General features: G+C 47.4%; 7 protein-coding genes across 18 annotated transcripts; 2 read left to right on the top strand and 5 right to left on the bottom strand.

Annotated features, from left to right (window-relative positions):
• Positions 1-10,330: 10,330 nt before the first annotated feature.
• LOC127694298 (C-type lectin domain family 10 member A) lies at positions 10,331-14,705 on the top strand. Of its 3 annotated transcripts, none has more exons than XM_052195829.1 (10): positions 10,331-10,476; positions 11,742-11,900; positions 12,495-12,608; positions 13,021-13,116; positions 13,198-13,269; positions 13,349-13,420; positions 13,616-13,702; positions 13,801-13,952; positions 14,030-14,136; positions 14,264-14,705. In XM_052195829.1, the coding sequence occupies exons 2-10, from the start codon at positions 11,834-11,836 to the stop codon at positions 14,418-14,420; spliced, it is 924 nt and encodes a 307-aa protein (XP_052051789.1). In that variant the 5' UTR covers positions 10,331-10,476; positions 11,742-11,833; the 3' UTR covers positions 14,421-14,705. The 3 variants fall into 3 exon arrangements, with proteins under 3 accessions (XP_052051789.1, XP_052051790.1, XP_052051791.1); XM_052195830.1 differs by having other exon boundaries at positions 11,715-11,900; XM_052195831.1 differs by having other exon boundaries at positions 10,332-10,476; positions 12,498-12,608.
• Positions 14,706-59,750: 45,045 nt separating this feature from the next.
• Slc16a11 (solute carrier family 16 member 11) lies at positions 59,751-62,358 on the top strand. Its single transcript, XM_052196399.1, is given in 8 exon segments — positions 59,751-59,772; positions 59,775-59,815; positions 60,041-60,140; positions 60,143-60,212; positions 60,312-60,658; positions 60,901-61,044; positions 61,228-61,995; positions 62,083-62,358. Coding segments are annotated over 8 exon segments (1,722 nt in total). The 3' UTR covers positions 62,313-62,358.
• A 234-nt stretch (positions 62,359-62,592) lies between these two features.
• On the bottom strand, positions 62,593-67,018 carry Slc16a13 (solute carrier family 16 member 13). Of its 2 annotated transcripts, none has more exons than XM_052196398.1 (4): positions 66,448-67,018; positions 66,160-66,303; positions 64,564-65,301; positions 62,593-63,770 (listed from the first exon to the last, which is right to left on the bottom strand). In XM_052196398.1, exons 1-4 carry the CDS (start codon positions 66,644-66,646, stop codon positions 63,682-63,684), a joined length of 1,170 nt encoding a protein of 389 aa, XP_052052358.1. In that variant the 5' UTR covers positions 66,647-67,018; the 3' UTR covers positions 62,593-63,681. The 2 variants fall into 2 exon arrangements, with proteins under 2 accessions (XP_052052358.1, XP_052052357.1); XM_052196397.1 differs by having other exon boundaries at positions 62,593-63,887; positions 66,448-67,017.
• A 4,910-nt stretch (positions 67,019-71,928) lies between these two features.
• Positions 71,929-75,935, bottom strand: Bcl6b (BCL6B transcription repressor). Of its 2 annotated transcripts, XM_052197142.1 has the most exons (10): positions 75,867-75,935; positions 75,554-75,686; positions 75,139-75,329; positions 74,664-74,885; positions 74,218-74,562; positions 73,816-73,940; positions 73,077-73,241; positions 72,877-73,007; positions 72,651-72,788; positions 71,929-72,275 (listed from the first exon to the last, which is right to left on the bottom strand). In XM_052197142.1, exons 3-10 carry the CDS (start codon positions 75,315-75,317, stop codon positions 72,159-72,161), a joined length of 1,422 nt encoding a protein of 473 aa, XP_052053102.1. In that variant the 5' UTR covers positions 75,318-75,329; positions 75,554-75,686; positions 75,867-75,935; the 3' UTR covers positions 71,929-72,158. The 2 variants fall into 2 exon arrangements, with proteins under 2 accessions (XP_052053102.1, XP_052053104.1); XM_052197144.1 differs by lacking the exon at positions 75,554-75,686 and having other exon boundaries at positions 75,867-75,922.
• A 5,458-nt stretch (positions 75,936-81,393) lies between these two features.
• Positions 81,394-84,222, bottom strand: C10H17orf49 (chromosome 10 C17orf49 homolog). 5 transcript variants are annotated; one of them, XM_052194491.1, is made up of 6 exons: positions 83,972-84,222; positions 83,719-83,813; positions 83,073-83,174; positions 82,204-82,391; positions 81,880-81,984; positions 81,394-81,654 (listed from the first exon to the last, which is right to left on the bottom strand). In XM_052194491.1, exons 1-6 carry the CDS (start codon positions 83,990-83,992, stop codon positions 81,590-81,592), a joined length of 576 nt encoding a protein of 191 aa, XP_052050451.1. In that variant the 5' UTR covers positions 83,993-84,222; the 3' UTR covers positions 81,394-81,589. The 5 variants fall into 5 exon arrangements, with proteins under 5 accessions (XP_052050451.1, XP_052050452.1, XP_052050454.1 ...); XM_052194492.1 differs by having other exon boundaries at positions 81,394-81,650; XM_052194494.1 differs by lacking the exon at positions 81,880-81,984.
• An 86-nt stretch (positions 84,223-84,308) lies between these two features.
• On the bottom strand, positions 84,309-86,006 carry Rnasek (ribonuclease K). The gene is made up of 3 exons (XM_052194497.1): positions 85,828-86,006; positions 85,121-85,197; positions 84,309-84,645 (listed from the first exon to the last, which is right to left on the bottom strand). Exons 1-3 carry the CDS (start codon positions 85,903-85,905, stop codon positions 84,504-84,506), a joined length of 297 nt encoding a protein of 98 aa, XP_052050457.1. The 5' UTR covers positions 85,906-86,006; the 3' UTR covers positions 84,309-84,503.
• LOC127693548 (polyunsaturated fatty acid lipoxygenase ALOX12) lies at positions 85,928-101,641 on the bottom strand. Of its 4 annotated transcripts, XM_052194487.1 has the most exons (16): positions 101,399-101,640; positions 100,687-100,888; positions 99,493-99,574; positions 99,269-99,391; positions 99,055-99,158; positions 98,659-98,819; positions 97,067-97,210; positions 95,712-95,921; positions 92,729-92,815; positions 92,354-92,523; positions 91,707-91,828; positions 88,936-89,036; positions 88,645-88,815; positions 86,853-88,528; positions 86,276-86,673; positions 85,928-86,113 (listed from the first exon to the last, which is right to left on the bottom strand). In XM_052194487.1, the coding sequence occupies exons 1-14, from the start codon at positions 101,531-101,533 to the stop codon at positions 88,349-88,351; spliced, it is 1,992 nt and encodes a 663-aa protein (XP_052050447.1). In that variant the 5' UTR covers positions 101,534-101,640; the 3' UTR covers positions 85,928-86,113; positions 86,276-86,673; positions 86,853-88,348. The 4 variants fall into 4 exon arrangements, with proteins under 4 accessions (XP_052050447.1, XP_052050448.1, XP_052050450.1 ...); XM_052194488.1 differs by lacking the exon at positions 92,729-92,815 and having other exon boundaries at positions 101,399-101,641; XM_052194490.1 differs by lacking the exons at positions 100,687-100,888; positions 101,399-101,640 and adding an exon at positions 100,542-100,645.
• Positions 101,642-134,408: the final 32,767 nt, after the last annotated feature.

The following is a 134,408-nucleotide window of genomic DNA, read 5'->3' as shown; positions in this document are numbered from 1 at the left end:
TCTTAAAGCTTGGTAATTTGTGAAGAACTGGCCTTTATCCACAGGACACATAGGACAAGGCGTCTTGATGAGCTCCAGCCGATAGACCTGATATTCTATGTTCAGCAACCCCGGCTGGAAGCTCATGGGTAAGGACAATAGGAAGACCGGGGTGGACAGCCAACATTTGTCTGTCACACTCCAGGGCCTGCTAGGAACTAGGGGGCTGCTGGGATCCTTCCAAAAGAGAAGGTTACAGCTGAGAAGGTTACAAGTGATTTAACTTGAAACCCTTTCTTCTTCTCCAGTAGCCAGCTCTCTGTGGCTTTTCTATTGTCTGTTAGCATAAGTAGTCCCTTCAGGCCCTGAGCAGAAGGCTGTGGGAGAGCACAAAAGAAATCCAATCTCCTGAAAGGGTCCAATGAGTTCCACTCCCTTATCTAGAGTCTATAGGAGTATTGCCATGCCGCATAGGTAGCACATTAATCAGGCCTGCTTCCTTGTGAGAGGTATCTGTTGACTAAGAGACCTGTAACTCACTCTGCCCTCCCCCACACACACCTACACCCCCACACACCTACACCCCCCCCCCCATGTGCCTGGTGTTGCTTTGCAGTTTTTCCTGAACGGGACAGTCTCTCTCCATGTCTCTCTGGAATCTCATCTCTTTTCCTCCCTAAGGTCTAAGGTTAGTTTTAAAGATTCCTTGGGATTTGGGAGGAGAAATGTAAAACACTAGAAAGCTCACCATTTTAAGATTAAATCTCAGCAGTTTTTCTTAGATAAGCAGGATTGAGATCATTTGACCTGTCTAGAAATTCCCACTTCTGCCACTTGTCTCCATGTGGTAAGACCCCATCGAGTAAATCACGTTAGCCTCAGTGCAGGGTAAGGATGCAGAGATAGAGGGTTTGCCAGACCCTGCTGTTCCCTGCTCAGGCTGTGCAGACTTGCCCAGCTCTACCCAGCTTTGTCCAGGTAGGCCTGAGCAAGAAAGCCTCCTCTTTGTCTATAGGGTACACCAATTCTCCTCATGTTCCAGATGACAGGGGGTGGATTCTTTTACACAGATAGAGCCTCTTAGAATACACATCTTAAATGTCTCAAACAGCATAGGCAAAGAGCAATTACTCTTCAGTTAGTGTCTCCTGAACTGACTTATGAGGATGCTGTGAACAGGGGGACCTGTACATAAGCTTGCCACCTGGTGTGGGACCTGCGTACTAGTTCAATTGGCCATGCCTTCTACTGTGGCTTTCAACTCTTCTCCTCAGAGCAAAAGCTAATTTCAGGGCGAAAGGTAATTACCTGATGCTGCATACAGTCCTCAAGAGAGTTTTAAATATTACAAGACAAAGGTTGTCATAGGGCCAGTCAGCAGGTGCAAGTATAGACACCTGTGGGTCCTCCATGCCTGGGTAAGAAGACACTGCCTGAGGAGAAACACAGACCTTGAGAGCTCCCCAGACCAGCCCTCAGGCCATTTTCCTGGGATGAGGCAGGACTTCAGCCCTGCTGCTGTTAAAAACCCAGAAGACAGTGGGCCATCGCATGACAAAGCTTAGGAAATTTAGCTGTGGGCATTTGGAGACACGGATTAAGCCTCTTTCTCCATTTGGACTCATGGTAATATTAATCTTTTTTTAAAATTTTTTTTATTTATTGAAAAGGGAAGTAAAGGGAAGTAAAAACACTTGATGATAAAATTAAAGATTTACATGGAAAATATTTCAGATAAACATGTTAAAATTGACAATTTTCATGGAAAATTAAAGAGTAAAGTGGTAGACATGTATAACATTGCTAAATTAATTGAAATATGGGATAGAAACATTTTATGATAGAATTGAAGATTTATGTGGAAAATATTTCTGATAAAATTGTAGAAAAATATAGAAAAAAGTTAGAATTGAAGATTATCATGGAAAATTTTATATAGATATAATATTGGTAGGCATAAAAGTATTCCTAAGTTGATTAAAAATGGAATTATAAACATTTTCTGATAAACTTGAAGATTTACATGGAAAATATTTCTGATAAAATTGTAGAAATATATAGAAAACATGTTAAAATTAAAGATTATCATGGAAATTATATAGATAAAATGATAGGCATAAAGATAATTTCAAGTTGATTGAAGGTGGAATTATAAACATTTTCAGATAACATTGAAGATTTACATGAAAAATATTTCTGGTAAAATTCAAGAAATAAACAGACAAATGTTAAAATTGACTATTTCTTGGAAAATTTTACATAAAAAATGGTAGATATAAAAACTCTTTCTAAATTAATTGAAGGTGGAATTAGAAACATTTGTGATAAAATCAAAGATTTACATTGAAAACATTTCTGATAAAAATAGAGGAAGTATATAGAAAGACATTAAAATTGAAGATTACCATGAAAAATAATGCAGATAGACATAAAAGAAATTACCAAATTAATTAAAAGGGGAATTACAAACATTTTCTGATAAAATTGAAGATTTACATGAGAAATATTTCTTAGTCTATGTCTTTTTATTGGGGAGTAGATAAGAGATATTAGAAAATAGTGATTGTTGCTTCCTGTTATTTTTTATGTTATTTTTATGTTTGTGTGGGTATCTTCTTTTGGGTTTGCTGGAAGATTACTTTCTCGCTTTTTCCAGGGTGTAGTTTCCCTTCTTGTGTTGGCATTTTTCTATCAATTATCCTTTGTAGGGCTGGATTTGTGGACAGATATTGTGTAAATTTGGTTTTATCATGGAATATCTTGATTTCTCCATCTATGATGATTGAGAGTTTTGCTGGGTATAGTAGCCTGGTCTGGCATTTGTGTTCTCAACGGTCTGTATGAGGTCTGCCCGGGATCTTCTAGCTTTCATCGTCTCTGGTGAGAAGTCTGGTGTAATTCTGATAGGTCTGCCGTTATAAGTTACTTGCCCTTTTCCCCTTACTGCTTTTAATATTCTTTCTTTGTTTAGTGAATTTTGTGTTTTGATTATTATGTGCTGGGAGAACTTTCTGTTCTGATCTAGTCTGTTTGGGAGTTATGAAGGCTTCTTGTATGTTCATGGGCATCTCTTTCTCTAGGTTAGGGAAGTTTTCTTCTACAATTTTGTTGAAGATATTTACTGGGCCTTTAAGATGTAAATTCTTGCTCTCGTCTATACCTACAATCCTTAAGTTTGGTCTTCTCATTGTGTCCTGGAGTTGCTGGATGTTTTGAGTTACCAGCTTTATGCATTTTGCATTTTCTTTGACCATTGAGTCAATGTTTTCTATGGCATCTTTAGGACCTGAGGTTCTTTCTTCTATCTCTTGTATTCTGTTGTTGATGCTTGTATCTATGACTCCTGAATTCTTTCCAAGGTTTTCTATCTCCAGAGATGTCTCACTTTGTGATTTCTTTATTGTTTCTACTTCCACTTTTAGATCCTGGATGGTTTTGTTCAGTTCCTTCACTTGATTGTTTGTGTTTTCCTGTAATTCTTTAAGGGATTTTTGTGTTTCCTCTTTAAGGGTTTTTACCTGTTGACCAATGTTCTCCTGTATTTCTTTAAGGGAGTTATTTAAGTCTTTCTTGAAGCCCTCTATCAGCATCATGAGATACAATTTTAAATCCGACTCTTTCTTTTCTTGTGTGTTGGGGTATCCAGGACTTGCTGTGATGGGAGAACTGGGTTCTTATGTTGCCATGTGGCCTTAGTTTCTGTTGATAGGGTTCTTGTGCTTGCCTTTCGCCATCTGGTGCTAGTTGGTATTGTTGTCTCTGGCTGGAGTTTGTTCCTCCTGTGGGCCTGTAAGCCTGTGTCCTTACTCCTCTAAGCTCAAAAGTGAAAGCGCTGCTGGAAGATCTCTCTCTCCTGGTGGGCTATGCACAGAAGGCTGTGGGTCTCCAGGCTCCCTGGTGCAAATGGTAGCAGGAAGACTTTGGTCCCAGCTGCTCCACTGATCACAGAAGGCTGTGGAGTCTCCCTGCTCCCTGGTAATATTAATCTTAACACTTCCTACAGGGCTAATGCCTATGGTTCCCTAAGACTGGACACTAAGACAAAATTTTATTGGATCTGCTATATCTAAATAATAGGTTTACAAAAATTGATCTAATTAAATAAGTTTTGCCTGATTATGTATTAAAAATAGACCTTATAAATAACAAATTTGAAAGGTTAACAATTGCTTGTTCTGTAGCTGGTCTGGCTAGATCCCATGGCCAGCCACCTCACCCACTGGCCCCATGGGGCCTCTTGGCTCTTCCTTCCTAGAGCCACCGATTAGGCCTTGCTTAATTAACTGTTACCCAGTACCCGACCCTTCATAAAAATTAAAGATTTAGAAGGAACTAAGAGAAATAAGGAACTAGGTAAGGAAATACTTCTGTCCTGATTCCATACAGGGTTTGCAGGTCTCAGCTCTCTCTTACTCACATCTGCCTTGGCAACACATTTGATATTTCCACGAATTACATGTCTACATGTATTACCTGAACTAATTAATGTGACCGAAGATAACTGAGAAAGGTATAAGTCAAAAGGCTCGAACATTTCAAAGTGACTCTGACCCTCATATGCCTTTGATGCGAGATTTTTGTGATTTTTTTTTTTGCCTTTAAAATTGCTGTACCCCTGAGTCTCAGCACCAAGAGACTCGAAGGCATGAGCCCTCTCCTGGTCACCAGCTAATGAAGGCCTCATATGCTTCCAACTGGCATAATCAGTGTGGTTAGTTTGTATTTTTCTTGTGAGGATAATTATGATTTTCAGAGAATCTGAAATGTATTGTGGGGGATCTAAAAAGCCACGCATATGTTCTCAGATGTCTATATGCCGAAGTAGTTGACAGCCTCTCCCTGCTGCCTAAGCTTGAACCTCTGCACAGGAGGCCACTGCAGGGGGTTCACACGCTAGTGTGCCCACGACATGTACCACACACTCAGAGTTGCTTGGCAAAGACTGAGAGACTCATCTTTGTTTCATCATTAGCTGTCTGCTGAGACATCAGTTTAGGACCAATTCTATCTACATATGCCTTTTGCAGTCTTTGTTCTACAAGGGTTAACTCTTTCTCTGCTTCAGCTGTTAGATATCTTGGATTGTTTAAATTGGAATCTCCTTGTAATGTTTGAACCAAATTACTTCATATGTACCTAATCCAATTGTAGGCCTCAGTTAATATCTCCCATTAATCTTTGAAAATCATTAAGTGTTTGCAATTGGTCCTTAGTGGGTCTGTAACTTTTGTGGTCAAATTTTTTTGGTGACTGATTTTATAACCCAAGTAACTAAGTGAATCTCCTCTTCTTTATATTTTTTCTGGAGCAATCTGTAGTCCCAGCATGGCAGAATTCTTTCTGTTATCTTAAACATATTCTCTAAAACATCTTTGTCCGAAGTGGCCAACAGAATATCATTCATATAATGATAGGTTGAGGAAATTGTTTACGAGTCTACCAACCCATGGAATTCTACTCTGCTTGAGGTAAAAAGAAATCAGGTAGATGGAGGAGTGTTTTGTTGCACAAAATGCTGACATAAAGTTGGACGATTTAACATTCCCTGTGGAAGTATGCTCCAGTGGTATCCATTTAGCAGATGACTATTATTTAAAGTAGGTACCGAGAAAACGAACCTTTCCTTATCTTTCTCATGCGAGGGTATTGAGAAAAAACAATCTTTCAAGTCAAAGAGAGTCTAGGCTGTAAAGGGCCCATTGGTTGAATTACCTTGTTTTTTGGATTTGGTTTTTTTGAGACAGGGTTTCTCTGTATGGTCCTGGGTGTCCTGAAACTCACTCTGTAGACCAGGCTGGCCTCGAACTCAGAAATCCTCCTGCCTCTTGTCTCCCAAGTGCTGGGATTACAGGTGTGCGCCACCACTGCCCTGCTTGAGTTACCTTGTTAACTGCTCTTAAATTCATTATCACTCTCCATTTGTGTGCCTTTTTTTTTTTTTTTTTTTTACAACAAACACAGGGGAAATCCATGGGCTGGTAGTGTCTTCTAGAGGTTGCGCCTCCAGCTGCTCTTGTACAAGTTGTTCAAGTGCCTGCAATTTTTCTTGTATTATGGGTCACTGCTCTTGCCACAGAAGCTGTTTTGATAACCATTTTAGCGGCAAGACTGTTGGTATGTCTGCAGTGTCCCCTTTTATAAACTTGGAACCTTAGTTCCTGTGACACCTGACTTTTCTGACCATGGGCACAGCTTGTGATTGTTCTCTATCACCTGTATCGATAGCTTCCCCAGGAGCTTGTGCCGTATCACCCCTAATCTCCTCATTTGCTTTCCCTGGAGATTCCTGCTAACGATTCCTGGAGGTAGGGGACCATACACAAGCGGTTAGCTTGTAACATTCAACTTCTGGGGATAATGTAAGAGGGGTGTCTGTGGTCAGATCCAAAGCAGCACTTCCTTCCAAAGCATGCATAAGATCAGAAATACCTAATTTTGTTTCCCTGCCCGCTTGATACCTCCTGACTGACCAAAGGAAAATGGCTCGTATTGTTTGCTGGGGAGCCTCCAAGCTGACAGGCCCCTCGGTTTGTCTACCTCTTATGTCTCTCTTAGACCGGCAGTCTGCTGACCAATGTTTGCCCATTCCATGGACGCCTTGTTGTTCACAGCCACCAGAGCCTGCTTGTTCTCTCCTCCGATCACCATATTCTCTAGAGTCATTTTCCTGTTATTATTATTTTTTTTTAACCTTACGATTTCTTTGGAAATGATCAAATTCACCACAATTTAAAAAAATCAAGCATTTTGATTCCTGATATTTCTAGTTATGATCTGCCCCATGATGTTGACATTATACTCCTGAGAACTAATAGTTGGAGAACCAATAGCAATTGTCTCCCTTATCCATCCATCTGTAGGGGCTCCACATGCTTCCCATGGTCTGATTGCTCTCTGATACCTGGTGTTTGCATTTTCAAATGCCAATATTTCTATCAATGACTGTCTGTTTTCAGGGTCTGTTATAGCTCTATTCACAGCTTAATTCAACCTTTGTAAGAATTTGGTAGCCGGGCGGTGGTGGCGCATGCCTTTAATCCCAGCACTTGGGAGGCAGAGGCAGGTGGATTTCTGAGTTTGGTCTATAGAGTGAGTTCCAGGACAGCCAGGGCTGCACAGAGAAACCCTGTCTCAAAAAAAAAAAAAAAAAAAAAAATTGGTGAAGGCTTCTCCAGAATCCTATATTATTTTAGTAAATGAGGTGTATTTTTCTCCCAGGTTCATCAACTAAATCCCAGGCTCTTAAAGTGTCAACATGACAATGTTCAAGCACACCATCATTCAAATGAATTCGTTCTTATAAGTCAGCATAACGCCCTTCACCAAGCAACCGGTCTTTAGCAACGATTTATTCCCCTTGCTACATTATGTTGTGCTGGTTTTGTGGCTTCATGCCTCCACCAAGACAACCATTGTGACTGTTGTTCAGCTTCTAATACAGCTGACACCAATCCCTTCCAATCTTGAGGATATATAATATACTATGACTTCTTTAAAATGGTTTAAGTCTAACTTTTGTTAGTTTTCTTCCTCTAAAGCAAACACCTGGGCAAGGAGTGCTCACGAGGACAAAAGACTTTATTTTTGCTCATGTGTTCCTGTGTTTTTAACTCACGCTTCTACATGATTCTGTCCCTGATTGGCAGGCCTCATTGCTTCAGGTCTGTGGTAAGACATGTCACCATGTCAGGGTGGTATGGCAGACAAAAATCCCTCACCTACAGCATGGTGTTGGTGCTCCTCACCTCTAATCCCAGCGCTAGGGAGGCAGAGGCAAATGGATCCCTGAGTTTGAGGTCAGACTTGTCTATAGAGCAAATTCCGGAATGGTTAAGGCTACACAAAGAAACTTCTGTCTTGAGAAACCAAACCAAACCAAACCAAACCCAAAACCCTCAGCTAAGGACCAGGAAGGGAAAGGAGTTGAGTTCTCATAATTCCTCTTAGAAGGCATGATCCTGTTCCCTACACCACCCCATCCTACCATCTTCCATGTCCAGAAGACATGTTTCTGGGCTTTACCGCTTGGATGTCCCACTGTCTGTTTCCCTGTATTATCAAGTTGGGGGCCAAGGCTCTAACACGGGCCAGGGAGGACATTGCAAATCCCAAGTGCAATGTTGATCTTTGATTGACAACATGCTAATCAGAACACTAACAAAAGCAGGAGCAGATCCAAACTGGAAACAACCTACACGTTGAACATCAAGAAAATGCTCAATAGATAAGTGGTCATCCACGTGATGAAGTAAGACAAGGGGCAACTGAGGCACACTGGATATGGAGGGGTCTCCGCTCTGCTTTTAATTTAACCAACAAGATCCGGAACACAGCCCCACTGGCCCTTCATTTAAAGGGATGTGTGCACAGAGTCAAGATCCGGAACACAGCCCCATTGGCCCTTCATTTAAAGGGATGTGTGCACAGAGTCAAGATCTGGAACACAGCCCCACTGGCCCTTCATTTAAAGGGATGTGTGCCCAGAGTCAAGATCCGGAACACAGCCCCACTGGCCCTTCATTTAAAGGGATGTGTGCACAGAGTCAAGATCCGGAACACAGCCCCACTGGCCCTTCATTTAAAGGAATGTGTGCCCAGAGTCAAGATCCGGAACACAGCCCCACTGGCCCTTCATTTAAAGGAATGTGTGCCCAGAGTCAAGATCCGGAACACAGCCCCACTGGCCCTTCATTTAAAGGGATGTGTGCACAGAGTCAAGACAGCCTGTTCAGGGATCTGGCAGGGCTCGCAGAATGAATTAGAAACATGTTCTGAAGACGGAACGTGTTCAGAGAGCCAGGCCAGGATAGCAGGCAGCACTGGGGTTGGCTGCTGTCTGTCTTCCTCACAAGCCTCTTGGTTTAGGATACATCACAAAACGCTCTAATCCCCAGTCCTTTACCTAAACACCACTCACAGATGTTCCTTGTAGGAACTGAATTGTTAACATAAGGGAAGGCCCGCCTGTCAGCAACTGGCTTTTATTGTAGCAATCTTTTAAAAGGATTATCTTTCAGTATGCGATGGTGTTGAGGGCTCTGGCAATTTGACTTAAGTGACAGTGACAGGTATGAACCTCTCTGATACCCAGGCTGCCTTGAGGGGAGGAAGATCAGCCAAGCGGAAGCCACGTAGTGCCCAGATCTGTTTGTCAACTCCAGTTATGAGAGACAAGTAAGACTCAAAGCGCTTGTGCCACATTTTTCACCCTCTTAAGCCCCAGTGCATCCTAGCGGCATTTTCAGCCTGGTCAGAGGGAGAACACGTCCACAGCTGGCTCAGAAGACAGCGTGTGATTGGTGCAAACACAGCCCGCCGTTTGCAATAAGGAATATGACGTGATTGCAAAAATGCCTTCGCTATGCCCACTTTCTGGCTAAAGAAACAGGATATTTGGCTCACTCTTCTAGTTATCAAGGAGAAACCCTAACAGGAAGCCCCTCATGTCCCAAACCCAGGCCCAGTTAAAGGTGTCACCCAATGTCCTTCTCTTTGAGTGCTCTTGATTTTCATGGATGGTAAAGCAGGCTGTGCTGGCAACGTGAGGGGGAGACAGCAGCACAACAGGGGCGAGAGGACAGTTAAGTGATTCTAAAGGGTGGCCGGGTAAGGGTGGCAGGAGGCAGAGGAGGTGCAGGTAACAAAAGCTTCATTGCAGGAAAGGCTGTGAAATACCAAGCTAAGGGGCTGCATGCAAGCCAAGGTCACAGGAAGAGTCACATGAGGCTGCTAAGCAATACGGGCCAAGGGTCTCCACACCTGAGGCCTGAGATCCGTGACAGTAGCTGGCGCTCACCCCTGCAGTTGCTTCTAGGAGCTCAGGATTCCAGGGTGCCAGACCGTTCGCCATCAAATCCCAGAGCAACAATCCCCTCCAATCTGAGTACCCCAAGGCATAAGCCAGCCCTCTAGAACCCAGAAACATTGAACCATAGGTCAGGACTTGAGCTACGGCACAGGCTCTTGGCTTGCTAACTCATGGTTTTCATCTGAAATAGAGCGAAGGAGGCCTCGCTAGCTAATGGTTAGTAGTAGTCAGATGCTGTGGACTCGTGATGGGGATGTGATTGAGGGTTAATGGTGAGATATGGATGGTTCTTGGAAATACATAGGCAGGAAACCAATGAAGATGGATTGCGTAAGACAAAACAATAAACTGTTCTTTCTGGTCAAACCCCTCACCCCAACACTAAAAATGAGGAAGTCATGAGAGCTCCCAGAAAGAGGAATGGCAGAGGGAGGGCACACCCTCAAGGACAAAGTTAGTCCCAAACCAGCTCCACCCCCACAACCTCTTCACGTGAACCAATTACCATCCACTCGGTATTATTTACTGTTAAGAGTTGAAATAGGATGTCCCAAAATACAGACCACTGGTCATGTGTACCTAGTGGCGCCTGCTTGGTCCCTCCCACGCCAACCCTCTGGGATATAGTTCTTCACCCTGAGTTCCTGCCTCTGGTCATTGCTGTACAGGGAAGCCGGAACTTCACACAGGTAACTGGGCTGGGGTTGCCAGGGAGACCAGTGGGGCAGGGCATGTGTAAGTAGCTTCATGGAGAGGAGGACTTTGGGCTTTGATGACCTTAAGTAGAAAGAGATACAAGAGTAAAGTGTGGGATTTAATTTCCCTGGGCTGAATTCTAGATTGGATTATGGATGCCTCGATCCCAAGGGAGACAAAGTCCCAGGTGCAACCCCAGCTGGGGCTTCCTTGCAACCAATCATCCACCCAGCCCAGCTCCCACGCTAATCTCAGTTTCAGCCCCAAATCCAGTTTGGGTGTTCGAATGAGTCCTGATCGAAAATGAGATTGAACCCTACTCTGCTTCCAGATTCACTGCAAGCTCGGGCCCAGTGCCTCCCCTGGCTCCCCACCCCTCCCCGAGTGTAGATGCTAGGAAAGGGCACTGTCTCCAGACCTGGCCCATGGCAGACCCAGCAATAGCAATAAGTTCATCTTTTGCTGTTACCTCCAAATTATAAACTCAACTAAACTGTACTACGCCCAACCCTGGCCCCATTTCTAATTCAACTGCATTTTCAATTTGCTTTCATTTTTTCTTTTCCTCTTTCTTCCTTCCCTCCCTCCCTCCCTCTTTCCCTTCCTTCCTTCCTTCCTTCCTTTCTTCCTTCCTTCCTTCCTCCCCCGGAACTGAGGACTGAACCCAGGTTCTTGTCCTTGCTGGGCAAGTGCTCTACCACTGAGCTAAATCTACACCTCTTCCATTTTTCAATTTTATTGTTTGTTTGTTTATTTATTTATTTATTTATTTAAGGTGTGTGAGAGTTTTGCCTGTGTGGACATGTGTGCTTGTGTGTGCTTGTTGTCCACAGAGGTAAGAAGAGGGTATTGGGGCTGGAGAAATGGCTCAGTGGTTAAGAGCACCAACTGCTCTTCCAGAGGTCCTGAGTTCAATTCCCAGCAACCACATGGTGGCTCCCAACCATCTGTAATGGGGTCTGATGCCCTCTTCTGGTGTGTCTGAAGAGAGCAATGGTGTACTCATATACATAAAATAAATAAATAAATCTTTTAAAAAAATAAGAAGAGGGTATTGGATCTCCTGGAAATAGAGTTATGGATGGTTGTGAGCCACCAGGTAGACACTGGAAACCGAACCTGGGTCCTCTGCAAGAGCAACAAATGCCCTTGAGCACTGAGCCACCTCCCCCGCCCTCCCCAGGCCTTCTCCTTGCCCTCACATGACATATCTGACCTCACTTTATACCAGCTTAATCTCCGCTCACACTACTTCCAGCCTTCCCCGCGGCCCGAGCTCTGTATCGGCCTGGATCCTGGTGTCTCGAGTTCAGTTCAGACAGCCCTGGGAGGCCTCAAGTTTGTCCAAGCATGCCAATGATATACGAAAACTTCCAGAACTTAAGGAGTGAAGAGAAAAACCAAGAGCCTGGTGAAGGTGAGAGCAGAGCAGACCCTCCCCTTCCGGCCTCTTCACTCGTCCACAGTCTGTGTGCATGTCCACCCTGGGCAGAGCTGTGTGCTTGACTCTAGTGGAGGCTGGACTCAGGACCGAGGGCCCTCTGTGAAGAGGATACAAGGTCCTCAGGAAGACAGGGCTAAGGAAGCCCTCAGGAACTTATCTTCCTGTGCTCTGTAAGGGGACGAGAACTGTGCAATGCAAGGAGCTGTGGTTGGAGGGGAGGCCATTTATTTGATCCTGCAGACATGTGTGAACCTCTTAGGGTCCGCAGGCCCCTGTCTGGGTCCTCCCAGTATCTCCCCCACCAGCTCCGATGACAAGACCTTACCATGTGCTTGTTTCTGATTCGGTGTTAAGCCCATCCTCAGATCTGTGAGAGGCCCAACACACTGCAGATTTCCAATGTGTTAGCGGTGTCAAATGCCCGGGTACCTGGAGCTCCATAATTTTCTAGCTATGCCCATACACTCACAGTGCCAAGCCCTTACTGCCCCTCTCCCGCAGCCCTGTTCTTCCCCTTCTGTCTCTTACAGTCTGGATCCTGAGTCATGGCACCCCCTTCTCTCTCAGCAGCTCCTCCCCAGTGCTCGCTGTGGAATATCCTCTCGTGGACCCACCTCCTCCTCTTCTCCCTGGGCCTCAGCCTCCTGCTGCTGGTGGTTGTCTCCGTGATTGGATCCCAAAGTGGGTTGCAGGGAAGAGAGGAATCACAGCGAGTGTGGGCGGGGTGGAGGAGAGGACCAGGGCACTGATTGGTGCAGAGGGCCTGGATGGACAGCAGCGAGGGCCACCCCGAGGACAAGCTGAAGGAGAAGGCGGGACTGGATGGTGACTTGATAATAGATGAGAGCAGTGGTGGGGACTTGGAGGACCCGTGGTCCGACAGCTGCTGGCCGTGTCACCTGTTACTGTGCTTGGGTTCTACAGTCGCACCCCCTCACCCCCTCAGCGTGGGTTTAGGCATGCGCCATGGTGGGTAACAGCAGTGGGTCTCTGTGAGGTAGAGAGCCACTCTGTGTGCAAAGAGCCCTGCCTAGCGCGGGCACAGCGTAGACCTGAGAAATCTTGGTTCTGATCATCCTGTCGTCCTCGCCAGATGCCCAGTTAAGGAGGGACCTAGGCACCCTGAGAGCCACTTTAGACAACACCACCTCCAAGATAAAGGCTGATGTCCAGGCCCTGGACTCCAGGGGTGAGCTGGGCTCTCGGGGTTCTGGGCTGGAGTGGGCTGGGTAGGGAGGACAGTCCTGAGCTCTGGTCCCTTGTTCTGCAGGTGACAGCTTGCAAGAAGGGATCAGTTCTCTGAAAGTGGAGGTGGAGGATCACAGGCAAGAACTGCAGGCAGGTGAGAGACCCTGGTCTCTGGAGTGTGCTGAAGGGTGTGGGTGAAAGCGGGTCCCTGGTGCTGAACTGTCCCCTTCCAGGCCGAGGCTTGAGCCAGAAGGTGACTTCTCTGGAGAGTGCAGTGGAGAAGAGGGAGGAGGCTCTCAAAACAGGTGAGGCTGAGGTTCCCCTGAGCCCTGGCAGGAGGTGTGAGCATGCGCAGTGTGTGGAGCCGTTCCCTGACTGGGCATGCGCAGTGTGTGGAGATGTTCCCTGACTGGGGCTTGTACAGAACATCTGAGCACCAGGAGCTCCCAAGCAGGTGCCACAGCTAGAGTGCTGTTGTCACTCTCATCTGTGTGTCCCAGATCTGTCTGATATAACCGATCGTGTGCAACAGCTGAAGAAGGACTTGAAGGCCCTGGCGTGCCAGCTGGGCAGCCTCAAGAGCAGTGGTGAGAGGGGGCGATGGGCGTGGTTTGCCCTTGTTACTGGGAGGCGAGGACACACTAGGCATCGCCTCTGCTCTCCATCCTTGTTTTGCTCTCCTCAGGCTCGGAAATGGCCTGCTGCCCCCTTCACTGGACGAAGCACGAAGGCAGCTGCTACTGGTTCTCTCAGTCTGAGAAGTCCTGGCCTGAAGCTGACAAATACTGTCAGCTGGAGAATTCTCACCTGGTGGTGGTCAACTCCCAGGAGGAGCAGGTGATGCCCCAGTAGGTTCTTTTGGGGGAGGCTCTCTGGTCTAAGGGAGAGGTTATCATGCCTTTTTCTTTCTTTAGAATTTTCTACAGAATCGCTTAGCCGGTATGGTCAGTTGGATCGGCCTAACGGACCAAAACGGGCCCTGGCGATGGGTGGATGGGAGCGACTTTGAAAAAGGCTTTAAGTGAGTGTGTGGGCCCTGTCTGGGACTCCCTCTTCTTCCAAGGCTCTGGCCCGGGCGTAGGTGGTAGAATCTGGGGATGTGGCTTAGAGTCTGACTTCTAGAAGCCAACATCTGTTTTTATTCACAGGAACTGGGCCCCAGAGCAGCCGGATAACTGGTATGGACACGGCCTGGGAGGGGGTGAGGACTGTGCCCGGTTCACCTCAGCTGGTGCCTGGAATGATGACTCCTGTCAGAGGACCTTCCGCTGGATCTGCGAGATGAAGCTGGCCGTGGATAGCTAGGAGCTCTCTCCGAGTAATTTATTTCTTTAGTGGTTTCAGCTGCTCAAGCCTGCAGTTTGGAATCCTCCTACCTGGTCTCAACATTATTGGTTTTTTGTTTGTTTGTTTTGTGTTTTGTTTTTTTGTTTTTGTCAAAAATTTTAAGGCAAGGAGAAAGGATTGTGTTTGAGCTGGATAGTACTGTGTTTGGAAGAATGAGGTTGTTGAAATCTAATATTTTGTACAGTGTGCAGCTTATTGTAGGTAACTTTTGAATATAGCAAAAAATTAAATACTTTTTATTGATTTTGCCTTGTTTTATTCTTATCAAAATTGGGTAATAAGATGTAAAACTATATAGATAATCTAATATTTATCCTCTTTGAGTAAAAACAAATTCAAAATGTGAGAAGGTAGCCAGGCACCCCCAAAAGATTTATAGAAGACAAATTAATCAAAGTTCTGCCTGAGTTCCCCAGAGCTCCGTGTTCAGTACTGTGCGGGGTCTGTGATCACATTGTTAAGAACAGTGTGGAGCTAGGATCACGGTGTCTCATGCCTGTAATTTCACCCCTTGGAAGGCAGAGGCAGGAGAACCATCACCAGTCTGGGATACACAGTAAATTCCAGGTCAGCTAGGGCTACACAGTGAGACACCGTCTCAAAACTCAAACAAGAGGGACCTTTGTAAATCATCTTGGGAAAAGGAAAAGCTGGGAATCGTCAGTCCCATGTTAAAATCCCTGGAAGGAGATGGCGGAGAACGTACCTTGTAAGAATTGCACTCTGGGTTGGTGTGACCCTCAGCAGGCCAAGGGCCCTGCATGCCAAGCCTGAAGATCTAAGCGTGAACCCTGGCACTGCATGGTGAAAGGAGAGGACCAAGTTGTGCATGTTGTTCTCTGATCTACACACACACACACACACACACACACACATTGTTCTGACTGAAGATCTCAAGAACTTTCTCAACTTCCCCACACTTCTAAAGGGTCTACAGGCACAGTTAAGAATCCTTTGTTGGAAACCCATTTTTCACACTTTTTCATGGTATTTTGCTTTGCAACAGGGTCTCTCTACATAGCTCTGAATGACCTAGAACTCACTGTGTAGACCAAGCTGTCTTTGAATTCATAGATATCTACCTGCCCCTGCCTTAAAGGTGTGTGCCTCCATGCCTGGCTGATCTCACGCATCTTTTTGTTTTTAAATCATGTGTGTGAATCTGAGTTCTGGTGCCTGTAGAGCCCAGAACGGGGTGGGGGTGGGGGATGGGGGAGTGGGGGTGGAGGGGTGGGGGGTGGATCACTAGGAGCCTTGTGTGGGTGGTGGAAACTGAACTCAGGTCTTCTGGAGAAGAATTCACACTCTTAAATGCTGCTACCTGGGGTTGGGGATTTAGCTCAGTGGTAGAGTGCTTGCCTAGCAAGTTCAAAGCCCTGGGTTGGGTCCTCAGCTCTGGGGGGGAAAAAAAGACAAAAAATGCTGTTACCTCTCCAGCTCCTATTGATGCTTTTTAATATCGTGTGATCCCATAGCTGTTCCTGGGGTTATCTAAATAGGCTGTTGTATTATTGTGGGGTAGGCAAGTGCCTGCTTATTATGTCTTTGCATCGTGTATATGCAGTTTACATAGAGGCCAGAAGAGGACGCCAAATCCCCTGGGACGAACTATAGCTGGTAACACCTTGTGTGTGTTTGGCATGGAAACTTGGTCTTCCACAAGATTAGCTAGTGCTCTTAACACTCATCTCTCCAGCCCCCACCCCCTTTTTCATTTGAAGATATTAATGGATTTCCCCGATTTCTTTCTCTGCATGTCTGCCATCGGCATACACACTATTTGGTTTTGTGTGTTGATTTAATATTCTACTATTTTGCTAAAATTGTATCTGATGTAATAAGTAAGGAAAAAATATTTGGAGCTAGAGAGATGACCCAGAATTTAAGAACATTTGCTGCTCTTCCAGAGAACCCAGGTTCAATTCCCAGCATCCATAGAGCAGCTCACAGCCATCAGGAACTCCCATTCCAAGAGATCCGACGCCCTCTTCTGGCCACCACAGGCACTGCATGCACATGGTACATAGACACAACAGGCAAAACATACACACATGTAAAATAAAGATTACAATTTTTTAAATTTTTAAATAAAAAAAAGAAAAAATACTCGAAGATTCTGAGGGTTTTTTTTTTAGCTACTGTGAGTTAGGAGCACTGGTTGCATTCAAAAGCTTTGGGTGTCTGGTAGCATTATAAGAAGAGAGTCGGATGGCAGGGTTCAGAACCTGGCTTTGTCCTGGACAGTGTGGGAGCTTGGGCAGGCTTCTCTCTTCAGGAGTCTCAGTACTCAAAGAGGGTTATCTCTGACTTGTAATAATCCTACGAACTGAGCCAATCAACATCAGTGCTTCAGAAATCCTTTAGCTAAACTTACTGCTGTGTCACTCTCCTCACTGCAAGCTGACACTGTGTTCACAGACAGGTGGCAAATCTCATGAGCAAACCAACAACCCAGAGACACTAAAACTACAGGAGAGAAAGCGCTGCTTTAATGATTTGGAATTAAAGTTCTTTTTAATTATCATACATGATATTAGACCTCATTATGGAATCTTTTTTTTTTCTGGTTTTTCAAGACAGGGTTTCCCTCTGTAGCCCTGGTTGTCCTAGAACTCACTCTGTAGACCAGGCTGGCCTCGAACTCAGAAATCCACCTGCCTCTACCTCCCAAGTGCTGGGATTAAAGGCCTGTGCCACTACCACCCAGCTTCATTTTGGAATCTTCTAAGGAGATTTGTTTTTGTTTGCCCTCCCCTCCCCTGCTTTTCTCCCCCAGCCCCCACCCCCGCTGTGCTCTTCTAACCAGCCCACAGCTGTCTTTCTACTCCTGTGTCACGTGTTCTGTGGCCCGCCCACCTCCCACCCTCTTACTCCCTTCTGGTCTCCCTCCTAGTTCAGGATCTATATTCATATCTATTTATTATATGCACATGTATAGGACTTTATGACCGAGCATCCTCATGTGAAAGAGAACATGTGATTTTGGCTTTTCTGAGTCTAGGTCACCTCACTGAACACAATGTTTTCCCAATCCACCCAGTTTTCTGCAAATTTCATGATTTTTCTCTTTATTAATAAGTATAGTTCCACTGCGTATGCACACAGGTTTTCATTAGGCATCAGCTGGTGAACCTCTGGGTGGGTTCCATTTTCTTGCTGTTGTAACTAAGATAGCAATTAATATGGAGGGCCAGGTAACTCTGTGGTAGCTTAAGGATAAAGAGTCCTCCAAGTTAAACGTCCATGAGCGAGAGAGCTGAGTCATACGGAACGTTAGAACCTAGGCCTACACGGAATGGTAAGGCCTAGGTAAAATGTTAAATCCCAGGTAACAGTTACCTGACTAGCCTGCCATCAAGGAAACTTTCTTAGATGTTTCTACTGTTACTAGGAAACTTTCTAACTTTCCAAAATTGATTACATATTCTGTTATGTTCTGTGCCCTTGGAAACCAATCATGATAGAAATCAGTAGAACTGTTACCCACAATAATCTTGGGCCCGAAACAACCACCCAGCAGCATTTCCTGCACCCGTGTATAAGCTTTTATAGTATCTGCCCTTACAAATGCCCCTGGGATGCACTCCAACAATAGAGAGACCCCTGCCTCAATATAAGAAACTATCTGGAATAAGACTTCCCTTTTGAGTAGTGGTCAGATAAAGTTTAAGCTCCCAATCCCTCCCTGGGAACTGACACCCTACTTGGCAGAAAGAGACATGTATGTAGGTAACTGGTGTCCTGGTTGGCAAGTTGGCATGAATGGTAGACAAGTCCCAACCTGGTAGACAAGTTAGGACATGAATATCAGACAAGGGACGTCCCCTGTCACAGCTGAATAGCCCAACCAACGGGAGTGGGATAAGTTTCAACAAAGACATGTTCTGGTTTTGGAAATCCTCTGTCCCTGAGTCCTGATCAGTGAAATAATTTGAATCAGGTGTCTATGGCGTTGGGGCTTTAAAACCCTGAAGGATCTTTCCTTGTGGTCACGGTTCAGCTCTCAGATCTGGACTGTGGCCCCAGTGGACCTGTCCTGGGACATCTGCTCAGCGAACTCTCCCTGTCTGAGCTGCTGTTTGTGTGGTTTGTGAGCTGAGTCCTGAACCCCAACATGGAAGTTCTATTGTTTTTAGGCATGTCCATGAGTTGATACCCTAATAAGGTGCCTTAATTAGGGTTTCCATTGCTGTGATAAAACACCATGCCCAGAAGCAGTTTGGGGAGGGTCGGGTTGATTTGATCTGACAACTCTCAGGTCACACTCCATCAGAAGTCAGGGCAGGAACTCAAGGCAGAAACCTGGAAGCAAGACGCTGTGGAGGAGCGCTGTTTACTGGCTTGCTCCTCGTGGCTTGTTCAGCCTGGTTTCTCATACAATCCAGGACAGCCTGCCCAGGGTTGGCATTGTCCATAGTGAGCTAGGCCCTCCCACATCAATCATTAATCAAGAAAATGCCTAGCAGTCTAGCCCATAGGAAAATATTATGGAGACATTTTTTCTAATTTGGGTTCCTCTTCCTAGGTAACTAGCTTATGCCGAGTTAGAAAAAACAAAACAAAACCAAAACAGTCCAACCAGGACTTAAAAGATTTTATTTCCTTGCATGTCTTCTCCAGCATTTGCTGTTGTCTCTTTTCTCTCCTCTGTCTCCTCTGTCTCTCTCTCTCTCTGTCTCTCTCTCTCTCTCTGTCTTTCCCCCTGTCTCTCTCTTTTTCTGTCTGTCTGTCTGTCTGTCTGCCTCTTTCTCTCTCTTCCCTCTGTTTTTGAAACAATCTCACTATGTAGACCAGGCTGCCCTAGAACTCACTATGTAGACCAGGATAGCTTTGAATTCACAGTGATCTGTCTGCCCCTGCTTCAGAAGCGATGAGATTAAAGGTGTGTGCCACCCACCTCTTTTCTTGATAGAGCCGTTCTGATGACACCTCAACGTAGCTTTAATTCGCAATTCCTGGTGGCTGAGGACACGGAACACTGAGAAATACCTAGTTGCCAATTATTTTTGTTCATTTCATTAGCTCAATTGTTGATTGACAATTGTAATGTTTTAGTGTTCAACTTTTGTAGTTAAACAGATAAAGATCTATTCCAGATATTGACCCCTTGTCTGAAGTTTAGTTGGCAAAGATTTTCTCCCATTCTGTGAGGCTGTTTGCTCTGCTGGGTAGAAACATATTAATTTTATGCAGTCCCATTTATTAGTTCTTGGGGCTATTTCCTGTGCTATTGGAATCTTATTTGGAAATCATTTGCCTATACTTGTACCCTGAAGTGTTCTCTCTGTGTTTTCCTGTAACAATCTCAGTGCTTCTGTCTTTAATTCACATTTGATCCACCTTGAATTGACTCTTGCGCATGGTGAGAGGTTCTTCTAAAGGTGGAGATCCAACTCTGCCAGCACCATTTGTTGAACAGGCTGTCCTTCTTCTAGTGAGCCGCGTGGGTTTCTTTCTGAGCCCTTGAATGTGCTTTAGCGGTCTGTATGTCTGTTTTCAAGCCAGCATGGCGCTGTCTTTCTCACAGTAGCTCTTAGGATAATTTGAGACCAGGTATAGTGACACCTCCCACTATGTTCTTTCTGTTAAGGATGAGAAACACCAATACTAATAGTATCAACACCCAAGGATAGGCTTGAAAGCAAGCCAGCCGGGTCCTACAGATCTTATAGGATTATTAATGGAGCAGGGCAAGAATTTGCTGGTAAGAAAGACAAGCTAATAACAGAAAGGGATGATACTCGACTTCGGTACAACAGAAATGAACAAGAAAGCGCATCCTTTAAAAGCCTGAATTGATATACATTGTCTTGCCATCTCTCGAGGTAATTCTGAGCTTAAGAGAAGATAAAAAAGAAAATCCCAGTGGTCTGGATCTGAACAATGCAAGCCCGGCAGACTGGAACTGTAGACGGGCATAAAGCAGCTGTGGGAGGAACTGCATGGAGTCATAAAATGAATTGAAATAAATGTTGTAACTCACAAAAGTCTGAGAAAGAGTAGGGACACCCTCCCTCTATGGTCAGTAACAAAATATCTGCAGGAACAGCTTAAAGGGGAAAAGATTTGTTTTGGCTCTCGGGCTTCTGTGATGGTTTGAATGAGAATGGTTTCCAAAGGCTCGTATGTTTAAAGGCTTGGTCCACAGTTGGTGGAACTGTTTGGAAAGGATTTGGAGGTGTGGCCTTTTTGGAGCAGGTGTGTCACTATTGGTGGCTTTGAAGCATAAAAGCTCTCTCATTCCCAGTCTCTCTCTTTTCTCTCTCTCTCTCTCTCTCTCTCTCTCTCTCTCTCTCTCTCTCTCTCTCTCTCTCTCTCTCTCTCTCTCTCTCCTACCACACTTCTTGCCATGGTGATCAAAGACCCTCTGAAACTGTAAGCGAGGCCCCAACTAAATTCTTCTTTCTATAAGTTGTGTTGGTCATGGTGTTTCTTCACAGCAGTAGAACTAAAACAGCAGTAACTAAAACACACACACACACACACACACACATTTTTTAAAAAAGTAAGTAGTGATGTCATCACAGTGTCAGATCAGTTAGAGAAAGCAGAGATGAATTTGTGCATTGCAACAGTGATGACTGAGGTAACCCTGAAGAGAAAAGGTTCTGTCTGAGCATACAATTTCCAGATGCACCTGGATAGTCAAGGAAGAGAAAGAACACCAAGATGACTCCAAGCATGAATGCTTTGAACATCAGGCCAGAAACCCCCGAGAAAGGAAAGGGAGTGGAAGGGGGCTTTTCAGAGCCTCCTGATGAACACGGTGGTTCCAAGCAGAAAAGTGGTCAATTGAGGCACAAAGAGGATCTGGCTCTGACAGGACGCCGGTGTCTTCACAGCAGCAGGTACCCCACAGCCTCTTCAGAAACACCTCCCATGTCAGCCTGCAAAGCTACTCATGGACTGCCACCTGCCTTGCCTTCCTGGCTGTCTGGATCACTTCTGGGACCCCTCTATTCCTGAGACTACCTGGGAAACTGGAAATGGAGGGCTCTTGCTATGACTTTAACCAGGACTACACTGACCTCCTGGCTTCCTTTGTTTCCACAGCTACTTCTTAGCTCTCCTTTCTCCTCAGCAAGGCTGTATGCTCCCTGACCTCCAAGGGTCCGGCCCTGGAGCAACGTGTCCAACCTTGGTGTCTCACTCAGACCTGGCCTCTTGGGCTTTACTCTCCAGTTCCCTTGTGGAAACAGGGGTGTTAAGTGACCCTAGCCGACTTAACTCAGTGACCCAGGGCAGATGATGTGAGTACAGCCACCACTTGAGAGAAAAGTGGACGGACTAACCAACAGCATTGGCTGACAGACTACCAATTCTGGGACAGAGATGGCTTCATCTGTGCCTACTGTGTGGAAGGCGTGTCAAGAGACTAAAGGTGTTACTAATGCTCTTCAAGGAAAGTTGAGGGACAATTCCACTTAGACTAAGGTGTTACTAATGCTCTCCAAGGAAAGTTGAGGGACAATTCCACTTTGCCTCTCGGCAAAGTCTGGCCCCCTGTCACTGTCTGGTGCAAGCTAAGAATGGTGCTTGTGAGAGGAAGGCAAGGGCTGCCCTGGCAGCTTCTGATGGCAGAGCAAGCCTGGCTTGCGTGATAAGAGGCTCGGACTGACCCACCACTGTCTGGATGTTTTCTTCCAGTTTGAGGAATGTCCTAGAGTTTAAGATTTGCTTAGATTTTTCTTCACAGAGTAGGTATTTTTCTCAGAATGAATTAGGTATCAGAGCAACACTGCTAATGTCCACTCTCTCCAACACCACCATTTTTACCCTCACCTCATCCTCTTCTTCTCTTCCTTGGAGTTACTTATCAGAGAATCTTGGTTACCTGTTTATTTTGACTCTTCTGTGTTACAAGCACCTGAGGAGAGACTTCTGAAAACCAAAAGCTTTCCACCCCACCCAGTTTATATAAGCCTGGTCTTTGTGTTTGGGTTATTTTTGATATTTTTTATAACTATTTCATAATATCGACTTGCAGTGAAATGGATCACAGTGTTGCTTTCTAATAATGGGATGCGTGGGAAGAAAATGTAATACTTTTTGATTAAAGTTATTTCCCACTGACCAATACATTGAGTTTTTCATGGGGGAAAATGTTCTATTCCAACATACCCTTTATGTTAATAACAATATGTTAATAATACCTGCCTTGTGGGAAGGCAAAAGGCCACATTTAAATCCTGGGACTTGAGGAACTGTCATTTCTGATACAGAATGAGAATCAATCTTACAAAAAAATGTGGTAAAAATGAAGCTTAGATTTTTAAGTGATAAAGAAAAGAAGGAACTCTTTTTCTTCAAGTTCAAATGTAACAAATAGTGTGACTCAAATGTCACTGCATCAGAGCTAGTGACAGGGCTGGAGAGATGTGCAGCAGTTCAGAGCACTGGCTGTTCTTCCAGAGGACACAGGTTCAATTTCCAGCTCCCCATGGTGGCTCACAACCTTCTGTGACTCCAGTTCCAGAGGATTCAGCGCCCCCTTCTGGCCTCTTTGGGCACTGCATGCACATAGTGCACAGACATATGCAGACAAAACACCCATACACATACATGTTTTTAAAAAGATAGTCACAGCTCTGAGCATGACTTCTTTAGAAAACTGGGGACTGACGACTGGGACTGATTATGTTGAGGTTTTTCATAGGAATTCCTTTTGGTTTACACTTGAGAGTGTTGAAATTTTCAAGAGTACTCACATGACTAATCCAGTGCCCTTGTTTTATATTTTATACATAGAAGCAACACATAACCAACACATACACATAACACAGCACACACAACATACATAACACATACACAATACCACACAACACACATACTATATGCACACCACACACACAACAGGTCAACTAAACCAGCATTTAGATGCAAAGATTAAAACTGTTGTGTTATTAAGCCAATGTTGTAATTATAGTTCTGTGTCAACCCAAACGTCTATTCAGAAAACACCAACCTGTTTCCTGAAGTCGAGAAGTTCTACCCGACACTCGGGTGCAATGGTGACAGGAACTGCACTGAGCCACGCTGGGGGCACTCCTGCTGTCTGTCTGCTGAGATGGAGAACCTCACAGTTGGAGGACTGTTCTTTTCACAGCACAGGGGGAAGCTTAGGCTTGGTGATGCCAAGAGTTGGCCCCGGAATCTCTCCCCATCCGGTGATGAGCCTGAGTCCTGTCAGTTATGACAGCCTGACAAGACTGCCAAAGCAAAGGCAGCTGTGGTGAACAGCAGGAGATGCTGCCAACAGAGGAGCGTCGTCTCCGGGACATTCCCTTGTCCTGGAGCAGTTCGAGTTGGGATTGAACGCTTGGTAGAGTTTTAAAAATCGATCAGGGAATTGTCGGATGAAGGAGAAACGATAGAGCTCATGAAGGAAGTTGTGGGACATGAGCAGATAAGGTGTGAACTAAATTTCAGAGAGAAATGGGGGAAAGTCACAGACGTTAGAAAAAACAGAAATGAAGTCAGAAGAGGTGTGAAAGGTCTGCTCATCACGTCAGACGCTGTGAAAGAACGAACAGCGAAGTCGCAGTGGGTCAGGACCGGAGTTCGGATCTCCAGGATTCACATATAAGCTCTTGGGCATAGTGGCCCACCTATAATCCCAGCGCTCAGGAGGAGAGGGTGGGATTCCCCAAGGCGAGCTGGCTAGACTAGCTGAAGCTGTGAGCTGATTGGCAAATAGGTAAATAAAACCAGCCAATCAGTAAATAAAGTGGACAGTGATCCAAGAACATATCTGAACCTGAGTTCTGACCTCCACATACATGAACACACACACATGCCCACAGACATATGAACATGCTTATAATCATGTGTGTACATTATACATACACGCATACACACTCAAAACCAAAAGCAAAGCAAAACAGAAAACCCACGGGCTAGAAGAAAGAAAAAGTGAACTCAACATACCTGAGACTCCAGTATACGAAGTATATGGAAATAATCTGTGGAGGAAAAATAGTCAAAACAACATACACTGAAGCAAAATCCAAACATTTCCAGACACAATTCAAGATTCAGAGAGTTGAATGAGAAAGTGACGTCCGCCAAATCTTTGTCACTCAGGCGTCTTCTAATCAACCCTTGCCTTAGGCTCCTCCTTATTTACCTCAAAGGCACGACACCCCGTGGTAGGTAGGTGTGAGATACCAGCAGTAGATTTTCCCTTAGGTGAGTGCTCAGTCTGGGGGGGGGGGGGGGCAGGATTAGGTCGTCCCATGCTGGGCTCAGATGCTGTTTCTGGAGTCTAAACAAGATTATGGTTCAGCATTCCACAGAGCCTGTTCTCATGATCCCCTGTGGTTTCTCTTTTTTTTGTTTTTTGTTTTTGGCTCTCTAGTGAGAAACTTGAGCCTATGCGGACAGAGGGCACAGAAGGATGAGCACTGGTTCCCCTATTCTAGTGGAAGTTCAGGAGGCCAATCTTCCTAGGTGAGAAGAAGGATCCAAATAAAAACATCTAGGATTCTACCATAATGGGCCAGAGGGGGAAAAGCAATTTATGTGTAACACAGGAAACTAAAGAACGCACTGAGGATCAGAAAGCAATGTAATCAAAAGAAAGACAGGCTGGAGAGATGGCTCAACGGCTCAGGGCACTGGTTGCTCTTTGGAGAACCAGGGTTTGATTTCCAGCATCTGCACAGAGGCTCACAACTGTCTGTAACTCCAGTTCCAGGGGATCTGACGCCTTCTTCTGCCTCCATGAGTACCAGGCAAGTGTATGGTACACAGACACACATGCAAGCAAAACACCCATAAAACAAACAAACAAACAAACAAACAAATAAATAGATGGGAAAAGGAAGGAAACAAATAAATAACAAAGGCTATTTGTGAGAGGTTCAATAAAATTAATCGTATTTAGACCAATTAAAATAATATGAAAGGTCCAGCATAGTGACACACACCGCTAATCCCAGCACTTGGGAGACAGAGGTAGGCAGATCTCTGCGAGTTTAAGGCCAGTCTGGTCTACATAGTGAGTTTCAGGACAGACAGGGTTATGTAGAAAGATTCTGTCTCTAACAACAAAAATAAATAAACTAATTAAGTAAAATGAAAATCAAACTGTTCCAGTATTAAAAGTAAATATTGTTATAGATCCTCACCTCAGGAAAAAAATGTGAACAGCCTTTTGACAAAAGTTTATTAATTAACCAGGTAGGTGAAATGGATGCATTTCTTGAAAAGCACACATCACTAAAACCAACTCCAAAAGTGTGGTGGGTCAGTCCTGGTGGGGCAACAGATTGGTGGTCCACGCTAAAGAAGCCTGCAGTTATTGTAAACCTTAAACCAAGCGGGGTGTGTGTGTGTGTGAAAGAGAGAGACAGAAACAGAGACAGAGAGGATAGTGACAGAGAGAGACAGAGAGACACAGAGACACAGAGAGAGAGTCTCCTTCATGGCCGGTCATCACCTGAAGAGAAAGGCCTATTGTTTTAGACTAAGCTACTTATAAAATGAAATGCTCTCCTTTTAAAGTTAAGTGCTTACGCTTGTGTCTGTGTATTTACTCCCATGGAGTCAGAATCCCTCGAGCTGTGGTTACCATCGATCGATCGATCAATCGATCGATCACGATCGATCGTTGTGAGCCACCACGTGCGTGCAGTTGCTGGGATATGAACTCCGGTCCTCTGCAAGGGCAGCAGTTGCTCTGAACTGCTGAGCCATCTCCCGCTACACCCCAGCCCTGAGCATGAGGAGGAGCTGTCACTCCTTGGCATATGCTAGGCGGCGTCAAGGCGGAAGGGGTCAGGAGGAGGTTGTGGGAAGGGAGGGGATCCCACACAAACCTGCTGAGACATTTGTTTAAGCCGTCAGAAGTTTGGGCCGCAGTCCTCAGTGGCTCTGAATTCTGAGACAAGGAGCCAGCGCTGCCACCTGAGGATTACTGCAGAGGCAGAACTCCAAGCCCATAACACACACGCCTGCCATCCTCTCCCTCATCCCCTCCATCCTCTCACCCCCCTCACCCCCTCATCCCTGTGGAACCATGAACCTAAATAAACTCTTCCATTCGTTCCCTTGACCGTGATGTTTTATCACAGCAACAGAAAACTAATACAGAGGTCTGCACAGCAAGGACTCCAAGTCAACGGTGACCACATAGAACGACAATTGCAGATATTTTTGTAATTAGTTAAGGAAAGTCACTAAGCTAAAGATGAGCAGAACCAGCATCAGTAAACAGCAACAAAACAAAACAAAAAACAAAACAAACCTAGGGAATCTAAGGCCCACCATTTATTGCGTTGCTGTGGCTCTTCTGTAAAGTTGGGTTGGGGGAGCATCTTAGGAATTCTATTACATCATCATTTTAAGGTTAAAGGAAAGTTCAAAATAATGTCAGTGCTTCTATCCTCTCAGGGATTTCTCTCCCATGTAAGACTTCTCAGGGGTTTTCTAAGGAAGGGACAGCTGTCCCTGCCATTTCAATCAATGGCCTCAATGGCATCCTGGCTTGTCCTGCTCAGGCTGGGCTCCCAGATCCAGCAGCAGGGCATCTGGCAGCCATTGTTGGTTTCCTTGCTATGAGGGTAGAAATGGGAATGGTCTCCACTGACACTAGCGTGGTCCTCCTGTCTCCCCAGGGTTGTTGGCCACCGGCCCTCCCGGATGAAGGGAGCCGAGGCAACAAGGAGGGTTTTGGAGGCCTGTGAGTATGAGGGAAAGAACAGACTTATCTCTGCGGCCAGCTTCGGGGAAACAGATCAACTTTATTCGGGATGAAGCAAAGGCTATACAGTTTTGTGGTGGTGGTGGTGGTGGTGGGGTAGGACTATCCAGGGAGGGCAAAGGTCATTCATTGGCTGAAGGCGAAGGTAATTGGCTGACATGCCTCTTAGCATGGGGAGGCATTCTAGGAATCTCAGGAGCTTGCTGGATGGCTTTCTTAGCGGGGAGGAGAATTGAACCTGTAATCTATCCAAGGCTACATGACTTTCCAAAGGTAGTGGGTATATGGGCTTCAGACTCCCCAGACAAGGTCAGAGAAGGAGAAGCCACACTGACAAAGGGAGTCCACCATTTTGCACGGAGCTCAGGGCTTTCCGTTAATGACAGACTTGGACTTTAGCAGCAGGGTTTTTTGATGACCAAGCTCATACCCATGCCTGCTGTCCGGGGTTTCCGTCATCTAGTTCCTGCACAGAAAGAACAACCAGCAAGCTGGGAGGGGTAGACAGAATCCAAGTCTCAAGTGAGAGGACTCTAGGTCAGATCTCTGAGGAGCAGACCTGACGACGGCCACCGGGATACCAGAAGCCAGTGTGTACTCAGTTTGTCCTGTCTGCCACTTCCAGACTCTTTCAGGGTCAAAGAGGCCCTGCCAGGTATACCAGGAGCTTCCAGGTCTTTGGACAAAATCCTGGAATGACAGAAAGACAATAGTGACTTCTTGCAGACTTACCAACTGCATAGACAAGCCCTCTTGGACATTGTCTGGTTTTGTGCTCATCCTAGTGCCCACCCACATTAAAATGCTTGAGGGCAGCTTAGATGGGCATAGTCTCTAAGGGTCTGGGTCATGCTAATGAGAAGGCAAGATTGAGAACCCAAAGGTAGGAGCCTCTACCCACGCCTCCTAGGAGTGACCGCTACTGCGTAAGCGTCCTTCAGCTGTCAGTTCTGGCTGGCTTTGGGCCAGCACTTCTTTGAGCAAAGCGGTAGCATAAATAGCAGTTTCCTTTATACTCCACCCAGCTAAGGGAACAGCAGCTTCTTTCAAAATCTGATGGGGTAGGGGGAGGATGAAAATTTGAGGCTCTTCCTAGAAGGCCATGGACAGGAAGTAGGGCGACTATACTCATCATCCTCCTTATAGCATTACTCTCAAGATTAGCCAGGCACTGAGTTAGGGATTCCAGGTTACCTGCTGCTGGGTTTGCAGTACTACAAAGATTGAGACACGGATAAGAGGAACGGCACGGGCCTGGGTGTGCTCTCAGTGAGTTCCTGGAGCACAGATGCCCTGCGGAGCCCAGCTGAGAGACCTCCCTGCACTCCTATATAAGACCTGCCTAGGTGTAGGGGTGCCCGGCAGTTGACCTACTTTGGGTTTCTGCTTCATCCTCCAGTCAACTCTGTGGAAACTACCTTTGGGTTCAAACTGTAAGTTAGAGGTATGGGCAGCATGTTCAGCACAGGAAGTTGTTCCTGTTCGTTTACTCTTGGAGACCAGGGTCTCTTACCTACATCCAATTCCTGCCTATAACTCTCTACCTCAGCTTTCATAAATGGTGTTGTTTCTTGCAAGGTGTGGCCTGGAAGGCCAAGTGCTTGAATTTATGACTCATCCTATGTACCTGAAACATCCCTAGCCCAGGGACCCATCCAAGGCCTCCTTGCTGTTGGAAGTGAGTGCCTGGATGTCAGCCCCTGTGTTTGAGGTGTCACTGGGGAAAGTGGTTCCCAGGGTAACCAGTTCCTTTAAGCAACTTGGAATCTGATGAGATGTCTGGGACTGATGAGAACATCTCTATGCTCAGAAGATACAGTTACCCAGTTCAGGCTGGCACTGCTAACATCCAGTATTGCATATCACGACTCTGCCACTTAGGAGGTGATGTAATGTGACTACATAGCCCAGTTGCGTGACACAGCCAACAGTCATTCCCAACGTGAGTCCTTTACTGCCCCCACCACTGTCCTTATCGGTCACTCAATGGCCCTGCAGGGTTCTGATGACGGTGCTACCAGATGATAATGAGAAGCCGTCCATCTACAGTTGCTACACACGGGCTACCACAGGAGACACAAGCCTGGAACAGCCTGGAGTGAGGGGCACAACAGATGAAGCCAAGTGAGACGCCTAAAATGGATGAGAGAAACTCCCAGGAAAACCGCCATAGAATATATTTCAACAAAGGTTCTTGAATTAGTGGCCAGGCAAGCATTTAACCCAGACTGGCAATCCTTGCCTTTCCTGGTACAGCACATGGTGTGGAAAAGAAAGGAAAAGAAAAGAAAGCAGTTTCGGTTCAGATAGTCCAAACTTTACAGAATAAGGCTTTAGCAGATTAAGGCTTAAATAATTTTTAACACCTTTTGAGTCGTTTTCTAAAGCACCTTTTTTTAAATAAAAAAAAAATCAGTTCAGCTTCTGTGAGATTAATGTTTTCAAATCCCAGGTACCAGGTATAAGTGAGATCATGTGATACTGGCTTATTTCTCTTAACATACCAGTTCCATCCAAGTTCTCAAAATATTGGTACTTCATTTTTAAATGTGTGTTTGTGTGTGTATTTATATGTGTGTGTCTGTGTATGTATGTGTGTATAGACTCCGTGGTGTGTGTGTGTGTGTGTGTGTGTGTATGTATTTGTCAAATGTAGGTTCCTGTCAATTCAGAACAGGACACTGGATCTCCTGGAACTGGAGTTACAGGCAATTGTCAGCCTGTTGACATGAATGCTGGAAATTGAACTCATGTTCCCTGGACCAGTATCAAGTGCCCTTAACTACTGATCCTTTGAATGTAAACACGGTATGAGATTGCAAGGTCACATGTTCTATTTTTAAGTTTCAGTTTTCTGTAAAATCTGTACTAATTGTACATCCCTTGTACCCCAATACTGCCAGAGTGCTCCCTTTTCTCTGAATTCTTGCCAGCATGAACTTCCTTATTTTTGACATCTGGGGGAGGGGGAGTGAACGAGAAAGGACCAGAAACACAGCCTGTGGTTGCTTCTCCATTTCTTTACTCCCTGCCCTGAATTATGAGTGTCTCGATCATTGTACCCAAAGGCTGATACACATTCTTACCTCAGACCACTTGTTCTTACACACACCATTGGGAATATGTATCTTCTCTTGTAGAACCACCCCTCAGTGTGGCCAGATAGCATCCTATCCAACTGAATCCAAATACCAAACTGACCCTATCCCTTCACTTGGGAAACAGGGAGAGAGACCTGGCTCACTGTGGAGGGTGGTGTGCAAGTGCAGAGCCTTTGCTTGTGAGGCCTGCTTCTGCCTTTTGGTCTGTCCCTGCTTAGGCACAATTTCATCTCCACCTGACAACAGATGGTGATCTATTTCTAGTGACTTTCTCTGCACAGTACATACTGGCAGGAGTTTAACATCTAGGGTCCCTATGGTCTCTCTGACAAAGGGCAGGCGCGGCTTAGTAAAGACAAAGGGTCTTTTTAGAAGGGTCCTGTCATCCCCTGGGTCTTGGCTGGCTTTGGAGAGCAAGAGCCAACATATTGGCTTTTCTTTTTGACTTTTTCTTTTTTCCTCTCCAGTTTAGGACTCTGAGCTTTGATTGCTAAACACTTTGAAGAAGCTTTATTGGTCTTGAAGAAGACCTCTTAACTTCTGTGTGACATTTAGACAAAAACAAATTTTAAAGTAAATCCTGACGTCGTTAACTCTCAGTTTTCTAAGTAGTTAGAAAAGTAATATATGTGTGTGTAATATATATATATATAATATATATAACATGCATATATACACATGTATATGTAATATATACATGTTATATATGTGTATACATACAATAAATTATTGGATCTGGTATCTCCTCTGGCATCCTCTGACCCCCATATATATATATATATAATGGGGATATATCATATTAATATATTTATTTGTATATTTATTATATATTAAACAACAAAGAACTGAAGACATGGCTCATTGGTTAAGTGCTTCCTGCTCTCTTACAGAGGCCCTGGATTTCAGTTCTCAGCACCCACATCAGGAAGCTCACAACCATGCAAGTACAGTTCTAGGGGATCTAGTAGCTCCTCCAGCACGCACACACATAAGGTTGGGGAGATGGCTGGGGGGAGGGGATAAAACATTCGTTGCATACACTTGAGAGCAGAGTCCAGCTCTCTAGAACCTATGTCAAGGTTGGGAGAGCACAGAGGCCGCCTGTAAGTCTAGCACTGAGAGAGCAAAGATGAGCTGGCTGGCCCGCTAGAAGGCCCAGTTTCCTTTCTGTTGCTGTTGCTGCATGCGACTTTAATCCCAGCACAGGAAGGCAGGCAGATAGATCTCTGTGAGTTCAAGGCCAACCTAGTCTGCACAGTAGGTTCCAGGCCAGCCAGGGCTACACAGAGAAACCCTGTCTCAAAAAACTAAAAAAACAAACAAAAAAGCAGCGTTAATCATTTTTAGGTGCTCGTGCAGAGGGATTCATTTACCAGCACTCATAAGGTGGCCTACAATTGTCTGTACAGCCAGTCCTAGGGGGTCCAACAGCCTCTTCTAGCCTCTGAAGGCACCTACACATGTCTGTGCACATGCATAACACACACACACATGCACATACATATGCACAGTTTAAATTAAATCTTAAAAAGCAAACGCAGGGGCTAGAGAGATGGCTCAGCGGTTAAGAGCAGTGACTGCTCTTCTGAAGGTCCCGAGTTCAAATCCCAGCAACCACATGTGGCTCACAACCATCTGTAACAAGATCTGGTGTCCTCTTCTGAAGTGTCTGAAGACAGCTACAGTATACTTATATATAATAAATAAATAAGTCTTTTAAAAAAAATCTACTGACAAAAAGCAACATGTGGAAGAGTTTATTTTACTCATCACTTCAGATTGCGGTCCACCCTAGCAGAGAAGTGATCTTGGCAGGGTGTGAGACAGCTAGTCACATCACGGTCAGGAGCAGGAAAAATAAAAAAGGAAAAGAAAGAAAGGAAAGAAAAAGAAAGAAAAAAAAAAAAGCCCATGAGCATGCCGAGCTCCGTGTTGGCTAGTGCTCAGCTCAGTTTCTCTCTTCTCACGCAGTTCATGCCTCCTGCCTAGGGGCTGGTGCTGCCCACAGTGGGCTAGGTGTTCTTACATCAATTAACTTGAGATAATCTGCTACATACACGCCCACAAAGCCAATCCAATATAGGCATTCCCTCATTGAGACTCTTCCCAGATGATTTTAGGTTCTATTATTGACAATTACACTAGAGCAGCCATGTTGGTGATGTCTGGGTTCAGTTGAGAGACCCTGCCTCGATAAATGAGGTGAAGAGCCCTTGAGGAAGACTCCCAACAGCAGCCTTCAGCCTCTATACACATTTACACACATATGTGTCCTACAATGTAAACATGCTTGCCCACATCACACACACACACACACACACACACACACACATCAAGATGAAGGTAAACAACAGTTAAATGGTGCCGGAAAACACCGAGAACTTTTACCAAATCACACAGGCTCTCCTGGTTCACACTGTAGTCATTACACCCACAGCAAAGCCAGGATCCACCAACTGTGCCCTGGGCAGGGTAAGGGCTGGAGTACGGCAGGGCCAGACACCCAAAGGAAGGCTGTTCCAGATCAAAAAATCCAGAAAAGTTAGGCGTGGTTGGGATAGATTAGAGTGTGTGGCAATCTATCCAATTCGTGACAAGTTCTTCCATGTGGTAACCATCGGCATCTAGAAAATGGGGCCGGGACTAGGAGGAGGCACAAAAGACCCAGCACGACTGACACATGGGGTGCTCACAGGCTGAATAAGAGGGTGTCTTTAAAAAGTTGCATTTTCACAAAACAACATAAAAAACAACAAAACAAACAAACAAACAAAACCTCTTAAATTCTCAATTTCAGGAAATGTCTCAGGCCAGCTTTCTGATTATGCAAAGAAACCTTCACAGATACTTAAGACCCACTTCTCTTCTGAAAAATCCTCCCGCCAGGCGGTGGTGGTACTCTGGGAGGCAGAGGTAGACAGATTTCTGAGTTCGAGGCCAGCCTGGTCTACAAAGTAAGTTCCAGGACAGCCAGGGCTATACAGAGAAACCCTGTCTGGGGTGGGGGGGGGGGGGAACAAATCCAAAAAAACAAAACAAAACAAAAATTCCTCCTCACTCCCCCCACTTTTCAGAAGGAGATAAATGTTTCTAAATTGCTTCTGGAGGCAAGCAAGAGGGGGATCAGGCCATGAGGCGGGTGGTGAGCTACAGCTGTGCACTTGGATTAGAGTCCAGGTGAGACCAGTACTGTGGAACGTGTGGTGTGAGTGTGTGTGTGTGTGGGGGGGGGGGGGGGGCCTAGCACTTGTAAGGATGAAGCAAGAAGACAATGAGTTTAGGTTTAGCCTGGGCTTTGTAGCAAGACCCTGCCAGATATAATAAAATAAGATAAGATAAAATAAAATATGCCTTACATTAGAACTGTTGAAATACAAACTAGAGAAAACCTCTGGTCTTACCTAATGCAAGAGGCCACTCATTACACAAGGGTCTGTTAAGCATGAAATTGTAACCGCTAAGACATTTTATCTGGTGAAGTTCTAACACTCCCCACCCCGTTCTCATGCTCCCTAATCTCAGAATACGACATTACTTGGAAATGCTCATTGATGATATATGAAATTAGGTCATGTTACAGTAAGCTGGACCGTGGTCCAATATGACTGACGTCCTTCTAAGAAGCAAAGAAACAAACACAGATGCACACAGGGCAGGGCAAGGAGAGGGCTGTGCAAAGGCAGAAGAAGAACCTGAAGAGCCCAGTGCTGGGAAGCTCTCTACCACTGAGCTCCTGCCTCAGCCTCAAGTGCTGTAACTGGAAGACCAGCAGGAAGCTGGGAGAAGCTAAGAATTCTCCCCTGCAGGTTCCTGAAAAAGTGTGGCTCTGCCTGATCATGACTCCAGTAAGAGGATGTCTCTGTTGTTCTAAGCCACCCAGTGGTGGTACATGGTTAAAGCATCCCTGGAAACCGACCATGAGCCAGGGAAAGGTTAAAACCTGAGAGGTCAGAGGAGAGAACTGGATCCCAGGTTATCTACCCCCTGCTGTGTTCTCCTTTCTCCTCTTCCCCACTACAGACTGCCCTTCTATCTAGGTGACAAACACTCTTGGTGGTCATTTCCTGCACTTTTGTCTGGGAAAGCAGGCTGGGGCTGCAACAAGTTCAGGGTAGCCCCTCCCCCTTTTGCTTCTGAGGGCTAGAATTGGATTGGTTGAAGTCTGCTGGGACATGCCTGCTTTCTATTTTAATCATGATTATTTTAGAAGTAACCATGTGCTGGCTAGTGACACTTGAAAATATGTCTTCTGAAGCTTCTGTGAAAGAGAAGTAGTGTCTGTGCGTGTGTGTGTGTGTGTGTGTGTGTGTGTGTGTGTGTGTGTGAGAGAGAGAGAGAGAGAGAGAGAGAGAGAGAGGCGGTATTTGATCACACTGTGAACTCCAAGATTTTGTTGTTTACTGGAACAACCTGTTTCTAGTAGTGGTGTGGCTCAGCCTTAGCACACCCCTTTAATCCCAAACAGTGAAGGTAAAGGAAGCACCCATGTTTGAAAGTGGTGGCTACTTGAGTGGCAGACAAAGCAATGAATTACAGAAGATTTGACAGAACAGGATATGACTAACTCTCACAAGAAGAGGGAGGAAAGGGAAGGTGCTTGAGGGGTAATGCAGAGGAGCGTGGGGAGGGAGAGGCAGTTCTACTGGGACAATTGTACAGAGACAGGTTGAAGAGAAAACAAGCTAGATACAGGTGAAAACAGAACAAAGAATGAGAAGGAGCCAGAAGACTAGAACAGATTTCCAGAGTTAGTCTGAGACCAAGCAGAGTAAAAGAGTCAGAGGCCAAGAGAGAAGCTAGATTGACTCAGTCAGCTTGGAGAGGAGTTTGTCAGAACAGCTGAGTTGACCAGCAAGCCAGAGTCCAGAGAGAACTGGAAAGAGAGGAGATTATTCAGCAGTCTCAGAGGCTGAAAACATTCTAGGCCTGGATTGTACATATGCTAGAATCTTCCAGGACTAGGCCTAGGTTAGCAGACACAGGTAGTAAGCCTCCAAGACAACAATTACAGTTGCTTGTGTGTGTGTGTGTGTGTGTGGTGTGTGGTGTGTGTGTGTAGTGTGTGGTGTGTGGTGTGTGTGTGTGTGTGTGTGCCCATGGAGCACAGATGAGGGTTCTAGATCCCTAGGAAGTGAAGTTACATATGGTTGTAAGATGCCAGACGTGTGCTGGGAACCACACTTGGATCCTCAGGAAGAACACCAGCCATCTCTCTAGGTTGAAATTTTCTTTTATGATAAAAAGAGAAAGGCGGAGGAACAGGATGTATCTCAGCATCAGGTACTTTCTAGCAAGCAGGAGGCCCTGGGTTCGGTCCCCTTCCCATAGGGAAGACAGCCATCTGAGTGTTTAGTTGTCTAATGGATCTACTGCCATGTCTGAGGGTTTCATTGCTGTGAACAGACACCCTGACCAATGAATGTCTTATAAGGACAATATTTAATGGGGTCTGGCTCACAGGTTCAGAGGTTCAGTCCATTATCATCATGGTGGGAGCATGCCAGTGTCCAGGCAGGCATGGCGCAGACAGAACTGAGTTCTACATCTTCATCTGAAGGTTGCTAGCAGAAGACTGGCTTCCAGGCAGGTTAGGATGAGGGTCTTAAAGCCCACACCCACAGTGACACACCTACTACAACAAGGCCACCCCCACTCCAACAGGACTACACCTTCTAATAGTGCCACTCCCTGGGCCGAGCATATACAAACCATCACAGCCAACTTGCAGCAGGCATTGTGCACTGGGCCCCGTGCCTCCTACTTCTCCCCTATAATGAGGATACGTTCACATCTTAGAGTCAATGCTCATATAGGTTCTGGGGAAAAGAATGACATGGGTTAACAGAATCTGAAGGAAATGTATGAATCATTTCAGTAGAAAAGAAGACAAGTCACTTGCTCTGGTGCCACCGGAATTTTTAGGCTTTGAAATGTCGGAATGAGTCATAACTGGTCATGTTTTATAAGTTAAAAAGCAATTCAATTGTGTATTATTCACAGGGTGCATGATTACTTCACGGGGGTGGACAGGAACAATCTATCACCATTTGACAGACTGGTTGCTGAATAAGAGAGGAAAGCCATTAAACAAACACAGTGAGCTGTGGGCACCACCCTTCCCCCACCCCCACCCCGCAACATCAGTTTTCTACAGGGTGATTTGCACTGACAGTGTGGCAGGACAGCCATTTGTTATGCTTTGGGGACTGCGCAGATGTGTTCCCTAAGGGCTCAGGCCTTGGGGGCTTGGTCCCTGAGATGCGATGACATTTAAGAGGCAATGTCAAGTAGATGGCAGCTAGACCATTGAAAGCGCCGGATTCACAAAGGATTAATGCTGCTGTGAGACAATGAGTTGGCGCCTACAAGAATGAGCGTTAGAAAAGAGCAAGCCTGACCTTTGCGTCTCTCTGGCTTCCTGTATCACCACGTGATTGCTCTTGCCCATGATCACACCACCATGATCTCATCTGTTGTGGGTCCTTCAGGAAAACTCGGCCGGGAGCACCCTTTTGCCCTTAAGCCTCTAAAGCCATAAGCTAAGTAGGACTCTTGAATTTATAAAATTCCCAAGCTCAGATGCCTTTTAAAGCAAAAGAAAATGGATGGATTCACTCTCTCTTCAGAACACTAAGGGATAGCTACAACCACTTAAATCAACAGTCTAAAGAATGCACACTTACCCTAAGGTACCCTAAGCAGGGAGAACTGGAACTAGGAATGGGGAGATTATGTTCCAGGAAGTCATATAGAACACATATAAACTAAGTAGCTTTTGACCTTGGTAAAAAAAAAAAAATGTAACCATGTCTGTTGCAAAATATCAAAAAACCTTAAAACCCCTTGTTTCTTTGTATCAACAAAGCTCAGCAGAGCTGTTGAAAGTCCCTCCTCTTGGGGCTCTGCTGACAGCAAAGAGAATGGAAGTGATCTTTGTGCCCTTTGGCCACCTGTGTTAATCCCAAGAACTCTTCCAGTCCCGCCTCAGGCTAGTGGAGTCCATGCTGAGGTCTTAATATACTTCTCAGTATAGGCGGATGGAATCCTTCGCTTTTGCTTTCTCTGTTCTCTGCCACCACACACACAGCAGCGTCTTTCTTTTCTTAATTATTTAACTTTATGCTCATGAACACTTTGCCTGTATGTGTGTGCACCATGTGCATGCCTGGTGACTGTGGAGGTCAGAAATCCCTGGAACTGGAGTTGAAATGGCTGTCTGAGCCTTCATGTAGGTTCTGGGACTCGAATCTGGATCTTTTGTGAGGGCAGCAAGGGCTCTAGACCACCTAGCCATCTCTCTTCCTTAAAGATCAGATCATGGCCACCACTCTTACCAAAGTCAGAGGGAAGGCCAGGCATGGTGGTGCACTCCTTTAATCCCAGGACTCGGGAGGCAGAAGCAGAGGATCTCTGTGAATTAGAGGCCAGTGTGGTCTACATTATGGGCTCCAGGACAGCCAGGACTACGTGAAGAGACACCATCTCAGGAAAAAATGGGGGTGGGGGGGTGACAAAGAAGGATTAAGTTACTTACAGTCTGAGTTTTCTTATTCAAGACTCACTCTAGCTTCTTTGCCTGGAGTTGGAAGCTGGTTCTCCAACTTTGTAATGACCAGACCGTGCCTTTTATGAATTTCAGCATGGGGAGCTATGAGTCATCCTCTTGATCTTCGATTTGAACCAGAGGAGGCCCCACTCCTCTAAGCAGAAGTGGTCAGCACATGCATGTTCACAGCCCTACCCTTGGCTACGACGGGCGTGTGGCTCCACTAGTCTAGCGCAGAGCGAGCCTGTTCACCTTTTTGGCAATAGTCTCTTGTTCACGTTCAAGTTTTATCCTATTAAGTATATTACATATATTATGTGTTTACTTTTATTATCTCTAAAATTCATATAACTAAATTCCAATGGGTCTAATTCTGCCATTTCTCATCTCTGATGACTCATTTGTGATACCCAGTCTTGTGCTGTGATTTTGTGTGTGTGTGTGTGTGTGTGAGAGAGAGAGAGAGAGAGAGAGAGAGAGAGAGAGAGAGAGGCACAAGCACACAGAGTGTTGTGTTTTTCTAAGCTGTAAGGTCTCGGTTCTAGAAATCTGTTTCTTTAAAAATTGTCAGGGATGCTTTTGTGGATATCCTCCTCCAGAGAGGGCTTGCGTTTGCTTCAGCCAGTGTCTGTGCCTGTCCAATCTGGCAGTCCTTTGCTATAGATGCTCAGCTGTGGGTATCTTGGACCTCAGATGTGTCACATGTGCCGGCCCTGATCTGACTTGGAGCAGGCATTTCCAGTTATGTTGTTGTAGTTGTTGTTGTTGTTGTTGTTGCTGCTGCTGCTGTAGCTGCAGACTTTTGAGACAGAGTTTCTCTATGTATCCCTGGCTGGCCTAGAACTATACATGGACCAGGCTGGCCTCAAATTCACTGAGATCCACCTGCTCCTTTCCAAGCCCTGGGGTTAAAAGCATGTGCTTCACACCCAACACTAATTCTGAATTTTTATGAGGTGCTTTCTCTGCCCAGTGGTGGGGATTCAAACCAGGTTTCTTCTGCCCTCTCTCTACAGTCATTTCTGAGCCTTCTATCATGAGCTGTCCCTCTGTTTTGTCTTCTGTAAGCCACATGGGAATGCCCTCAGTTCATGGGCTCTTATGTCTCCAGCCTTTGTGTCTTGTGATTTATGCTTTAGACCTAAAAAATCCCACTGCACTATTTATAGCTGTGTTGCTAACGTAAGAGATGTTTTTCTTTCTTACTTTTTAGCCTACCTTTAGGTAGTTCTGAAGTAGTAAGGTTCCAAGAAAAGTTAGTTGTCCTGTTGTTAGCATAGGGAATTTAAAATACTGTTTTACACCTACAGGGCTTGTATCCAGCCATCTTGCAAAATTTTATTAATTCTGCTATTTTATACTAAGTATATATGTATGTATGTATATATTTGTGTGTGTTATATATTATAATAGAAGTTTATGTATTTTATATATAAGTGTTTTTTTTATTTTCCAGGTGTTCAGACTATAATTATGTACTTTTTTATACTTTCTAGAATTTCTAGAAATTGTTGATGAATAGAAGGTATGTGGAGTATCTTGCTTATTTTTCATTTACGTTCAATAGATTTGGTGATTTCTTCTTTAGAAAAATGTTCTTTTTACAGAAATTACTTCTGTTGATTTAACAAATTTCCTAATAGGCCTATTTTATTTAGTTTTATTCTTTCTTACTAAAAATTTCCTTAAAATTCACTTTTTATTTTATTCTATGTACGTATGTCTCGCCTGTGTGCATATCTATGGATCACACATGTGCGGTGCCCATGGAGACAGGAGAAGCATCAGATACCCTGGAACTGAACTGGTGTTAAGGATGATTGTGAGCTGCGATGTAGGTGCTGGGAACTGAGCTTGGGTCTTTTCCAAGAGCAACCCCGACTCTCAGCCACTGCGCCCTCTCTCCAGCCCTTTGTTCTTTTAATCAGACCATGGCTGCTGCAACTCATACAGCACCTCAGAATTTATTGGTATGATGCAACATCTAATTTCAAACCATCCTTGCTGTTCATCCTTCAGCTATGGCCCTATCTATCAAGGCTGGGCCTGAGGGTACTGGATAGGGAACCCCAAGAAGGACAAGTGTTAATATTATGAAGCATCTTGTGTCTCTGGCTAAGCAATCAGGACTCTGTCCTAAGTGCAGAGCTGACTACTGAGAAAACTCACTTTGTAGCAGTAAGGAGATAGGGCGGTAGAGTCCCGCTGGAGGCCAGGAGGCCAGGAGACCATCCTGGGATGTGGCTGTTGTTCTCTAGGCCAGAAAGAGACACATTATGGTTGCTACATTGTTGCCCGTTCTGAGGGCCTTTGGTCAGGTTCTTCCTAGTATAAGAGTTACTTAAGACTCTGGCTGTGTGTGTGTGTGTGTGTGTGTGTGTGTGTGTGTCAGGAGAGGGAAGAGTTGGTAATTAAAACTCAGAGAAAACAAATCACGTTAATAGTAACAAACAGCCAGCCATGGTGGCACATGCTTTTGAGCCAGCACTGAAAAGCCAGAGGCAGATGGATCTGAGCTCCAGGCCAGCCAGGCAGGGAAACAGGTCCAGGAACGTGCTCTGCTCAGGTAATCTTTGGTTTTCAGCTTTGCTGTGTCCTTTCAGGTACCAGTAGGCAGTTCACACATGGCTCAAGCAAAGTCAGTGTCTGTCTTCCTGTCTGTCTCTGGCTCTTTTTCTTTTTTATGCAACATGATGTACAAAGTTTCCATTCTTATCACTGGCCCCTTAAGTATTTAGGAATCCACCCTACTCCATACAGTTATGAACTTCAGATGAGGCTGTCCCTGTTTTAGTTCAGAGCTAGGACCTGACAGGAACTCCAGCGCTGTTCCTGTCTCCCCAGTCCCTGGTTTAAGCAGACATATGTGGTAAATGCCTGGCCCTGAGCAAAGGGATACCTGCTGGGAAGGAAGGTATCTTTACCTCTGAGGAGGACACACTAGAAGAAAAGCATTCATGTTCCTTAGCACATCGTTGTGCCCAAGTGCCATGTTTGAGACTGCAGCAAACAATGAATAATTAAGAAAAGGAAAACAGAAACATTTGAGGCAAAGATTAAAAATATGGGAAAGTTCCTAGTTCCTTCCATATATCATTGAGCCACAGATAAGAAAATGGCTGTATTTCTGAATGTGGCTTGACTGTGTGTGTGTGTGTGTTCTATGTGTGTGTTGTGTATATGTGTGTTGTGTGTGTACTATGAATGTGTATGTTGAATGTATGGGGGTGATGTGTGTGTGTTTGATGCATATGTGCATTTCAGTTTTTGTGCATGCATGTGTGGAGGTCAGAGATTGACACTGGATGTCTTTATTCCCCTCTTCCTCCTCCTCCTTCTTTTCTTCTTCCAACTCCTCCTTCTCCTTCTTTAAGGTGGAGTCTCCCAATGATACTAGAACTCACTGGCTGGCTAAACTGGTTGGCCAATGAGCTACAGGAATCTGACCATCTCCTTCCCTTGAAAGTGCTGGGCTTCAGATATGGGTAAACAGGTGTGGACGGTCCACACTCAGGCCCTCAAGCTGCACAGCAGGCACTTTGCCCACCGGGTCATTTCCCCAGCCTCGCTTGGCTTTATTGGTGCCTGTAATGCTATAGATTGAATATTTGTTTATTTTCCTTCCAACCCCATCTAAAGTCCCTAAGACACAACGTGACTTTATTTGGAAGTGACGAGGCATAGGGATGGCTCCAGTAATGAGGTCGGTGCTGGTCTGAGAGAAACCTTACAGAGCTCCTTCATGCCCTTCTGTGTATTAGAATACGATTAGAAGACATCATGGACTGATGTGAATCCTCATCATATATGCAACCTATTAGTAGCTTCATTCTATAGGTCTCAGCTCCCGGAGCTGTGGTAAATACATTTCTATAGTTTATAAACCATTCAACTTGAGTTTTTTTTGTTTTAATGCCAAATTAGAACAAGATCTTGACTTTTTTTCTTACAGTATTGTTGTTGTTATTGGGTTTAGTGGAGTTCTTTTTTTGTTTGTTTGTTTTTGTTTTGCTTGTTTGTTTGCTTTTGTTTTGGCTGGATCTTTCTTTCTGTGTAGTCCTGACTGTTCCAGAGCTCACTCCATAGACCAGGCTGGCCTCAGACTCACAGAGATCTGCCTACTTCTGCCTCCCAAGAAATCAAACGTGTATACCACTAAAGCCAGCTTTATTTTTATTTTTATTTTGTTGGTTTGTTTTTGTTTTTTGGAGACAGGATTTCTCTGTATAGCCCTGGCTGTCCTGGAACTCACTCTGTAGACCAGGCTGGCCTCGAACTCAGAAATCCACCTGCCTCTGCCTCCCAGAGTGCTGGGATTACAGGCGTGCGCCACCACCGCCTGGCTTTATTTTTATTTTTAATTGTGTGTGTGTGTGTGTACACTCAAATGCAGTTGCCTGTAGAGAACAGAAGAGAACATCGGACCTCCTGAAGTCAGAGTTACAGGCACCTGCCTGATGCGGGTGCTGAGAACCAAACCCAGGTCCTCTGAAGAGCATAATGGCCGAGCCATCTCTCCAGCCCTTGCTTGTGCTCTCTTTGATGCCAGTGTCAGTCCAGTCTTCTTTCTTTATTACTGTAAGCAACAGCCAAGCCAAACTAACTTTGTGAAGTAGAGAAAACTTTATTTATTTAGCTCATGCTCCTAGAGATCCAACGCATGGTTCTGGTGATGTAACAGAGGACATGAACAACAGGGAGAGATTATATTGTCAAACAGGCAATCAGAGAGACAGGCCACCCTGAGAGCTCACCAACAATCAATCTAATGACTGCCCACTGGGTTCTCTCACCTCACCATCACCATACCTAGGACCTGTTCTGACAAATCAGCCCTTGGAGGCATGGTATCTCAACCATCCTTCTTAATATTGTGGGCCCAGAGCCCCTCTTGATATGGACCGACCTTAGTGAAGATGGAGACAAACATGCAATAATAAGGACAGATTAGGAGCTGGCTGATAAGAACGGGGCAGCAATAACTTAGAAACAAAGACCGCGGAGGAGCTCAATAGGTGGTGTACAAAGGGGTATCCAGAGCTGGGAAGAGTTAGAAATACATCTCCCTGCGCCGAGCATGGAGATCAGTTGCCTAGCACTTAGGGAGACCTGGATTTGATCCCCAGAACTACATAAAGCTGGGCATGGTGGTGCATGCCTGTAATTCCAGCATTTGAAGGCAGAGAGGCTGGAGGATCAGAAGTTCAAGGCCATGCTTAGCTACATAGTGAACTGGAGAAGGAAGGGTCCTAGTGGGCCCAAGCACGGTAACCATGATCCTGGCAAGCCTTGTTAAACTGTTAGGTTACATTCCTGAAGCCAGCCACCAAGGTCTCATCCCTTACGCGGCCACTTCCTCCCCCTGAGGCTGACTACAAAGGTCCAGCTATCAAAGTATTGAAGTAATCAGAAGCCCGCCTCACCTAATTAACATGCCCAATCAAAACAAACCACCTCATTCTAACAGGGGTGGAGAGCAGGGGTGGAGATGGGGGGGAGGGTAGGTGCTCCCCCTCCTCCTTTATAAACTGCTCTTTGCTTCTGGACCACATCTTTTTTCTCTCTATCCAGAAGCAGTGCCTTGTTCCTCAGTGGCAAATATCCTTTCCCGTCTCCTTTGCCCCCTTTTTTCTCTCATCTTCTATTTTCTGTCTCTGCCTCTTATTCCCCTCCTCCCCCCCCCCCCCCCCCCCCCGCTCTTTGTCCCTCTGGGGCAAATAAATATTTTTTTGTACTGAGAACTTGGTTTTGATGTGTCCTGGGCCAGTTTCGATCCTTTCAGAGGCCAACCTGGGATATGTAAGATCCTGTTTCCAGAGAAAACCAAACCTCCAAATGAAACAGGAGATAGAGCCGCCCAAGAAGGAGGCGCGCTCAGACCGTGCTGCTCCTTCTGGTAGCTGCGTTTTCCTTCTGCTTGGGGCCTAAGAGACAAGTGCCCTGATTCTTCTCATAGCCATGGCTGAGGGGGGGTCACACCCTTTCCTCCCAGGTTCACGGGTTAACTGGGTAGAACCTTCTTGAAGACGTAAACACTCATGGATCACAAAGCTTTCCTACGCCCATCTATCTACCTACCCTGTTTAAATATACTTAAATATTTAAATATATCCTTAAATAGTGTTACTTCTTTCTAGGAGTTTCTCCTACCACTTTATAAATACTAAATCATTCAGTCCTCAGTCCACTTGAGATGCTCTAACAAAATACTGTAGATCAAATAATTTATAAATGATCGAAATGTATTGGTCATCAATCTGGAGGCTGGAGAGCCCCGAGTCAGTGTCTCCTAAGAGCCAACTCTCCGCTTCACACATGGGTCCGTCTAGCTGAGGACGCAAAGAGCAGAAGGGAGCCACAAGCTCTCAGACCTTTTACAAAGACCCGAACCTCATTCACAGGGGCTTCACTTCACAGCCTCATGAGATCCTCACCTCCTGATACTATTGCCATGAGGATTAGATCTCAACATGTGGACCCGGAGGGATGTGAACCTTCAGACCAGAGGACTTATCTTTTCAATGAATTAGGGAATCGTTACATAATAAGAACAATACTTCCTCTCATTCATATGGCCACTAAGAGGCTAAGGCGGAGCTGAAGGCAGCTGGCTCCTTTCTGCATTCATATTCTAACTCCCATTCGGCAGAACCTCTTGAGTCTGTGTTAAAACACTCGCATTCCATGCTGAGTGTAACATTTCCACTGTTAGTGCATTTTCTGTGGTACCCAGAGCCTCACGCATGTTAAACATATACTCTCCTGCCAAGCTGTCTCTCTGAACTTTTTTTTATGATTTATTTATTTTATTTATATGAATACACTGCCACAGTCTTCACACAGCAGAAGAGGGCATCAGATCCCATTACAGATGGTTGTAAGCCCCCCATGGTTGCTGGGAATTGAACTCAGGACCTCTGGAAGTCCTTCTCTTAACCACTGAGCCATCTCTTCAGCCTGTGTTTCTGAACTTTTTACTTTTATTTGTTTTTGTTTTTTGTTTGTTTGACTTAAAAAAAATTTTTTTTTTGAGTCAGAGTCTCACTCTGTAGCCCTGGCTGGCCTAGAGTTCAGCATGGAGACCAGACTATTACCCAATTACACTCTTCAGAGCGCCGAGATTGAAGGCATACGCCATCACGACAGGCTCTTTTCACCTTTTACTTCAGGACAAAGTCTTACTAAAAGTCCTGCCCAGGCTAGTCTTAATCTCCGTAACCCAAGTCTTAAAAGTTCAATTTCCCTGCCTTGGGCTCTAAAGGAATTACGATAATTGGCCTGAACTGCCAGGCTCAGTGACTGTTAATTTTTTGAAAGGATATGTATTTTAAGAATGTTTTTATCTACAAAGAACTCACTGAGTCTGTTATGCTCTGACACCCAACCCAGCATTGCTGTGGCCATCTTGTTCCGTGACTGCAGCTATTTCATAGTGTTGCTGTGACATGCCTGCCAGCCATTGACACAGAAAGGTGACTTGGCTCAGAGCAAGGACGTCCTGACCACAGCCCCTGGTGGTTTCTGGTTTGTTCTGTATGAATGTTCTGTACAATGCTTGCTCATCTGAAGAAACACCACGGAGTTTTACATAGGACCCATCATGTCAAAGTTCATGATGAACTGTTATGTCTAAAATATCTTGAGTTGGAGCTGACCACTGGGCAGTCCTTCCTTTGCCTATGTATGAACTCACGGCGGTTTTTGTGGCTGACACTGAAGAATGCTACTAATAAGCCCAAAAGTTATGGTTATAATGCTCGTGCTGTGTTATCTTAATGTTCTGAAATTTCACTGTTCACCACCCATCCCCCACCCCCTTACCTTACTCAGGACCAATCAGCTTAACGGTCAGCTGATAACACTTTGTCCTTTAAGCGTTTGAACCTGGTTTTTCCTATAAAAAGCCTACCCTGAGAGCAGACTAGTGCCACAATTAGGCTTCTGAGTCCTCTTCCAGGTCCTGAACATTCAGAATCAAGGTGTGCGGTCAATAAACTATTCTTACTTAGCTGAGACCAGTGTCTGTATGGTTTGAGTGACAAATCCTGAGCCCAACGAGTTTAGTGTTGATTGATTTCTCATAAATTATTATGGATCATAATGAAATGGACAAGAAACAGGGTTTTCAGCAGTGAGAAAAGAAAATCAACCTTCGAGTTGTTTCCTAATATAGTGACACTTCAGGAACACAGACTCCCACAAAGCGGCTGACCGGCTAACGTTCTGTTTTGTAGACACGTATCTAAGCATTCATTATTTTAGAATCTTGCTTCCCGTATTTTAGAGTCCATAAAGGTGTTCACTTCTCAAGCATTTATGTAAACACTCGGGAAGGGTTAGTTTAAGCCTGCTTACCCAAGAGACACGTCGTCTCTGCCTAAAGACAACAAGGAAATAAAGAAACCACAAGCCTCTCGAGACCTACCAAGGAGCCAAGAGAGGTGGCACACATTGTAGGTTCCAGCTACGCATGACATTGAGGTCAGAGGGTCTTTTCAGCCCAGAAGTCAGGGTCAGCTTGGGCAACACAGAGAGACCTTCCTTTCAATAATAAGAAGGAATAGAAGGAAGGAAGGAAAGGAGGGAGGGAGGGAGGAGAAAGAGAGAGAGAAGAAAAGACAAAAGAAGAGGACAGAAGAGAGTCAAGCAGGCCTTATACATTGTGGAGTTCAGAATGGAATCTTAGCTCAGCGCTCCGAGCACTCACTGCCCCCCACCCCCACCCCATCCCACTCCCACTCCACCCCACCCCCACCCCCACCCCATCCTAAAACTTCTGCTCTAAAGCCTTTGGCACAAACTTTTTATCTCCCAAATCCCTGGATACAGTGAGGTGTAAGCTCATTCCCTATAAATCAGGATGTCTCCAGTTGCAGGTGAGATCATAACGCTGCCCTCCCAAATACATTTTGAAGGAAGGCAAATGACTCCTGGTTATGGATTACGGAAAGGGGAGCTCCGAAGAGAGTTTGAAATTCAGTTACATAAAGCTCGGTAAACCTATTTGTCTGAATGCGATAGAGAACAGAAATCCCCAGGGATTTTTTTTTTTTTTAGGTTGTAAAAAACGGGGCAGGAGAAAGCTTTCAGAGGAAACGACACAGGGTTGGACAAGGGCAAAGGAGATTTGTGGCAGATAAGAGGAACTCAGTTCAGAGCAAAAGCACTGAAAGGAAAAAGATCTAAAACAAGAAGAGGGTGTGTGAAGGCTGCCAGGTCCTGAAACCTTCAGACTGGGAATTTTCCCAGTCCTCACCGGACTTCACCCAGGCATCTGCTTTGATCTTGAAAGCAGGCCCCTCTGCTTCCTTGGTGCAGAAGACCACCTCGGTAGGAATGTTGCCCAAGGTATGCTTTTGCCTGGAGTATCATTATTTCACGCAGTGCTGACCTCCTGTACACTCTGGTTGGGTAGCGCCCACAGGGTGTCTAGTGTGCATTCCCACAGCTGCAGGGAAACCTGTTATCCAACTCCCTCTCTCCTCCCACTTCTGGCTTTTAGGCTCATATGACTCAGCTAAGTAGAGATCCTGGCCAGGCCAAGCCATTGCAGCCCAGCGGGGTTATCTAGGGTTTATCTGGATGTATCTTCTAACAGACCCGTAAGCTGCACACTGAGGGACCAGTTTGGGACTGAGACACAGAATACTCAGTGGTAGCAAACGAGATGGGCAGAGTAGAGAGAAAAAGGACAGATTCACTCTTGGCCTCTTCAGTCTGCCAGATCAAATCAAACAGGATCAAACAGGAAAAATCACCCAAGCCTGGGGCAGAGAGAGGGCAGGGTGGAGAAGACCGGGTGAGAACTGGTGGGGTGGAAATGGTGATGAACCGAAAAGCAGCAAAGACACCCATACTGGCAATCAGCGAACCTACCTGTGATGTGCCTGACTTGTGATGGCCCCTTCAGGGTTCCATTCCCCAGAGGGCCGCTGGTAGTCCTTCCTTTACAGATGCCTAGGAGCAGTAGTGTCTAGAAGAATACTTTTCAGAAGTCACCAGGCCCCAGTTACCGCTACACGATGCGTATACGCTGTTGTCACAACCACAGGTACCATTTAGATTGATGCAATTTGCTTACTGGGACTGAAACAGTTAAAAGGCATGGTGAGCTGCCTTGAGTGAGAACCTTGTCCTTTTGGAAATCCCCCTACCTTATTATTCATTTGTTTGTGTATTATTTTTTTAAAGATTTATTTATTTAGTCTATGTACAATTATAGCTGTTTTCCAACACACCAGAAGAGGGCGTCAGATCCCATTACAGATAATTATGAGATACCATGTGGTTGCTGGGAATTGAACTCAGGACCTCTGGAAGAGCAGTAAGTGCTCTTAACCGCTGAGCCATCTCTCCAGCCCCTTGTGTATTATTTTTAAGATATGATCTTGCTATGTAGCCCAGGATGGTCTTGGGAACTCTATCTCAGCCTCCTGAGTCCTGGGATGACAGGCATGTACCTCCTCACAAGGTTTTTTTGGTTGGTTTATTTGGCTGGCTGGTTGGTTGGTTGGTTGGTTTTACGAGGGTGGGTCTCTGGGTACCTTGGCTGTCCTGGAACTAGCTCTAAAGACCAGGCTGACCTTGAACTCACAGAGATCCTCCTGCCTTTACCTCCAGATTGCTGGGATTAAAAGTGTGCTCCGCCACACTTGGCTTGCTTTTTTCTAATTCACTTATTGTTTTCAGATAAGATGTCTTGTTGTCTTGCTTACCGTGACCCTAAACTCTGGAATTAGCCTGTCCTCCCACCTTAACTGCTAGAATAGCCAAGATAACAGGTGTGCACGTCTGGGTGTGAGTTTACCAAATTATTTTTGATAGGAAGCAGAACTCGCCTATCTGCAAACGCGGAAAACACCAGGTGTTTGCTTTCCTTGGGCTCGGTCAATCGAGGGAGAGGAACGCAGGACCAAGGCTGCAGAGGCTGTGACCGTGACTCTGAGCTTGAATTTGGGAGCTTCTAAGCCAAGAGGCAGAGAACATCTCTGAAGAGTAGTAGCGAAGGTCACTAGACCCCAATGCTTGCAGAGGGCTGCCAGCAGCGCCACCTAGTGGCCTAGTGGTGGCTTGAGCCACCACTTAGGCTTGTGGCAATAAGTTTGTCTTGACAAACTTATTTCTGTAGCCTTCTTTGTGAATTTGTGAGTTCCACACCTTCATGTAACCCGTCATTTCCTTCCTTAATCGTGCTAGAGTTTATATCTACAGGTTTTTAAGAAGATTTATTTATATGTGTATGTGCAAGTGCCTGTGTGAGTTTATGGACACTGTATGTATGCAGGTGCCTGGGAAGGTCAGGAGAGGGCACCTGATCCCCTGGAATTAGAGTTCCAGATGGTTGTGAGCTGCTTGACGTGGGTGCCGGGAACCTGAGTCCTGGGCACGGCCACTGGACACCTCCCCAACCCTGCTCGTGGAGGTTTAACAGTCTGACACAGATTTTAAACTCTAACACTGACCATGGCCAAAGAACCGAAACCAAAATATTTCAAATAAGTCAAGTTGGGGCAGAGACTGCTCTTATGAGGAATTCAGGACGCAGCTCCTACATACAGACTTAGCATGGTAACAGGGATGGAGAGTCGGGGGAGCAGGTGACAGAGGGAACGGACAGCGACAGGATTGGAACAGGCCATGGTGACAGATTTGGTAGAGGATCTGAAGGTGTTCATGTGGGGCAGGACTCACACAACACACGCGCACGCACATGCACACACACATGTGCACACATGCTCTTGGGGCTAAGTTTGACTTTCTTTCCCTTCTCCTCCTCATCCTTGTTTTTTTGTTTGTTTATTTGTTTGTTTTGAGGCAGGGTTTCTCTGTACAGCCCTGGCTGTCTTGGGACTCACTCAGTAGTCCAGGCTGGCCTCGAACTCACAGAAATCTACTTGTTTCTGCCTCCAGAGTGCTGGATTAAAGGCGTGCGCCACCATGCACCTCTCTCAATGTGGCTTTCTCTCCAGCCAGTTCATGAGGCCATCAAGCAGACCTGTTCCTGTGCACAGGGGGCCTCACAACCTTCCAACATCATTACATGTCTCAGCAGTGTTCCTCGGGCCCTGAACCTCAGCCCTGGGCCAATATGTCCTTACGTCCTTCTCAGGTCATGTCCTTTTGCAGGCTGTGCATCTGAACTCTGACTTCCTGTGACCTGGTCACTGGGTGAGCTGGGGAAGTGGGGGAGGAGGACTGGGGAGGAAGGGAGGGCTGGGAGGCGCATCTATTAAGTTTTGGAAGCCCAAGATTGACCAAGCCAATACTGGAAAGAGTCTTGTTTTTGAGTTCCTCAAACAGCAGTGCTTCTTGTGGACGACGGCATCCCTTGCCCTTCCAGTCCTAGCCACCTTTGCAGACAGCTCCTCTGCTACACCAGGCTTCACAGAGGTTGTCAGCAGAAGGCCTTAAGGATTCACAGCGCTCCTATAGAAGACACTATAATTCACTAATGTAGCCATACTCCTAGATCCTGTGTCCCCCAAATAAATGCCGTTTACACGGTCCTATCTTTGCTATGCTTCCCTAACTAAAGCCTTTCTCTGGCCCCTCATCTACCTCTGTGTCGTCCCACATGGACAAGCAGGCCGAGTACCACGCTGTGGTGCTTTAGACACTGAGTCCGCTCACTCGTTCTTTCTCAGGTGTGTGTCTCCTTCAGCAACTCACTGCTCACCTTTACTGCCTTTGGATGTGAAAGCCCCAGAGGTTAAAATGCTGGGCTCCAATGTCCAAGGCCTCATGGTGTAAGAACGACATAACGCAGGGGAATGGGGAGTCAAAGACAAAAGGCAAGCTATCGCATTCTGAAGGAGGCTAACACAGGCTGACTAAGCCAGTTTTACTGATGATCCCAGCAATCCCAGCGTGTGGGGGGCTGAGACAGGGGAATCACGAGTTTGAGGTCAGCCTGGGTTACATAGTGAGTTTCAGAGCAGCCTCCGTTACATAACAAGACCCAACCTCAAGCAAACAAATAAATGTGAAGGTCAGAGGCTCTCAACAGATGGATCTCAGACCCTTTGGGGATGAGCGGCCGTTTCCCAGGGATGACCTAAAACCATCAGGGAGCACAGCTATTCACATTACAATTCATAACGGTAACAAAATTACAGTTACGAAGTAATAACAAAAATAATTTTATGATGAGGGGTGGACCCAGCAGGAGGAACTGTATTAACGGGGCACAGCACTAGAAAGGTAGAGAACAACCGCCTCAAGCAGGTTTGGTGTAGGTGTGGTCTGGGGAGACTTCCTGGAGGAGTCCTTCTGCTCAATCTATGGGTTTGTCACCCATACTGGCAGTGTTCCAGGGCAAACAAACCGTGGGACAATTGTGCACCTCTTTCTGGAGTAGGGTTAGGCTTAGGGTTAGGGCTAGGGTTAGAGTTAGGGTTAGGGTTTTCTTTTTCTTGAAATGAAGAGATGATGTGTAAGCATTAGTTTTCCTATAAATAGTCATCAAATTCAGATGTAAAATTCCCTTGGAATTTTCAAGTTAAACACAAGGCTGAGAACTTTCTCAGGTGTAAAGCCTATTCTCCTTACCTCTTTGACTGTGGCATGACTCCTTTTTCCCAAGTCCAGCTGCCCGTTTTAGTGACTCCTCCTTCAGGGAAACTAAGGGGAAAAACATTTACATTCTTTGCTTGGCCGCAGGGCCTTCCAGGCAGGACTCTGCATGTAAGACTGCCCTACATCATTGCGCTACACTGTAACTTTTTACAGCACTGCAAACAAGAAACAATATGCCAAGTTTCCAACAAGTGCCATTCTCCTGGGAGGCCTCCCACCCACCACATTCATCTGGCAAACTCCTACTCACCCTTCAAGGCCTGGCTTAAGGGATCCTCTTCTGTGGAACCTCCGAGCAGGCCCAAGCTAAGTGAGCTGGATCTTCCCATAGGCCACGTTAGAGAGCGGTTTTTCTTAATCCTTGTGCTGAGATTTCTTTTCTGTGTCTATTTCTCTGATTTGATTGTGGGTGCTAGGAGAGGAAAGACATATATTATCCATGCATGTATCCTTATTCCTAAGGCCAGTGATGGACATGATAAACACACACACACACACACACACACACACATTCAGGCAGGGCTCACTATATATAGCCCCTGTATGACTTTTCCTGGGGGAAATGTGAACCTATTCACCCGCAGACAATGCAATGATGACTGAACAAAGAAACCATCTAGCTTGGTGAAACGACAAGTTTAATTGGGGGGGGGGAGGGTTACTTACAGGAGCACAGGCAAGCTATGGGTGACGGCATAGAAGAAAAGTGCCCCTTCCCAGCAAGTATTATCCACTTACGTACCCTCGAGGAAGGATGGGTGCACGGGACTTCCCATGAGTCCCTCAGACTGCACTCATGTCACATGGTGAGCCTTGTGAGCGCTTCCACCTTCACTCGGGGACATCAGTGGCCCAGTCGTGGGCGTCTCACACAGATGACCACATGATTCCAGGACATAAGCAGCCCTGTCATGTCCAGAGTAGACAGCTCCACAGCTCCACAGCTCCACAGCTCCACAGCTCCACAGCTCCACAGCTCCACAGCTCCACAGCTCCACAGCACTCTACCCCTTTCTCCAGCTCTTCACTCCTCCCGCCCTCTCTTCTGCCATGTTGCCTGAGCCTTGGAGGAGATAGTATAAATGCATAATTTTTCCCACTTAAGACTGATCATTGGTCCACTATCCTGGAGTAGGATTCATTTATACTTTCCACGGTATAAATGTAACTTCCACCCACTCTATAGAAAAGCTTCCCTAGCCAAGACCGACAAGAGCAATAACCGAGGAGTGTAAACATAAATGTTTAGAAGGTGATTTGACAGGCACGTCATACCCATGTCAAGAAACAAAAGCAGTAACTTCTCTGTTGGGGGTTTTTATCTTATAATAGCAAATGTGTGCTGCTTCCTGTGGAGTGGGCCTTCAATCCAACCAGAAAGCAGCTGGTTGCACTCAGGACAGCTGTGCCACTACTGTGCCAATGGGTACATCTTGCCTGGCTCGTCACAGTGTAGCACGCAGGGTCCGTAACTAAACAAGACTGTGGATGACAATTCTCCTTCAGCAGTCTACATAGCACCTCTGGCCCTGCAAAAGCCACCAAGAAAGGAAGGAGCTCTGAGTTCAATTCCAATCTGATTTCTCCATATCTTGTATACAAAGTCTGTGATGTCTTCAGCAATAGCACTCTAAAGTCGAATGCCGGAATGCACCCAAAGACAGTGGTGATAGCCAGTTTTGTGTAAGGGGCCTCCAGGACATCTCTGCTCAACATTTCAAAAGATGAAAGCCCATTTCTGATACTAAGGTTTTCATTCAATGACCCTACAGGGTCTAAGCAGGCCTTTTCCTATCCAGTACCTTAATTCAAAGTCTTTAACCATTGTTTTAACTTACAGGCACTGGCTGTTGTAAGATTTTTATTTTTATTTTTTTGGTAAGATTCATGTCAATCTTCTTTATATATATATATCTTGTCAATCTTCTTGGGCGTCACTTATACCTTAGGCAATCATAAACCCTCCCGAGGACCAGCACTCTCCTGGCCCTCGCAGCCTGTGTGGACTGCTTCCCATCTTGCTTCTTTAGGCGTGCTTGTGGCAATCTCAAACACACACTCTCTAAACCTGTAAAACATTCCTAGGCTGCCGTCACATAATGAAACCTTTCTGCACATGGCAGGCAGGATGTACCACCACCAACCATTTCAAGCAAACACTAATTGATCTTGGGATTCAGCAGCTAAAGGGATGCTAGAAAATAATGTTAGTGAAGTCCAAGACAGCATGAAACTATTCCGTCACCTTGCCTCTGTTTCCTCTAGAGATCAGTCCTGGCTGTGGTTTCCCGGATGAGAGGCACCAGCCTGCTGAGGTTTCTGTATCCCATGCTCATCCTCCAGTCTCATTCCATTTCCTCACGATGGGTGCTGGTCCCTGCATCTCCGCACACTGAAGGGCTCAGTGGGTCTGGCTCACACTGTCCTATTTTGTATGAGGCAACCAGGAGCAGGGCTGTATGTCCTATTGCTTGCTACACAGGTTCTGGCTGCCTGGATCTCATGGGTTCTACAGTGCTACTGCCTTTCTATTGGGCACATCTGCCTGCCAAAGAGCCCAGGGCTTGGCAAGCAATCCTTGGAGAAGAACAGTATGCAGCATCCTCTGGTGAGATGGTGAATATTGACTTCTGTCTCACACTTACAGTTCTGTCATTCACTCCTCTTTATCCCCAGAGGCTCACAGGCACTGGTTTGGGCTTTTGGACAACTTCCCTGCCAGGGACTCCGACTCCACAAAAATCTTGCCACATTTCCTTTCAAGTGACCTGGAAAAACTCAGTGTCTGCTTTTTTTCCCCCTCTGCATCCTGTATTGCTTGCTTTGGCAGTTTACAGATCTGATTTTCATGCCAGCAACAATCACTCAGATCCACCAGCACTTCTCCTATCTCGTAAAGAAAATAGCCCACTGTAGAGCTCAGCAAAACCACTAAGGGCCTGAGGTTCCGGCTGCATTAGCTTCGTTTCTAACTCTTCTGTGTACACAGCCCTACCAGGTCAGGGCAACTTCGCCACCAACACTGCCTCTCCTATGCCCAATTCCCTCAGTAATGCTTCCTTCCTCCATTGTCTTCCCGTCCCGATACTCACAGGGACCTCAACCAGTAATAACCACATGTCCCCAATGGACTGCTTTCTCTCTTATTGTCTCAGATACACAAGCTTTGAGTCAAGGATGAAAGAGTAGCTATATTACTGTTTCTTTGATTCCATAGCATTCAGACCCGATGCCACTCACCTCTATGCACCATATTAAGTCTTTTCTAATAACACAGAAGTGGGTCTCTGATTATCATGGTTTTTTGCACTGGACCATTATTAAAGGTTTTTTGTTGTTGTTGTTTTTGTTTTTTGTTTTTGTTTTGTTTGGTTTGGTTGGTTTTTTTGTTTTTGTTTTTGTTTTTGTTTTTTTTTGTTTTTCAAGACAGGGTTTCTCTGTGTAGTCCTGGCTGTCCTGGAACTCACTCTGTAGACCAGGTTGGCCCCGAACTCAGAAATCTGCCTGCCTCTGCCTCCTAAGTGCTGGGATTATAGGCGTGCACTACCATGCCTGGCTAGTAAAGGTTTTTATTCCCTCTGCCTCTCCCCACTGACAGATTCACTGTCCTATGGGTTCCAAGTTTTTGGATTTCAGGAGCAGCTATTTAATACAGATTTAATTTGGATTCTTCTCTTATATGCCTTATATACCCCACCCTAAGAAACAGCAAGTCAATATCTTCTTCCCCCCAATTTCCTATCAATAAAGATAGAAACCAAATGGCTTTTTCATAGTCCAATTTTTCCCTTACATTTTTTTCCTGGGGAGACAGTTGAGCCACTGTTATACATCTTTCCTCTACCACACACATTTGTGTGTGCAAGCGTGTGTACGTGTGTAGTCAGAGGAGAAGTGTGGGGGCCGGTTCTCTCCTTCTACCCTGTGGGTGTAGAAAATCAATCTCAGGTCACCATGTATCATGACAAGTGTCTTTACCCACTGAGCCCTCCTTCAGGACCCTCATGCCTTATCATCACAGCAAAGGTCACACAACTTATACCAATGTTTTCTTGTAACCTTGCCTCAGATGTGGCTTCAGGGGATTGCCAGGTATGGTCTACTCTGTCAGTCATTTGGTTGGGTTGGGAAATGGTTCTCATACTTGACGGGCGTCTCCTTTCACCAAGGAGGTGTGTGAGTCTGTAGCACACAGAGGAGGATGGTCATACTGGGGCCCCTTCCACAGACATTCCACTTTGGAACGACACAGCCCCGGTTGCATAGCAGCAACAGCCCAACTGCCACCACAGCAAAAAGGAAAGCTACCAGGGTATACCACGCAGGGAAGGATGCTTGCGTCAGGGTTGCCTCTGAAGGTACTCCACCTTCAGTTTATCTGCAGTTGCATATCTCATCACCCACCCACAGTAGGAGACAAGTCGACTGCTTCTCCCAAAGCAGCTGGGTCCCACCGTGTGGTAGTCTGGGTGCCAACTGGTGCATAGTTTTCCCAGACAGATGTTTTAAAAAGAAGAGTCTGTTCACTCCAGCTCGAGCACTGAAGACAGTTGAAAGAAATGCCTTCAACCAGGCATGGTGGTGAACACCTCTAACCCCGTACCCCACCCACAGTATCATCCTCAGGTGGAGCTCTGAGAGTTTACAGCCAGCTTGGTCTACCATACAGCTCGTTTCAGGCCAGCCAGAGTTACACGGTAAGACCCTGGTGTCAACCTCCCTCCTCCAAAAAGAGGAGCCACTGAAATCTAGCTTGGTGAGTCAATGCGGAGGAAGAATTTAAAAAAACTTGGGCTTCGTCCTCAGTCCCAGGAAAACAAACAAATCCAGCAGCACATCCCTGAAGGGGTGACAGGGTGGCTTATTAACATCTAGACCAGTAAAGAAAAATCTTTCTCTACAAATAACTCAACACTTGCATATTCTCAGAAAGTGATGAGGCCTCTGAGTACCACACAGACCACCTGTGTGTCTGCACACAGGGAGTGAGTCTCCCCAATTCCGTGAGGAAATGTCAGTGTACATCCTCACCCAGATAGCCACAGCTGCTCTGGTGTCACAATGGCAATGGCGTGCCATCTCTGAAGGACATAGTTCCACAACAGTACAGCTGACCTGGAGCTATTTAAAATGTAGCTCAGGGTGGCCTTGAACCTGTGACCCCTCTGTCCTGGCCACCTGAGTGCTAGGATTATAGGTGTATATTACCATTCTATAAGCATCGTATATAAAATTGAATAAAACTTATTCTGAGTCCTCTTTTGGTTTTAGTTTTGGTTAGGATAAGGAAGTCAGCATGTTCTCACAAGCTTGGAAAACACAAGAAAAACTAAACCAGCGAACTCATTGGTAACACGTATGCAAATCAGAGAATGGGAAATTAATCCAACCAAAAATTCAAGGGTCTGCTACCTCAGTGAAATTTTCAGTAGTCCAGTGGTATAGGGCATGCAGAGATATGCCTTCACTCTAAGGTGAAGGATAAGTTTTTGTATTTGGCCCCTTCTACTACCATGAAAAAAGCCTAATGTTTAGAGGGTCTATTTGGATCCTGGAGACAACACATTCCTCACCTGGGCGTGTTATACTAGCCCTCATACTGAGTAACTCAGAAAGTTGCAAGCTTTGTGTGGGGCCTGGAACAGGAGAAGGCTCTTCAGCCGGTTCAGGCTGCTCTACCACTTGGACCATGAAATCCATCAGACCTGATGATGGTACTTGAGGTATTGGCAGCAGATAGAGATGCTGTTTGGAGTTTCTGTCAGACTCTTGGAGGTAAATCACAGTGGAGGCATGACTCTCCACTGCAGACAGCCATTGGCCTGCTACTGGGCCTTAGTGGAAAGTAAACATTTGAAATGTGATGGTGGATTAACCAGGTTATCATGCGACCTGAGCTGCGCATCATGAGCTGGGTGCCCTCTGACCTGGACATGTCATAAAGCTGGATCTGCACAGCTGCAATGCATCATAGGACCGAAATGGTATGTGTGTGTTTGGGCCTGAGCAGGTCCTGAAGACACAGGCAAGCGACATGGAGAAGTTGCTCAAATGCCTCTTATCCCTACTCCTTTCACAATGCTTTCTGTGTCCCCGAGCACATGCACACGCACACCTGCACGTTCATGGGGTGTGCCTTATGGTTTGCTGACTGAAGAAGAGAAGGCTAGACCCTTGTTTACAAATGTTCTGCATGCTGTGCAGGCACCACCCAAAAGTGGACAGCTGCAGCATTCCAGTCTCTGTCTGGGACTAGGGAACCTTAAAGGGCACAGGTGAAGGGAAATCTTCACAGCAGACAAAACTTCTGACAACACACATGGTTGTACATTTAGCTTGGTAGGAGAAAAGGCCAGAGGTGGAATTGCATATTGATGAAAGGGGATTGATTACCTTTAATGCCAGCACTTGGGAGGTAGTATAAATTCAAAGTCATCCTTAGCTACATAGTGAACTTGGGGTTAGCCTGGGCTTCATGAGCCCCCATCCTTCCCACCCACCCCCCCAAAAAAGAAAAGGAGTCACATTTTCCATTTAATTTTCTTAAAAACATGCATACTTTATAACCCATGTGATTCTACAAAAACTCACAGGATTGATGTGGTTTCTTGACCCTGAGTTTCCCAGATCCCTTTGGAGTCCGAAGTAGCCACCTGGCAGGGGAAGCAATGCCGTGGAGTGGAGCCTCGTCCAGTTGCCCTGGGCTACAGTGGTGACTGTGAGGGCTCTTACATACCCTATTCAGACACTGTTCTAAGTCTCTTACTTACACATGCATACACCATGACGAATTTAATCCTTACAACAACACTATCAGGTAACTGTTATTATAACCATTTCTTAAAAACAAGGAAACAGACACTAGTTTGCACTCAGATAGCTAAGCGAAAGTCAAGATCAGTAAGCCTGTTGGGGGGGGTCCATTTTTCCAGGGTTCATTACGTCCATGATCAGCACACATCAACTCTGGCCATGAGCATGAGGAAGACGAGGAGCATGCCCTTTCACAACCAACACCCTAGGCTCTCGATTTTGCAATCTGCCAAAGCACACGGCATTATTTGGTACAACCCAGAAATATTCTCCTCTCTGAATGTCTTTCTACTTCACCATGGAGAGAACCATTCCTTTCGGCTGTCTGGGCTCCACTTAGAGAGAGCAGAGTCCTTACTGGCCTTCTCAGGAAACCAACCAATTGTTCCCTGTCTCCCTGGTGGCTGAGCGCCTGCAGGTGCCACCACTCCAGTGGCTTTCACAGACAGCTCCTGGCTGGTGAATCCAGAGAGACATATGTGGCAGGGCCTCGAACCTTCATGGTCTTCTCTTCTAGGAGACTTCTATTTCAGCAGAAAATCCGTTTATGATAAAACCTAGAACTGAGGAAAGGGTAGCCTTGCTGAGGAGGAAGAAAGCTGATTTCCCGGGATAGGAGTGGGGGATAGGAAGGTAGCCGGGCTCGCCTTCGGTGGTTGTGAGACCTTCCACGCACCCCCCAATGGTGTGCTGCTGAAAGTCTGTCTGCCTATGCTCTTCAGTCTTCCAGTTTCAAGACTCCTGAGCTGTTTCTTCCCTTTCTTGGCAGATACTTTCTCATCAATTAGGAAACACTGCCATCCTGTGGCTACGGGTTGATATAAGCTCCAACCTGCAAATCGCTGAAATTTCAATGGCCTTGTTTAATGATTAAACCAAATGAATTCAAATGGCTAAGGTAAAGCAATAGCGACTGCTAAAGAAGGATGCTCGTTAAAGTCTTCACGAAAAACACCCGAGTTTATTTCTCTGCATTCTTGCCTTGGTTTAAAAAAAAAAAATCTAGCCTAAGTCTTTAGCGAGTCTGGCGGCAAAGAGCTCAGCTATTCCCAGCCACCCTTGGGTTAGAATCCTACGCACTGTGGCTCCGCACGGATTCTTCTCTTTCCACGACAGTTCACATCAATCTGTCTCCAGGCTATTTCCCTCGACCGTACCAGTTTCTGTGCCACTCCCAGGTTTGTTCTCCCTGTCTCCTCCCACAATAGGATAAACCTAAATTCAAATATTTTCACTTTTTTTCTCTTTTTTTGAAGCTGAACGATTTGGGGTAGAACACCTAACCTCTTTAAGAATCAGCTATTCCATTTGTAAAATGGAGATAGTGTCGTCTTCATAGGGATATAGTATAGATGAAATAACAGAGTATGTAAAGGCTGCCAGGAACATCCCAGGTCTTGTTACTGGGAAGTCGCCTTCCTTCCCAGTGAGAACATGCTGGTATTGTCCATTGGAAGCCAGTGATTTGATGCCAGAGCTTTACAGGATCCTCAGCAACAAATCCGAGAATCCAAGAACTCATTTAGGTTTTGGAGACCACCGCTATTTTCATGCGTGGGCAGCCGGCCGGACAAGATTGCAACCCGCCTCCTCTTGCGTGCGCAGCCGACGGCAGGTGCGTGGGTGTGAGCCCCGCGGCGCCGAGAGGCGCGGGGAGAGGCGGGGCGCAGACACCAGGTACACTCATTGCTCGCGGTTTCCTATCCAGGGCTGGGGGTTGTGTGTGGATAATTCAATCCTCGTGGGACTCGGCGTCAGGCCTCGGCCAGGCCTGGGTGGATTGGCTGTCTCTCTTTCCCCCGCCCTCGGTACTCACCCCCACCCCCACCCCGTGTCCCAGGTGGCTCGGGCCCCTGTGGTGATCTCTGTTTACCGGAGAGAGCGGTCCAAGTTGGGCTCCATCTCTGCGCTGGCTAGCTGCTCGGCAGAACCCTGCCTGCCGGAAAGCGCGGAGACAATCCGGCCGAACCCACCTTCGCCCTTTCCCTACCCCCAACGCCGGGAGAGGTCGGGTAAGAGAAAGGGTTTGGGATGGATGAACCCCTGGCCTGGGGGATCCTGCTGCCCTCCCATCCCAGAACCTCACGCGCACCCAGGACTTCTATCCCTAGGCCTGGTTCCCGCGCCCATGCTCCGGGCGACGTGCCCACCCTGGGCGAGCAGCCCGAGGCTGGATCTCAGGGACGTCAGCTCCCTAGCGGAGGCCCAGGCGTGGAGACTTCATTCACAGGTGTTTCCCCACCCCAGCAGACGGCGATGACCCCCAAGCCGGCCGGACCCCCGGACGGGGGCTGGGGCTGGGTGGTGGCGGCCGCAGCATTCGCCGTGAACGGGCTCTCCTACGGGCTCTTACGCTCCCTGGGCCTTGCCCTCCCCGACCTCGCGGAGCACTTTGAACGAAGCGCCCAGGACACTGCGTGGGTCAGCGCCCTGGCCTTGGCCGTGCAGCAGGCAGCCAGTGAGGGGGGGCCCCCGAGGTGGGAGGCGGGCACCGGGTGGAGAGGCCGTGGATGTAGTGATGGGAGACAGCAGACTTTATTACCAGACAACCTGAGAGCTACTGGTGGAACCAAGTTCTAGAAGAGTGGGTCTTGAGGTCAAAGGGAGGAGTTACCAAGCCAGGCAAAACAGCCAATGAGAAATGTTGCGGATAGTTTGGGGGTCCCGGGGCATGTCTTCGTTGACTCCGCCCCCTTCTAGGCCCAGTGGGCAGCGCCCTGAGCACTCGCTGGGGGGCACGCCCCGTGGTGATGGTTGGGGGAGTCCTAACCTCGCTTGGCTTGGTCTTCTCGGCTTTCGCCCGAAGCCTCCTGCACCTCTACCTCGGCCTGGGCCTCCTCGCTGGTAAGAAGAATGGGGTGCCCCTGTGCTTAAGGGGTGATAATGGGGACAGGAACACTTCTTGTCGGGTAGGGGACTGTACAAGGCGGAGTGTGTCTGTCCGTGTGCGCGTGCAGGGGAGAAGCGGGGCTAAGGAACGCTAGCAAAGCCATACCTGTACCCTCATCCTGTCCTGTCCATTTGCAGGCTCTGGCTGGGCCCTGGTGTTCGCCCCAGCCCTGGGTACCCTCTCTCGGTACTTCTCCCGCCGTCGGGTCTTGGCGGTAGGGTTGGCGCTCACCGGTAATGGGGCATCCTCGCTGCTCCTGGCACCTGCCTTACAGTTCCTTCTTGATACTTTCGGCTGGCGGGGTGCCTTGCTCCTCCTAGGCGCTGTCACCCTTCACCTCACACCCTGTGGCGCCTTGCTGCGACCTTTAGCTCTCTCTGGTGACCCGCTGGCCCCACCTCGTACCCCCCTAGCTGCCCTCGGCCTAGGTCTGTTCAAGCGCCGGGCCTTTTCAGTCTTTGCTTTGGGCACCGCCTTGATCGGGGGCGGATACTTCGTCCCCTACGTGCATCTGGGTCCGCACGCTTTAGATCAGGGCATGGGTGGTTACGGGGCAGCGTTGGTGGTGGCTGTCGCTGCAGTGGGAGATGCTTGTGCCCGATTGGTCAGCGGATGGCTGGCAGACCAGGGCTGGGTGCCCCTTCCTCGGCTTCTGGTGGTGTTTGGGTCTCTGACTGGATTAGGGGTACTGGCAGTGGGACTAGTACCCACTGTGGGGACGGAGGAGGGTTGGGGGGCTCCTCTGCTAGCCGCTGCTGGGGCCTATGGCATGAGCGCCGGGAGTTATGCCCCACTGGTTTTCGGTGTGCTCCCGGGGCTGGTGGGCATTGGAGGTGTGGTGCAGGCCACAGGGCTGGTGATGATGCTGATGAGCCTCGGGGGACTCCTGGGCCCTCCTCTGTCAGGTAAGGGCTAAGCCTGCAGATTCTGCTCAAGTCTGCCTTCTGTCCCTGGGATGCCAGGCTTCTAAATTCCGTTACTCCTCTCCTCAGGCTTCCTACGGGATAGGACCGGAGACTTCAGCGCCTCTTTCCTGGTGTGCAGCTCTCTCATCCTCTCCGGCAGCTTCATCTACATGGCGCTGCCCAGAGCCCTGCCCCCGTGCCGGCCAGCCTCACCGCCAGCTACCCCTCCACCTGAGAGAGGGGAGCTGCTCCCAGTTCCACAAGTCTCCCTGCTCTCCGCGGGGGGCGCTGGCTCCATCCGGGATACCACTTGTTGATCATTTTCTTGGCTGTCCCCTTCCCTAATAAAGAATTTTTATCTCACCCTCCTAAGAGCTCCATTAGCCAATTCGGGACCCCAAGAATCTCTACTTAAGATATCTCCTAACACTAGCTGAAAGCAACAGGGTCCCAGCAGCCCTGGGGGGTGGGGTGGGGTGGGGTGGGGAATGACATCTTTTCAGGTTTTATTTGTCCAAATTCTTGCCTTAAGAGGATCTTTGAGAGACTGTCAGCTGGCCAGTTCTAGTTTGTTAGGGGCATATCTAAACCTTACACTTTAACTTCTAAAAATTACTTTTATTTATGTGTGTTTGCGGGGGACAAATGTCTTGGAGCTGGACTTAAGGGCAGGGTGAACTGCTGGGTGTGGGCACCTGGAGCTCAACAGGTCAGCAGGAAGAGCAGCAAGTGCTCTTAGATGCTGCACTCTCTTCAAACCTACCTTTAAAACGATTTTTAGTCCTTACATGTGTGTGTTCGTGTGGCTGTATACCCTGTGTTGGGGGGTGCCCATGCATACCAGAAGAGGATATTGGATCCTCTGGATTAGAGGCGGTTGTGAACCACTTAGTGGGGTGCTCAGGCATACTGGGAGAGCAGGAAGTGCTCTTAACTGCTGAGCTTTCTTTCTTGCTAGCTCCCAAACCTCCTTTTTTTCTTGCACTTTGATCCGCCTTTGTTAGCCTAGGAGGAATAAAAATCCACCTGGGTATGGTTGTGTGCACCTGTGTGCTTGGGAAGAGGCCAGTTCTCAAGTTCAAGAGCCGCCTGGGCTACACGCCGAGGCTCTGTCTCAAAAGTACAAGGCTCTCAGGTCACACATTAGCTCTTTCAGTTCCAGTTGCTGCTCCCAAGCCATCTTCTTTCATACATATGCCTTTCTCTTAAAGTTTCCCCCTGTGTCACAGGAATAGTGGAGAAGAGGGAGATAAGCGGACGGGAGGGGAGAACTCTGGGCCACCAGAGTGCAAGGACATTTCCATTCCTTTACCTGCCATGGCCCTAGTAGCTGCCCCAAGTACCTGGTCCCCAGCTCTTTTTAAGGTTACAATTATTGTCCAGTTTCCTTATTTGTTTTATATTCAAGGAACACCAGTTATCACATATAAAAACATGAGAAGACTCTTGGCCTTTGACTTTCAGATTTGATTCAGAATTCAGTGGAGTGAGATCTCCTGGAGCCTTCAAAAAAGCTCGGGACAGCAAAGGTGATAGGTGAGTCTTCAACATAATACAGCCCTGGGCCTGCTCTGGAGGAGACGGATCAAGAATCCTAAGGCACGGTGCTTCTGTGGATGCCTTGATGAGGCCAAAGACCTGGCACTGCCACACTCTGGTTTCCATGAGCACTGCTCTCAGTGGAGATTAGTCCTCTCCTGGTCCCTCCTCCTTAGGCAGGGGAATTTTGGTATCCGGTGCCTCTATCACAAGGTCCTGGGGTCTGGAGGTAGAAACTGAGAGGCAGGAGAAGAAATGGGGCAGGGTGATAAGAACTCCACTTCCTGCGAGTAAGAAGGCCCCAGCCACTACAAACGAAGCTGTGTAGCTGCCTGTCACATCCCGGAGGTAGCCTGGGCCCAAGAGAGAAAAAGAAACATGCATGGGTGATCTGCACACTGGGACCAATGGCCTAGACCCATTTGTGGGCAAAGGAAAACCCACTGTCTTGGAAGAGAAGGAACTCCCAAGGTAGAAATGGATGAATATGAGATTAGAGTTTCTTAAACAGCCTCAAAAGGTCATTTCGGCTGCCACCCCTCCCTGCAGAAAGGATTTCCAAACCAGTCTGTAGGTGTTGGGGAGCCATATGAAGTCAAGCATATCTGTGCGTTTTGTTCTGGCAACAGTGGCCCTTTCAAGCCTCCAGTTAATAGTTAAGGGGAAGATGTTAACGATCAGAAGGTTCTGACATCTTGAGCACGGAAAACTTTAACCAGATGTTTCAGACATCTGGGCAGGGGCCCACTGGGTCAAAGGAAAAGACAAGACACTGACATGTTAGGCCAAGCCAGGTCTTCTGAAAACCAAGCCGTCAGTCCCACTGTTGTCTTCCCACTCAGACCTTCTTAGACCCAAGTTCTGTCCTCCTGTGAACTCACTTCAGGACTGCTAATGATTGGCTACGCAGGCTGTACCCTGTTTATATGTCACAGAACACTATGAACACATACCATCGTGAAAATAGTTCCTTCCCCCAACTATGCAGCATGCCAGCCCTGGCCCAGTTGGCGACCCCATTTCTCTTACCTGATAGAGGAGCCCCCAGCAGCCCCCCGATACTCTCTATCATCTGCACCAGTCCCAGACCACAGTAAATCCTTCCAGTCCCCACCAGTTCAGGAAGCACGGAGAAGGCCACTGGGGTCAAGGCTCCTGACGTGAAGCCATAGGCCACAGCCAGAACCACCAGGGTTGTGGAAGCCTGAGCGGTAGGGAACAGAGCGAGCGACACCCCAGTCAGGGTGGTCCAGAGCATCAGGAGTCTTGCCACGGGCCCTGGGACGGCATCTCCCAGCCAACCAGATGCCACACGCCCCACGAGGTCAGAAACAGCAGCCACTGAAAGGAGGAAGGCAGCAGGCAGTGGGTCCCAACCCAGGTCCTGCAGGTGAGCCACCAGATGGACGTAGGGAATGAAGTAGCCAGTGTTGATCAGGGTGAGGGCAACAGTGTATCGGAGGAAGGGACCGTGATGGAGGAGGGAGGTGATCTGGGCCCCAGGGCCACCCACAGCAGTGTCTTCAGTCAGGGCGAGTGGGCGGAGGAGAGCACCACAGGCCATCAGATGTAGGGAGAGGGCAGACACGAGCAAGAGGGCTCCCCTCCAAGCATAGTTGTTGATCAGCCACTGGAAGAGGGGGGCAAACGCAAAAGAGGAGATGCCCACTCCAGTCAGGGCCAGCCCCATGGCCAGAGATCGACGCTGAGAGAAGTAACGGGAAAGGCAGGCCAGGGTCGGAGTGAAGGTCAGGGCCCAGCCAGAGCCTGTCAAAAGGAAAACAAGGCAGGAGGCTGTGGGCTTTGGAGGTGCTCAGAACACCCAGTGGTTCCAACACTACCTTGTAGCAGACTACTCCCCTGCTTTGCACTGCCACAGACCACAGTGCTGGCTTTAACACTTCCTAGCTGTGTGGTTTTGTGTGTCCTGCTTCCTCTCCCAGGCTCAATGACCTCATCTGCAAAATGAGGTGAACACACTTTATGACAGTGGCTCCTGACCTCCCTAATGTTTTGACTCTTCAATACAATTCCTCATGTTGTGGTCACCCCCCCCCCCAATCATAAGATTATTTTGATTACTACTTCCTATTTTTGCTATTGTTATGAATTGTAATGTAAATAAATATCTGATGCCAGGGTATCTGCTATGCGACCCCCATGAAAGGATCGTTCGACTCTCCCAAAGGGATCGATAACTACATGTTGAGAACCACTGCTTTATGGGATCTGGGAAGACAAAAGACCGTGTTCCTAAAGTAACTAACACAAAACTTTGGAATTAGAGCTCCATCTCTACTGTTTTTCTGGCTACATTAATCTCCCTTTGTTTAGGTGTGTAAGCATCGATAAGCACTGAAAATTTCTGTATTATTATTTTTCAAGTAGGCAATGATACCTCTTTCAGGCGCTACCTAGCAGTCTTAAAGACATTCTCCCTTCTACACTCCAGTCTGATGGGTTTGGGCATGTTACCGGGATTACCTCTGACTTAGTCATTCAGTGTAAGAATTCCCTTTAGGGCATAGGTTCTCCCTAAGCCTTTTTGGAAAGTGGCGGAAGAAGGTGAAAGCCCAGAGGCTCACGATCCAGGCCGTGGACTTGCGCCCTTGCCCGGGGTCTCACCTGACAGCAGCCCAATACTCAGGTATAGGTGGGTCAAGGAGGTAGCCAATGACGCAAGCAGCATCCCCAGCGCAGCCAAGACGCCCCCAGTCATCACCACGGGCCTGGGCCCCAGCTTCGTGCTCAGGGCACTGCCTATTGGGCCTGGGGAATTGGGATGGGTTCTGCGAGGTGGTCTCCACCATCCTCCCTCAGCATTCTCCCGACCCTTTCTTTCCCCTTTCTGGTCCCCAAATTCCCTCTTTTCTCCAAGGGTGGCAGGCCACCGCACCCGGACGCAGCACTCACTCCCAAACTGCTGCACCGCGATCCCTATGGAAGCGATCCAGGAGACTCTGGCTGCCTGCTCCTCAAACGCCGCCACAAATTCCACGAAGAAGACACCGAAGGAACGAAGCACCCCAAACACGAGCGCCGACTGGAAGAACGCTGAGAGCACCACCATCCATCCCCAGCCCCCGTCGGGGGGCTCAGCCCTGCGCACCATTCCGGAAGGGACAAAGGGGCAGCTCCTAAGAGCCCCTGCCTGATCTGGGATTTAAATCGCTCACTTTGGCCCTCCCACCTACCCGGCAGGGCGCTCTGCGCCAAGCTGGGGCTGGTAGCTAGGAAGTTACTGATAAAGCATGTGGCGCCTGCGCCTTTCCCCAAGAGGAGGGAGGCCTATAAACCGGGACCTGCCACCAACACAGGGCCACAGGGTCGGGTTAGCCCGCAGCTGAGATCCAGGCTCCAGCCAGATGAGTTCTTTAGAGGCCAGAAAACAAATCCAGGTTCGGACCACAACCCTAACGAAAGGTAGTATGGTTGTGGAATATGTTATCTTTGAGGATTCAACACCTGCCTAAGTGGGCCAACAGCCAATACTTGGCTCGCCAATTAGGATGCAGGTCTCCAGAACAGGGGGTGGACCGAGGGGCTGGGCGGGGTTTACAGCTTTGTTCTGGACCTGCAGTGAGAGAGGGGCGCATGCGTAGGGAGGGGCATGAGGAAGCTAGGTCCCACGTGACAAGGGACCTACCGCGAGGATTCTGCCAGTGCTGGGTCCATCGCATTTACGGACTTACATCAAAGGGCTGGTAGTGGATAAACTGGTCCTGGCCAGGCAGAAACTCACTTGCTTAGTGAGGGAATCCAAGAATTGCCAGGCAGCGCGGGTACGAAGGGATAGGTTATGAGGTAAGAGTTTAGCTGATAGAGCACCTGGGGCAACTAGAAAAGCCCTGAAAATTCTACACGGCCGAGTCGAGGGTGGCCGAGGAAGAGGGAAGACAGGAAGGCGCAGACTGAATCTAGCTGCTCCGGAGGCAGAGGCAAGCTCATAGTCAACCTGGGCAATTTAGCTAGACCCTGTCTCAAGTTTTTTTTAACAATTAAAAGGGGTTTTACAGGACCTATTGAACAGTAGATCCTGATTGAGTTCTCAGGATTACTGTTATAAAGGGCAGGGACGGGTGGCGTGTTGGAGTCCTGGCATTCGTTTCTGTAATGAGATTTTTTTCCCCTGCAGTTTCTGACCCCACTAGCAGGAAACTTGCAGGTCACTGAGACCAAAAATAACTGGGGAGAGGAAGGGCGTCTGTCACATCATCCGAGTCCCCCATTACCACCTATTTTTTCCTCAGCAGTGCTGGAAGCTTTCTCTTAGCCTTCTAGTAATGGTCGTTTCCTAACCAGTTGTTTTGGTTTTTTGATTTTATGCTGAACTACTTAAGAGAGACAAGCTCTGACCTTGGTCACTGGAGCAATCAGTCCCTTATCTAACCAGGGCTCCGTCTGGCTCTGCCCCTCACCTCGTGAGAGCAAGGGCTTGGGCTTTCCTCTCCTTTTATTATACCTCAGGCTCCCCGGGACTCTGATCTTGAGACCTTGGGCCCCGAGTTCATATGGAGACCAACAGGGAAAGAAGCAAACCGGAGGGGGATGGGATAAGAAGCTGTACTTTTTTAAGAGATCCTACTGTAGGGGCTGGAGAGATGGCTCAGCAGTTAAGAGCACTTGCTGTTCTTTCAGAGGAACAGGGTTCAGGTCTTGTCAGATCCCGCACTGGTCAACACTGTAGTCTGAAACTCCTGTTCCAGGGGATCTCCACAGGTACTATACCCACGTGGGTCACTTAAATACATGTAGGCAAAACACTACACATAAACATATAAACCAAGTTTGATTGCACAGGACTGTCTGCAACCCCAGCTAGTTAAGAGACTGAGGTAAGGGCTGGAGAGATGGCTTAGCGGTTAAGAGCACTGACTGCTCTTCCAAAGGTCCTAAGTTCAAATCCCAGCAACCACATGGTGGCTAACAACCATCTGTAATGAGATCTGATGCCCTCCTCTGGGGTGTCTGAAGATAGCTACAGTGTACTTATATATAATAAATAAATAAATCTTTAAAAAAAAAAGAGAGAGAGAGAGACTGAGGTAAAAGGGTAGCAAGCTCAAGGCATGCCGGGACTTCAGACTGAGGTAAAGGCCGGCCTGGGCAATTAATGCGATCCAATCTTCAGGAAATAAATGGTGAACTTGACTGTGTTGGCGTGCTCCTGTTACTCCCGTACTTAGGAGGCAGTCAAGTTTGAAACCAGCCTGAGCTGCATACAAAACTGCCTCAAGCCCAGGGAGGGGCTAGAGAGATGGCGGAGCAGGCAAACTGCTTGCTTTGAGATCTCGGCTGATGACCCAAATTCAATCCCTGAAACTCACAGGCGCATGAAAGGATAGAACTGACTTCACAAAGTTGTCCTCTAATATACACATGCCATGGTGTGTGCACACAAAAATACCACACGCGCATGCACAATAAGAAATTAATTAGACTTATAAAATGAAAAGCGTCCCTCCCTAAATCCAAGGGGTTTTGGCCTCTCATGGAAGTCCCCGGTTTCAATCCCTTGCACCAAGCAAAACCAAAACAAACCACGTTACATTTCTCAGTTGTATATATGGGAAATGAAGTGCCAACATGCTTTGGGTCTACAGTTTCGTTATAAGCAGACTCATACTAGGGATATGGCAATGGTATAGAAAATAGTTGAATCTCAAAAGAGCCCAGTCTTTAGATCTTTAGGAACAGATTACAGTCCCTATCTTGATTTTACCACTTTTTTACAATCAAGATACTTTACTTCTCAATTGATGTCATCTGTGAACTGAAGAGAACACTCCCTACTTTTTAAAGCTGCCAGGGGTTAAATTAGTAAGTCTGTTGCATTTAACATATAGTAAGTAATTATAGCTGGTCTTATTTTTGATAGGGGCTAACCTGTGACGGGAGGTGACAGAAACTTCTGCTTACTTTCTGTATTTTGCTGCTTTTTTGTTTTTGTTTTTAAATATCCTAGGTTATGGACCTATAAAAAATGAAGACATACAAGCAGCCACTAAAATAAGTTTAAAATAAGAACATTAGACTGAAGAAAAAAACACAACCACAGCCAGTAGTTGGTGAGGGTGCTTCAGAGATCAACTTTGTCTTTATGTCATCTGAGGAAAGTCCAGAGGGAGGGAACACTAGAATTAGTGACTTTTGGCCTTGGGCTGGAATAAACCTGTGCACCCCAGTCACACAAGTCACGGGAAAAGACACATGTATTGGATGTTAGGTAGACTCCCAAGATGCTACCCACGGGAGCTGAGCAGCACGTGGGCACTAGTACTCAGCCTGTCCCTCGTGGCTGCTCTAGCCAGCCCCTGTTGTTCTTATGGGACCCAAGTCCTATGGGGAGGTGGGGTTGGGTTGGTCACAAGCACTAAGAACCAGAGCTGGCACAGATGCACTTCCCAGGTTCTTTCCTACTTTCTCCTCGAAGCCTCCCCACCTCAGTCAGGAAGTGACTTCAGACCGGCAGGATGCAGGTGGTTCCGGAGGGACTTCATGAAGTCACTGGTTCCTACACAATGAGCCGGAAGGCTGGGGCAGCGAAGGGAGAGCAAAGACCACAGAAGACTAGTGGGATGGAACAGTGGGACGAACACAGAATCCGAGTTACTAGTTTCCAGAACCTCTTTCCAGGTCCCCGGATCCCCCGCCCCCAATGCACACACAAACACAAACCTGGGACACAACAGATGGCACAAAGAAGGGCTTCTTTATTCCAAGGATCTGATCTTGCAGGATCTGACATCTTACCCCTGGCACTTCCCATGCGCCCACCCAGTCTGCTAAACAGAAATCAAATCGCCTTCTCAAGTCTCTGCTCTGTCGGCGCCCCCACCCCACTCTCCACAGTTCAAGTCTGTTCAGATGATAGAGGAGATAACCGAGAAGGGAAAGAATGAATGCCTTTCTCACCTGTCCCCAGCTGCTGGCCACAAGGACTGCCTTACTGCAGGAGTCTCTGCCCTACAAACTCAAGTCCTTTTACTGTTTACCAAATAGGTCCCAGGGCAACAGGAGCAGGACTGTAAATCAAGGCTCCCAAATGCTATCTCACATCCCAGACACTCCATCTCACCATGGAACTCCATCCCTGCCATCTTTATCTACGTGTTCTACACCAGAAACTGCAGCCCTCAACCAACCTTCTAACACTATCTGGTAACTTGTTCAAGTGGAAGGGGCCTTTGGCTGATCCATCAACCAGGCTTTGAAGGCTTTTAAGTATGTAATTCCAACAGTGATCCCCGGTGACAACAAATGCACCGTGGAAGCCAGCCCCCTTTTCTTCTGTTGTAAAGTCCTAGTACATTCACTGGTCCCAGACAGGAATGTAATGATGGGCAGTCTGAGTCTCAAACCCAGATTTTCTAAGGTAAGAAAGCTACCAAGCACCCATGAAAGATGAAAGTTTTGCAATCTGGACACTTGCCAGAAGCTGTCCCAACACAAAACAAAACAAAAAAACACATTCAAAGAAGCAGGGCATACTGAGTCCCAAGGGACATTTAAACCCAGCTGCTCACGCAGTGGAGGATTCCTCATAGTCAAGGAATGTCATTAATTCTCTCTAGGTCGCAGCATTCTCAGAAACTGGACAGATAAGAAAAAGTCCTATAATCTCTAGTAAGGATCTTCAGGTCTCTCACTCTGGAGATACTAAGTCAGCCCCGGTCAGAGGATTATGTGTTCAGTGCAAACCCTTTCGCAGGCTTGGTCTGACGGTCATAGTGCATTCGAACCCTGACAGCTAGATCGCTGGAACGGTTGATCCTGGGCCTTCTTGGCAGAGCCCACCTGCCTCCATTTGGGATGAGGAGGACTCCAGCTCCCACCTTCCCAGTCTTCTGGGGGAATTTATTATCTACATTTTGGGTTCATCAAAAAAGGTTCCCATCACCCTCAGAGTTGAAAGTTTTCTTTCCATGTCTGGTCTGCTACAGGACTTTCACCATCCAAAACACCTGAGGATTCCTTACCCAACCTTATTATGTTCTCAGGGCTTGGCCCAGAAAAACTAAAGGTTCCATTTCTAGAACTGGAGAGATAAACCAATAGGCAAACAAAGAGAGGAAAAGAAAGGACAATTCCAGAAAGAAAAGTTAAAAAAGAAAAAAAAAACAAAAAGAAAAAAAAACAATGTAAGACACTCAGACCAAAGGAGAGAGCCAAGCACTAGGGACCTCTGCCAGCAGAGTGGCGCCCTCCCCTTCTGTGTTTCCAGTCTTTTTTGATCACACTCGTGGAGGAAGAAAGTCGCAATGCAAACAGAAGAAAGGCCCTGCTACCAACTCCAGGCCTCAATAAATTAGATTTACAGATAAACCATGTGAAAAGGAGAGGGAAGTCCCCTGTGTCTCTCCTTCCCCACCCCCACCCCCCACCCCAGTCCCTAGCTATCCAATCTGGATTGTGAGGAAGAGGTTTTGACCAGCAAAACAGAGGCAGATCTAGCCAGGATCTGCCACCCCTGCTCTCCCCCAGTACAAAATTAAGGTGTTAGTAGTTTCTGATACTAGGGTGGCCCAGCACACCCCCATATCAAGACCATCAGGGAAACCAAGCCTGAGCCTACACCTTTCACAGCCCCTAGGGAGCGAAGTTCGGATGGGGGGGGGGCTCAGCTACGGTCCCCCAAGAATGTGGTAGCGCACTTTGGTGTTGGTAGCAGCCCCGTGTTTCTGACGCAGATGCAGCCGCAGTTGACTCTTGTGCCGAAAATGCAGGCCGCAGGGGTCACACTGTGGGAGGACAGGTCTGTCAGGTCCCAACCCTTCTACAACCACCCTTTAGTTGGGACGGGAAGGGGAACTGTCCAGCTCTCCGCTGACATTCAGCCTTTTGGCATTCAGGCCCTTCTACGTCCTCTGGGGGCGCCCAGGAGAAGCACCTGGCCTTACTTAACAAAAGCATCAACACCTGTTAGGTCCTTGGAACAATAGCACCTAGTCCAGGTATATAATTACCTCCACCCCTCACCAGGTGCAAGCCTATGATTCACTAGGACTCTTTAGGCTGTCGCTCATTTCCAAGAAACCTAGCATCTCTGGGGCAAGACTCGCCACAGCGTATATACGAGGGGATAATTCCACGATTAGGCTGCGTAGGGTACCCACGTGGTATGGCTTCTCCCCGGTGTGGATGCGAACGTGGCTTTTGAGGGTCTGTAGATGGCGGAAGCGGGTTCCGCAGGTGGGACACGGATAGGGCTTCTCTCCGGTGTGGATGAGCACATGTGCTCGTAGGTGTGCCACCTGAGGGGCCGAGCCTTGATTGAGATCGCCTCGGGGAGGGGCGGAGCCCTCTTCGCTCCTCCCACTTGCCGCCCAGCCCTCTCCTTACCTGAACAAAACGCGAGCCGCAGGTCTCACACTTGTAAGGTTTTTCTCCCGAATGAATGCGGCTGTGTGTTTTTAGGTTAGCAGGTCGGTTAAAACGTGCTCCGCAAATGGAGCAGCGGTAGGGCTTTTCCCCTGCAAGTAGAAAGACAGTCAGATCGCCCCAAGAGAGCGGTGGGCACGAAGACCAAGACCCACTCCTACCTGTGTGCACCGTGCGGTGACTAGCCAAGTTGCCCTTGTAGCGGAAGGCAGATCGGCACAGCTGACATTTATAGGGCTTGTCCTCCTCCCCTGGGGCTAAGGGCTCCAGCCCTGATGAGCACCCAGCCACAGCCTCACAGTTCTGGCAGCTGAAAAACTCACTTCCTAAGAAGGGTGGAGGACAATGACACGCTTCGTAAATGCTGAGGACTCCCCAGGTATTCATAAGTCTACAACAGCACACTAGTAGGGTCTGTTGGCCTTTTTAAGCTCTAGATTCTCGTGGAGGCTTCTGGGACTCCTGTGGCTTGCTCATGCCATACAGTAAGAGATGTCTGATTTAGCAGCATGCTTCTAGTTTCAATGGTGCTGACAGTATGTGGAGGTTCTTACAAGTGGGTGGAGGTTTCTGTTTCTCTCCTTTCTTGCCTCACTCTGGGTGACAGCCTGCCAGAGAGGCCCTGCCAAACTCTGGGCAGATCATTCAGTCCTGGATTGGGCTAGGCCAGAAACTCCCAAACTGTGCTGCTCTTTGGAAGTACATGGAGAACTTGAAAATATTTATGATTGGTCCTCACTCTCAGACATTCTGCTTATGAGGTGAAAGTTTCCGGGGTGGGGTGGGGGGCTCTAATGCACTCAAGTTTGGGAACTATTAAATAGATCTATTCTGAGGTCTTTTGGTCCAGATTGACCCAGATCAGCTATAGGAGAGAAGCCAGAAGAGAAAGCCTCTTACCTGGTGGTGGATTAGCCTGCTTAGAAGTTGGCAGAGAAGTCTCTTGAGCCCGGGGTGTGAAGAGGTAGGAGTTATTTGCTAGAGCTCCACATTTGAATCGTGCAGTGGTATTAGCTAGAGATAGTCTAGGCAGATGGTAGGAGGCATAGAAAAGGTTAGGGATTGGGAGTGGGGCACTGGCTCCCCCCCCCCCCCCCCGGAAAATACAGGCTTCAAGACCTATTTTCTGGAAGTGAGCTAATATTCATCATTAGGTCCCACCCCACTCTGGTCTTTGGCCAACCCCCTAAGATGGGTTAGTATCTCAAACCTGGTCCGGATCGTGCCACAATGGCCCCCTCAATGGCTCTCCTCCTAGAGTGGGCCAGACTCTAAAACTCTTGGGAGTTATAGATTCTATACCTGCTCTGGAGAACAGGCGTGGCTCCTTCTTCGCTACTGCTGCTGCTACAGGCTTCATCTCCACTAGGGAGCCTGGCTGGGGGGCAAGGTTGACCAGAACTCTCCCCAACCAGGCTTCCTGCTTGTGAGGTCTGAGAATTTAGCACAATAAATTTGTATTTTTTCCAGTTGCAGGCCTTGGGATCTGGGCTAGCTGGACTTGGGGAACCTTGACTGCAGCTTCGAGACTCAGTAGGTGGGTCTGGATGTCCTTCTGAGCGCCTGGGACTGCCTGGTGGAGGGACTGTTGGGGGTCTTGGGGGTTCTGCCTCCATGGGTCGCAAGGAGATGCCTAGAGGTTCAAAGCTAGAAAAAGTACGATGATCATTAACTGAGTTTCCTATGTTGCCTTTGCCCTTATCTGGGCACTACTTCTCCTAGGGAACACAAACGCATGGTTCCTTCACCTGGCTTGGATGAAACGGTGGCATGCCTGGACTACGTGTTCCATCTGCAAATAGGTGGCGGCTGCAAGGACAGCAGGTGCAGTGGCTGGAGAGAGGCGAAGCCTTGAAGTATACATGAAGTCCAGAAGGGGGGCAAAGCCGCTGGCTTCTGGCCCCCCGGGCAGAGAGAGTACATCCACTCCGACTCCCGCTCGGCCCCGGAAAATTGAATAGAAGAAGCCACTGGAGAGAGGGCAGATGGCTCATGTTAGGAGCTGGGAGTCTTGCCTCCCCACTAGCACTGCTGCCCCAATTTTTAGATGCTCTCCCAAGCTTCTTTCCCACCCTTCCCTTCCCCCCTTCTGACTCTCCAGTTCTGGGATTGCAAAGTGTGGACCACTATTCCCAGCTTCTCTCATGCTTTGGATTACCTCTCAACAGCCATGTTATTCTGCTCTTTACCCAGTTAGCCCCCAGGTGCCCTACCCCCTCGAACCTGCAAGCGATAAGAACGGCCTTGTGCGCTTTTAGGGGTTGCCCGCCAACCAGCAGCGTGACGTCAGTGAGGATCCCGCGCAGGCGCAGCTCATTCAGATTGCTAAGCACGTCGGAGGAGTGGCGGGTGAACTCTCGGACGTAGCCCAGAGCTCCCTCTGGGGCCGCTGTGGAACCCATAGCGACCCGGGCCTGCGCCAGCCACCGAAAAAGTTAAAGGATCCAGGCATTACTAAAACAGATTCCGTTCTTCTCTGATGTTTTCTACTGGGGTACCCCTCGAGTCAACGCCATCAGATAGCGGGCCCAGCATCACCAGCCCCACTTAATTCCTCTCGTTCCCTCTGCCCTGAACGATCGCTTCCTTCCTTTTGCTGGAGCGCAGAGATCTTGGACCAAGTTAGAAATTCTCGTACCTCCGCCTGGAGGGCGAACGTGAGGAATCCCGTTCTCCCGCGCGCTGTGCGTTGGTTCGATTCTAGTTACCTCATCTACCACCTTCCTTTCCTCTGCTTCCCGGGCGCCTGGGTCACAGGTACCAGACCTTACCTGGGGGGGCCCAAATATGATCTATAGCCCACGCCCGTCTTACCCGACTCCTATTGCTAGACCCAATACTCCCCATCTCTTTTTAGCACAATATCTGGGAGTTCAAGTCTTATTGCTACCAACTAACCCCAAGCCCTCTTTGGAGACTCAGAATCTGATACCCTCAGGTCTGGTTCTTACCCCTGTCCTGCAGGGGCTGCGGCTTCTCTTCTCGAGGGGGGCGGGGTCTCTCTCCTCTTTCGGTCTCTGCTCCTTTATTCTTCTGGGATGGCGGGGGCGGGGGTGGAGGTGGGGTGAACCCGTGAGTCCGTATCCTTCCTTCCTCTGTAGCTCTCCAGATGGTGAGCCCGGGGCGGGGTCTCTGTCTCAAACTGTATTTCAGAATCTCGGGGTGGTCGTATCATGGATGGCTTTGGTTCATTAAATAAACACCCGAGGATGAGGATATTAGAATTGGGGAGGTTAGTGATGCGGAGGGTGGTAATATAGGAGCCTTGTGTCGTCGGAGGACCTGGGACAGCGAGCATTGGTGTGTTGGGTTTTGGAGGCGAGTGCCAACAGCCAGTTAAGGGAAAAAGGAAATATCCTAAAACTCCTCTTTTTAATGTATTGGATTCAGGAAGAAAATAGAAAGTGGTATCGTGTTTGGGGAGGCATTAGTGGGCTCCTGTGGGGGTCTCAGTGAGTGAGAAAAGGAGGCGTGATTGACAGGCAGGGTCCAGAAAAGGGGGAGGTGGAGCTCTGACCAGGCGGGGTAAGGAGAGGGCGGATATGATTTCTAGTTCGTTTCCTTCCATTGTCCTGAGACCGGACGGCTCCTGCAGCTGCTTCCCCTCGAGGAGGTGGGGAAAACCCCGGGTGGGGACCGAGAGACGCTCGGGAGACCTAGGCGTCCGGCCTCTTACTCTCGACTCTCTTCTCAACCCTTATAGGGATCCAGAGAGACAGACTCCCGCCTAGAGCCCTGACGCTCTCCATCAGTCCTAGCTCACACGGGCTTCGAGCACCCGCCCGTCGGCTGCGCTTAGAGTCTGGCGGGACGCCGGGGTCCAGCGCGGCAAGTAGGCAAAGCTCGGCAATGTCTGCATCCTTCCACGAGAGGGCGGACGAGCACCAGCCTCGCTTCGCCCCTTGGTCTCCTCCCGCCTGGGGATGTGCTCAGACCAGCTAGCTGGATGCATTCAGTCCAGGCTTCAGAAACCTTCAGCTGCCTTCTCTTTCTGAGAATTTCTTCTGCACCTCTGTGTCTCATAGTGGGGCAGTAGGTAGAAGCAGAAGAGTTAGGGTCTCCGCAGGAAACTCAGGCTAGAACTCTTATGGAAGGCTTCGGAATGAATATACTGGTTAGGATGAGGTGGGGTCTTGAGCCTGGGAACACAGAGCTTTGGGTTGTTTTATTTTGTTTTCTAATTTGATAGACACTACTACCCAGATGTCTGTAGACATGAATTTTCAATGCACATTAATATGAACGTTGGTCGGAGTAAACAGAGAGGACAGAGGAGAAAGGGCAGGAGGAACCTGATAATTGAGTACTCACTCCAGAAGCTAGGCAGGGACCACACTCTTAGATTTTGTTTGGGGAGCCTTGGGGTAGGAGGACAAAGTTCCTTTGAAGAAGAGAGGCAGAGCTGAGCCCAGGTTCGAAGCAGGAGCTCTTTGAGTGTGGGGTTAGGAGCATAGCAGTTGAACAAGAATGGACCTGCATTTCTAGGCCTGAGGCCTCTCCCTTCTTTTCTTGGGGGTGGGGTGCATTTTGTTTATTTTATTATTGCTTTTTTTTTTTTTAAGCACACACACAGCAAACAAAAGAAAACCTCAGACCAGCTGGGGATTGGGGATAGCTAGGGACTCTGGATGTGGCTTTACTTTGGTGAAGATTATTTGGTGTCCAGTTTTCATCTCCAGTTTTGAGGGGAAGACATTAAGGGCTCCCTTTGATGCCAGAACGGAGTTAGCTATTTGGAGTTTTGGGGTATCACTTGCCATAGAAGTTATTATAGTCAATAAGGCCTGTCTTTAGTCTTGAGAGCTGATAGCAAATTGGAAATGCGGGGCTGGTTTGAAAGACATCTTAGTTCGGGGGTGGGAGGGTGGGGGGGTGGGGGGTGGGGAGGCTCATGCTCACACTTGAGACTGTCCATTTCTGTTAGTTTGGTCTACTGGGGAAGCATGAGTACTCTACTAATTTGGGGAATATAGTCTCTTTCCAAGTGCTGTTTCAAGGTTTGGATGAGATTGTTTGGGGACATAAAGATCAAATTGGGGCTTTTTAGAGAGAGTTGGAGGCAGAGCAGGAAGCTAGGAGGGAATTTGAAGGCTTTCTGTAGTTGAGGGCTTGATGGGGGTGGGGCGGACAAAGTTTAATATTTGAATCTTGTGGAAACTCATTTTGAGGGTAGGATATTCCTGTGTACATGTTTAGGTGTGAAATTCCTCCAGAGGAGAAACTGTAAGAAACCCCCCAGGGTAGAAGGATAGTTTGGGGTGTCCAATTTCTGGGTGTTTTGTCACTGGCCACATTTGGTGAAGCTGAGAGATGGATTGTAACTTGAAATTGATTTGGAGGTTCACCTATTTTAGAACACTCTTCTGATTTAGGTTATCTCTTGCCCCAGAGTGTAAAAAATTTTTTTAAAAAATTAGTGAACCCCCAAATAAGGCCAGAATCTGAAGGGCGAAGCCTGGGAAGAGCAGTATGTTCCATCATAGACTCATTAGCATATGGCCTATTGAGCTGAGGGAGGAAGGTGGTTTCATACTCTGAACCCCAATTTCTTATGGAAGAAAAAATCCGTTTGGAGGAGATGGGGTGTCTCTGTTAAAGTGGGTACTTTCTGACTAACACAGTGCTGCTGAAACTGTCAAGGAGGGGCTGTGGTGGTCTAAAAGGGGGTGAATCTTGCACCCTAATTTTTTAGGATAAGAGCCCCAAAGAGAAAGCAGACATAGGATTGGAAATGAGGGTGAACTGAGTGGGGGAGGGGTTCCCAACGGCAGCAGGGGCTAGAGGGTAAGCCAGGCCAGATATTCCCGCCTAGGTCCCAGTTCTCTTCGGCTCTCCTCCCCTCTCTCCCTCCCACCGCCCACCCCCCCAACTCAAGGGAAAAAAAACTGCCTGTGCAATAGCAATGGCAGATTCCAGTCCTCCAGGCTTTCCTAAACCACCACCGAGACCAGCCAGGGGGGAGGGGAGGGGAGGGGAGGATCGGGCTTTCCTGCTTCCTTGAGACAGGGGCAATGAGCTTGACCTCTTGGCCCCTAGCCCTCTAAAGAGTGTCCCCCGGTCTGGAAGCCAGGTGTCCTGGACCCTAGCCCCCAAGCGGGGGGGTCTGGAGAAACGGGGAGGAGGAAGGAGGGAGTGACTTCCAAAATTGGCATCGGGACAGAGCAGGGCTGGCGGGAGGCAGGAGAAAGACAGAATTTTCCTGAAAAAACGGGGGTATCTAAGGGCCCCAAATTTGGGTAGCTAGTTCAGGACCGTCTTCCCAACATCCTAGATTTTTTTGGGATTTTTTGGGGGTCCCGGGACCCCTCTAGATGGGGTGAGGAATGTAGTGTTGGGGGAATCTGACTGGGGCAATGCAGCTGCCTCTCCCGCCGAGTTGGAGACGGATGGGCTGGGACGGGTTTTGGGGGGGGTGTCCCCAGTTCTGACTGGGAGTGAAGGAACCCCTCCAGAGCTCTCTTGTGGGGGTCCCCCTCCCCAGGGCACTCCCCAGTCCTTGAGCCAGCTGAGAGGAAGGAGGCCAGCGATGCGACTGGGGCGTCTCTTTTCTCCTGCACCCCAAATGTGAGGGATGCACCCCAAAATTTGCTCCTTTCAAAATAGGGGACCAGGATCTCAGGGGAGAGTAGCTGAGGTAAGTGGGGAGGAAAGTGTCCCCTGTTTTCAGGAGAGACGTGGCGGTTGGGGGGGAGGTTTGGAGGTGCGTGCTGGGGTGGGGTTGCGCCTTGTAACTCTTGGAATTGGGGGGATGACCAGAGAAGCTTTCTCTTGTACCCCTAAGATGTAGCACCTCATATTGAAACCAAAGCTTGAGACTCGAGAGCCCCCAATATCCCCAGACATTAGGATAGTGTTCGAATTTATTTTATTTTTTTACCCTCACAAAAGCTTTGCTGGGATGGGAGCTGGGGGCAGCAGTTGTTTCTGGGGGTCCAGGAGGGCCCGAGGAGCAGGAGGTCTTGGCAGGCTTCATATAGATTCGGTAGTCTTGGGGAGGGTCTGGCATACTAGGGGGGCCTAAAAAGATTGCTTACACACACCATCTTAGATCTTTTGGTTGCTAAGAGTTTTGGGGGGTGTGTCGGAAGCTTGGTGGTACTAAAAGGTGGGATGAGACACGGGAGGTTAATATCTGGGCTTTACAGAGTTTTGTTTTGTTTTGAAATTTCCAGAAGGAACTTTTGCCTTCTGGGAGGTTCTTTTTCAAATCAAGTCTTGGACAGGAGTAAAGGGGTAAGGAAGGCCTAGGGTGGGGGTGGGGAAAGGCATGTTTGTCTCTGCTTAAACGTGGCTCGCTCTCAGGGGTGGGCCTGCCTGCCTGGGCCTGGTGAAGGGGCCAATGAATGCTGCTGTGTGGGTGGGACGTGTGTCTTGGGGACCATGAGGAATGAAAGCAGCATTGGGGGTGAATCCTTTGCCCTCTGGTCCAGATGAGCCTCTTCCTGGGCTCTGCTGCTCCCTTCCTCCCTGGCCTCCATTTCCTGCCTTTGGCCTCCATCTTGTGGCAGGCCCGGGGCCCAGGGCGACTTCCGGCCCCCCTCTCTCAACCGTGTTCCAGCCCCACCACCTCTGGACTGCCAACTCCCAACCCTGCTGTCCTTGGCCCTGTCTCTTCTAGCATTTCTCTTGGGTTCTGACCTAGGGAGGGAGGAATGGACACAGGAAGCCTTAGGGCCCTGCCTTTGTGGGAGGCAGTTTGTTGGTCTTCCCCAGTCATCCCCTATTTCCTCTGCCATACCCTAAGGATCCCCAGAGCTGAACTCCTCAGAGGTGAAGAATGCTCCAAGCTTACCACTGGACTCCTCTTCAGGGCCTGTCCTCCTGTTGCCTGCTGAGCTATCTTGGCTACATCCTTTGTTTGCCCAGTGTTTTGGGGGGACCATGTTTGCCATTCACACCTCTGTCACACTCTAGGAGGGGGTGGGGGAGGTCTTCGTGGCATGGTCTGTGCTGTCTTCTCTCGACACACCCCAGTCCTGCTCCCGCCCCAGCAGCACACTGTGGTTTGTACGGCACTGTGGCCACGTCCAAACCACACTGTGGTGTTAGAGCGAGGGTACGGGAAGCACCGCGGAGGCCTGGCCCTGGGAGGCCACCCTGGAGAAGCAACGCGAGTGCGCACACACACACACACACACACACACACACACACACACACACACACACGTCTAGGGTATTGTGATGAAGTTCTTGCTAGGTGAGACAGGAGCCACCGGGAAGAGCCCCTCCACAACCCCCAGGTCATCTGCTACTTGCTGTCAGACACCCTGGGAATGAGCTCTGGTCCCACAGAGCAAAGTGGAGTCTTTGTTGCCCACACCCAGCTCTCCTGGCTCTAGCAGCACAGAAATATTGGCGTGGGGAAGCGAGTCTGCCAGTATTGGCTGTGCTGCTCCAGGCAGGGTGGTGAGAGCTGCCGAGAAGGGGCCACGCCCGAGGGCGAAGGAGAGGATCGAACGGCAGCTGGCAGCACCATGCTGAGAGAATTTTTTTTTAATTATAATTTTCTGTATAAAAATGTCCATCAGACAGAAGTCAAAGGGGGAGGGCACGGTTGTCAGGAACGAGGGGGGCGGCTCCAGCAGCTCTCTGACCCTCTCTCAGGCAGTCCTTGCTTAGAGTCCCAGGGAATCCACAGGTCCAGGGTGAACAATGAGGGTCTGAGGTGGAAGGCTCAGCAGGAGAGGAGAGGAGCATCAGCAGAGGTGGAGAGAAGGCCAGAGTCCAGGGTCAGGCTGTCTGGAACAGGAAGTAAAATGGACGGCGATGGAGCAAGCGCGAAGGATTTTTCCAAGAAAACCCTCACCTCCTCAACCATCGCTGGGTCAGCTGACCCAATCCCCTGCGCTGAATCTTCCTTCTAAGGCCCCTGCACCAGGAGGGAGCTTCTGTAGGGACCCTCCCCTACCATCCAGGTGAGTGCTTTCCCCACCCCAGCCAGCGTGGGAGGAGGAGGACTCCTACCCTGGTCAAAGTTGAGTTTCTTGGCTGGAGGAGTTTCTCCTAGCCCTTCGACATCCACCAGGTCACTGTTGGCATCGGAGTCATTCAGAGCACTGAGTGTCACATCTGGGAGGGGCATAGGCTAGGTTCTAGGTTTCCCTGACTGCTGTCTTCCCCTCCTCCCGGTTTGCCAAAGCTTCATGCTCTCCACACCCCTCTACCCGCTTTGGAATCACCAGAGTACAGAAGAGAGGCCTCTCCATCTTTACCCCAGGCCCAGTTCTCTTACTGAATCTCAAGACAGGACCTTTAACCCCACCCTAGACAGCGACCCCACAGCCTCACCAGCCTTCTGTTTCTTTATGGGGGGGGCCCCAGCTTCAGGGACACCAGAGCTGCTGGGTGGAGGGGCGTTTGGAGGTGAGAGGACACTGGATGGCATCTTCTTGGGTCCTTTCTTGGGTGACTCAGTTGGAAGGGGAATGCCTGAGTCTTCATACACTTTCCGTTTCACAGTGGTCTTTATCTGAGCCCTGAAGATGAGAGAGCAGATTAGGGTGTCATCCGAGAAACTGAGGGGAGAGAGAAGGGGAGGGAATAAAGGGCCACCCTGAAGGAATTCTAGGAGTTCCTTCATAAGTATTCAGCTCAAGGCCCTAATTCCCGTGTAATAAGGGTCCTCCCCACATGTCCTCCTCCCCACACATCCCTTAAGAACCTTTGCATTCTCTTAGGGCTAATGAATGGATTACGATGAAAGGAGTCTCTGAACTGAGTGGTCAGAAAGGCCCTTTTCATGATCCTCTGGGAGTGATGTATGGATTTGTAGGGCCACCAGGTATGTTGTGGTGACATAAAGGTAGACTGAGGCTTTGTCATAGAACCTGACCAATTAATTAGTTCAGAATGAATCCCTGGACATGCTAGTCTCAAAGGATTTATATCAATAGTCAGGGAACTCTTATCATCAAACACACTCACTGAGTATCTGGGAACCATGAAAATAAAATTTTCTGCAGGCCCTAGTGACCATTGCATTTCCTGTACTTCCGACCAACTGCCACAATTAGGGTCTTTCAGTCTTCAAGGAAACGCAAACAAAACTAGGAACAAAGTAGGAGAGATGCTAGGCTGGGAGTTCTGAGAAAGAACAATGGGTAAGGAGAAAGAAAGTTGCCCGCCCTCCCCTTTCTCTGCCAGCCACCCTCCCTCACACTGTCCGTTCCTTGATGACACAGCTGATGTGATTAAGATCGTCCCCAAATCGCTTCACAGCAGCCCTCAGCATCTCTATCTCCGTCTCCGTCCACTTGGCACTGTCGGAAGGGGAGAAGGGTGATAGCAAAAAACGGAAGAGGCACGTGTGGAACCAGCCCACAGGCTATTCCGTCCACAGCCAGCAGCCTCTTTCCCCCTAGTCTCTAGGGGCACCTTTCAAAGATTCATAAAAAGGACCTTCTTTTTAAAAAGCCCTGGGGACAAACCACTAGCCACATGAAATTGCATCCAGGGTCACTTGAAAACGTCGCTTCATCATGTAACAGTTTCCATAAACAGCCCACGGAAACCAATGCAACAAGTAGGGGCCTTACAAACAGAACCCTTGAAAGATGTGTGGCAGCAGTTTGAGGGAATCCACAAGGCTTGGGGTAGGTAGCAGACAGTATGACGGTTTGCAGCGGAGGGCTGTGGACTCAGTAGTATCTTTACCTGTCATTCACTAATTTAACAATTAACACCTACACTACACTTGGCTAGGCACAGAGAAATTAATACATTTCCCTGCTCTAGAGGGTCGTGTCTGTGACTGAGTCCAAGCGTCTGCCGTCGGCGTCCAGGTCCCAGGCTGGTCTCACGTACCCGGCTGGGGAAGAGTCCGATACTGGATGCAGCTGCATCGTCAACTCCCCGAGCTTCGTGAAGGCGGCGCCGGCCGCGGAGAAGATCTCTCCAACCTGGGGGCGGAGCAGCATTACGGGGGGCCGGCACCGCGCCGTCCCACCCCAGCCTCGGATCCGCCCGCCCCCCGCCCAGCGCGCACCAGCCGGGAGCCAGGCAGGGGGCCCACCCTCCCGTGGCCGCCAGGGAGCGCAGTCCGCGAGGGAGGTCGAACCTTGGTGGACGCTGACGTCATGGCCCCGCGCACCTCCTCACGGAGACGCTCCGCCGCCACCACCACGCGAGCTGGAAACCACGGAGAGCCCGGCAGCCTGCCGCTCTCGCTCCCGCGCAGGAAGTCCCGCCCTTCTTGCAGCCGATTGGCTGAGACCCGACCTCTCCCCAGTCACTCAAGTTGTCTCGCTGCGCCGAGGCAGACGGAGTGGAAGACGTCGCTTCACTTCCGGCTGGCTTCATTCCACTTCCGCCGGAGGGTCTGGACTCCTCGCTGAGGCCGGTCTCAGTCCTTCAAGCCCAGGCCCGCCCCCTCCCTGAAAGCACAGACACCAAGCTCAGGAGAACCGCTTCTTTTTATTGTAGTTCAGAACAGGGCGCGGTCACCCCCGGTCCCCTCCAGGGCAGCAGTTTTGCAGAGCCAGGGATGACAGTCAGGGTAACAGTCCCCAAGGGCGCCAGAGGAGTGGGACGACGGTCTGAGGAGTCTTTAAATAGAGGAGGGGAGTGGGGAGGGCGAGTCGGACTGCGCTCTAGCGCACCATGTATTCCTTGCGCTTGTTGAGCCGAACTTGGCAGAAGGAGAAGCCTCCGAGGAGGAGGTAGAGGCCCGCGGCGATGAAGCAGTTGTAGCTGACTTGCTCGTACAGGTCGTATATGTTCTGAGGGCCGTTCCTGAAGGTGGCGAGTGAGCAGGGACATGTCAGCCACTCAGAGCATCCAACACGCACGCTCTACGCACCGGACCCCACGCTAAGGCGCTCTGCCTTCTAGGCGTGCGAGCGAGCATCAGGCCAGATGCGTTCTATCCCGGTATCCACTTTACAGAGGTAGGCTAAGGAGCAGGCGGGCCACGGCTGAGCTGGTGGGCTTGGGGTGGCCGCGGGAACCCGGCTTGCGAGACTGCCAAGTACCTCTCCCCCTCTCTGTGTGTCTGTCTGTCTGTCTGTCTGTCTCTCATGCTGGGGATTGAAACCAGGACCCTGCGTGTTACCACCCAGCTACTGTGTAGACAGCAGCCCTCTTCTTGAAGTCCCCGAGCTAGGGCCATAAATGTCCAGTCTTCAGAAGCATCCTCCACACAACCCCCCAAACCATGCCTACTACTTCTCATCTACGCCCCAACTCGCCCAAGCCCCGGATCACTTACTCAAAATCTTTCTCCGTGAAGGGGACGTCCTCAATTAACACAGCAGAATGGACATTGAAAAATATCCCGAGCATTATCTGGAAGAGTAAGGAAATGGTGGGCTGTCACAGTCTTACCTTACTCCAGTGGAGGCTCCCTAGGCTCCTCCCATGGCTCGTGTTGGCCAGAGATGGACTAGAAGGGGCTGGGAGCAGGGTGGTTGGATCTGGATCCGGACTCGGCCTTCGGGAACGGGGCGAGGCAGGTCACTGGGAAGAGTGACTGGGTATTAAGGAGGTTTATAGCAAACAGCTCTCCAAGACGCGTCACCATCACGGGAGCAGACGGAAGAGATGGGGGAAACAGCACTTCATATTTGTGGAAGTGGCGGCCGTTGGAGCCCTGGGGGAGCACGGCCTCAGCTACGCTTTTCGGGGCAAACACACTTCCCCCTCGCCTCCAACTCACGCAAGACTCAGGGACCTCGCGCCTGTTTACCTTGAGGGGTCCGCACATTTGCCGGAGCGGGCTCCCATCCCCGGGGTCCTGCCCCAGCACCCTTCCGCTCCAGCTCCCCAGCTGGTCCTGAGTTCCGTCGCGTTTTCCAGCGGCTACTTAGCCCCTCATCAGTCTGCTGCCTCCTAAGGCCTGCGGGTTCCTCGTGTCCCAGCCCTTCAACCCCAGAGCCCCTCAGACCCGTTCCGATTCTCGCGGGTTAGTCCCCTCACCAACATGATCACTCCCCAGGCGCTGAGGACGATGCCACAGGCGGCCAGCTTAGGCCCACAGCACAGGAGCGACGCCATGGAGGAAGGAGGGAGGGAGGGAGGGATCGCTAGAGACAGAGCGGAGCGCGGCGCAGAGGCAGGGAGAGGGAACCCTGGAGACGCTGGGACGGGAGCAGGATTTGGGGACTTGCGCGGCGCCGAGCGACGGGGAGGCGTGGCCTCGGGCGCGGACCACTCCGAGGGGTGACTCCCAGAACCGAACGCTGTGACGGGTGGTAGGCCAAGCCTGGGGAGGGGAGACACAGTGTCTGAAACAAGCAGAAACCCTACAAGTCCTCCTTGAACCGGGTGGCAGGGCCGTGAGTGGTGCAGAACTAGGGTCTGAGCGTTCTCGCCCGTCGCCTACCCCGGCTTGGAATGGAAGGAGCAGGCTTCTCACATGACCTACTTTGGCAGATCACGTGACCAGGAACCAGCTGTAACGCGTTGTCAGGAAAGAGGCCACAAAACTGTTGAGTAGCGTTAGGGATGTTCCGTCAGGTCGAGAAGCTTGGGGTCGTCTGGATCCTCACATACCTTCTTAGTCTTGGGTGGTCTTCTGTGATGGGGAGACGGTAAGCGAGTCCGGGAGATTCGATAGGCGGGCACATCGCTTCTAGCCAGGGCTCCCTTTAGAAAGATGCTTTGACACTTTGGAAAGAAAAAGGAGGAGTCCCCTCCTCAGGCCAAGCATCCTGCTTTGAGGAATGCTTTTAAATAGTTGACTTCGTGATGCCGGAAATGCTTCACTTGAAATTCAGTATCGTTATAAATGTCACATGAAGGAAAGTGGCCTTGCTAAGTGAACTGGAGAGAGGAGAAAAGAACAGAGGTATTTGCTGTTGCTTCTTTCTCCACAAAAGAAGCTGCTGCTATGTTGAGTAAGACAGGACACAAGCTATGACTTGGCCACTGTTCCAGTGCTGTAAGGAGACACCATGATCACGGCAACTCTTATAAAACAAAGGATTTAATTGGGGGCTTACCTAAAGTTTCAGAAACGTAGTTCATTATCATGGTGGGGGGAGCGAGCGTGGCAGCATACACAACATGGCCTGGAGCAGCACCCGAGGGCTAAATCCTGTTTTGGAGGTGGGAGGTAGGACTGATGCATGGGGTTTTGAAACCTCAAAGCCCACCGCTAGTGACACACCTCCTCCAACAAGGCCACACTTCCTAGCCCTTGTAATCCTTTCAAAGGATTCCATTGCTGTTGACCAAGCATTCACCTACATGATCCTGTGGTGCCATTCTCATCCAAAGCCCCAGATGTAAAAATAAGACTAGGCCTTCCTCTCCCAACACAGAAATTTGGTAACTCCACTAGTGAGAAACATTTGTAGTATTTGGGGGTAGAGATGTTTAAAAAAACACTCCCACCCGTCTAGGGCTGGGGTTCTAGCTTAGGGCCAGTGATGAAAAAGAATTTTGCACTGAGATTGGCATGCCCATCCTAGTAAGCACAGCATCCACAGAATATTTTAATCTCAAGACCTCCGCACCAGACAGGAACATGGTCATGGACTGGAAGCTTGTGCCACGTTTTTCTGTTTATTTTGTGGATATTGTTCTTAAAATGGTTGGGAAGAGAACTTGTGAAGCACACGGTCGTAGCTGGATGCGAGTGAGCTGGAAGTGTAGTCTTGAAACAGGGTTTCCTGCCTCTCTTGTTTGTGACTGTTAGGGAAGGAAGCAATTTGGTGAGATGGTTTTTATTTGGGGCCAGTAATACCTTTATTTAGAACTATTCCAGGGTATGTGTTCAGAATGGGAAAGTGGAGAGGAAGAGGCTGGAATTTACACATTGACCATCAAGCATGAGGTCTGGTTCCTGGCAAAGGAGAATTAGCCAAAGTGGTCGATTCTATCCAGAAATACACTTTTCCTCTCCTCAGCCAGGGCTCTTGGATGTTTTGAAAACTGGGTTTGGGGCCTGAGGCTTGTATGAAGTTAGACCAAATCTAACCTGAAATCGTGCTTAGTACTTTTGTTTTTGTACCTTGTTTTATTTTGTTTTGTTTGATGTGGTCTCAACAAACCGGGTGTCCTGGAGCTCACTCTGTAGGCTCAAGAGATCTGTAGAACTCGAGGTTGGCTGCATCTGCCTGCCATGATTAGAGGCGTGCACCACCATACCTGGCTTCGTTTTTTTGTTTTTAAATGGCTGGACAAGTCCAAAGACTACCTGGTGACATGTGATGTTCACATCTCAGTGTCCACACCTAAAGTTTTATTGGAACATAGTCACACACTAGTAGTATAGTGAGAGAGCTAAGTAATTGTGGTAGAAAGTGGGTGGACCTCCAAAGACTAAACTGTTCCTCTTAACAGCAAAACATTTAGTGCCCTGTAGTAGGATACTGATGTGGAGTATTTAGAAGAGAAGTTAGAGTCTCTGCAGCAGATATAAGGAGGCACAGAATCAAGTGGGTCGTGGCAGTTCTGGAGATGATGGAGTCTTCTGGGTCCCAGCAGCTCTGCCTTAGATGGTGATACTGTTCTCTATGCGGCTGGGCTTGAGGTACTCATAGGGCAGGTCAAGTTGCTCATTCCGGGCTGTAATCTCTTTCTCCAAGTTTTCCAAATCTGCTTGAAATTGGCTGAGCACAACTTTGGTCCTTGGGTCTGAGAAATATTTTTCTTTGTGGCGTCCTAGAGGTACCTGAGAAAGGAAGGATCATTCAGGCTCCAATCAGAAGACAGAACTCCTGATGTCCAGCCCCTTGCACTGACACGGTTCCCCCAGTTGTTCCTTCCCACTCCGTGATCCTCACTCACCATGTCTGGCTGGAGGCGACCCAGGTGCCATGTGATGGTCATCTGAAGACAGGACTTCTGAATATCAGGTAGCGACCCCATCACGGTCTCCATCGTCACATCATCCTTGTTGGTAGGTGGGGGCATCCTCATTGTGCATGGAGCATTAGGTACCCAACGATACCAGTCCAGCTGCAGAAAGAAGCCGAGGCTTTAGAACCCAGGCACTAGGATTTGAATCCCCACCTCTGCCTTGGCTTTCCCAAGTCTCAGACACTTGCTTTCCCGGCCTGGGCCTTCAGCTCTCCATACCTGACCCTGGTTGATGGCAGCATGCTGGGATGTGCACGTGAAGACACACATGGTGAGGAAATGGCAGAGCTGAGCCCGGGTCTGGAAGGAGACAGGGAATCCTGGACAGGGAAAGAACAAGATTTAAGGAGAAAAGAAATAAAGATGGTTTGATGGGTCTGTATTTTAAATGATGTGTATTTTTTTATATAGATATATTTGTATCAGACAAGGGTTTCAATACCAGCCTCATCGCTTATATCTTGGTTACTTTAGACCAATTACCTAACCTCTCCACATTCTAGTTTTTCCATCTACACAATGGATGTAGTGGTGCATGCATGTAGCCCCAGTTCAGGCAGGAAAATTGTGAGTGCTGGCCAGCCCAGCCTGCACCATTGTATGGGGCCACATAGTGAGGTCTTGTCTTGAAAGAAAGAAAGAAAGAAAGAAAGAAAGAAAGAAAGAAAGAAAGAAAGAAAGAAAGAAAGAAAGAAAGAAAGGAAGGAAGGAAGGAAGGAAGGAAGGAAGGAAGACATCAAAAAGTTTAAACAGGGAGCTGGCTGGGGAGATGGCTCAGTGGTTAAGAGCACTGATTGTTCTTCCAAAGGTCCTGAATTCAATTCCCAGCAACTACATGGTGTCTCACAAACACCTGAAAAGGGATCTGATGCCCTCTTCTGGTATGTCTGGAAACAGCTACAGTGTACTCATATACATAAAATAAATAAATCTTAAAATTTTAAATAGTACTCAACAAATATAGATATTGTTCTTATGGAAGGATTAGGGGCTGGGTGATCAGTTATTCCTAGTCAATGAAGAATTTCATGACTCTATTTCTAGACAGTCTCTGTTGTAAAATGAAGAGTAAGAGACAACCTGTTACATGCCTGTAACCCCAGCACTTGGGGGATTGGGGCAGGAAGAGCATGGAGCCAACTTTATTTTACAGTGCATGTGGGAGCTTTGAGTTGAGTGGTATATATGTAACTATGCCCATTTTCTAGATAGGAAAATCAAAGACTGGGGAGATTAAACTGCTAGTCAAGGTTACCCTGTGCAGGGAAAGCAGGGGCTGGCTTTGAACTCAGGTTCCTGGCTGCTATTCTATTACCCATTTTAATTTCAGCATACTTCCTGTAAGTCCATCAGGAAAATCAGGCAAAAATGAGCCCTTCAGGAGAGAAGAACGGAGCGAGGAGGGGCTGAGAAGCTATTTGTGGGCGTTAAAAGTCAACACTTCTGGTGTTGAGTGTTTGCTTGTGTTTCCAACCCCAAGTTAGTGTTTTGAAATCATCCACTAGTGTGGAGGTGAAGAGTCTTTGGAATGTTATAAGGTCATGAGGGTGGAGCTCTCATGAGTGATGGCACTGTCCTTATGAGAGAGGATGTGGTGCCATGAAAGTCACCTGTGCAACCTGGAAGAGTGTCCCCCAGAGCCCAAACGTGCTGGCACCCGACCTCGGTCTTTCAGCCCCCAGAACGGTGAGAAACACACCTCCCATGCTTAAGCCTGTCTCACTTCATTATTTCAATACAAATGGACTAAGACACTGAATATTTATCGTAAATTTCAGATGTAGATACTGCTTGAGGAGACGGCCAGGGAGAAGAGTCTTTTTGAACACATTAAGCCTAAGTGTCAGGACCGAGAAACACTAGAGAAAGCTTGGTCCTCGAAAGGTTGGGGCCATGAATCCTTTGCTTTCTCAAGGAGACGATCTCTCCAGGGTGCAGATGTCCCTGCATTGCGGTGTCTAGTCATGATGGTCCCCCCAGTGCCATAAAGAAGCGGTGGATGGGATGCCAGCTGGTTGTTGTGATGGTTTGTATATGCTTCACCCAGGAAGTGGCACTATTAGGAGGTGTAGCCTTGCTGGAGTGGGCGTGTCACTGTGGGCGTGGGCTTTAAGACCATAGTCCTAGCTGCCTGGAAGTGAGTATTCTGCTAGCAGCCTTCAGATGAAGATGTAAAACTCTCACTTCCTCCTGCACCATGCCTGCCTGGATGCTGCCATGTTCCCTCCATGTTCAAGGACTCAACCTCGGAACATGTAAGCCAGCCCCAATTAAATGTTGTCCTTATGAGTTGCCTTGGTCATGGTATCTGTTCACAGTAGTAAACCCCTAACTAAGACAGTAGTTCCACTTGAATGTGGAAGGGACTTCGAAGCCAGAGGGGGGAGACCCTATGTTTAGATAACCCACGAAGGGCTAGTTCTTTCAGTAGGTAAAGGAGGAAATGGATAGAAATTGACTGGAAATAGAGGTTGCACCCTCACTACTGGTAGGGGAAGTGGACATCAAAGGCCAGAGAACCCCAAGGATCAGGGCACTGAATTCAGATTTGAGCATGCAGATATCATTGAAATGGCACCTAGAAATGACCTTGCAGTCTGGCCTCTGTGTGTGGACAGTAACAGGCAGGAGGAAAACAGATAGCCATGGTGGGACCTGAAGGGCTTTGCGGGGGAATTTTGCCCATTTATGTCTTCAGGCAGGGAACCATGAGTGCAAGACCTCAGCAGGGACTGGGCAGGGCTCACTGGCTGTGGCTCTGGACTGGTTGAGCCTCGTGCTATGGCATGTAATGGACATGAGTGAGGGGCAGGTCTCCGTATGAGGACAACATGGGTATACGGGATGCTCCTGGATGTTTGGAGGCATGGCAGATGCTTTCATGAGTAGAAGGGACAGTGTGGTTGGGGGGGGCGGGTTCTGTCCCTGAGGTCTGGGGAGCGACACTTGCTGGGATCCTGTCTGGGCACCATCTCTGGAACAGATCTTACCTCTGTCCTGGGCATGGCACAGCCCCACCTCAGTGATCTCCCGACACCAGGCCTGCAGCTCTGGGTCTCCCCTCACAATATCATCACTCTGGTAGAAGAGATGGACCATCCCCTTCACATACCTGCCCAGAGAAGGAAGCCGAGCTGAGAGAAGGCTCCTGCCTCTCACCGCTGCACCCCTGCTCCTCTCAATGCTGCACCCCTGCTCTGTGGCCGCCTCTTATCTGGCTCTCACTGTGCCTGGGCCAGACCCTACCAGACTTGTGTTTCGAGGTTTTAATTCTCATTTAAAAATTCAATTAGTTTATTACAGTATTGGGGTCAAAATGAAGGCCTTGCTCAGACTAAACAAGCATCCTGTGGTTTACACCCAGGGCTTGGGTATATTGATGTAAGGAAAAGAAATAAAAGTTAGTAATTTTCTGAGTCTACACCTGCTAGTCACTCCTAACAAAAGTGACTCCTCCAGATCCCCCAGCCTCCCCTCTGACAGCCCTCATCTGGGTCCCGCACCTACTCTGGTCTCTGTTTTTAAACCTTACAACTGATTCCACCTGGTCCTTAAATTTCTCTCTCTGGAGAGGTGCTTTTTGCCCCCACCCAGATTTCATCCATTTCCCTTGAGTCACCGGTTCCCTCGCACTCACCTAGCAGTGACTTCCCAGAGCCGTAAAGCATCCTGAGCGTAGAGAGCACTTGGGATCCTCAGCAGGCCTCGGTTAGCCAGATCATCAGGAGGACAGAGAGAGTGGTAAGTCAGCTGAGCCACTGCCCGAGTGAGCAGCTGAACATGGCCGCCTCCACCTGTGCTCACTACCTGGGACAGGAGAGTTGACAAGTCTTGATGGATGGAAGCTGGGGTAGAGAACCAGGGCTCTGGGGCTCAGAGGTGGAGTTTTCAGATCTATGTCATGTATATGGAGGGATGGGACTCATAGGTCAAGGCCAGAGACTTTCATGGGCATTAGCCTGGCATCCCCAAGTGTTGAGATCATCAGCAGGTGGCTCCATATCTCTTTTACCTGATCAAATATTCCTCCATCAGAGATGAGCTGGGTCCGGCTTCGAGTGTTAATTTCCATAGTGTAACGGATGTGTGGAACTAGGAGCTGGGGGGCGGGAATGAAAGGGGGCTGTACTCGAGACCTTCCTTGTAGGATCTGACACCAAGGCAACACCCAACACCAAGCATGATGTCCCCCTGTCCTCTGGGTGCTTTCTTTCAGGCTGAACCCCTTGACAAGATGGTCTCTTGCTTCTTCAATCACTTATTCATATTCTCTAAACTCCTCAGGAGTTGCCTTCTAGAGCCGATTGTGACCAGGATTTCAACCCACACCTTACCACTCAGACACTTGGCCAAGATAATTACTGTCTAATCTGCAGAACCCTCATCTACCAACAGGGGGCAAGAGGTTCTTATCTGGGGAAGCAGTAGCAATGTGTATGCAGATGTAGGTGATCTGTGAAGTGTTTTGTCCACAGAAAGGATCCCTATTACTGTTTGTTATTCAGTCCCTTCTACCTTGAGTGGGGGTGTCTTTTAGGGGCTCTCAGCCACTTTTGATTTTCTTTTTTTTTTAAATATTTATTTTATGTGTGTGAGTACACCGTAGTTGTCTTCAGACACACCAGAAGAGGGCATTTGATGCCATTACAGATGGTTGTGAGCCACCATGTGGTTGCTGGGAATTGAACTCAAGACCTCTGGAAGAGCAGTCAGTGCTCTTAACCGCTGAGCCATCTCTCCAGCCCCATTTTTTATTTTGTATTCTATCATTTATATCCACATAGCTTAAGTTAGCCTGTATATTCCTTACCAAAACTGTACCGCCAGTCTTTGGTTATTTGACTCTTGTGTTTCTTCAGGAGTGCCTGGAGGGGAGGGTATATGAAGCTGTCTGCTTACACAGCAGAGGTGTTGCCACCCATCCTGTCCCCAGCCTTGCTGGCACTGTTGGCCTCCCCTCTCCTTCTCCTCGGCTGTTACGAAATGCCACCTCATTCTCTTTCGCTTCCTTCTGTCCTCTTTTTTACACAGTTAATATTCATGCTTCATCTAATCTTGGTGTTTATCTGAATTGTTTATGCCTCACAGAGGAGTGACTCAGTACTCTCTCTGATTTTGAGATATCAAAGCAGTTCACACTGGTCTAAGGCAGTTCGCCCCAAGCCCGAATGAGGAGAAAAGACGCCTGGGAACAACCCCTAACAACGATTTCTAGAACTTTCTGGATAGCGTTTAGACATTTTAGTATGTGTCACATTATAATTTATGTCATTTATCCTTTAACAAACCTACCAGAGACCTGACATCATTTATAAATGTGCACATCTAGGCTGGAGATGTATGTAGCTCAGTTGGCAAAATGCTTGGATAGCATATATAAAGCCTCCAGGTTCAATTCCCGGCACCCCGTAAGCTGGGTGTGGTAGTGCACACCTCTAACCCAAGCATGTGGGAGATGGACTCAGGGGATCAGAGACGTTTAAGGAAATCTTTGGTTATAAAGAATTTGAGGCAAACCTGGGCTTTATGAGTCCGTTGTCCCAAAACAAAACAGAAAAGTGGATATTTGGAAAATATCCAGGTGAGATTTGAAATTTAGACTGTGACAATAGTAAAGTTCATAGAGTGAACAATAAGGAGGCCCTTGGGACATTTGCACATTTGGCTCTCCTTTATGTCCTGTGATATGAAGCAGTTTGCCATGGGGTGTAGTTGTTGGGGTGGGTGGATACAGGAGGAGGCTGAGCCAGAAAGGAAGATTCCCTGTGTGATAGAGGCTTTAACTATACACGTCAGCCAGAAGACACAGATGCAGGTGGCCTCACACAGTCAACAAAATCCAAGATACTATTTATTTTTGGATTTGTTTTTTTCTTTTCTTTTTTTCTTTTTTTTTCTCCCCGAGACAGGGCTTCTCTGTGTAGCCCTGGCTGTCCTGGAACTCACTCTGTAGACCAGGCTGGCCTCAAACTCAGAAATCCGCCTGCCTCTGCCTCCCAGAGTGCTGGGATTACAGGCGTGCGCCACCACCGCCCAGCTCCAAGACTATTAATCAGACTGTTACCCAAAGGGCTAATTCCAAAGGGGTCACAGCTACATTGGCCAGGCCTGGGCAGTCAGATGGAAGTATCCAGCTGGAGTGATTTAATTGTTCTTGCCACACACCTCACTTAGATACCCTGCCAGCCAGCGCTTTACACACCCTGCAGCTAGAACCCCACACCTCCTTTGTCCCTCGAGCTAGCTCTGACCATCACTTTTTTTTTTCTTTTAAAGAAGCTTTCACCAATTTTGTGATCTCTGGCATATTCTCTGCACGTGAAATGTCATCAAGATTTCTCAGATCTTTTCATTTTTATTATTGTTTTATTTGCTTTGGAGTGTGTGGGGGAATGCGTATGTCGTGGTGCCCGTGTGGAAGCTGGAGGAAGCTGGTTCCCTCCCCTCTCCCTCCTCCCTCCACCACACTGCCCGGGCTACAGATGTGCCACTACATTTGGATTTCACAGGGGTGCCGGGATGCACTCAGGGTCTCACGCTTGAGCAGCAGACCCTTCATCCACTGGCTCCTCCTCGTCCTCCACTGCTTCTTAGCCACTTGTCTTCCTGGCTAAACACTAAATCTTCTAAGGTAGGAACAACCCCCCGCCCCCACCATCTAACAATATTCCCACTATGTTGTAAACCCGTTGTGAGATTGCCAGATACTTGGGAATTTCAGAGATCTCACTTACAATTGTCCCAAAGATACGTTAAAATTCCAAGGTGCTGATACTGTTTTCGATCCCCAACTTCTCACTCACAGATTGCTATGAGAATTTTTGATGTTGTATCTACCTCCTTTGAATTGGGGGAGTGGTAGAGACAGGTGGATTCCAGGGACTTGCTGGCCAGCCAGTCTAGACAAAATGTGAGCTCCAGGTCCAGATAGATACTCTATCTCCAAATAGCTCATTTGGGACTAAGGGCGACAGGACAAGGGGTCAAGTCTGTACCTTGAAGATAGGGTGCAGTCCTGGGAGGCACCTCATGGTGGCAACAGCAATGACCTCAGCCACGAGGTGAGTGTTCAGCAAATGGAATTGGAGCTCCTGCAGTTGGAAATCTGCATTTCGGACCCAGATCTTAGCTAAGAGCCAGGCGAGTGGAGGATCTGAGGGCAGGAACAGTGTTGGAGCTGGGGAGCTAGGGTTGGGAGGCTGAATCTGGGAGAAAGAGAAATTGAGTAGTTACTGAACTCCACTCCGGGAATGACAGTAGTCACAGGTCCTGGGGAAGTGGATGAGTGAGCAGAACCGTTTCCCTCCAGCTTACACCAAGTAGAAGGGATGAGAACCCTGTCACTCTGCTTCCCTAGCTATAGCGTCATAGTGGGCAGGCCAGATGCTAGAGATGGGGGGCAGGGAGTCCAGAAAGGGGCTCCTAGGAATGGTGTGGGAAATATAGTGGTGCTCCGAGCTCAAGCAATGAGGGAGAAAGCAAAGGCTGGCTGGATGTGAGCTGCTGTGGTGTGCAACACTTTAACCCTTAGGAAGCAAAGGCAGGTGGGTCTCTGGGTTCAAGGCCAGCCTGGTTTACATGGTGAATTCCAGGCCAGCCAAGACTACACAGCGAGACCCCATCTCAAAGGACAACAGAAACAAAAGAAAGAGGGATGTGTGAGACTATTGAGGTGCTCGCCAATGGTTGATGGAAGCAATGGGTGAAGAGACAGTCAGGTGACAGCGGGTGTTCAGAAGCAGAGGACACCAAGGGATTGGCCGTGGCTACTTAGTTTCCAAATTAATTTGGAACTTGTAAAGAAAGCACTTTCTTAGATTCCACTTCAGATACACTGAACCAGAAAGTCTTGGGGTAGGACTTAACAGACTTCCTTTCCCTTTCTGCCCCACCCAGGGCCTTGTGCATGTGGGGTAAGAGCTACAGCCCCAGTGCATAAGCCTGTGTTTTTATCAAGCACTAGAGGTGATTCAGATGCACACCGGCATTTGAGAGCTGCTGATACTGGGATGAGGGCTTGAGAGGCTATTGGCTTTTGTTTGTTTTAAGATCTTACTGTGTCACTCAGGCTGGGCTGAAACTTGTCATGTATCCTTGGATAGTCTTGAACTCAAAATCCTCCTGCCTCCAGAGTATTGGGATTATGGGTGTGCACCACTACTGCCAGCTGCTTTGGTGACTCACGAATGAGCACTTTCATTTGGGTTAGTCAGGAGGACTGGACAGTGAAATGAGGGTAGGTCTCAGTAGAGATAGGGCCCAGGAGCCAAGCACCCAGAAAGTGGGTTTCTGGATGCAGAGGGTTAAGTAACAGAACAGCATCAGGAATGAGATTCCTAGGAAGCCTTACTTGGATAGCCATGGGCAGCAGCTTCCCACCGGGGTCCATCCTCAGCATGACAAGAGGAGCAGCCAGGTACTGTTGTTCTCCTCGGATCACATTAGCTGGAATTCCATCCAGCAGGATAAAGTCAGCTTCAAACAGGGATCCATTCTGGAGAAAGGAATGCATCCATTCTTAGAGTTCAAAGTTCACACCCAGAGGGACCAAGGGTAAGGCCTTTACAGACATTCCCATCCTTCCTCTTGCAGAGCTATTGTACCAGCTAGGTCTAGTTCTTCTAATCTTAAATCAAAACCAAACCAAACCCAGCCTAATGAGATCCTGCATGTATCTTGGGTGGGGATACAAGTAGATCTGGGTACAGAATAGGCCCGCTCAATCCAGTTTGCATCACAGGCACTATCAACCTGGTGTACTGGCTGGTTTTGGGTCAACTTGACACAAGCAGGAGTTATCACAGAGAAAAGAGCTTTAGTGGAGGAAATGCCTACAAGAGATCCAGCTATGGGGCATTTTCTCAATTAGTGATCAAGGTGGGAGGGCCCCTTGTGGGTGGTGCCATCCCTGGACTGGTAGTGTTGGGTTCTATAAGGAAGCAATGGTGGCGCACGCCTGTAATCCCAGTACTCTGGGAGGCAGAGGCAGGTGGATTTCTGAGTTCGAGGCCAGCCTGGTCTACAGAGTGAGTTCCAGGACAGCCAGGGCTACACAGAGAAACCCTGTCTCAAAAAAACAAAACAAAACAAAAAAAAAAAAACAAGAAGAAGAAGAAGAAGAAGAAGAAGAAGAAGAAGAAGAAGAAGAAGAAGAAGAAGAAGAAGAAGAAGAAGAAGAAAAGAGAGAGAGAGAGAAAGAAAGAAAGAAAGCTGAGCAAGCCAGTAAGGAACATCCCTCCATGGCCTCTGCATCAGCTCCTGCTTTCCCTCTACACTGTATGAGTTCCAGTCCTGACTTCCTTTGGTGATCAACAGCAATGTGGAAGTGTAAGCTGAATAAACCCTTTCCTCCCCAACTTGCTTCTTGGTCATGATGTTTGTGCAGGAATAGAAGCCCTGACTAAGATACTCAGTTTCCAGATGGCCAGTCCCCCGCCTTATCCTTCCTAAGTAGTCTCTCTGCTCTCAGCTTCTACCACCTCAGCAATCCCCCATCAGCTCTGTAAGAACCTCGCCTACCCTGAGGAATAATCTACTGAGCATCCAGAGCTTCCACTGCTCCTGAATACAGTGTGCACAGGGTCACCCTCCTGGTGGCCACACCCCAAACTCTCATTTCTAAACATTTCCCAGAAAACCTTCAGTATCTCCCTGCCACAGCACAGGCTTTTCCTTTACATCTGCCAAGGTCACTGGAGTCCAAAAAAAAAAAAAAAAAAAAAAAAAAAGTCTGCAAGAATGTCATTGTTTCAACTTAGGTCTCTGGACCCAGCCGGTGCCCTAGGAATCCATCCTCTTTCCCTGTTCATACAGGAGTTCCCTGTAGCTTTTACACAGTGCCGTTTTCAGGGCACCCAGAGCTGCCTCCTTTTCCATTGTCTCAACCTAATGAGGTCTCACACACTAGAAACAAGAGAATAATGGTGGGCAGGAGGAAGGTACCTTGAGTTCTTTCTCCAACTGAGCTTGAAGCTCCTCTGTCCCAGAGGGCAGTACCAGTCTGGAGGGCAGAGAAGTAGAGCGTCTCAACAGCATGGGGTTGGCACCATTGAGAAACTGGTAACCAAAGAGGTCATCGTCCTGCCAACACCGGTGAACCTTCTCTGGGATGGGGATGTGGGTAGGAGACACAGAAAGGACCAGATTTACTACGTTTCAATGTTTCTGTTCTTCGAATTGACCCTCAGGGATTTAAACTATCCCTTGCCCAGCCAGCCCATTTTTATTTTTATCGTTTTCGAGGCCTCTGGTATAATATATCTTAATTTGGCAAGGACCCATGGGGACCATGGATTGTAATGAAGAGGGGCCACTGGGAGGTTACAGGAAGCCACTGACCAGCCAAGACACTCTTCTGGCCCCAGAAGATCTGATCAAAGTCTTCCAGACGGTCCCAGCTTCTCAGGAAGGTATAGACACGTTTGAGGCCCATTTCCAGAACCCTAGGATGGGTGTTAAGACGTGAACCCCTCACCTGACCCTCAGCTCCTCACTGTATACCTCCAGGCTTGCATCTCCCAGCCCCCATCCCATGAGCATCGATCCTCATTACCCCGCCTTCAGCGTCCATTCAAAGTCCAATCTCTTCTCCTCGTGGAATCTCATATTTGGAGGCAGGTCATCCTTACAGTCGGCTGCTATTGTCTGAGGTAAGCCTTCCTTCCAGGTGGCCCAGCTACAAGTTGGGGAGAACACTTCAGAGAGAGTGTTGAGATCGGCGATGGGTGGGGCGCAGGGAAAGTGGGGGCAGTAGGGAGGCCTGTGGGTAGACATTACCAGTACGTCTGTTGCCTTTCTTTTAGTTCCTTTTCTCTGTGCTTCTGAAAGACATCCGAGGCATTGTCTCCTGCCAGGCGGGCTGGGGAAAGTCACAATTAGCTATACATCTTGTCTGGCTTGAGCACTCTTCTACTTATCCCCTACTCTCTCCTTGTAGCCAGAGTCCATGTTTTCTGCTGAGTTCTGTTGTCTTTTATCTCTAGCCTTGCCTGATCCTGGGACACATTCATCCGGTTCTTGCAGGTTTGAGCTCACAATTTCACTTATGTCAATCCACATGTTTCCCTTCCAGACAAGAATCCCATATCTGCCCTGCTTCCCTATTCCTTAAGCTCACAATCTCCTACCTGACTCTATTACATCAATATCTAAAGTGGGGGGTGAGGTGGGGGGAGAATCATGCTAATTAAGGTGATGAAATCTTCGTCACCCACACCACACCTATAGCTACTTGTTGCTTTAGCTAATCTCACACCCTAAACTTCATCTGTTCAACCTCAGCTGTTCATTCATTGCCTGGCTTCGCCTCCGGAGCTGATCACCACTCTACAGCTACCAACTTGTCCTGGGTGCCACCCCAGTGAGATCCACCTGTCTCCAAGCGTCCCTGCCCTTACCACCCTGGCTTTCACTTGCCTCTGTACATCTCTTTCTCTTGTTTCCCATGGTAAAAATGTGAGGTTTTCCAGCTCTTTCGAATGCCCTCCTCTGCCAGTTGGTCCCCACTATCCATCCAATCAAATCAGCTGGACATCGGCCCTTCCTCGCTGCCCACTGCTCACTGGCCAGTTCTTGTTCTGTGAGCTGTCATCTGTCCCTGTCCTCATTGCTTCTGAATCTCAGAACTACTGTTTTGTTTGTTTGTTTGGTTTTGTTTTTGCTTCTCCGCTTGTGTCCCCCTCCCCCTCCTTGTGTTCCCTCCCCATGACCTACTTCCTATCTAGGAAAATAGAGTCTCCAGATCTCTTACTTCCCTCTTTAATTCATTTGCAATATCACTTATTCAGGGAAACCCTTGGGAAATTTATAACCTCTCGTTTCCTCACCCGTGCCCTAGAAACTCACTGCCCATCCCTTCCTTCTCCGTGTTCTTTCCCTCTCTTCTTTAGCCCCGTTCCTCCATGCCATCGCCGCCAGCACTGCCCTTTCCCGCTTGGTCTACTTCTCCAGGACAGGACGCTGCCTGCTCACCGGTCCCCTCCGGCAGGCTCAGGATCCCCTCTCCCTGCACCCAGCGATAGCAGGGAAACACGGCCTCTGCGCTCGTCCCGGGTCCCTGAACTGTGATGAGGTTGCAGAACCAGGCGTCGTCCACAACTGTGTGCTGTTTGTGCAGTTTCACAAACTGCAGCGGCCCCAAGTCCTCGGGAACGTCGAAGTCAAACTCTTCCTCCTGCAGGGACCACACTTACTAGAAGGGATTGGGAGAAGCCTTTTGGTGGCCGCGCCTCTCCCTTTTGTGGAGCCTCGGTTTACCGCAGCCGTCAAAGAACACACCTCGCCCCTGCTCTCCTTTCCTCTTTCACCCCTAACCTGTCTGGCGGGTCTAAGGTGTCCCATTTCTGAGGGAAGACCAGAGTCTACAGCGCATTGAGCAGCGATTTGAGTAGATGATGACGGTCTCATCCCGTTCGCGAGCTCCCACCACACTGGGACTTGGAGGAGCTTCGACTGACCACAAGTCCTGCATTTATATCGGCTCTGAGGCTATGAATGCAGGACTCAGAGGCGGCCTGGGCCGGGGTCTGGGAAAGGAGACCACCCCGGACCCGTAGTCGACATCACCCCTGGGGTCCCACCTCCACAAAACTCCATCGCCGTCTACTGTCCTAGCCTCCTGTCCCCTTGCCAGCCTCCTACTCCCTGCTAGGACACTAGAGGGCCCCAGCTCTTGCCCACTGACCTTGCCCCGCGCTGGCCGCAGCTGCAGCTCCAGTTTTGCCTCCCGATGCGCCCCAACCAGCCACAGACGCACTAGGTTGAGGGATCCCGAGAAGAGCCAGGCCCCGGTGACCACTCGGATGCGGTAGCGGCCCATGGCGCCCTCTGGCCTCTCAGGAGGCGATCCAAGTCAAGTTCAATTCGAAGACCGCCCAGGGCCACCGTCGCCTCAGGGCCAGGTCCAAGACTTTAAAAAGATGCATCTGTGTCCCCGCCCTCACAACTCCTAGGCATTCCCAAGTCCCCGCCCCAGACTAGCCTGAACTTGCTAGCCCAGCCCAAGAGCAGGCTTTGGGAGACAGCTGTGCCTCTGGATCAGCCAGTGTGAGAAACCAAAGGGGCTCTGGCTGGAGGCTTGGGGATGGGACGGGAAGGCTTAGAGCTTATATATGGCAGCGGAGTCTAGACTTACAGAGGATCCCTAGTGCAAGAGCGTCCCGGCTCTTCCCAAGGTCTCTGGGCTTTTAGGGAACTTGCAAAGGGGTCGAAACGATTTTTCAAATAGAGGAGAGAAACGTGTCCTTTCTGGGCTGAGAGGAATGCTTGTAGCAGGTAAGCCTAGGAGTGTCTGGGGGATGCCCAGCTGCTAGACTATCTGTGGTCCCCAAACATGCCCAGTCCCTGCTCTGTACTGCTTTTGAAATCACCCCTTAAATAACCCCCCAGGGATTCCCAGGCCCCCTTGAGCCTGTTTCCAGGCTTAGAACCCCACCCCTCCCTTCCCCCCACCATCATAGTCTCTCACATTCACCTGAACATCAAGACTTTAAGACTTCCTTTAAAAAAAAAAGATTTACTTATTTATTTTATGTATGTAAGTACACTGTCACTGTCTTAAACACACCAGAAGAGGTCACTGGATCCCATCACAGATGGTTGTGAGCCACCACCATATGGTTTCTGGGAACTGAACTCAAAGCCTTTGGAAGAGCGGTCAGTGCTCTTAACCGCTGAGCCATCTCTCCAGTTCCGACTTTAAGACTTCAAGTATACAAAATGTCATGGGTCACACCTGTTGCAGGAAATATTATTAAAAGATTATTAAAATATTAAAGCAGCATGTTCCGGCATCTGTACCTCTGTCCCAGTGGCCTGGCTGGCCATGCACTGTCGGGCAATGGCTGACCTGGCTTGTTCGTTTGTTTGTTTTTTCTCTACTCTTTTTTAAAAATTTATTATTTGTTTTTAAATTTATTTATATTTCAAGTTTTATTCCCTTTCCAAGTTTCCCCCCTCCTGGAAGCCTCTCCTGCCTCTATGAGGGTGTTGGCCGACCTGTTTGTATCTGGTGGAAACTCTCTGGTCTGGAGCTCCTGAAACATCTCCACCCAGCTCGATAGGTTCCCACTGCAGGTTGCTGCCACACCAAACCCTCGCTTCAAATCCCCCACGGCCTTTGTGGAGCACCTCAGGCGAACCCGCAATTTGCCGCTGTACCTTTCTCTCTTGAACCCGGATGAGCCACCTCGTGAAGGAAAACACACCACAAACTTAGTTCAGAAATGACAGAAACTCAATTGCTGGGCACAGCAACTAAAATCCTAATCTTGTAAGCCATATTAAATCTAAATCCTCCGTCGGTGAATCCTGACAAATCCGCCACTGGGAGACACCCGTAGCAGTCCGGGTATGAGGGTGCAGTATAGAATCAGTTACACGCCCAGCAGGTATGGGTGGGTTTCGAGTGTTTATTTCTTCCAGGTAAGGAGAGTGAGTGAAACTTTCTTTAGTGGATCCCAGGTTGGATTTTCTTCCCAAGTTATCTCCTGGCCTTGAGTCCTGAACAGCAGTTAGAGCAACAGTTGGTAGCGACTTTGTGAATAGTGGGAAACTCACTCAGGACGCAGACTTTGTCACATGTGCAAGTCCCTAACTAGGTTTTTGTGAACTAAGATGTTATCGTTTGGCGGCTAGGCCAGGGTCAGGAGGGTCTGTTTTCTGGACCTAGGATGCTGCCACTTGCAGGAAGGGAAAGTCTGAGACTTGCTAGGTCACACCTTCAGGCCGCCAAACCCTGAGGCACGTCAGGTCCTCAGTGGGTTACCATTGCACATTTTCTAGGCCCATTCCTGCCTAGAAGTTCTGTGTTCTGGATTGGGTGTCTGTCAAGTGACAGCCCCTTCCTTTCAATGTTTCAGTGTCACCCTTTTCTGTATGTCCCCTTGGTTCACGACAGCAGGCCGTGGCCCTCGCCACACTCATTTTCATAGGTCTTGCCTTCTTGAAGAGTCTGGTTCCTATCTACTAGGTGATTCCTTAATTCGAAACTTCTTCTCTGGTGCCTTATGACTGCCACTTTGGTGTGCTGTGCGGTAGAGAGAGAGAGAGAGAGAGAGAGAACACTAAAAAAAAGAATTAATTGCTACATAAGCTTAATGATGTGACTTGTTCAAACACTTAGACACTTAGCCCAATGTTTGACAAATAGCCCTCTGTGTATTAAATTATTATTATTCATGATGGAATATCACGAATCCCTCTCCTGCTCCTTACCACCCACTGCTTCCTCAGTTTCTACCAGGTTCCCTTCCAAGACCTGTTCCCTGCTCACTTTTCAGTTTTTAAGCACAGGTAGTATATTGAGAAAATACATTTAATTTTTAATTTTTTTCTGTAGTGCTGAGTATTGATCTCAGGCCTAACATATTTCTGTCTCTGAGGAACTTGTGCCTGTCTACAAACCTATGCGAGCCTTGGGCCAACTTCATTACTCGGAAATAGGTAAGAACTTACTTGTTTTCTGACACATCCTCTCAGATGTTTCTCTCTCTCTCTCTCTCTCTCTCTCTCTCTCTCTCCCTCTCTCTCTCTCCCTCTCTCTCTCCCTCTCTCTCCCTCTTTTTCTCTCTCACATACACACACACATCTATCTATCTATCTATCATCTATTTTTCTATCTATCTATCTATCTATCTATCTATCTATCTATCTATCAAGAGAGAGAGAATTTTTACTAGTAGGCCAGGCTGACTTAGAACTCACAGAGATCTGTCTGCCTCTGCCTCTGGAGTGCTGGAACTGAAGGCATGCGCCACCATGCCCAGCTTTTCTCTTTTCCTTACTTTTTAATACAGAGAATTCAACATCTTATGTTACATCTGTCCTCTGATGCTATCATCTACCGACATATGGCACAAGAAAGAACAGTGCCTTCCCTTTGTCTAGGACCTTCAAAGCCAACCTCTCTTGGTCCAGACTTCCAGTGCCTGCCGTCTGTGCAGAAGCCAACTCCCACTCTCCCGTGACCTGTCTCTGCAACTTTTAACTTCTGGATCAAAGCTCTTCTCACTGGGTTATGCCCCGGGGATGTGAGCGAGCCTGGCGACCCTGCATTACTCCACAGCCAAGATGCTGCTTAAGACGGTTTCTAAACATAACAATTCCATACCGTTTTCTCTCCTGTGCCAAAATGCCTCCCTTTGCAGTCACTTTCTTTGTCTTTTTTCTTTTCTTTTTGGATGATGTCTCTACTGTCTTTTCTGTGTTGCTTGGAGTTTGTGTATGGCATGGGGTGATATAGACTCATATAAGTTTCTTGAGGCACTTACTCATAAGAAATTATCATTATGTTATTAGCCATGTAATTTTAAGTGTGTGATCATAGGACATGATTTCAAGGCAGATAGTGTAGCATTTACTTTTCTAATTAGTAAGTTGGATACCCACCTGTCTCTACTTGCAAGAAGGCCAGAACTTTCCTCTCTGAGTGTGGTCATTGCTATCTGGTGTTTTCTGATGTGACAGGAGGAACTTTGTCCTGTGAAATCTAATAAGTCATTTCCTGACACTTCCAGGATGCCTTGCATAGGCCACAGCAATGACACAAACTAGAGCTCCCAAACTCTGGGCTCACACAATTTTGGATAAGGTTTGCAAGCATGGCCCTGATGCTCGGGGCTGTGCCAAGGCTTCGTCCGTCCTTACTCTTCCGTACCCTTAGGCTTGGGGCCGAGTTCTTGGAGGGTTCTCCTTTGAGATCCTGGGTGTTCTTTCCCTAATGCAGACCTCTCTGGAGACCTTCTTAGACTTTTGGAGAGAACTTAACACTGAACATGTAAAAGAACGCTATTTCCTCTTTTTTTTCTCTTTTTTCCTCTACCACCAACTCTGTGTGACAGGAGTGTCAGAGTGGAGAAGAGAGAAGGGGGGCAGGAAGGAGGCCTCTGTGTGCCTTTGAAGGATATATAAGGCAGGGGTACTCAAGTCTCACAGAAGAACCCAGGAAGGTTTGTGAACAATGGTTGGTTTTAGTTACTTAAAAAAAAACAAAAAACAAAAAAAACCTGTTCTCTACTGTGTATGTGGGGGCGGGAGGGGGGAGGGCGTGTTTTCCTGAAGCTTTCCTAGAGAGCATGGTTGGTTCACACCTTTAATTCCAGTAGTTAAGAGACAGAGACAGGCATGTCTCTGTGAGTTCAGTGCTAGCCTAGGCTGTATAGAACCTTGTCTCAAAGAGAAAGGGTGTGTGTGGCCTGAGTCATCTCATAGAAATCTCTGGAGCTCTGTAGTTAGACGTCTGATTCATTCTTTTTTTCCCTCTTTTAATTGGTGTGTGTGTGTGTGTGTGTGTGCTAGAGATTGACACCAGGTCATCTCCTTAATTGTTTTCCACCGTATGTGGGACCTGAAAAGAAGTTGAATGTCTAACATTGAACCAGTGGCTCCGGGGAGCTGCCATGACCGAGTTTGACTCGATGTTGCTGGAATGGAACTCTGACCCAAAGCAGCTTGGGGAACAAAGGGGTTTTTGTTTTTGTTTTTGTTTTTTGTCTCATATCCACCATTGAGGAGAGTCAGGGCAGGAAACCGAGCCTTCCCACATCAAATCATCACTGAAGAAAATGTTCCAGAGGCAGACGAAGCACTATGAGTTCAAGGCCAGCCTGGTTTATAGAGTGAATTCCAGGATAACCAGGGTTATACAGAGAAAACCTCTCTCAAAAGGAAAAAAAAAGAAAAGAAAAGAGCCTCAGAGAAATGCCCTCAGAGCAATGGGATGGAAGTCATTATTCAGTGGAAGTTTCCCTTCCCAGATGACTCTACTCTGTAGCATGGTGACAAAAACTAACCATCACTTAGAGGAATTGGAAGAAAAGGGGAAATATTGGTCACAGTATACAAGACCTCACTTATGAGAATCAAGAACACAGTGCACAGTTCATAATAATGTATATACTAAATTTACTAAGAGAGTTCAAGTGTTCTCATGTCAAATAAGTAGTCATTAAGTCATTATAATGCCAGGTGATGGTGGTTCATGCCTTTAATCCCAGTACTTGGGAGGCAGAGGCAAGTGGATCTCTCTGAGTTCAAGGCCAGCCTGGTCAGCAGAGCAAGTTCTAGCAGGGCTACACAAAGAAACTCTGTTTTGAACACACACACCCTAAAAGAAGTTTCCAGTATAAAATAATCATAATAAATATAAATAATAATAGGTATATATAGAATAAGATGGTAACTAGATGAGATGTAGCCATGTACAGTGTACTTACTTATATGTAGCTGTCTTCAGACACACCAGAAAAGGGCATCAGGTCTCATTATGGATGGTTGTGAGCCACCATGTGGTTGCTGGAAATTGAACTCAAGATCTCTGGAAGAGCAGTCAGTGCTCTTAACCACTGAGCCATCTCTCTAGCCTGACATGTTAATAGTTTAATTACAGAAGTAATTTCACAATGTATGCATAACCATCCCATGTGCCATAAAATGTACAATTTTCATTTTTTCATCGTGCCTCCACAGACAAGAGCAAAATTTCATCCAGTACCTGATTTTGCTTTCTCCTGGGAGCACAGTCTGTGTGGGTGAGGCTGAGCACTGAGCTCTTTCGTGCATGGAGGAGCACAGTTCAGCAGAGACGGGAGGCAGAAGCATCAGGAGCCTTTCAGCTGTTAAGGACATGATGGATAGAAGGAGGACTGGAGCTGGCGAGAGCAATCAGGAGGGCTAGTGAGAGGGAGAGCCTGAGTTGCTGAAGAAGTGAAGACCCTGTCGACCAGCAGTCCTCAACCTTCCCAGTGCTGCTACTCTTTAACACAGTTCCTCATGTTGTGGTGACCCCGAACTGTACCATTATTTTCATTGCTACTTCATAACTGTAATTTCGCTATTGTTGTGGTCTTAGGTGATCCCTGTGAATGGGTCATTTGACCCCCAAAGAGGTCTCGACCCACAGGTTGAGAACCTCTGGTGTAGACGAAAATTCTGAGAATGTGTGCTCTCTCTGCTGCAATCTTATCAAAGGGACGGACACATGCATCAAACCTATTCCAAAGGCTGTGCCCCCTGCAAAGGAGCACAGTTTGTAAAAGTGTGTGAAAGTATTAAACTTTTATGAGGCAGCACACATAGCAATTAGAACATAATGTCTTACAGACTCTCAGAGCAGGGCAATAATAAAGGAAATAAAAAATAAATAATAATAGAGAAATGTGGCCCTAAGTAACAGGGGACACCTCCTTCCTTGTGCTTGGATAAAAGAGAATACCCAAGAGCCACAGTAGGGAGGAAATTAGGTATGGGCACTTGTAATCTATCTGATGGCTTGTGGTGTTTTTTTTTTTGTTGTTGTTTTGTTTTTTGTTTTTGAGATTGACAGGAAGGTAGTGACACCATATCCAACTACCCTCTGTATGCTTAAAAATGGTTTGAACCATTCCTGTAATCAGAAATGTCCCCTTGGCTGACTTGGTCTATAGCACCCACATCCCCGACACTGTAGATGCCTTGTCCTGAAAATGCTTTACTTCTCTTGTTTGTTTTTAGACCTTATCCTCAGTAATGGCGGATTGAAGGCAGTTAATATTCTTTGGGGGTATTCTGGGGACCTATCCCAGAACCTCATGAATGCTAAGCATCTACTCTACCTCTGAACTATACCCAGGCCCTAATATTATTATACTATGTTTTTTAAAAACTTGCCTTTTAAAGTCTTATTTCCTTGTTAAAGTCTGCCCTGCTCCCCATGTTTCCAAACCAAGATGATCCTCAAGATAAGCTGCGTGTGGCCAGGTCTACTTAGCTCATTAATGGCCAGCTCAGTGATTTTCCAAACTGAGTGCTGAGTGTCTGTTATCCCAGGATTCAGGAGGGAGAGGCAAGGAGAATCAGGAGTTCAAGGCCAGCCTGGGCTCAAGACCCTTGTCTTAAACACAAGCAAACAAAACCACATACTGCCTTCTCCTAAGGACACTGAGGATGTGTTTGAACTAAGACATTTAATGTGTCTAATTTACTCCTACAAATTTCTAATAATTATTATCCTAGCTTTATACTTAAACGCTGAAGCTCAAAGAGGGATGCCAAGTCTGGATCAGAGATGACAAGAACAGTGTGACATAGTTCCTGCCCCGTGTGTGTGTGTGTGTGTGTGTGTGTGTGTGTGTGTGTGTGTACTGTGTGTATAGCTGGTGTCCACAGAGGCCAGAAGAAGACATCTGGCATCTGATCCCCTGGAACTGCAGCTGACTGTATGCTGTGAGCCACCGTGCAGGTACTGGGTATTAAAGCTGCGAGAGCAGCAAGTGTTCTTAACTCCAGAACCATCTTTCCAGCCTCTGTATAAATGACATGCTTAAATTTTTATGACAAAATTTATTGGCCTATACAAAGTATGATGACTTATTAATGAATATGTAGAAAAATATGTATGGAGAGGCAAAGTGCCCTGTGTACCTGTGCTCTTCAGACGCCTGTTGCACCTGGTGCTTGGCATCCAAACTGAATTCAGGAATGCCCTCAGAGGAAAACTCAAGGAGGGCGTTTTGAGGTCATTTCTATTTGAAAATGCCTTTGCTCGACTCTTGTTTTATTGGTAATTTTGTATAAGAAGGGAACTGTGGGTGAAAAATAAAATTCCCTCGGAATTTGGAAGGTGGTTTTGTAGGTGGAAGACTTTTAACAAGGGAACCTTAAAATATGGCAACTTAGACACGTGACACAGCTCCTGTACTGTCTTTGTTTCTTCTAATTGTCACCTGCCTTGCCTATCTATTTGTTGGTTTTATTGATTCTATTATGGAATCCCCTCTGTCTTATGTTGAGTTGTTTTAAACCCCACTATCCTGTCAGGAATATGCTAAGTCTTCCCTAGTAGTTCTTAATATAGTAGTTAATGTCGACTCCTGCCTCCTCTGAGGCCCGTCTAGCTCTCTTTGCCGTCTGGTGGGCATCAGCTTTCTCTTTGCCTTTAGGAATGAAATGTTGGGCTAACTGTGTAAAGTGGGGCTTTTGGGCAGCGGTCCAGCCGTTTGGCACAAGATCACTCATGGCCAGGATCAGAAGGCCTTCTTTTCCCTTGATTTCTCCAGATATCTACTCTCTGGGTGCCTGTTTGGGTCCCAGGAGCTCGGCCATCCTCACTGGGAAGAAGACGCTGAGACTCGGCAGTCAGTGGTGGCTTTCCTTGGGTTCTTTATGTTCAACAGGACACATCTGCTAACGTCTGCAACCCAGAGTCCTTTCTGTATCAGAGAATAAACTTGTAGTCCTCTGTGGCAGAGGAGCAGGAGGAGCAGGGGCAGGGGCAGGGGCAGGGGCAGGGGCAGGGGCAGGGGCAGGGGCAGGGGCAGGGGCAGGAGCAGGAGTAATTGGCAGACCGGGTAGGATGATGTGGGCATATGACGGACATTTGTTTTTCTGGCACATTTTCAGTCAGCCCCACTATGCACAGCCATAGTCCCACCTTCAAGGGTTAATGGAATGCCTGTTCCTGGCTCTAAGTACAAATGCTTACTGAGCCACTATATGCTGAAAACACTTGATGTTTAAATACTTTATGTTATGTATATAGTGTCCCACTTGCATGCATGTCTCTGTAACATACTTGTGCAGTGCCTATACAGGCCAAAGAAAACACAAAATCCCCTGGGACTGGAGTTACAGGTGGTTGTTAGCCATCACGTAGGTGCTGGGACTCAAACTCGGGTCCCCTGGAAGAGCAGTCAGTGCTCTTAACGTGTAAGCCATCTCTGCCCAAAGCATCTCATTTTGGATGTTCTCTGATATGCTGAATGAACTACTGCTGGTTCATTCGCTTTCAGCTTCCAAAACAGACCTCATCTCTTATCTACTGTTGTGCCAAGCACAGTTCTCTGTGTATTGTGGTCTATGGCTTGTCTTTTAAATCAGTTAGCCCATAGTTTAATTGGGAAAGGGAAAAGCAAAAAAAGAAGGAAACTCTGTTCTTAGGATGAACCACAGGAAACTCTCTCTTTTCTGCTTCCTTCTTTCCTTCCTTTCTCTGTCTGTGTGTCTGTCTCTGTCTCTGTCTCTGTCTCTCTGTCTCTCTGTCTCTGTCTCTGTCTCTCTGTCTCTCTGTCTCTCTGTGTGTCTGTCTCTGTCTCTGTCTCTGTGTCTCTCTCTCTCTCTCTCTGTCTCTCTCTCTCTCTGGTCTAGTGTAGCCTCAGGTTTGCCTAAGACTTACTGAGTAGCTAGCTGCCAATGACCTTCAGCTCCCAATCCTCCTGCCTCCACTTTCCAAGGGCTGTAATTATAGGCATGAGCCACCATGTCCAGTAAGGACGTTATTTTTTGTTTTGTTTGTTTTTTTTTTGTTTTTCCAAGACAGGGTTTCTCTGTGTAGCCTTGGCTGACCTGGAACTCACTCTGTAGACCAGGCTGGCTTAGAACTCAGAAATACGCCTGCCTCTGCCTCCCAAGTGCTGGGATTACAGGCGTGCGCCACCACCGATGCCTAGCGATGTTATTTTTTAAAATAGTGTCTTACCTCCCGATCTCTTTCTTTTGAACCTTTAGATTGAAGTTAGAACTCTTGAATGAACTTTCTGTATTTCTTCAGAGTTTTCTTCCTCTATTTATAAACCCTTAATCTCTGGGTGTTGCCTTTTCCGAGAGTTCTGTAGCCGAGTCGTCACTGCAGAAGTTGGATGTTCAGCTCTGCCTGCTTCCCTTCCCAACAGCTGTCATCTTTTCATTCCAAGGCATCTGCAACATCAATCAGTAACTTCCAGTTCCTGGGTCATAATTATACTGTCCACCATTATTTTTATTTGTTTATTTTTATTTTAATACATTTAAAATAAAATAAAATTGGATCACTTTATCCTCCCATGTCCCCCTCCTTCAAGCCCCTCCCATGTTCCCCACTCTCAATTGATATCTTCTTTGATTATTATTATATACATGTATAAATGTGTATAAATGTGTTCAGAAATATATAACTACAACCTGCAGAGTCTCTTTTTGCTGTTTGTGGTTACATGATTTCAAGGCTGACCACTTCGTATTGGATAACCAATAAGGGGGCTCATCCCTGGCAGAGGCTACTCTCCCAGCAGTCATTGTTGCCAATAATTCTTTGTCTGAGAGTGAGAAGAAGGGGATGTGGGGCAACCCCCCTATATCTACCCTTATTTTTGATTATCTGAGTTATGTTTGTTCTAAAGTCCTATTCTGATTTCTTTTTTAGTTCTGGGTTTCTGAAGATTGTGTGTGTGTGTGTGTGTGTCTGTGTCTGTGTGTGTGTGTCTGTGTGTGTGTGTGTTGTACCTACATAGCACTAGAGAACCCATGCATGCTCCTCATGGCTGATGCAATTCTGAACAGAGTGTCTTGTTTTCACAGCCCAGGAGGGTGGCGGGACAATGCTGCGGTCAGGTTTTGGAGCCATCTTTGCTTCCGCTGAAAGCTGGGTCTGGGTGGTTGTGCTATGAGACACTTGAGTTTGTATGCAGGGTGCAACTGCCCCTTCTTCCCTGTGGGCGGAGCCTCTGTGGCCACATGGTCCTGTCCCTAGCTGTCTTCCCTTTGATGTGCTGGGCTCCAGTTCCCTGTGCCAATAATTCTTTGTCTGAGAGTGAGAAGAAGGGGATGTGGGGCAACCCCCCCTATATCTACCCTTATTTTTGATTATCTGAGTTATGTTTGTTCTAAAGTCCTATTCTGATTTCTTTTTAGTTCTGGGTTTCTGAAGATTGTGTGTGTGTGTGTGTGTCTGTGTCTGTGTGTGTGTGTCTGTGTGTGTGTGTGTTGTACCTACATAGCACTAGAGAACCCATGCATGCTCCTCATGGCTGATGCAATTCTGAACAGAGTGTCTTGTTTTCACAGCCCAGGAGGGTGGCGGGACAATGCTGCGGTCAGGTTTTGGAGCCATCTTTGCTTCCGCTGAAAGCTGGGTCTGGGTGGGTTGTGCTATGAGACACTTGAGTTTGTATGCAGGGTGCAACTGCCCCTTCTTCCCTGTGGGCGGTGTTAATTTCCGCTGTGGCTGCCAAGTTTGTAGACTATAGACCTGCTGAGTTTAGTTGACTCTCTCCCTGCTCAGAGCCTGCCAGAAAGGACTGGAGGAGGAGGAGGAAGAGGAGGAGGGGAGGAGAAGGAGGATGAGGAGGAGGGGAGGAGGAAGAGGATGGGGGGAGGAGGAGGAGGAGAGGAGGAGGAGGAGAAGGAAGGGGGTAGGAGGAAGAGGAGGGGGAGAGAAGGAGTAGGAGGAGGAGGAGGGGAGGAGGAGGAGGGAGAAGGAGGGGGAGGAGGAGGAGGAGGAGGGGAGGAGGAGGAGGAGGAGGGGAGAGGAGGAGGAGGGGGGAAGGAGGAGGAGGAGAGGGGAGGAGGAGGAGGAGGAGGAGGAAAGTTCTACTTTCTTCCCCTTACTCCAGTAGAAGCAAGACTGGCACCTAGTCCCTGTTTTAGTAGAAATGGAAACCCCATGTGGCTTCCCCTGACATTTTAGGCGGGTGGGGTGGGGAAGAAGGAAAGGAAATCATGGAGGGAAGAAAGGGAAGAGGGAGGAGGAGATGACTTCATTTGAACCTCTTGATCCTGCTGTGCCTGCAGTCAGGCCTGCCTAGCCTTTTAAGTTACAGAAACCAGTGCAGTGCCTTAAAGAAACAAAAAAGTCATTTCAAGTCCACTCTCTGCTGCACATGGGTAAGAGCTGTGGAAAATCAAAGTGGTAAGCCAGGGACAGTCTCCAGGCCAAGGCACCCAAGAGCATGTGCAGTCAGGAGGCAGAGGCGGGTGAACTTCTGTGAGTTTGAGGCCAGCCTAGTCTACACAAGCAAGTTCCTGGCCAGTCAGGGCTACATAGTGCGACTTAATAAAATAAAATAAAATAAAATAAAATAAAATAAAATAAAATAAAATGGTGAGATATAGGCATTTAAAATATTGAGATTGCTTGACTTTCATCCACAAAGGGCACAGCGTTTATTCTCCGCTAGATTCTATGAGTTTCCCTGCCTCCTCACAGATGTGACAGCTGAGCGCTGCCTGTGGGTGGCATTGTTCCCAGGTAGTCCAAGATCTGGACAAGCGGAGTTTGGCTGTGAAGTGACTTGTGATGTTTGACAACTTAAGTTTAATTTGTCATCCTATTTTGTATTTTTTTTGTTTCTTTTTCTTGGTTTTCTGTGAGCTTCTTTAATGACCTAGAATTCAGTTTTGGTATTTGTGGTGCTTTGAGGGACTTGTCTTTTTATGCTCCATCACATGTCACACATGTGAGTTCTTATATATCATGTATCACACGTGTAAGTTCTTACACATCATGTATCACACATGTAAGTTCTTACATATCATGTATCACACGTGTAAGTTCTTACACATCATGTATCACACATGTGAGTTCTTACATATCATGTATCACACGTGTAAGTTCTTACACATCATGTATCACACATGTGAGTTCTTACATATCATGTATCACACGTGTAAGTTCTTACACATCATGTATCACACATGTAAGTTCTTACACATCATGTATCACACATGTAAGTTCTTACATATCATGTATCACACATGTAAGTTCTTACACATCATGTATCACACATGTAAGTTCTTACATATCATGTATCACACGTGTAAGTTCTTACACATCATGTATCACACATGTAAGTTCTTACATATCATGTATCACACGTGTAAGTTCTTACATATCATGTATCACACATGTAAGTTCTTACATATCATGTATCACATGTGTAAGTTCTTACACTTTACTGGAGTTAATGTCAGACCATTTGATGGAAATGTGGAAAACTTCCATTACCATTCCTCATGTACAATACCACTGTTTTAAACACTTAATTTACATACATGTCAAAGTATTTTCTTTGTATGTGTAATTCTCTTCATATATATACTCTGTCCTTGTTTTAAATATGTTGTGTTTAGTTTTTTAGGATTAGATCATTATATGTTTTGGCTTAGATTTTTTTGAGTTTATTCTGTGTGAGGTTTTATATATTTTTAATGTTAGATATTTTTATCATGTGTTTTAGTCTGAAATTTACATTTTAAATCTTTATTTCTGGCTAGCATGCCCTGTATTTATTCTCTGTCTCTTTCTCTCTCTCTGTCTCTCTGCATCTATCTCTTTCTCTGTCTCTGTCTCTGTTTCTGTCTCTCTGTCTCTCTGCCTCTGTCTCTCTTTCTCTTTCTCTGTCTCTCCCTCCTTCCCTCTCTCCCTTCCCCCCTCTCCATCCCATACTGGGGATTGAAGTCATGGCTTCATGTATGCTAGGCAAATGTGTATAGCCTCAACTCCACAATAAAGCTTTCTGAAACCAAACTGTCTGGAGATGGCAAAGCACCTGGTCACTGCCCCTACCTGGTCTCCACTGATGCTGATGGGTTGGGAGAGGCCTCAGAACACATGAGCACTTCAGCTTCCCTTGGGCCTCCTCCAGTTCCTGTGAGAAGGAGATTAGTATCTCCTTTCTGCTTAATCTCCAAGTGGTTTGCCCTGATGTTTTGCAGGTTGATGCCTCATTACTACCAAGTGGGGATAAAGTGATTGTCTTCCCTGATATCACCCTGGCAAGGAAAACATTACATATCGTTGTTGTAGGTAATAGGAGTCTGACTCCCCACTAAGCACTGACTGATGGGGTGACGGCTGTGGTCACTTTCTGGTATTTGCTGGCACAGGGTGATTATTATCTAAAAGGTTTCTTATTTTTTAAATCTTTATTCTTTGAGGATTCCACACAGGAGGGCAATGTATTTTGACCTTATCACTCCCCCTTCTTCCTCCAACATCCCCCAACTCCTCCTCTCAACTTCATGTTGTTTTATGTTGTCTTTATGTGCATGGGTGTAAGACCATCTGTGGGAACATCAGTGCCCTTATGGGCCACGTCTCTGATCGAAAGCTGACTCTCCCTACCCCAGAAGACTTCAGATGCCAAAGCTCTCACAGACTGGCCTGACTCCACCTTAACATTAAAAGCTATCTTATTACAAGGTCACAATAAGTTCATTCCTGGTTTCTGTAAAACTTGGGGTTGACCTTGTTTTAACTCATTTTCTGGTATTTGACATGTTCTACCCCCTATACCCTAATCCCCTACCCTGATAAGTTATGATGTTCTGCCAAGTTCTTATGTAACTAAACACCCTGAAATTGCCCTCCCTTAGCCTTGTAGCTTTGGGGCTAATGTAAACTCCCACCTTCTCCTGTGTTCAGTACTATTTCCTCAAACCCTGCTTTAGGGAGATAGTCTTGTCTGACAGAAAATAAAGCTTATGTAATTTGAACAAAGAATTTAGGTGATGGTCTTTACTCTCATTCAGTGGGATTAACAGCTCCTGCTGGTGTTTTGTGAAGCCTTTCCCCGCTCTCTGATGAAATGTTGACTGGACTGATCTCGAGTAGGGTCCTGAGAAGGCAAAATAGCCCCTCTAAGTTCATGAGTGGAACGGTTCTGACATATCCGGAAGACACTTTCTCAGCAGTCTCTGTAACCTCTGGCTCCTGCAGTCTCCCCCCCCCCCCTTCTGCAATCTTCCCTGAAAATGTAGGGAGGGCTGTGAAACAGATGTATTATTTTGGGCTGAAGACTCTACAGAAATTGAACTTTTGCACTGTAATCACATGAGGGCCTCTGTTATTAATTGGTATTTGCTGAAAAATGAAGCATCTCTGATGAAGGTTGATCCATAGATGTAAAAATAAGTGTTTAGAAGCTGTGTAGTCATGTGCCCATGTAGCAAAAATAACAGTAGTAGAGTCTGTCTCAAGCCATGGTTTCTGGGCCAGGTTTACAGCTACAAGCATGGTTGTGCTTTGTGGAGTGGGCCTTAAATCTAAATGAAAAGTAATTGTTTGCTCTCATAACATTCATCCCACATTCTCAGATCAACAGACCAGGAAATGGATAGTCCAACAAGGCAAAAGCTGCCAGACGATGGTGGCCCATGCCTTTAACCCCAGCACTTGGGAGGCGGAGGCAGGTGGATTTCTGAATTCGAGGCCAGCCTGGTCTACAGAGTGAGTTCCGGGACAGCTAGGGCTATACAGAGAAACCCTGCCTCGGAAAACAAAACAAAACAAAACAAAACAAAACAAAACAAAACAAAAACAAAAAAAAAACCCCAAAACCAAGACAAAAGCTTTTAGACATGCCCTTTGGACTATCCCTCTCCCGGGCTGCTGATCTGAGAGAGCTTCTTAGAAGTTTGGCTTGTGTCTACGGTCACTGGTGTCTACAGAAGCATCTCTAGCATCCAAACCCAGGTGTGCAGGGCCCAGACAAAGGACTGGAGAGGTAACTCTCTGATTAAGAGTGTTTGCTGCTCTTCCAGAAGATCCAAGTTTGGCCCCTAGCATCAACTTCTGGTGGCTCACGATTACCGATAACTCCGGCTCCGTGAGCTGTAACCCTTCTTCCGGTGTCTGTGGGCTTGTGCAAGGTGGCATGTAAATGCACACACATGATAAAAAGCTTAAAATCCCTGGAGAATATGAATGAACATTTAATGATTACCTGCTATATACAGTTCAAAGGGAAGTAGATACTGATAATCTATGGCATATATACAAGCCATCAAAATCTAAACAACCACAACCAACCAAACAGCAAAGAAACAAACAACTTGACAACTCAGGGAATTCAAGCCATGCCATTCCCGAGATTTTCAGGTCTCCATTTGTCTTAGTTTGGGTTTTACGGCTGTGAACAGACACCTTAAGGCAACTCTTAGAAGGACAACATTTAATTGTGGCTGCCTTACAGGTTCAGAGGTTCAGTCCATTATCATCAAGGCAGGAGCGTGGCAGCATCCAGGCAGGCATGGTGCAGGAGGAGCTGAGAGTTTTACATCGGAAGGCTGCTAGAAAAAGACTGACTTCCAGGCAGCTAGGATGAGAGTCTTAAAGCCCACACCCACAGTGACACACCCACTCCAACTAGGCCACACCTCCTAATAGTGTCACTCTCAGGGCTAAGCATGCACAAACCATTATACCATCTCCACTTAAAAATTTAAAGGAAAAACCACTTTTCTTCTTTTTTTGTGACAGAGTGTATATAACAAGGTGGCCTAGAACTCACTATGTGGTCAAGGGTGAGTTGAGCTCCCCATCTCCCTGCTTCCGCCTCCTCGGTCCTACAGTTAGGGTGTGTTCCCCCATTGTGCCCGTTTTCTATTCTGCTATGTCTCTACTTTTAACCTATACTTAGTGGCAGACTTAGAAAGGAGTGCTTTGATTTCACTTATAGCTCATTCATGGTCATCTCCTTATTTCTTAAATTACCTTATTTTATATAATCTTTCTATCTATCTAACTATGTAGCCCTGACTTGACTGGAACTTGCTATGTAGACCAGGCTGGTCCTGAACTCACACAGATCTGCTTGTCTCTGCCTCCTAAGTGCTGGGATTAAAATTGTGCCCCACCATGTTTTAAAATGTTGTAGATGCATTTACTTCACATTTTTTTTATTTTATGTGTGAGTGTTTTACCTGCATACATGTATGTGTTCCCCTGTGCTTACTGCCCTTAGAGGTCAGAAAAGGGTATCAGGTCTTCCCTCACATGCCCAAGATAACCTTGAACTTGCTCTGTATCTCAGACAGGCCTTGAGCATGCACATGATCCTCCTGCCTCAGCCTCCTAAGGAGCTGGGGTCACAGGCCTGTACCTTCATGCCTTATATAGGTGGGCACGATTGTACCATCTAGCAATAGTGCAGTTTGCCTGTCCATTTACCTGTTAGGAGCATTTGGACCGTTGCCAAATTTTGGCTTTATGAAATGCTACTGCTTTGAACATGGCTTAATGCTGTTATGAATACGTGTCATCAGATCTCCGTGTGGGCATATGTTTTCATTTCTGTTGGGTAAACACCTACGAGCGGAATCTCTGAGTCATGTGGCAATCCTGTTGAACTTTATGAGAAACTGTCAAGTTGTTTTCAATAGATGTTCATTTCACTTTCCCACCGGCTGGGCTCCAGATGTACCACAGCCTCAGCAACATTTGGTTTTGTTCTCAACTGTCTTCGGTATTTTAATCATTCTACTTTTTATTTACATCTCCCTGGTAGCTGATAATGTTACATCCCTTCATAGGCTAATTTACCTTTGTTGATCAAGGGTCTATTATTAAAATGTTTGGCTTAGTTTTTTTTAATTGGGTTGTTAGTCTTTTTGCTTTAAAGTTGTAAGTCTCTCTCTATATATCTATATATCTATATATCTATATATCTATATATCTATATATCTATATATCTATCTCTCTCTCTATATATATATATATGATTTATTTATTTTACATATGTGAGTACACTGTTGCTGTCTTCAGACACACCAGAAGAGGGCATCAGATCTCATTACAGATGGTTGTAAGCCACCATGTGGTTGCTGGGAATTGAACTTCAGACCTCTGGAAGAGCAGTCAGTACCCTTAACCACTGAGCCATCTCTCCAGCCCTGCAAGTTCTTTATATATTTGGAATACAGATTTTAAAGTTAGATGTAAGTTGTAAAATATTTTACCCCAGTCCATGACTTGTGTCTTCATTGTCTTGACAGTGGCTTGTGTAGAGTACACTGGATAATTTTTATTACATGTTTTACTATTTTTTCTTTTGAAGTTCTTATTTTTGTGTTCTAAGAAAACATGGCCATAGCTGAAGTCACAAACATTTTTTTCTTACATTTTTGTTTGAACGTTTTATAGCCTCTGAGCATGTATTGAGGTTTGTAAGTTGCTCTGACTGACTTTGTGCGGTGAGGTAAGGGTTAAAGGTATCCTTTGTCCATTCCTGGTCTGATCATTCCAGTACCTTTTGAAACTCAATGGCTCTATATGTGTGGCCTAGTTTTAGACTCTGTTCCATTAATCTAAAGGTCTAGAATGTCAAATTACAGTGGTGACACCGCCTTACTACTTACATAGTTGAGACGGTGTGCTGCTGCATGATCGGACACTAATTTGCCAGCTTGCCACAGGTCTGGAAGTCGGCGGCTTAATTGTTTTGGGTCTTTTGGATCCTTTGCCTTCATCTTTAAAACTCGAGATTCTCTTGTTCCTCCTTACAAAATAGCTGCCTGGGGTTCTGTCTGGTGTGTTAGTCTGTCGTGGGAAAGGCATAATACACTGGGCCCTCTGTCCCTTCACTTAAGTATTCTGAGTGTCTATTGTTTTGTAGATTGGTTTCAGTTTGGGTGTGTGTGCCTCTGTGTGTGTGTGTGTGTGTGTATGAGAGAGAGAGAGAGAGATAGAGATTTTTTAAGACCTGTTTCCCCTCCTTTTTCTATTTCTCTCCCTCTGTTTAAAAAAATTTTTCTCTCCTTTTAGTACCCCCGCCGAAAATTTAGCTGTATATTACACATTTTGATCTCTACTGGCAATGTCCTCAATTTAATACATCTTAAAATATGTTATATATACAAACATAGTTGGGTAATGTTAAAATAGAGAGTGCAGCCAATACCCAACTGGTACCTGGGGGCAGTACAGACGCGGGGGGTGGTACAGACGCGGGGGGCGGTACAGATGCGGGGGTGGTATGGATGCGGATGCGGGGGTGGTACAGGCGCGGGAGGGGCTGTACAGACGCGGGGGGCGGTACAGACGGGGGTGGGGGGGTGGTGCGGACGTGGGGGCGGTACAGATGCGGGGTCGGTACGGATGGGGGCGGTACGGATGCGGGGATGGTACGGATGTGGGGACGGTACAGGCGCGGGAGGGGCTGGCTGTACAGACGCGGGGGGCGGTACAGACGCGGGGGTGGGGGTGGTACAGACGAGCTGAGAACTAAGACTGTCTACACTTTCTCTAGTTGTGTCACCTTAGGCTTCAGTTTCTTCACTTCTAAATTAAAATGATTAGTACCCCTATCTTATAGTTTGGGGGAGGGTTATAGGTCAACATCGTTGAGAAGAGTAAAATAACACATAGGGAGCCCTACGTTAGCGTGTGGTGACTCTAGCGCCTGCTTGAAGAAACAGTTCTGTGGCAAAAAGAAAAATGAAATACATAAGAATTCTAGGGCCAGGGAGATGGCTCACTGAGTAAATGTGCTTGCTGCCAAGCCTGATGATATGAGTTCAAATCTCCACAACCTACATGATGGAAATAGAGGACTGGATCCCACAAGTTGTCCTTTGGATAAATGTATGTCCAGTGCCTGAGCATGTGCTGGTGCGCGCACATACACACACAGACACACAGGCACACAGACAAACAGACACACAGACACACAGGCACACAGGCACACAGACACACAGGCACACAGACACACAGGCACACAGACATACAGGCACACAGACACACAGGCACACAGACACACAGGCACACAGACACACAGGCACACAGACATACAGGCACACAGACACACAGACACACAGGCACACAGACATACAGGCACACAGACACACAGGCACACAGACACACAGGCACACAGACATACAGGCACACAGACATACAGACAATATAAAAAGGGATTATAATTGAGGCCCAGGAACTCAAGAGTGGAAGGAGCTGGTTTTCGATATCTCTCTCAGTGTGCCTTTGCTCCTCTGTCTGCCACCCCTTCTCTCTCTCTCTCTCTCTCTCTCTCTCTCTCTCTCTCTCTCTCTCTCTCTCTCTCTCTGTGTGTGTGTGTGTGTGTGTGTGTGTGTGTGTGTTACCCAGACTGGCCCTGTCTCAAACTTTCCATTCAGCTACCTCAGCTTCCCAAGAGGCTGGGCTTAGAGGTATTTCAGCCGTGCCTGGCTGCTAGCCATCTCTGTTGAGTGTCTCCTATTGTTTATGTATTTCTTTTGTTGGTTTCACAGAGTTGTTTTTTCTAAGTTGCAGCTCATTGGGATTTTTAAATGACAATTATTTTGGAGTCTCTTTTCAGGAAATTCCTAAGGGTCAACCACCGGCTTTGAACTTTCTCCTTTTTGTGGTATCAGAGTGCCTTGATTCTCTATGGTCCTGCAAGCCTGCATGCTGTGTCCGTGCACTTTCCCTGCTCCTAGTGGTGCCCAGATGCCTTGGCTATGCTTATCCTAAGTTCCCCATCAAGGGAGGCAGCGAAGGGTCTCCTGACATGCTAAGAACCCATTGCTTCCTCCAGGTTTCACTGACTGCCACAGCTAGCCCAGCTTGGGTGGGAGGTCTTCTTGGTGCCACACCGCTCTGCTCTGTCTGCCTCTCTGCTCTATTCCCCTTTCGCTCTATTCCCCTTTCGGAAGGAGCTCTTAGAATCACGTGCCTTTTCTTATCTCACAACGTCAAAGGATGGTGTGCAGAGTCTCCAGTTCCCGGCCCCCTTGGCCCTCTGAAGTTTAAATGTTTTCATGTTCTTTTAACTCTGCCAGGTTGAGGTAGTTGTTAAGATATACTTGTAAGTGAGGCATGGTAGGCTGTGTCTGTAATCCTGATGCTTAGGAAACAGAATGCTCATGAGTCTAAGGCCAGCCTGGACTACAGAGTAAGGCTCCATCTCAAAATCAATCAATCAATAAATCTATCTATCTATCTATCTATCAATAAAAAACAAACAGGGAAGAATGAAGAGAAAGAGGTCTGCTGGTGCTACGAAAGTTCATATGACATTTGTGGGAGCAGCTGCGAGTCACGCGTGGAGGTGCGTGGGAGCCAATCATAGGGGTCAGACACGTGGCTGTGGAGGTGCATGGGGTATGGTTGAACACAATTTATGTCAACAACAGGGAAAAGGGGAGGAGTGTGCAGTGACACTCAGAAGTTCTCAGAAGCCCACCACAGACTTGTGGAGCTTCCCACAGCCATAGGCCCACCCACAGACTCTGCCAGAAAACTCACCCAGCATCCCCCACCATCGCTCAGGTGACGTCTGCTCACCCTGGTGTGTCCTGTTAGGACAGTGTGGCCAGAACCTCCCATAGCACTAATGTTTCCTCTTAGTAATTTTTGAGTCATGGACTCCAATGGTGTTCCTCGGCTACAGAGTCCCATTTCCTGTCCTTTATTTGAATTGAGCCCAGTCCCTCTGTCACTTTAAGACTGAACTGCAGTGACCCCTATACTTACCACACAGTGTTTTTAAAGAAACTCTTCCTTACTATAGCTTAACAAGCAAGGTTGGATCCATTTAATAGAGTATTTAACAGAAGAAAGGGATTAGTGAGAGTGTTAAGTATTCTTTTGGTAGTGTTGAGAGTGTTAAGTAATCAGTAGCTCAGCATGGTCAAGTTAAGCAGGCTGCTCAGAGCCCAGTGGTGGTGCCTTCAGGAAGAGATACTAATGCTCTTTGGATGCCAGACTGGTGGAGCCTCTTGACACCAGCCAGCACAGCAGCCTGGGAAGGTTGAGCTAAGTCCTGTGGGGAAGGGGAGGCACTCAGGTGACAGCTGATCTGTCCCTTCCCTGGCCACCCTTGTGCTGGCTCTGGAGGAGACGGAGAAACCAGATGAATGGAAGAGAGGAAGAACAGAAGGGGAAGATGAAGGAAAGCATTAGAGACACAGATCACTTCTGCGGATTCCCTTTTACTGGGTTCTGTCAGCCAGGTCTGTGCTGGGGACAGAGGAGTAAGTTTTGAACTGAATGAAATCTGATAATGCACTAAGCAACAGAATGGGAATTTGTTTTGAAACAGGGTCTCAGGTAACCAAGGATGACTTTGAAGATCTGCTTTTTTTTTTTTTTGAGATTTTTTAATTTTATGTCTGAGCGTTTCACCTGCACGTGTGTATGTGCACCATGTGTGCTTGCTGCCCACACAGATCAGAAGAGGCATCAGACTCCCTGGAACGGGAGTTACAGATGGCTGTCAGACACCGTGTGGCTGCTGGGAATCAAACCTGGGTCTTCTGCAAGAGCAGCAAGCGCCCTTAGCGGCCGAGCCGGCTTGTCTCTCCAGTCCTGACCCACTGAGCCCCCAGTTTCCTTCTCCTATGACCGGGATTACAGGCGTGTGCCATCATGCCTGGTTTTATGAGAACTTTTACACCTGAGATTTTCATTGTTCTAATAGCCAAAACGACATGAAAAGCCTTAGGGTCTTTGATGTTAATTATACAATTATAGTAAGCCCGTGAACATTTATTGAACTGTATGGAAAAGATATGGATAGTTTTTTGTGTGTACATTACATTTTAATAAAACTTTAAAAGAGAGACGATGAGATTGCAATGGAGTCCAGGTGCACAGATTTGAAGATAGTGGAGAATCACAATCAAGTGTTTTGATGAGTGTCTTTGGTCAAGCGACAAGCTAATCGTGGTCTGGCCTGCCATTGCAGGGAAAGCATATGTGATGGTATGTGTATGATCGGTCCAGGGAGCAGCACTATTAGAAGGTGTGGCCCTGTTGGAGTAGGTGTGTCACTATGGGTGTGGGATTTAAGACCCTCATCCTAGCTACCTGGAAGTCAGTCTTCTACTAGCAGCCTTCAGATATAGATGTAGAACTCTCAGCTCCTCCTGCACCATGCCTGCCTGGATGCTGCTATGCTCCTGCCTTGATGATAATGGACTGAACCTCTGAAGCTGTAAGCCAACCCAATTAAATGGTGTCCTTATAAGAGTTGCCTTGGTCATGGTGTCTGTTCACAGCAGTAAAACCCAAACTAAGACAGCATAGCTCTGCTGGGCAGTGGTGGCGCATGCCTTTAATCCCAGCACTTGGGAGGCAGAGGTAGGTGGATTTCTGAGTTTGAAGCCACTACAGAGTGAGTTCCAGGACAGCCAGAGCTATACAGAGAAACCCTGTCTTGAAAAAATAAAAACAAAAACAAAAACAAAAAAGACAGTGTAGCTCAGTAATTTTTATTTAGTTTTAAAGTTGATAGAACAAGTTTAAACCATGTTGGAACACTGGAACATTTAAAGAAATTCACTGCTACTGCCGTGGCTGTGGAGGAGACCATTGGGACCACAGCATTTCATGGGGGTGAAGGTCTCTTTATTAAGAGACCCCTACTCCCGTCCAGACCTCTGCTTCAAGGGTCTGACCCTTTCGTGTATGTTAACGCCTTAGTTATTTATTCTGGCTTTTGAGGCAGTCTGTCGTCATGTATTCCTCACAATCCTCCTGTCTCTGTCTCCCAAGTCCGGGGATTACAGGTGTGTGCCACCACATCACACAATTTGCAGATAGTAGATGCCACCTCAGACTTAGCCTGTTCAACCCCCAGACAAGATTTCTCCTCCTCAAACCTAATCTCGTTCCAGCAGCCTCTGTCACCCAGGGTCCCTTCTACCAGATATCTATCTCCTTACATGGGAGTCCTCCATCCCTCCTCGGCCCGTCTTCCGAGCTCCATGAATTATTTTTGTTTTGTATTTATTTTATGTGTATAAGTGCTTTGCCTGCATGTGTATACACAGACCACCTGTGTGGCTGAGGTCAAAAGACAGCATCAGACTCCCCAAAAGCTGAGTTACAGGTGGCTGTGAGCTACCGTGTGGGTGCTGGGAACTGAACCTGGGTCCTCTGCAAGAGCAGCCAGAGTGCTGCTACTGAACTCTGGTCTCTCTGGAGCTGGTCTTACTTCTCACATGGCTCTTGAGTCCTTTAATTTCTCCTTTTTTTTTTTTTTTTGTATCTCTCTTCTCATGCTAATGCTGTCTAGAACTTATGACAAGATCCACTTTTGCCTGGTGTATCTAACACAGCACATTCAGGCTAGCCTTATATGAAAGGCTTGGGATTTTTATGTCTGGATCTGGCCAAGGGTGTTCTCTCTGTGCAGTGGACCCTAACGCAGCACCCTCAGCACACGGAGAGCATCTGAGGCTCAGGAGTAGGAAAGAGGAAAGCTGTCTGAGGTGAAGAGATGAACTACTGGCTATATACGCCCAGTTGGCAGATATGGAAACAGTCGGGATGCTTGTTAGTTCTGGGAGCAAATTCTAGCTTTGTTCATCCAAAAAGGAGTGTCCAGAGCATTTGGCCAGAAAAAAGATGTCAGGCCCTCCACAATTTTTGTTCCTTTCCTAAGTTTTATATTTGAGTCTTCAGAGCTCCCCATCATCCTAAGGAGCCACTCCTCTCACCTCCCCCAGGGTTTTAGGAATCTTCCCCACCCTCTGCTGGCAAACTGACAAGTGCAAGATCCCGGTCCTGCCTTTCTGTAGCCGACCGAGCTACATCTGCAGAGATGAACACAAGGCAGTGCTTCAGAATTAAGTAAGACCGAGATTTCAGTTCAGAGAAATGTTCCCTAGCATTGGCGAGTTATACACTTGGGACCACTGGTGGTCACTGAGCTTTGTGTTGGTTGGCTTTGTGTGTTTGTTTATCCACTTGACACAAGCTAGAGTCACCTGGGAAGAGGGAACCTCAATTGAGAAACATCTCCACTCGATTGGCCTGTATTTTCTTGATGGATGGTTGGTGTGAGCAAGCCCAGCCCACTGCGTGTGACGCCATCCCCTAGGCTGCAGTCTTCCATTGTATAAAGAAATGAGGGCCAGAGAGATGGCTCAGCAGGTAAGAGCACTGACTGCTCTTCAAGAGGTCCTGAGTTCAATTCCCAGCAACCACATGATGGCTCACAACCATCTGTAATGGGATCTAATGTCCTCTTCTGGTATGTCTGAAGGCAGCTACAGTATACTCATATGAATAAAAAAATAAATAAAAAATAAAAAGAAATGAGCTGAGCGAGGGTAGGCGCATTCCTCCATGGCCTCTGCTTCAGTTCCTGCCTCGGCTTCCCCTGAGGATGGACTGTCACCTGTGAGCCAAATGAACCCTTTCCTCCCCAACTCACTCTTGACTGTGGCTTCTTTATCACAGTATCAGAAAGTAAGCTCACACAACGGATTGAAAAACATCTGTGATTTATGTTGCAACAGAAAAACAAGCACAGCAAAGACAAAGAAGCATAGATACATGGTGAGATAAAGATGAGTCTCCGTGTGCCTGTGTGGCGCAGTCTCTAGTCAGAGCCAGCTCCTGGCACACGGCTTCACCTTTGCCCTTGGGCTCCCTGAGAAACCCCAGATCTCTACAGACAGCATCTCTGGCAAATATAAATTACTTTAGGTTTTTCTCTATTATCAGTACTTAAAATACTCCCATTAATGGCTGTCAGAAAACAGTTAAATTCCTTTTAAGAGCATAAAAATTACTTAGTTTTAGTCACAAAATTGTGGATGTCCTTTGCTTTGTTGAAAAAAAAATATGGAGGTCACAGACTAAATGTCAAGCAAATGATGTAAAGTTTCCCCATTCTTGCAAAAGCCCACTGGTAGACAGGAGGAAGTCCCTTGTCTGAAGAGCTCTCACAGAAGCTTTGACATAGAGTCACTTTCCACTCTGCTTGCTTACATACACTTCACTGTTGCTGCCAAGGAATACGAGAAGTTTTGCTTGGAGCGTGCCCCTCAGTGTCTCAAAAGAAGGAATGACTGTGAATGGGTGTCCAGACACAGTGTTCTAGGGGCTGTTGCTGCTACCACTTCTTGCCACTGAGGGATTGACTGACAAGCCCAATCCTTAAGGAGCTTGTCTTCAAGAAACATCAATAAAACATGGAAGGTCAGAGGTCAGAGGAGGGGAAAGCCACAAAGGGTTAAAACTTGTGAGGGTTTTTTTTTTTTTCTTTTTTTGAATACCTGTTCTGATTTAGCATATAACAAATGAGAAAATATTAGGGAGGAAGACTTGTGACTTGTAAATATGTCCCCTTTTATCTTGAAATATTAAGTACAGATTAGAGGAAGGGAAGAAATCAAACCAAGGCTGCAGTTGATGGTTGGCTTGCTTGGGGCTGAAGCAGGCAGCATTAGAAGGGCAGGAGGAGGAATGCTGGGAGATTCTGCCTTTCCACACCTATCTTCCCTTCTTCTGCTCCTCCCTCTTCTCCCCTCCCTTCCCCTCTCCTCTCCTCCTTTCTACCTACCTACCTATTTCCTTCCTCCCTTCCTTCCTTCCTTTCTTCTTCCTTTCTTCCTCTTTTGCTGTGGGAGTTGCATTGATTTATAGACAATTCCACTAGGGCTCCACCCAACAGCCTCCTAGCAACAGCTTGTAGAAGGCCGCTAGTCACCCGCTCCTTCTCCTCCTCTTTCTCTGTTCCAAGCTCCTTTCTTTCTTCCCACGAGTTTCTTTCTTTCTTCCTCTATCTTTCTCCTCTCTCTTTTTCCGTCCTTCCCTGCCTCTATCCTTCTCCTGCCAATAAATCTTTTTTATATTAAGTCTGATGCATGACTTGATTGGTCAGGGAAACATCTTGGCCAGGCAACCAAGTTATTCTGCACACTATACCACTGTTTTATAAAAACACAAATTGAATTCATCATTTGATGGCCAGTGTCACTTAAAGCATGGGGAGGAGAAGCTTGCTAACCCAACAGTTTATCTTTTACTTATTTTTAATGTATCTGTTCCTGGCTTTAAATATTAAAATCTAAAACATGCCCACAGGAGAATGATTGAGGAAGAAACCCAGTGGTAGTCACAGACTTGTGCCCACATGTGAGCATGTGATACACACACACACACACACACACACATACACAAGCACACATACACATGTATACACACACATGTGCACACGCAAGTGCCCACAGATATTGTAAGAGATAAATGGTTATTGTCCATCTTCAGTATGAGGTGCACTTAACAACACAGAAAAATCTCAGGTAAACAAAAGGTACTGGGTCCCTATCTCCCCTGCTGGCACCTGGCACCAGTTGTCTCAGAGCTCTGAGTCACAAAGTTGACTGAGTTCAGGTTCAGAACAGGGGCAGTCTGAAGCCTGGGGATATCTGTATCCTGAGCCAACAGGATGGGAAAGTAAGAAGGGCCATGCTATAAGAGCAAAAGTTCCAGCCAATGGGAAAGGGGGTGGGTGGAGTTTCTCCTGATCTGGGACTTTAAAAAAACAAAACAAAACAAAACAAAACCACTGTCTGGCCTGGTGGCACTCTCCTTTAATGCCATCAAGAGGCAAAGGCAGGCTGTGAGTTGGAGGTCAGTTGAGATGTCTGTGAGTTGGAGGGCAGCCTGGTCTACAGAGCAAGTCCCAGTAGTGTGAGTGAATTCTGAGTCTGTTGAGTTGCTGAACACTTGTCTGGATCTCTCTGAGCTATAAGGTGACATCTAGGCCCAGGACACAGAGGAGAGGCATGTATGGATGCTAATTTAAGGTTCTCCCAGTTAGGATGTGATACCGCCACCAACGTGGATCCAGCTTCCTCTGGCAGTCTGGTCCCGTTCTTCCCAGATGAGGCTTCGGATGTCATGGATGTCTGAGGGAATTTTCTACTGTGTCCTCTCTTCAATCCTCATGCTCAGAGTCCTTGGTCAAAGCAAACCATTTTTAAAGCCTTTTTTGTTGTTCTTGTTGTCAAGACAGGGAGGGTTTCTCTGTGTAGCCATGACTGTCCTGCCCCCAGACAGAGATCCTCCTGCCTCTGCCTCCAGAGTGCTGGGATTAAGGGTGTGTGCCAGCACTGCCCAGCCGTGAGTTGTTATGCAGCAACAGCAGTCACTCTCTCCCAGGCCAAGCCGACCTTCCTTAGCTGGTTAGCTGCGTTTGTCAACTTGGCACAAACACGAACTCTTGAAAGGGAGAGACTTCAATGGAGGAATGTATCTGCCAGCTGTCCCATTGGCTCCCCGGGTCCCAAATGACAACTTGGAAGCTTATTATTCATCAACGAATGCCTAGGCCTTAAGCCAGGCTTGTGCTCCGGCTAGCACATAACTCACTTAACAGATTTAGACTATTCTATGTTTGCCACATGGTTCAGTTTCATACATCCAACTTCCTCGGAGTCTTCGAGGCGAATCTCCTGTCCCCAACACTTCCCAGAGTTCCAATCTCTTTACCAGAACTCCCACTTTCTAGTTCCTGTCTTTTTCTAACAGGCTTTTGATTGACAGGTGATGCTTTTACACTGTGCACAAGAAATTATCCCTACAGAGGAAATGCCTCCATCAAATTGGCCTGTAAGCATCCTTGTGTGATATTTTCTTGATTTGTTTTGTTTTGTTTTTTTCCTTGATTGTTGATGGATGCGGGAGGGCCCACTGAGGTCCTGCCCCACTGTGGATGGCTCTGCCCCTGAGCAGGTGGTCCTGAGAAAGGTGGTTTGGGCTTGTGTGTCACTTTTTGCAGTACCTTGAGCCCTCACCAGCTGGGCATTCCAGGTTTTTTTGAGTCTCACTTCCTCTGGGGCACCCTCTCCCCTCAGGACGAGGATTTAGTTGGCCAGAATCAATCCACATCTATTCATCTTTAAATCTATGCATTCCATTTTAAAGTCTTATTTATTTATATACCTTATGTATATGAGTGCCTATCTGCACGTCAAAGAGGGCATCAGATCCCGTGACAGATGGTTGTGAGCCACTATTTGAGTGCTAGGAATTGAACTCAGGACCTCTGGAAGCGCAGCTGGGGCTCTGAACTGCTGAGCTAACTCTCCAGCCCAAATATCTGTATTTCTATTTTGTAGAACTAGAATAAAGCCCAAGGAACCTCAGCAACAGAACAAAGGAAGAATCAATTACCAAGTCCTGTGGGTAAACCCATGGCACAGTATGTGCAAATCTGTGCATGGCTGGTGACTCACATAAGAAAGAAATACAAAGTAAAACAAGATACTATTTCACAGCGTCTATGATTATCTGGCAGACTGTAAGAAAGGTATTAACCACTGCAGGCGATGACAGAGGAAACAGGTGTTCTCTTATGCCATGGCCTGAGGGTGAATTGGTTTTACCTTTCCAGGGAGCAGTGCCAATTTTTCTCTGTGTAGCAAAATTCTTAATATCTTGCACAACTTTTGACCTGGAAAGTCCACCTTTGGGAGTTTATTTTCAGGAAATAGTGAGGCTATGCACATACATTCAGTGACATCCTCACTCTAATGTTATTTACAGCATTGAAAATTTAATGCATTCATTAAATGCATTAAATGATGCATTAAATGATGTTCATTAATATGGGCATCGTAAACCAAATCCCAGACATAAAATAGTGTTGGAGATTAATTTTAATAAGATGCGAGAAGGATAATATCACATCAAGTTTAATACCTAGGCTTTAAAATGTATGTTCTCAATTTTTTAGTATTATAAAAGAATTCTTCACTTAGGCAAGCAATGAAAATTCAACCAAAAATGGCTTAAGAGGGAGAAAGAAAAGGAATGTATTGACCTATAGTATTGGAAAGTCCACGATGAGTCACAGTGCCTTCAGGCGAGGTGGATCCTGATTCGGCAGCCCCTCCCCAGCCCCGCCCCCAGTTGATCAGCATCCCTCTAGTGGGCTAGATCCCCAGCCCTCGGCTCAGTTTTATTTTATATTGGCTTTACCCTTGATAGACTTTATTTTGCTTTTATTTTGCATCCCAGCCACAGTTTCCCCTCCCTCCTCTCCTCCGAGCCTCTCCCCCACCCTCCCTCTTCCCCTCTTCTTTCCTCCCCATCCACTCCTCCCCTTCTCTTCAGAAAAGGGCAGCCCTTGATGGATGTCAGCCAGCCATGGCATATCAAGTTGCAGTATGACTAGACACCTCCTCTTCTTTTAAGCCTGGTGGAGGCAGCCCAGCAGAAGGGAAGGGTCCCAAAAGCAGGAAGCAGGCAGAGGCAGCCCCTGCTCCCACCGTTAGGAGTCCCAAGCTACACAGCTGTGACATATGTGCTTCTACAAGTGGTGTTAAAGATGGCTGTCGGCAGCATTGGGCTTGTGAATTTGTTTGTGTTTTTGAGATGGGGTCTTCTCACTGTCCTGGAACTTACTATGTAGAACCAGGCTGGCCTCGAACTCACAGAGATCTGCCTACCCCCCCCCCCCCCAGTGCTGGGCTTAAAGACATGTGCCACCACAGCCCAGCCCTTCGATTGTCTCTTCACCAGTTTAATAACCTGATGAAAAAACAAAAAAGACTTTCAAGCTCACTCCAGCAAGAGCTCGGTGTTGGATCGCACAATCGTCTCTTCAGCTGAGTCGTGCTATGAATCCCACTGGAACTGTGCGATGATGATTACAGATGAAACTTACTGGGCCAGTTGTGTCCAATGATGAGTCTGAGTTCCACGAGGCAGGGTGGAACTTGGGCAACCCCGAGAGACAACTTCCATTGTTCCTGGTTTACTAGTGAAGAACTGAAGCCCATGCAGGTCGAGTGTGTTATAAAGATAAAAGAATCAGCACATGGTGAGTTCACCCCTGTGAACTGAGAATGTGGGGTGTAGCAGGTCTTCAAAGAGGCCAGATGTTGCTTCACACAGTGGAGATAGAGCCCCCAATAAAAGCAAAACCTCCACTTGCAAGATAAATTGTTAAAGTTCTTAGAATGGTAAGAGAATAAGTTATATCCACAAGAACAGGATGTGATTGTGATAAAGACAGTAAAAGTCACTCCTTAATTTAAAGAAGGATAATTAGAAGAGCTGGGCATAGAAGAGCTGGAGGAATCTGATCCCAGGAACCCATGATGGAAGGACAGAAGTGACTCCTGCAAGCTGCCCTCTGACCGACCACCACGTGTGTTCCATAGCATGAATGCACCTGCATGCGCACGCACTCTGTCTCTTCTCTCTGTTCCGGTCTCTGTGTGTTTGTCTCTCTATCTCTGCCTTTTTCTCTGTGTCTCCCTGTGTCTCTCTCTCTGTGTCTCTTGTCTCCCCTCTCTTCTCTTTCTCTCTTTCTGTTTCTATGTCTGTGTTTCTTTGTCTCTTTATCTCTCTTTCTCTGTGTGTCTCTGTGTCTCTCTGTCCCTCTCTGTCTCTCTGGGCCTCTCTATCTCTGTCTCTTTCTGTGTCTCTGTCTCTCTGTCCCTCTCTTTTTCACACACATACAGAATAGTAGTAGTAAGAAGAAGAGCTGGAGGACATCCGAGAAGACAGGAGAGACAATGGAGAGAAGGGAGAAGACTAGAGACTATGACCGTGTTCTCACAGTGAATACATAAGTAAATAAATAAATAAATGACTAGAGACTAAGCCTGGGAGGCTCAATATCTGGATGATGGGTGTTCAAGAAAGACAACAGGAGGGTGTCATACAACACAGCCCAGGAGCTGGGGTGGATGAGGGCAGAGAATGGATAGGAGAAGCCCGCTATCCAGGAAACACAGCAGCAGGGTGGCCATTATATACTCCAGGCAGAGGCGGGGATCTCTGTAAGTCAGCCTGGCCTGTCTACATAGTGAGTCTGAGGCCAACCATGGCTACATAGTGAGGCTCTGGCAGAGAGAGAGAGAGAGAGAGAGAGAGAGAGAGAGAGAGAGAGAGAGAGAGAGAGAGAGAGATCAGAACTAAAGGACAAGACTTTTCTGTGAAAGGTTATTGAAGTGCCTAGAAAAAAAATACATGAAAATGGCTCATCTAGACACACTGTCTGAAATTTCAGAACATAGCTGGTAGAAGATCTTAAAAGGCCAGAAGGAGGCGGGGGAGAGAGGTGGGGGACAGAGACCAGAGATCATGTACAAAGGATGAGGATGGCTTTGTGTTCTTAAACAAGACAAGGGCAATGCTTTCAAAATCTGAAGGACAACAATCCCTAGAGTTTTGTTCCTAGCTAAATTATCCATCATAGATAACAAAACAAATACATCCGTACATATGTGAGCATTACTTCTCAGGTGGTCTTTCTCAAGAATTTCCTGGAGGCCGAGCCTTTTAGATGAATAACAAATCAGAAGAGAACCTGGAGACATCAGACATAGACAGCAGTGAAGAGAATCGTGAGGTAAGGAGTGTCCAGGGTGACAACTAGCTGCTGGGCTCAGGCTCCCAGGAGTCCAGGTATTTGGAGGTATATAGATATATAGAAGGATGGAGGGGCCTTCCCCTCAGATTCTCCCTTACTGTTTCCTTCCTTCCTTCCTTCCTTCCTTCCTTCCTTCCTTCCTTCCTTCCTTCCTTCCTTCCTTCTTCCTTCCTTCCTTCCTTCCTTCTTCCTTCCTTCCTTCCTTGAAACAAGGCCTTACTATATAGCCCAGGCTGTCATTGAAATCATGGACCTGCCTCTGTCCCTTGAGAGCTAGCCTACAGTCATGCACCACCATTCTGAGTTCGTCGTGCTAACTTTTAGACTCTACACCTAGAGTGTGGCCCAGGGTGTTCTCTGCCATACAACCTACTTTCACTGTAGGTTGACAAAGCCCCTATCTCTCTTCTAGGCTGGCTGTGTTGTCCGTATTGTCTAGAAATATTCAGCTTTGACCTCTCCTGGTAGGAAGAGGGGAAGTCACAGAGAACAGCCTTGTCTTTCTGACTGCAACCTGGCCAAACATCTGAAGCCTGGCCCGTGCTCCTCCGCCACTGCGTGTCTCAACGGTGCCCAGCCCTGTCTCCGAGCTTACTCACTACCTTGCTCAACGCCTTTCCCATAAAAGGCTCTAATAAATGCTGAGAAGCCCAAACCAGACAACCACCCAGAGACTGACTGCTCAGTTTATCTGCCCTGTTCTGAACTGCCTTCTGCCCGCGGAAGCATCTTCTCTTTCTCTCCTAGCTTAGTGCCTACCGCTGTTTTGTAAAATTAAGTGCTATGTTGCCTATAAAGGAAAAATGGTGGTGACTTCACAGAGGTCATGATGGGTTATCACTGAAGCTAAAGAGATGGTAACTGGGGAGGACTGAACCCTTCTAAAGAGCTCTCGTGGTTTCAAAACGGTGGGAAGAAACCCAACAAAACACCCTCTTATCATGCTTAAATAGTACCAGGGATTTCATTCCCCACCCCCTTCTATCTGTGCCCATCGTTATCAGATACTGTTACCCAGTGCAGGGTGAATGAGCAGAAGACAAGAAGAAATACAAAGTGTTCATT

This window comes from Apodemus sylvaticus, chromosome 10 (assembly GCF_947179515.1).
Source record: "Apodemus sylvaticus chromosome 10, mApoSyl1.1, whole genome shotgun sequence".
NCBI classification, from domain to species: Eukaryota; Metazoa; Chordata; class Mammalia; order Rodentia; family Muridae; genus Apodemus; species Apodemus sylvaticus.
The sequence above is the reverse complement of the archived record's forward strand: the minus strand, read 5'-3'. Positions and strand labels throughout refer to the sequence as shown.

Coding starts and splice junctions, on each gene's coding strand:
- LOC127694298 (XM_052195829.1), top strand. CDS start 11,834: ATGCCAATGATATACGAAAACTTCCAGAACTTAAGGAGTGAAGAGAAA. Junction 11,901..12,494: donor AAACCAAGAGCCTGGTGAAG/GTGAGAGCAGAG, acceptor CTTCTCTCTCAG/CAGCTCCTCCCCAGTGCTCG. Junction 12,609..13,020: donor CTCCGTGATTGGATCCCAAA/GTGGGTTGCAGG, acceptor CGTCCTCGCCAG/ATGCCCAGTTAAGGAGGGAC.
- Slc16a13 (XM_052196397.1), bottom strand. CDS start 66,646: ATGGTGCGCAGGGCTGAGCCCCCCGACGGGGGCTGGGGATGGATGGTG. Junction 66,304..66,447: donor CGCGGTGCAGCAGTTTGGGA/GTGAGTGCTGCG, acceptor CCAATTCCCCAG/GCCCAATAGGCAGTGCCCTG. Junction 63,888..64,563: donor GCTGGGGGCTCCTCTATCAG/GTAAGAGAAATG, acceptor TCTTGGGCCCAG/GCTACCTCCGGGATGTGACA.
- Bcl6b (XM_052197142.1), bottom strand. CDS start 75,317: ATGGGTTCCACAGCGGCCCCAGAGGGAGCTCTGGGCTACGTCCGAGAG. Junction 74,563..74,663: donor CACCGTTTCATCCAAGCCAG/GTGAAGGAACCA, acceptor TACTTTTTCTAG/CTTTGAACCTCTAGGCATCT. Junction 73,941..74,217: donor ACGCCTGTTCTCCAGAGCAG/GTATAGAATCTA, acceptor CCATCTGCCTAG/ACTATCTCTAGCTAATACCA.
- C10H17orf49 (XM_052194491.1), bottom strand. CDS start 83,992: ATGACGTCAGCGTCCACCAAG. Junction 83,175..83,718: donor TCGGACTCTTCCCCAGCCGG/GTACGTGAGACC, acceptor CCCTTCCGACAG/TGCCAAGTGGACGGAGACGG. Junction 81,985..82,203: donor CATAAAGAAACAGAAGGCTG/GTGAGGCTGTGG, acceptor TGCCCCTCCCAG/ATGTGACACTCAGTGCTCTG.
- Rnasek (XM_052194497.1), bottom strand. CDS start 85,905: ATGGCGTCGCTCCTGTGCTGTGGGCCTAAGCTGGCCGCCTGTGGCATC. Junction 85,198..85,827: donor CCTGGGGAGTGATCATGTTG/GTGAGGGGACTA, acceptor TTACTCTTCCAG/ATAATGCTCGGGATATTTTT. Junction 84,646..85,120: donor TTCACGGAGAAAGATTTTGA/GTAAGTGATCCG, acceptor CGCCACCTTCAG/GAACGGCCCTCAGAACATAT.
- LOC127693548 (XM_052194487.1), bottom strand. CDS start 101,533: ATGGGCCGCTACCGCATCCGAGTGGTCACCGGGGCCTGGCTCTTCTCG. Junction 99,392..99,492: donor GAAAGGCAACAGACGTACTG/GTAATGTCTACC, acceptor CCCAACTTGTAG/CTGGGCCACCTGGAAGGAAG. Junction 99,159..99,268: donor GAATGGACGCTGAAGGCGGG/GTAATGAGGATC, acceptor CACCCATCCTAG/GGTTCTGGAAATGGGCCTCA.